This window comes from Xyrauchen texanus, chromosome 12 (genome assembly GCF_025860055.1).
Source record: "Xyrauchen texanus isolate HMW12.3.18 chromosome 12, RBS_HiC_50CHRs, whole genome shotgun sequence".
Classification (NCBI taxonomy): Eukaryota; Metazoa; Chordata; class Actinopteri; order Cypriniformes; family Catostomidae; genus Xyrauchen; species Xyrauchen texanus.
In genome coordinates, this window is record NC_068287.1 from 40,611,904 (window position 1) to 40,756,082 (window position 144,179).

General features: G+C 39.1%; 6 protein-coding genes, 1 long non-coding RNA gene and 1 pseudogene across 9 annotated transcripts; 6 read left to right on the top strand and 2 right to left on the bottom strand.

Annotated features, from left to right (window-relative positions):
• Positions 1-32,563: 32,563 nt before the first annotated feature.
• On the bottom strand, positions 32,564-38,621 carry LOC127653236 (uncharacterized). Its single transcript, XR_007971786.1, has 4 exons — positions 38,503-38,621; positions 37,975-38,052; positions 36,476-36,577; positions 32,564-36,288 (listed from the first exon to the last, which is right to left on the bottom strand). It is a non-coding gene; the product is annotated as an uncharacterized LOC127653236 (long non-coding RNA).
• Positions 38,622-44,492: 5,871 nt separating this feature from the next.
• On the top strand, positions 44,493-54,218 carry gcat (glycine C-acetyltransferase). The gene is given in 10 exon segments (XM_052139698.1): positions 44,493-44,725; positions 44,728-44,787; positions 49,024-49,154; positions 49,244-49,345; positions 49,437-49,583; positions 49,693-49,847; positions 51,095-51,177; positions 51,346-51,517; positions 51,770-51,891; positions 53,677-54,218. Coding segments are annotated over 10 exon segments (1,281 nt in total). The 5' UTR covers positions 44,493-44,568; the 3' UTR covers positions 53,829-54,218.
• Positions 54,219-60,303: 6,085 nt separating this feature from the next.
• On the top strand, positions 60,304-68,165 carry LOC127653184 (DNA replication licensing factor mcm5-like). Its single transcript, XM_052139764.1, has 16 exons — positions 60,304-60,606; positions 61,227-61,353; positions 61,503-61,631; positions 61,810-61,982; positions 63,125-63,280; positions 63,356-63,525; positions 63,605-63,776; positions 63,871-63,982; positions 64,108-64,251; positions 64,413-64,478; positions 64,631-64,807; positions 65,656-65,768; positions 65,868-65,996; positions 67,201-67,343; positions 67,466-67,593; positions 67,759-68,165. Exons 1-16 carry the CDS (start codon positions 60,437-60,439, stop codon positions 67,858-67,860), a joined length of 2,211 nt encoding a protein of 736 aa, XP_051995724.1. The 5' UTR covers positions 60,304-60,436; the 3' UTR covers positions 67,861-68,165.
• A 137-nt stretch (positions 68,166-68,302) lies between these two features.
• Positions 68,303-75,415, bottom strand: LOC127653123 (heme oxygenase-like). Its single transcript, XM_052139659.1, has 7 exons — positions 75,300-75,415; positions 75,176-75,217; positions 74,857-74,968; positions 73,475-73,690; positions 71,543-71,815; positions 70,310-70,358; positions 68,303-68,668 (listed from the first exon to the last, which is right to left on the bottom strand). Exons 2-7 carry the CDS (start codon positions 75,214-75,216, stop codon positions 68,541-68,543), a joined length of 819 nt encoding a protein of 272 aa, XP_051995619.1. The 5' UTR covers position 75,217; positions 75,300-75,415; the 3' UTR covers positions 68,303-68,540.
• An 89-nt stretch (positions 75,416-75,504) lies between these two features.
• LOC127652363 (FAD-dependent oxidoreductase domain-containing protein 2-like) lies at positions 75,505-82,465 on the top strand (annotated as a pseudogene).
• A 1,758-nt stretch (positions 82,466-84,223) lies between these two features.
• Positions 84,224-93,858, top strand: LOC127653147 (ankyrin repeat domain-containing protein 54-like). 2 transcript variants are annotated; one of them, XM_052139699.1, is made up of 8 exons: positions 84,224-84,806; positions 84,986-85,033; positions 85,118-85,216; positions 88,509-88,580; positions 90,600-90,647; positions 90,802-90,926; positions 93,176-93,283; positions 93,483-93,858. In XM_052139699.1, the coding sequence occupies exons 1-8, from the start codon at positions 84,440-84,442 to the stop codon at positions 93,555-93,557; spliced, it is 942 nt and encodes a 313-aa protein (XP_051995659.1). In that variant the 5' UTR covers positions 84,224-84,439; the 3' UTR covers positions 93,558-93,858. The 2 variants fall into 2 exon arrangements, with proteins under 2 accessions (XP_051995659.1, XP_051995660.1); XM_052139700.1 differs by having other exon boundaries at positions 84,689-84,810.
• Positions 93,859-94,066: 208 nt separating this feature from the next.
• On the top strand, positions 94,067-103,164 carry LOC127653178 (HMG box-containing protein 4-like). 2 transcript variants are annotated; one of them, XM_052139755.1, is made up of 13 exons: positions 94,067-94,117; positions 96,122-96,202; positions 96,279-96,418; positions 96,997-97,075; positions 97,311-97,928; positions 98,086-98,319; positions 98,469-98,638; positions 99,234-99,315; positions 99,432-99,496; positions 100,171-100,273; positions 101,065-101,240; positions 101,696-101,818; positions 102,147-103,164. In XM_052139755.1, the coding sequence occupies exons 2-13, from the start codon at positions 96,166-96,168 to the stop codon at positions 102,189-102,191; spliced, it is 1,872 nt and encodes a 623-aa protein (XP_051995715.1). In that variant the 5' UTR covers positions 94,067-94,117; positions 96,122-96,165; the 3' UTR covers positions 102,192-103,164. The 2 variants fall into 2 exon arrangements, with proteins under 2 accessions (XP_051995715.1, XP_051995716.1); XM_052139756.1 differs by having other exon boundaries at positions 96,279-96,388.
• A 1,040-nt stretch (positions 103,165-104,204) lies between these two features.
• LOC127652764 (GTPase IMAP family member 7-like) lies at positions 104,205-112,660 on the top strand. Its single transcript, XM_052139118.1, has 4 exons — positions 104,205-104,431; positions 106,321-106,423; positions 107,770-107,930; positions 109,446-112,660. The coding sequence occupies exons 2-4, from the start codon at positions 106,330-106,332 to the stop codon at positions 110,232-110,234; spliced, it is 1,044 nt and encodes a 347-aa protein (XP_051995078.1). The 5' UTR covers positions 104,205-104,431; positions 106,321-106,329; the 3' UTR covers positions 110,235-112,660.
• The last annotated feature ends 31,519 nt before the right edge of the window (positions 112,661-144,179 follow it).

Below are 144,179 nucleotides of genomic sequence, written 5' to 3' on the forward strand. Positions count from 1 at the left end.
AAGTATACAGCTGGCAGTAAGTTACAGTAAAATTTACAGCAACCTTTTTTACAGCGTAATTTTAAATAATCTATCACAATACTTAAGTGTTTAGATTTGTTTCCAGAAAAAAACTCATCAATATCAGCAAAGCCACAATATATCATCAAAGGAAGGCACAATCAGAAGGCACATTTTGAAGTGTAGCAACGGAATAGTGATAACAAAGAATCAATGCATGTGTAGCTCTAAAATCTTTTAGTACAACTTTAGATTTCAGTGAGCATCTCTTGATTATTCCCTTAAAAAAATATCATTCATCTGTTTGTCCCAGTTTGGGGCAGAATCACAGATAACACCCAGTGTCCAGTTGCAACAGGTAAAAAAGGCAGAGTGCATAATACACCTTTGGGTCACTTGAGCATAGATTTTTTATGCCAGATAAAGCAGTTCTTAATGTGTTCTTTATTTTATGATCATGATTGTTGCATGAAAATGTACACATTACATATACAACCACATGCTTTATGCTTTGATTGGTGATGAGAGCCATTGTTTTTAGTTAAAAAAGGATTTTTGCTGCAAAAAGACCAGCTTCTGCAGAATTTTTCTAGTTTAAAGAAGGGGCAAAAGGTGTTTAGGTCTATTCAGGGTCTAAAATGTTTTTTTTTTTAAGCTAGACATGCTAGAAATAGGCTGGAACCATCCCTTAAAAACTTCCAAATACCACAAACTCAAACTTTGCTCAATAGTATCTGTCTGTTTACTATATGACTATGTTAACATTTAATTCACTGTTTGCCCTTTAAATCTCTTTGATGACAAGATTCACTTCCAGTTGGTTAATCTCACAATACTTTAAGAACAAAGTAACAGCTTTCCTCCTTTTGAAATCCGCTGCATGTCTGGTTGTGGGACAGACATGATGGCTGCGTGATGATGATAGAGGGGGAGCAGATTCATCTTCTCAGTGTTTTACACACTTGGGATTTAAATCGAGGTCCAAGAATTCTGTAGTTTGATCATCAATTCATAGAAAATGGTCATCTATGAGAAAAGAGGTTGAGAGGTCATGAGCAATGAGAACACAATTTTATATCATACACCAATAATCATGTGGGCATTATATATGCTGTAAAGTTTTCACAATTCAATGATTGATGAATTCACATGATCAACTTTTTGCAATGTTCTGTTATCGACAGTGGAAATGCACAAAAACAAAAATTACCTTTTGCCCCACAGATGTCCCCACATGCGTAAAATAGAGAATAGAATAGAATAGAATATTGGCCAGCTTATTATCATTTTAATTTCACATATTGCAGTCGAAAGAAACATCAAAAGATGACAGAAATGGAGAAATATGAATTACTCTATCTGGTCGCGGGATGAACGGGGAGTTGCAACACACGCTTAAGACGAATGACATATGACAGATTTTCACATTAATGCATGCTATTTATTCTGATATTAAATATTTTGCACGTATAGCCTATATTAATTATATTTCACATTTGTTAATAGCCTTTATTCATTACTTTGGCACGTGTTATTGCAATACAATAAAACATTAAGCGCGTTTTTTCTGGTGTCCTCTTTACCGTAAAAAGTCTGGAAAAACTTCCATCAAGAATAAAAGTAATGTCGTTGTCTTTAATGAAACTGAGCAGAACTCGAGTCTCCTCATCAGTTCAAGTGTTACTCTCCACTATAAAACGTTTTTTAATGCCAATGTTCTTGACAAAAACTGTTTCCAAACAAAATTTCTCGACATTTGACGCGTTTGCTAAAGTTAAGCAGAACAATATTATGATGCTGACACGATCAATATTTTGCGTTTTCATCAGCTTAATTTTGTGCGCTAAACCTTTTCCTGCTAAAATAATAATTGGATGGAAACGTAGTTAATGTGACCCAATGTCACTTAGAGTTCAGTTACATCTTACCCAAACTGATCCAATGAACTAAACTCCATCATCATCATCATCATCATCATCATCATCATCACTTTGATTCCCAAACCATGGACGAACAGAGCTCGGGACATATGGTGACGTTTCTTCCACGTGTCTTATTTCTGTTAAAACAATAAATATTGAATAGATAAATGATAAATAAACAGTAATTAAAATAACAGTAATATTAATTATATATAATAGGCCTAGATCTGATATTATTAATAATTAATATTAGCTACTTCTATTATATTAATATATAACACTTTATAATAACTATAGATAATAACACTGCACATTAAGCTGTAATAATCATCAATGTTAAATGGTCTGCACTTATATAGGACTAGCGATTTCTTTTTATTCAAAGCGCCTCACACTGTGACTCATTTATACACACCCACACACACACGGCTCATTGCATGTGGTTCACCACAGTAATGCGTGTTTTTCAGTAGCCTAAGTACCATGACACAGGGCAGGACACTATCTATTACCATTATATTTAAAACTGTGAGCTTTAAAAATAAAATGATATTTTCAGTAACATTGTTTTTATTAACATGTTCCATTATCTGTCGTAAAATGTTCTGCACTTACAGCGCCTTTTTATTTGAACCTTTTAAACTTTTTTTTTAACCTTAGCGGTATTCAAAGTGCTTTACACTGTGTCTCATTCACCCATTCATGCACACTAATGCGCCAAGGCATGGAGCTGCCATTGGGAGCAACTTGGGGTTCAGTGTCTTGCCCAAAGACACTTCGGCATGTGGCCGGGAATCAACCGCCTGTGATTAGCAGCCGACCCGCTAAACCACCTGAGCCACAGCCGCCCCATCAATATCAAACACACGTGAAACTTTATATATTTATGCATTCCTATATGCTCATCGACTACTAATCTATTCAGAGTCAGGTTATAAAAAGTTATGATCAAGTGTTTGCTGCTGATATTTTGGAAATCCTTTAGTTACTCACCGGAGTTGTCAGGTACACAGAAGCAGCTCAGGATTCTCCAGACTCTTCGTAAAGGTCTCCATAAACATTCAAGTAAGTCAACTGTGGAAATAATACGTTTATGTTATTTAAGTTTAAGTGTGAGCGACTGTTTGAATAAACATCTCTAAAAAGGATCAAACTAGAAATCAATCAGTTCAGTGGAAGTGGAGGATAACTTTACAGTAATAATGCTCGCAATGCTCCGTGCATAATGAATGAAAGTGTCGCGCATCTTTCCACATAAACACCAAAAATGTTAAAAAATGTCTCACCTCTGATGTTGGTTTCCATATCAGTCTATCTGTCTGCTTTGGTCTTTGCTGTTTGGATCTGCGTGTCAAGATATCCTTTATATACTTTTTAGAGGCGTGGGCGAAATCTTTTGACGTAATAAACCATATATGGCATATAGAGCCGGCCTCTAGGCAGAAGCCCCAGACTCCCAGAGGCCACCAGAACATGAAATGACAGCTTGATTGTTTTTGTGATAAACTGTCAATGGACATGGTAAATATACAAAAACGCAATATTATGTTAACGGGCTGCAGGATGCAAGCACATTCAGACAGCAAAACAGCAATGTCACAAAAAAGGACATATCCTCTGGTGCAGAGAAAAGGAAAAAGAAGAAAACAGAGGAAGAGAAAAAACAGCACGATAAAGGTATGTTAGCTAGGCTAAGTTACGAGCTAACATTAGCTGGCTAGTTAGTTAAATATGTAGCATATCTTATTTTTTAGGAAAGTTTGATTAAACATCCGTAAATAGCCTTGACGTCTTAATATATTATTAGTACAACATATTACTTTGCAAGTTTTATATTAAAGTTTTTGTCTTCTATGTAAAAATAACTTTCCTGGGTATATATTTGTAATAAAAATAAGCTTCTGTTCCATAAACTTATAGAAGTTATTATGAAATCAGAACAAAATATGGTGGTAATACTGTTGGTGACCCTGTTGTGTGTTAAATAGAGGGTTCTTCATGTGTCATATTTCTATGAACAGTTCTATGATACATTTCTATGTATCAGTTAATGCCCTGTGTTGGTTTTCATGGGTATGAGGATGCTTGTTAATGTTGATTTGGGTTTCACTTAATTTCATTTTGATGAGAAGAGTGGTTAATCTGTCTGCACCGAGTGAAATGCGCGCCAGTAATCAGCGGTGCATTTTGGGTAATGTAGTTCATGACTTAAAGCATGTTATGTGTGTTAGAAGAAGCTGAAACTGTGAATTGTTTCTTTGATATTGTAAGTTACCTGCGTATTAGAAATATGGGACAATGTACTAACTGAATGATGTATTTGCAGATTGTCAATCCAGAACAGATGTTTGTAACACTGTCCCATTTTATGCTTGCAGGTATGAGTTGTTGCATTCATTTTGTCATTATTGTTTTATTAACTTTCAGAATTCATTAATCTTATTAGTTCTACATAAAAAATATGCCTTTGGTGTTATGCATTTTATTAAATGGAACAATTTAAGATACTGTAAAGAAAATACATCTTGTAATATGGAGTTTGCGGGAAGCACTCTGAAGAGAGATTGTCAATCCAAAACAGATGTTTGTAACACTGTCCCATTTTATGCTTGCAGTAAACACGCAAAGGTAAAAAGGCATTGCTGGTGTTTCTCTTTATTTGGGGCTGATCCTGTGGTGCGTCCAGTGCTCCGCTACACATCCACTGATGTGTTCATCTATCCTGTCCGACTCCGAAAGGACTGATCTGGTAAGCAGAGGGTCACTGCCTATAAAGGAAAACTTCACATTCCCTGAAAAACCTGATGGCCGAAGTTTCCACTACCACTACACCTACAGAAAATGTATCAATGGGGAAAAAATGTAAGTGGAGCTGCTCACTTATTCAAAAAGAAATGATACAGTCTACAGCTTCTGCTGCAAATTGTTCTCTAGGAAGTACACAAAAGTGGTAACAGAGGGACAACAAGATTGGGTAAATATAGGTGTGCTACTGTTTCAATTAAAACCGTAGAAGGGTAAAATCATGCCAGGCAGACATTGGAATGTTGTAAGCAACACAGCTATAACTAATACAATTGATAAGGGGTGTGTTAGATTTATAGTGTGCGAATAATCAAGCATTGACAATATTCAATCATATTGGCGGCACCGAGTGGCCCCCAAATCAAATTCTGCTTGGGGCCCCATAAAGGCTTGGGCCGGCCCTGCCTATAGTAGACTTTGGGAATAAATAAGTGCTCACTCATGGTAACTGTGATTTTATAGGCTAAATATGTGACCGTTCTCACAAGGCACAATACTTGGACATATTGATCATATTTATCTTTTTTCCCCTCAGGCCAGATTTACTCATTTAATGCAATTGAGTGATTTGGCTACAAAAGACCTCAGTTGTCCACTTTAGTTCAGCTGTTTAGTGTAAAGCAAGGGGAACGCATCCTGAAAGCTTGGAACGTTACTGTCAGATACTGTCCTAAACAAAGGATTTTGATGTATGAGGAGAGGAGATGGACGTTTTCACTGAAGGAAGTTACATTATGCGATAGATGCATGCATGATGCAACGGAACATTCACATTTGACCGGAAGCGACGGTTTATAGTTATAAAAGTCTTATTTATATATTTCTTTTTCACAAACATGTTGCCTTTTGCTTCAGAAGACATTGAGTGACTGGAGCCATATTGATTACTTTTATGCTGCCTAAATGTGACTTTTGGTCTCTAAAAGTGTTGGAACACTCATGTACCTTATATGGCACAAAAGATCAGTGGCATCTTCCTAAAATCTTCAAAAGTGTTCTGCTGAAGAAAGAAAGTCATATATATCATGGATGACATGAGGGTGAGTAAACCATATGAGAATTTTCATTTTTGGCTCACTTTAAGCACACTTCACAATGTGCATTTTTGTAATGTGTAGCAAGGTTTTTTGTGCCATACATACTCCTGTGGTCGGTATAGTGCCTATTTTTTGAAGATTTGTAGTGGATATTGGATAGTTTACAGCTTTGGGTTTCTAAAGATTACATATTGTTCGCTGTCCTTTTCTGCATACCCCTGATCGGCACCAAAGTGCATCGGCTCACCGGGAAAATGCCCGGTATGCCAGATTACCAGTCTAGCACTGGATGGAAGGATGGATGGGTTTGGTTAAATGGAGCCACCTGGTGGAACATTTAAAAGCTGATATTTTGTCCTAATGAGTGTTGAAGCATTTGGTCACCCAAAATACATTTTGTTGTAATGGATGAAGCTTCAATAATTTGTCAACTAAATATGTACCTTCCCTTTATAATTATAATTTCTTACATTTATATAGCTCTTTTCTAGGCACTCAAAGCACTTTATAGGTGTAATCTCCTCAACCACCACCAGTGTACAGCATCCACCTGGTGCCATAGACCAGCTATTGGAGGAGAGGAGAGTAGATTAGATTACACCCCTACTCTTTATGAGAAGTGTCCTGGTGTTTTTAATGACCACAGAGAGTCAGGACATCGGTTTAACATCTAATCCAAATGTCCCCTTCACTATCCTGGGACATTAAGACCCAAAAAGACCACAGGGCGAGGACCCCTGCTGACCTCTTCCAGCAGCAACCTTGATTTTCCCCAGGAGGTCTCCCATCCAGGTACTGGCCCAGCTCAGCCCTGCTTAGCTACAGTGGAACCAGGCAAGAGCTGCTGCTGCATTCAGATGTAGTACATATTGCTTTTATTAACATCAAAGTGCTTACAGCACCAAGTTATGACAGTTGGGGAAACACTGGTTTGAGAATTAATGTATTTTCTTGTGCTTGTAGGATCATTTGAGAATCAACCCTGATGGCACCAAATGCCAATCAAAGTCACAGATCAGCCGGAAATCTGGAAAGAGGGTCCAAAGAAAAAGCATCAGCCTGAATCAAAGTTATATTGTCGGATTCCCAACCAGTTTATAAAAAGAACAAGATAAAGAGAGAGAGAGAAAATACTCATCAATATCATCAAAGGAAGGCACAATCAGAAGGCACATTTTGAAGTGTAGCAACGGAATAGTGATAACAAAGAATCAATGCATGTGTAGCTCTAAAATCTTTTAGTACAACTTTAGATTTCAGTGAGAATCTCTTGATTATTCCCTTAAAAAAATATCATTCATCTGTTTGTCCCAGTTTGGGGCAGAATCACAGATAACACCCAGTGTCCAGTTGCAACAAACACAGGTAAAAAAGGCAGAGTGCATAATACACCTTTGGGTCATTTGAGCATAGATGTTAATGCCAGATAAAGCAGTTCTTAGTGTGTTCTTTATTTTATGATCATGATTGTTGCATGAAAATGTACACATTACATATACATGCACATGCTTTATGCTTTGATTGGTGATGAGAGCCATTGTTTATAGTTTAAAAAGGATTTTTGCTGCAAAAAGCTTCTGCAGAATTTTTCTAGTTTAAAGAAGGGGCAAAAAGTGTTAAGGTCTATTCAGGGTCTAAAATGGTTTTTTTAAGAATGAGCAAGACATGCTAGAAATAGGCTGGAACCATCCCTTAAAAACTGCAAATACCACAAACTCAAACTTTGCTCAATAGTATCTGTCTGTTGACTATATGACTATGTTAACATTTAATTCACTGTTTGCCCTTAAAATCTCTTTGATGACAAGATTCACTGCCAGTTGGTTAATCTCACAATACTTTAAGAACAAAGTAACAGCTTTCCTCCTTTTGAAATCCGCTGCATGTCTGGTTGTGGGACAGACATGATGGCTGGGTGATGATGATAGAGGGGGAGCAGATTCATCTTCTCAGTGTTTTACACACTTGGGATTTAAATCGAGGTCCAAGAATTCTGTAGTTTGATCATCAATTCATAGAAAATGGTCATCTATGAGAAAAGAGGTTGAGAGGTCATGAGCAATGAGAACACAATTTTATATCATACACCAATAATCATGTGGGCATTATATATGCTGTAAAGTTTTCACAATTCAATGATTGATGAATTCACATGATCAACTTTTTGCAATGTTCTGTTATCGACAGTGAAAATGCACAAAAACAAAAATTACCTTTTGCCCCCCAGATGTCCCCACATGCGTAAAATATAGAATAGAATATTGGCCAGCTTATTATCATTTTAATTTCACATATTGCAGTCGAAAGAAACATCAAAAGATGACAGAAATGGAGAAATATTAATTACTCTATCTGGTCGCGGGATGAACGGGGAGTTGCAACACACGCTTAAGAGGAATGACATATGACAGATTTTCACATTAATGCATGCTATTAGTCTGATATTAAATATTTTGCACGTATAGCCTATATTAATTATATTTCACATTTGTTAATAGCCTATATTCATTACTTTGGCACGTGTTATTGCAATACAATAAAACATTAAGCGCGTTTTTTCTGGTGTCCTCTTTACCGTAAAAAGTCTGGAAAAACTTCCATCAAGAATAAAAGTAATGTCGTTGTCTTTAATGAAACTGAGCAGAACTCGAGTCTCCTCATCAGTTCAAGTGTTATTCTCCACTATGCTGTTTGTTATGAGGTGATTCATCAGTAGCCTAAAAGTGTTCCTCTCCACTCCGCTTTTTGCGTCATCAGGTGACACTGTTGTTGTTTTTTTAATGCCATTGTTCTTGATAAAAACGGTTTCCAAACAAAATTTCTCGACATTTGACGCATTTGATAAAGTTAAGCAGAAAATATTATGCTGCTGTCACTATATTTTGCATTTTCATCAGCTTAATTTTGTGCGCTAACCCTTTTCCCGCCAAATAATTCTGAGGAAACGTAGTTAATGTGACCCAATCTCACTTAGAGTTCAGTTACATCTTACCCAAACTGATCCAATGAACTAAACTCAATCATCATCATCATCATCATCATCATCATCACTTTGATTCCCAAACCATGGACGAACAGAGCTCGGGACATATGGTGACGTTTCTTCCACCGAATGTCTTATTTCTGTTAAAACAATAAATACTGAATAGATAAATGATAAATAAACAGTAATTAAAATAACAGTAATATTAATTATATATAATAGGCCTAGATCTGATATTATTAATAATTAATATTACTGTTATTATATTAATATTAATATATAACACTTTATAATAACTATAGATGATAACACTGCACATCAGGGGCGATAGGGTCAGAGCTTTAGGGGTGCTGAGCACCCAATGAGCCCCACTGCCACCACCCACCCTCTTTTCACACAAAAACAAAAAATATGTCTATTGAAAAATAACTTTATCACCAGCTTAATTGTGAGAGTTCACACAGACAGCCCCCTGTAACAAACACAAAACCTTCTTCACTCAGCTGGTTTTCATGACTGTTAACTCCATGTGCCTCCTTTTGTATCAACAGTCATCAGATTGGTTAGATTAGATTCAACTTTATTGTCATTGAACAAAGTAACAGGTACTTGGACAACAACATTTAATTAATCTTCTGTAAATTATTTACAAATGGCCATCTCTAACATATCTGGTTGCACGCCTGTCTGAATTTTCATAAACCAATATAAGTCATCAATAAATAATAATAAAACAAGCTTCACATCAAGAGCAAAAAAAAAGAAAAAAAGAAGGTAAAACCAAAAAGTCAAAAATATCCAGATTATTAACAGAGGTCTTGAAAATACTTAGAAAGTAAAGATATAAAAAAAGAAAGAGAGGGAAATCTTTGAAGTACTTCCCTTGAATCCCCATTTGGCTCTACTTTGAGGGTGACAAACCTGTCAATGACCCTTTGGTGTTCAATTTTTTCAAGCAACTCCTTCTCAATAGACATCACAGCTAGGTGCGTAAGTCTGCTTTGGCCTGAGGTCCTCCTGAGCCATGTATGGAGCCGACGCAAGGCACTAAAAACCGCTCACATGTACAGCTGCTAACTGGTATTGTCAAGGCAACCTGCCTAACCGCTTTCAGTGAAGGGAACATTTCCAAATCTAGGAGTTTGTACACTGCTAGCATGTCCTGAAATGTACCAGCCTCACTCTTGCGCTTCTTATCACTTCCTCTGACTTAAGTTCAATATGGTAATGCAGAGCCAGTGCTGTCAGATGAGGCTCAGACAAGAAATGGCCTGAGGTTGGACTGCATGCCTGAATTCCATTGAGCACATCCTCATTCACACCAGAAAAACGCCTCTCAAGTTCACAGATAATTCGGTCCAGACAAGGAAACAAAAGTTTCCTCTTGAGATCTTCAGACTCTGAAGAGCCACAGGTTTCACTGCCTGCCCCACAAGTTGACTCAACAACATATTCATCCATTCAATTTGTCTTCCGCCTCTGTCCTGAGGATGATTCTACTGCTATCTGGTTTGCCTCACACATAGCTATTGTTCTGGAGTACAGATCTGCAGCAGTGGTATCACTGCGTTTCTGCTTCATGGTGTTAGTCACTGCATTTTTGTATGTCACTGCTTGGGCAATGTCAATGGTCTCCTTCTGTAGGTATCTGTGTAAACCTGCTGTTACAGACATGAGAGTGTGGAAAACCATCAGCAAATATACTGAGGAGAATTTACTTAGTTTTGCCCTCAATCCAACTGCTGTAGGTGTCTTGATTGTGGAGAGGCACTCAATGATAGCAGGGAAATTATCAATCACTGCAGTCACTGAATGAAGCTGGCATGCCCAGTGTGTAGTTGACAACTGCACAAGTTATCTTGGCTGCAACCCTAACTTCTTTTGAGTGTCCACAAACTTATGGTGGTTTACAAGTGAGACACTAAAGAAAGAATGGGGACTTTCCAGCATGTTGAAGAACTCTGTGGCTTCAGAGACAGCTTTGCATGTGTGACATAAAACAAGATTTAACTCATGTGCATAGCAATGCACATAAATTGCCTCAGGGTGCTTTTTTTTTACCCAACATCCCCACTCATGACAGCTGCCCCATCGTAGGTCTGTGCCACACATTTCAACTGATCAATTCCCTTCTTTACCAACTGATTTTCAATTGCAGATGTTATCGAAGTAGCATCAAACTGTGACACCTCTGTAAGGGCTAGGAACCTTTCTTTGACGGCACCCTCAACAGACACGTATCTAACACAGAGTGCCAACTGTTCTGTCTTTCCATCCCTGGCCTCATCAGCCATAATGGCATACATATTTGCTCCCTTTATCTCACTGATGATATTTTCTGTTCGTTCTTGTGAACAGCACTCTATCATCTCATTTTGGCTATCAGATGAGAGGTATGTGGTGTTTGAAGGGGCTGTGTATCTCTGCAAGAAGGGATCAAATTTGGTCAAAAGTGACATGCACTCTAGGAAATTGCCTTTGTTGTGACTCTCATCTGTTTCATCATGAATGCTATGCCTTGCTTCCCCAAGAAGCAGGTTACTGCCATAATACGCTAGGTACTGCCATCTTTCACTAATTTCAGTGGTACTTGCTGCCTCTATCTGCTCTACAACATTCCCTTTTGACAGGCTTGCTTTGTAGCTGTTCCAACAAACCACACTGTCGTTATGTGACTGTTGTTTAATGTTTTTGAAACTTGCTAAGTGCCTTTTGCCAGTTATTAACTCCTTCATTAACAAGTGCATCCTTTCTGACATTTTGGCCAAATACAAGGAAAGCAGAAAGCAGCATTTTGTCTAGCTGAGTATTCCACCCATCTGAAACTTTTGAACCACTGTTCTTGAAAGGCTCTTTTTTTGCGTGCCAAACTGAGTATGAGGGTATTGAGACAGCTTTAACTGTTTAGGACCAGTGTCCTTATCCCCTAAGTCTGAACAGCTCTCTTCTGTCTCTGCTGCTTTGGCTTCGTGGTCTCTATGTTGCACTGCCTCTGTCTCTTCATTTCTTTCACTTCCCTCTCATCCCTTATGGACTCTCCCTGTTGTTTTCCTCCTCCTTTATTATGAAAAAATGTGGTGTAAAATAATGTTACAAAAAGTAAATGTAATATAGGCTACTTAATGCCAATAAGTTAGTATAGGAGTATGAGTAGTTACTGTTTTGCTTGCCACTATTCACTATATGTCAATTTATTGTTGTTGTTTCCTCACCTGGTTCTTCCTGCTCTCCCTTTCCCTTTCTCCTTCTCCATCTCCCTCTCTTTCCCTTGGCACTGACAATCATACACAAATATATTGTAGGCAGGAGAGTTGAGGTCAGTTTGTCATGTCACAAAAATGTTATGGAGGCCATTTACAGATTCTAAGGATATGATCAAAAGGCACACAGAGGCGTGCCATTTTCAATGTCTTTATTATTATTATTATTGGGCTTAGAAACTTTTTTAAATCACAAATTCCTTTCACATGAGAAGCGGTATTCTCCATTGTGGGTTTGAAATAAATAAAATAAATAAAAGCAGGGGATTGCCTAGATAAGTAATTTGATACAACAACAGATAGCTGGTTTGCATTATCTGTTACTTTAGCTTAACACTTTTCAGAAGAACAAAAAAAACAAAAAAACAAGACAGAGGTCATTATGGACTGTCCCTAGTCTCTCACCTGTATCTGTCTTTTTTCTTTTAAAGAACTGTCGTATGTCCATTGCTCACTGGCAGGCCACACACACGCACACATAGAGAGAGAGAGTAATGCTCGAAAAAAGAAAAAAAAAAGCTTGTAAGAAAAAGCTCGAAGAGCCCTAAACGCAATTAAGAGAACATTTTATAATCTCCAAATTCCAATTAAAATCTGGCTGAAAATATTTGATAGTGTCATCCAGCCTATTGCGCTGTATGGTAGTGAAGTGTGGGGTCCACTCAGTCATCACGGCTATACACGCTGGGACAAACACCCAACAGAATCTTTACATGCAGAATTCTGCAGATACATCTTACAAGTGGACAGAAATACAACCGGCAAATGCATGTAGAGCAGAATTAGGCAGATACCCAATGATAATTAGCATTCTTCATTCACCTTAAATCCAGCCCCCGAGACACCCTTCAATCCAAAGCCCTCCAAATCAAAGAGCTGAGCCCAGAAAAGAGTCCCCTATCAGTTGGTGATGAGACTAATCGTCTCCCCTCAAACACACTTTGACCAGTCTCACATCAACACTGTTTTCCAAACACCAATCAGAGTAAACCAAATTATACTGCAATGCAAAGAGACCTATTTGGAACATTGGAAAGAAGAAACTAAAAGCCAAAGTAGATTAGAATGTTATCTGGCCCTAAACAGAGAGCATGAGTTGGCAAAATATCTCTTTACTGTCAGAGATAGAAAACAGAGACAGACCCTAACCAAGTACAGGCTCAGTGACCACACATTGGCAATTGACACAGGAAGACACAAAAAATCATGGCAACCAAAAGAAAACAGAATATGTGGTCACTGTTGGACAGGTGAGGTCGAGACAGAAATGCACTTCCTCCTAAAATGTGAAGCATTCAGAGAAATAATGTTTACCTAAACAAGTTTGTCTCTGAAACTTCAGAATTTAAAGACCTAAATTACCTCTCAAAATTAAAAAACACTCCTAGAAGGAGACAGGGCACATCTTGCTGCCCAATATGTATCAGCATGTCACAACCTGAGGGACAGTGAAAGATCTAGACAAACACACACAATGTGATGTGGTCCAATAAATAATAATAATAATAATAATAATTTATATATTGCTGTTATTTATATATTACTAATAATTTTATACTGTCCAAGTTATTGGACAAAATGTATTTTGTTTTATTCTATTTTATTTATTCTATATGATGCTTTGGCAACATTGTTATTGAAACTTTCATGCCAATAAAGCCCATTGAATTTAATTTAATTGTAATGCTAGTAGTTCAGGCGTTAAGCCTGGTTCAGGTTAAATCCTCTGTGTGTGAGGAATTAATAAATACAGCAAAAGAAAAACATTAAACTTTCTTTGTCTAGTTTGATAGTCAGCCACAACTGAAAAATAACAGATATAAATCTAGGAATGAATAACAATTAATTTAAAAAGCCACAGTTTCACTCTGGTCCAAACGGCTTCATGTTTCCATGACGACTGACCAGAAAAGACGCAGGTGATGTCATATTTACATGACTCCCGATTGTTAAAATGAGTATCAAATTAACGATAAACTTTAACAACAGAGACACACGTACGCACCACACATGTACGCATTTTATTTGTCGCGCTGCTGTTTTTGGTTCACGCTCTAGCAGTTCATAAACAGAACTGTCTTGCGGAAGAACATTGTAACCGGCGCTACTTCTCTCCGTTTATGACTATGGACTAGTCACCCAGGCCCTGTGCTACTCCACAGCCGCGGCGACCCGCTGGACTAAAATAGTCCGAAAATAAACACTTATGTTTACCATGGTGATTCAGGATACTGACTCCAGTACTCACCGATATGGTTTCGGAATCGGAACAACTTTAGGTAAAAGGAAAGAAGTGTGAGACACAGCTTTGGAGCAACTTAGTTGATTCACAACACTACATAACGGGTTTCGCGCTGGATGACGGTCGTGCTGAGCGGTGCAGGTACAGAGGAGAAGTAGAAGAAGAGAAGAGGATGACACCATTTGCTAAGTGGGGATGTTTTCATTCTCATCCTTAACACATACATTTTAAACCACAAACTACGGAGTATGTTTTGGACATTATTTAACCTTGTCAAAGACGAACAAAATTTTTAGAATAACAACATTTCATACTCCAAGTTTTAGGGGTGCTGGAGCTCCTTTTTAGGGGCGCTGAAGCAAAAAGGGGCTAGCCTCACCCTTGCTAATACGCCAAGGTTATACAAATTTATGATCAAGTGTTTGCTGCTGATATTTTGGAAATCCTTAGTTACTTACCGGAGTTGTCAGGTACAGAAGCAGCTCAGGATTCTCCAGACTCTTCGTAAAGGTCTCCATAAACATTCAAGTCAGTCAACTGTGGAAATACGTTTATGTTATTTAAGTTAAGTTTAAGTGTGAGCGACTGTTTGAATAAACATCTCTAAAAAGGATCAAACTAGAAATCAATCAGTTCAGTGGAAGTGGAGGATAACTTTACAGTAATAATGCTCGCAATGCTCCGTGAGACTTCATATGAATGAAAGTGTCACGCATCTCTCCACATAAACACCAAAAATGATGTTGGTTTCCATATCAGTCTCTCTGTCTTTCTTTGGTCTTTGCTGTTTGGATCTGCGTGTCAAGATATCTTTTATATACTTTTTAGAGGCGTAGGCGGTATGCCGGTATGCCGGTGTTAGCGAACAGACCGCTTGTAAGAAAGAGAGAGAAATGGTCTCCCACTGACCGGAAACGCATATGGACACCATACGTCTGTGGAGCGTGTCTGGGGCTATTCCGCTATGGTTTGGTGAAGTGGATCAAACAAAAAGTAGCCTAGTTAACACTCAGACACCCAGTGTATCAGAATTGTTTGAAACGTTTGTATGCAAACCACAAACAACAGCAATTTGGCAGGGTAACATTTGTAAAGGCCTATTAAGTATCACAGCTTGCTAAAGTCACAAGACACACTTTTGAAAGAAATTTAAAATGTAACTCTTTCACTGTTCAATTTGCCATTGCAGTCTCTATATGCAGTCACTTATTTGATACATTCTCAGAGCACTAGGAATTGTAATTGAGCTTGAAATCATGATTGTCAAGGAAAATTCTGATGTGAATATTTAAGGAGAATAAGGAAAAATGCTTTTACGTCCTTTCTGTAGCTTTTATATTTTGGTCTCCATTCACTGCATTGTATTGACAACCAGACATCATATTTCATCATGTTTAAAATATCTTTCTTTGTGTCCGTCCGTCCGAATTATTTTGCACGTTTGTTAATAGTTTTTATTCATTATTTTGCACGTTTGTTAATAGCCTTTATTCATTATTTTGCACGTTTGTTAATAGTTTTTATTCATTATTTTGCACGTTTGTTAATAGCCTTTATTCATTATTTTGCACGTTTGTTAATAGTCTTTATTCATTATTTTGCACGTTTGTTAATAGTCTTTATTCATTATTTTGCACGTTTGTTAATAGTCTTTATTCATTATTTTGCACGTTTGTTAATAGTCTATTCATTATTTTGCACGTTTGTTAATAGTCTTTATTCTTTATTTTGCACGTTTGTTAATAGTCTTTATTCATTATTTTGCACGTTTGTTAATAGTCTTTATTCTTTATTTTGCACGTTTGTTAATAGTCTTTATTCATTATTTTGCCCTACTGTACGCTGGTTCCTCGTTTACTGTGGGGGAGGCAGACACTGAACCAGCGCTCCACGCCACGGCCCCAGTCTCGAGGCCTACCACGGCCCCAGTCGCAAAGCCTGTCACGGCCCCAGTCCCGAAGCCTGTCACGGCCCCAGTCCCGAAGCCTGTCGCGGCCCCAGTCCCGAGGCCTGACACGGCCCCAGTCCCGAGGCCTGACACGGCCCCAGTCCCGAGGCCTGTCACGGCCCCAGTCCCGAAGCCTGTCACGGCCTCAGTCCCGAAGCCTGTCACGGCCCCAGTCCCGAAGCCTGTCACGTCCCCAGTCTCGAAGCCTGGCACGGCCAGCGAGTCAACGCCCATGCCTGCCACGGCCAGCGAGCCAGCGCCCATGCCTGCCACGGCCAACGAGCCAGCGCCCAGGTCTGCCACGGCCAACGAGCCAGCGCCCATGCCTACCACGGCCGGCGAGCCAGCGCCCATGTCTGCCACGGTCAGCGAGCCAGCGCCTGTAGCCTCGACCGCCCCAGAGCCAGCGCCTGTAGCCTCGACCGTCCCCATGGCCATGTCCCCTGTTGGCCGAAGACGTAAGAGAAGGAAGAGGGCCCCTTCTCCCCAGTCTCGTCTTGTGCTCAGGACCGCAGAAGTTCCCTCAGAGCCTTCCACGGCTCTGCCGGGCTCTGCTCCGCCCACAGAGTCTTCCACGGTTCTGCCGGGCTCTGCTCCGCCCTCAGAGTCTTCCACGGCTCTGCCGGGCTCTACTCCGCCCTCAGAGTCTTCCACGGCTCTGCCGGGCTCGGCTCCGCCCTCAGAGTCTTCCACGGCTCTGCTGGGCTCTGCTCCGCCCTCAGAGTCTTCCACGACTCTGCCAGCCTCTGCTCCGCTCTCAGAGTCTTCCACGGCTCTGCCAGCCTCTGCTCGCCCCTCAGAGCCCTCGGGGCCTCCGCCTCACGAGCCTCCCAAGGCTCCTCCTCCCAAGCCTCCCAGGGCTCCTCTCGAGCCTCCCAGGGCTCCTCCTCTCGAGCCTCCCAGGACTCCGTTTCTCGAGCCTCCCAGAGCTCTACCCCTCGAGCCCCCCCGGGCTCCGCCTCTCAAGCCTCCCAGGGCTCCTCCTCTCGAGTCTTTCAGGGCTCCCCCTCCTTCCAAGCCTCTCAGGGCTTCTCCTCTCGAGTCTTTCAGGGCTCCTCCTCCCCCCAAGCCTCTCAGGGCTTCGTCTCTCGAGTCTCTCAGGGCTCCTCCCCCTCTCAAGCCTCCCAGGGCTTCTCCTCTCGAGTCTTTCAGGGCTCCTCCCCCCCTCGAGCCTCTCAGGGCTCCGTCCCTCGAGTCTTTCATGGCTCCACCCCTCAAGCCTCTCAGGGCTCCGTCTCTCGAGTCTCCCAGGGCTCCTCCTCCCCTCCAGCCTCTCAGGGCTTCGTCTCTCGAGTCTCTCAGAGCTCTTCCTCCTCTCAAGCCTCTCAGGGCTTCGTCTCTCGAGTCTCTCAGGGCTCCTCCTCCTCTCGAGCCTCTCAGGGCTCCGTCCCTCGAGTCTTTCAGGACTCCTCCCCCTCTCAAGCCTCTCAGGGCTTCGTCTCTCGAGTCTTTCATGGCTCCCCCCCTCAAGACTCCAGAGCTTTCTAGGGCTCCGCTCCCGAGCCTCCTACGGCCCCCCCTCCAGAGCCTCCTACGGCTCCACCTCCCGAGCCTGTCACGGCTCTGCTCCCAGAGACTCCAGAGCTTTCTAGGGCTCCGCCTCCCGAGCCTCCTACGGCTCCCCCTCCAGAGCCTCCTTCGGCTCCACCTCCCGAGCCTTCCACGGCTCTGCTCCCAGAGACTCCAGAGCTTTCTAGAGCTCCGCCCCTCGAGCCTCCTACGGCTCTACCCCCCGAGACTACAGAGCCTGCCAGGCCGTCGCCTCGGAAACCCCCCACGGTGCCGCCTCCCTTGGCTCCACCTCCAGAGCCTTCCAGAACCCCGCCTCCAGAGCCACCTACGGTGCCGCCTTTGACGGCTCCGCCTTTCACGGCTCAGCCCGGACTTCCTGACCCTCTCCCTGTCCTGTGGCCTCTTCCCTGGCCTCCGGACCCTATTCCTGTCCGGTGGTCACCTTCCAGACCCCCGGACCCAGTCCCCGTCCTCCAGTCGCCTTAAATAAAGAGAAACGGTTATTTTACCGTGTAAAGCACACAAAAGGTAACTTTGATTGGCTAGAAGGACACCCTTTATAAGCTGTAGTTGTATTAAGGAGTTACGAATACATTCTTCAGTGATGTAAAGCCTTTTCATTTTTGTTTTTGTATTTTTGCGCTTGTGACAATTAAACTTGAATGTGTTCACGGACTTTTGGCCTAGTGTGTTTCACGTGTATCCCGTTCTCTTGCACCATATAGGATCAAGGAAAGTGAATTTCGACTTTGCTCCTACAGTACAGTATATAGGCCATTCTGTTATTGTTTGGTGAAGAGGATCGAAAGAGGTGTGAAAAAGTAGTTAACACTCAGACACTCAGTGTATCAGAATTGTTTGAAACGTTTTAAACGTTTGTATGCAAACCACAAACAACAGCAATTTGGCAGGGTAAAATTTGTATATTAAGTATCACAGCTTGCTAAAGTCACAAGACACACTTTTGAAAGAAATTTAGCAATTTTGCAAGTATCTGACGTGTAATATGTAGGCAATATATATATATATATATATATATATATATATATATATATATCTGGGCTGGACTGGGAAGAGAAATCGGCCCCGGATTTTACATGGCAACTGGCCCTTTTCGCTGTCCATTTCTGTAAATTTTAGCTTCACGGCCCATTTGGCACCTTTCGCGGCCGACCCACCGGTCCGCTCGGTTCTCCCTATGGCCAGTCCGCCATTGATCGGCCCCAAATATGCTGGCACACCGGGAATATGCCATAAGAAATGGATTTTAAATGGATCCATTTGACATGAGCACGAGACCAGTTTAAAAACGCCACGGCATATAAAACAAACTCTCTCACCTCTGATGTTGATTTACATATCGGAACTGGTCTTTGATTTCGCTATTTGCGTATTCAATTTATAATTTATGAACGGATTTCCCCTGGATTCCCACTCTTGTATGAACACCAGATTCAAGGACTTTTTTATGCGCATTTGATTTCATATCAAAATCACATTCCAGCAAACATGGTATAAAAAAGGACTCTTAGATAATAAATCGAAAATATAATTTAATATGTGGACATAACTTTTCCTTTACGCTCAAGATGAATATTACTGGTTACAATACTTTCAACAGTATTGTTTATATCACGTTTTAAGGTATCCATCTATGACTAGGGCTAAAGCACATAACTGTTAATCAGAAGGTCGCTGGTTCAATCCCCACAGCCACCTCCATTGTGTCCTTGAACTCCAGGTTGCTCCGGGGGATTGTCCCTGCGATAAGTGTACTGTAAGTTGCTTTGGATAAAAGCTTCTGCCAAATGCTTAAATGTAAATGCAAGCCCTGTGGCATTTGAACAAATGAACTGCACAACCTTTAAGAAAAGAATGGAGTTGATGTCACACTTTTTCAGAGTCTGTAAAAACCTTGATCTTTGGACATTCTTAACCATGCAGAAGAGTGTCCAATATGGGCTGCAAATAATGATTATTTGTGTGATTATTGCAACGATTAATAAACACTCAACACAATCAACACCTCTTAACCAACAATTCAACTTGCACCTTGAGTTAAGAGATTTCATTAAACATGTGTTCACTAACAATAAAGAAATGAGGATGAAAGCATCTTTTAAAAATACATTTAAAGTAATAATACCAATAACATTTTTTAATAATAATAACATAAAACTTTAAGTTAATTCAGAAAAAACCCTATAAGGCAAATAATCCTATTCTTATGTTCTGTCTTGTTTTAAGAATGTAAACATTCTTAAAATAAGATACATTTCTTAAAATGAACTGAAAATGAATAAATAGGCTAATTAGACCTTCTCATCGTCGGTCATTTTGACGGACAGGGTCGTAAAAATTCCGCCATAATCTGTTATTACCCGTCATTTTAATTTTAATCATGAATTTACAGGACGGGCATATAGCAGATTATGCATTTATTTATTTATGAAGAGAACAGATGTACAACAGAGACACGAAGCTGATGAATGTTTTTTCCCGCATTGACAGCGGAGGCCACTAAAACACGACATATGAACAACGCAATATTACAAAAATACAAATCCGATTAAAATATGAACAAAACACGTAAAAATGAACTGAACAGAACTCCATCGACAACTAAACCTTCCTCGTGGTCCGCATGGATTTAAACTCGCCTGTGCGTAATCAAACGCATCAAGGGAGACTGATGCTGAGGTGATTGTCATTAGACTGTGTCTTTGCCTCGGACAGACGACTTCTCGTGGCAGTTTTTATTTGGTTCTGGAGGATGAACCTGCGCTCTTCTGCCTCAATGGAGACTGCAATTACCAGCACTACTTCAGCCAAAGTTTGAAGTTGGGAAACATTTCTCCCAGTGAAGCGATCAAAAGTTTGCAGGACTCTCTGAATGTGGGATTTCTCGATCACGCAAGCACTCACTTCACCGGGAGGAAATACCGCAGCATGCAATCCTACACCACTGGCGTAGCCGCACCCCTCTGTGATCCATAGTGGTCACAGACGCACTCCAAAGCATCCAGCCCATATCTCTTCAATGCGTTGGCAGCACCCAGATAGCGAGATGCATCGAGTATGGCGTGGAGGTTAGCGATGAGGCCCACATGCTCCGAAGGGAATCTTTTTCTGATAGATTTGGTGACCTTTGCAATGTACTCTGTCTCTGGCCGCAAAACTGAAAGGCTCTGCGCGAATGGCTGCGTCAGCGTTATGCATGTGATTAATTGCATGTTATGCAAATAGAACATTTTGCCACCTTCCCTCCTCATCCATCCGAACTCCTGCTCCCAATGAACCCGGTACTTCCTCCTGACCTCCTTTCTGCCACTCTCTTGCCCCGTAACATTAACTGAAGGTAACTGATAAACATTGCTTGTCCTTCATCTTTTTTCACCTCTTATCAACAACATCAAACCTATTTGGCCGTTTGAAGAAACTTTTCACACCCAGACATTTTTACAGTTGTATGTAGCGGTGACTAGGACAAAGACGTCATGCACTGAGATCAAAGACGAGACAATACTAGATAATAGCTCATTAATATGCACACTCGCCACCAACAGAACAGGGGAGGGAATTACTGTTACAAGTTACAATAGATAACCCTCCTTTAAAAATTATGGACAGCCTTAAGATTATTCCGTCATTGCTAAAAAAAAAAATACAAAAAAAAAAAAAATCGGTCAATGACGGAAAGTATTCGGTTCTACAGTAACTACAAGATCTGATAAAAAATTAGCAAATTCACCAAGGACATCAGAATAAGACCCAGGTGATCTATACACTGTATAGCAAGGGTAAAAGACGACATCCTTTTTTTTTTTCAATTTATGTCTGTCGGTCACATTAAGCATTTTTTGTTCAAAAGACTTACATTTATATCCTGTCCTATGAGTAACACCAAAAACCTCACTGTAACTTGTAGCAACACCTCTTCCTCAACCCTTCAGACGAGGCTCATATTTATAATAATAACCTCGGGGAGTAGATTCATTTAAACTAATGTATTTGTTTGATAGTTTAGGGAAGGAACAAAGGCGGTATACTAAGGAGGTTCCTAATTATCCATTCACCTACTGGTGTGTCGGTCAGAACACAGGATAGGATTCAAACAGTCAGGTTCCATTCAAAAGGGGTTTATTTACATAGTAGAAGCCACAAGTCACAGGCACAGTCAGGTTGATATGAGGGTATAGGAGAGTATTCGAACAGGTGTGTGTGTGTGTGTGTGTGTGTGTGTGTGTGTGTGTGTGTATGTGTGAGCGTGTATTTATCACTTTGTGGGGACCAAATGTCCCCATAAGGATAGTAAAACCCGAAATTTTTGACCTTGTGGGGACATTTTGTCGGTCCCCATGAGGAAAACAGCTTATAAATCATACTAAATTATGTTTTTTGAAAATGTAAAAATGCAGAAAGTTTTCTGTGAGGGTTAGGTTTAGGGGTAGGGTTAGGTTTAGGGGATAGAATATAAAGTTTGTACAGTATAAAAACCATTATGTCTATGGAAAGTCCCCATAAAACATGGAAACACAACATGTGTGTGTGTGTGTGTGTGTGTGTGTGTGTGTGTGTGTGTGTGTGTGTGTGTGTGTGTGTGTGTGTGTGGTTAGTCACTCATGGACGCACTCTTTAGCACCCACAACAAGTTACCTAGCACATATCACGGGCATGTATTTTGTCTGCCTTGCTCCGCTGTATAATGCCATTGATTGACAGGCGCTCTAAGCTCCGCCTTTCCAACATTTCCGCCCCCAGATTTGTGTGCAAATATGTCCCTTTGGAGTACGGACACCCCCTTGCTATTTGCTACTGGCCTGGGGATTGTCCTCCCCTTCGGGAATTTCAGGGAGATCTATTAGGCGTGCTATGGGCCGAGTGTACACCTTGTCCTTTATCTCTATCTCAGCTGTTCTGACATGACCATCTTTACCCGGGACGACTCTCTTAACCTTTCCGATGTGCCACAGGGAACGGGGAAGTTGAGGGTCAGCTAACATGACTACAGTGCCGGGTGTGATGTCAGGACATAGTTGCTGCCATTTCCCTCTCGTCTGCATGTTTGGTAAGTAGTGCCTTATGAAGGAAGCCCAGAACCTGTCTGCTATCACTTGGGAGTGCCTCCATCGGCGTCTCGATAGAAGCTCAGACTCAGGATACACTACTTGCGGCAAAGCTCCATCAGGCCGCCCCATCAGGAGACAGTTAGGGGTGACAGCATCTAAGTCGGCCAGGACAGCCGATACATAACCTAGCGGCTTTGAGTTCAGAATAGCCTCAACCTCTGTCAGCACAGTCAGGAGCACCTACTCAGTCACAGATTCTGCTCCCAAGGTCGTACGAAGGGCAGCCTTGATGGACCGAATCTCCCTTTCCCACACCCCTCCAAAGTGTGGAGCTGCTGGAGGACTGAAGTGGAAACTGATCTGTCTCTTGGCTAACAGTCTACGCAAGTCATGACTGAGTTGGTTGAAGGCTTCCCTGAGTTCGGTCTCCCCACCCTTGAAGTTAGTGCCCTGATCGGAGTACAACTCCGCCGGCTGGCCCCGGCGGCTAATGAATCTCCTTAGTGCCATCAGGAAGGCATCAGTGTCCATGGACGTTAGCACCTCCAGGAGCACGGGCCGAAACAGTCCATTCCGGTCGAATAAAACACCGGCTTGTACAGTCGGAGACGCGGCGGGGCAGATCACTCATTTTCTGCTTCGCTGGCTTCGATCTCCACTTACAGCACTCAAGACAGTTCCTTTGATGCTTCCGAACTGCCTCTCTACCCCTCAGGATCCATACTCTCCTGCGGAACTCAGCAAACTCTCGCTCGGGTCCAGGATGGTGGAGTCGATTGTCGTAGTCCTTGATTAGGAGTTGAGTATTGGGATGTTTGGGATCCAGTACCACAGGATGTACAGTGGCAGGATCAAGGATTTCCACTCGTCTTAAGCGGCCTCCGACACGGATGAGCTGGTGGTCTGGGTCAAATTCTGGAGAGAGGCAGAGTAAACGGCTGGTAGGGCGAACTGATTTACTGGCCTTCAGTGCCTGGTACTCTTCGGGAAATCTGCCCATCTGTGCAGAAGAGTGTCCAATATGGGCTGCAAATAATGATTATTTGTGTGATTATTGCAACGATTAATAAACACTCAACACAATCAACACCTCTTAACCAACAATTCAACTTGCACCTTGAGTTAAGAGATTTCATTAAACATGTGTTCACTAACAATAAAGAAATGAGGATGAAAGCATCTTTTAAAAATACATTTAAAGTAATAATACCAATAACATTTTTTAATAATAATAACATAAAACTTTAAGTTAATTCAGAAAAAACCCTATAAGGCAAATAATCCTATTCTTATGTTCTGTCTTGTTTTAAGAATGTAAACATTCTTAAAATAAGATACATTTCTTAAAATGAACTGAAAATGAATAAATAGGCTAATTAGACCTTCTCATCGTCGGTCATTTTGACGGACAGGGTCGTAAAAATTCCGCCATAATCTGTTATTACCCGTCATTTTAATTTTAATCATGAATTTACAGGACGGGCATATAGCAGATTATGCATTTATTTATTTATGAAGAGAACAGATGTACAACAGAGACACGAAGCTGATGAATGTTTTTTCCCGCATTGACAGCGGAGGCCACTAAAACACGACATATGAACAACGCAATATTACAAAAATACAAATCCGATTAAAATATGAACAAAACACGTAAAAATGAACTGAACAGAACTCCATCGACAACTAAACCTTCCTCGTGGTCCGCATGGATTTAAACTCGCCTGTGCGTAATCAAACGCATCAAGGGAGACTGATGCTGAGGTGATTGTCATTAGACTGTGTCTTTGCCTCGGACAGACGACTTCTCGTGGCAGTTTTTATTTGGTTCTGGAGGATGAACCTGCGCTCTTCTGCCTCAATGGAGACTGCAATTACCAGCACTACTTCAGCCAAAGTTTGAAGTTGGGAAACATTTCTCCCAGTGAAGCGATCAAAAGTTTGCAGGACTCTCTGAATGTGGGATTTCTCGATCACGCAAGCACTCACTTCACCGGGAGGAAATACCGCAGCATGCAATCCTACACCACTGGCGTAGCCGCACCCCTCTGTGATCCATAGTGGTCACAGACGCACTCCAAAGCATCCAGCCCATATCTCTTCAATGCGTTGGCAGCACCCAGATAGCGAGATGCATCGAGTATGGCGTGGAGGTTAGCGATGAGGCCCACATGCTCCGAAGGGAATCTTTTTCTGATAGATTTGGTGACCTTTGCAATGTACTCTGTCTCTGGCCGCAAAACTGAAAGGCTCTGCGCGAATGGCTGCGTCAGCGTTATGCATGTGATTAATTGCATGTTATGCAAATAGAACATTTTGCCACCTTCCCTCCTCATCCATCCGAACTCCTGCTCCCAATGAACCCGGTACTTCCTCCTGACCTCCTTTCTGCCACTCTCTTGCCCCGTAACATTAACTGAAGGTAACTGATAAACATTGCTTGTCCTTCATCTTTTTTCACCTCTTATCAACAACATCAAACCTATTTGGCCGTTTGAAGAAACTTTTCACACCCAGACATTTTTACAGTTGTATGTAGCGGTGACTAGGACAAAGACGTCATGCACTGAGATCAAAGACGAGACAATACTAGATAATAGCTCATTAATATGCACACTCGCCACCAACAGAACAGGGAGGGAATTACTGTTACAAGTTACAATAGATAACCCTCCTTTAAAAATTATGGACAGCCTTAAGATTATTCCGTCATTGCTAAAAAAAAATACAAAAAAAAAAAATCGGTCAATGACGGAAAGTATTCGGTTCTACAGTAACTACAAGATCTGATAAAAATTAGCAAATTCACCAAGGACATCAGAATAAGACCCAGGTGATCTATACACTGTATAGCAAGGGTAAAAGACGACATCCTTTTTTTTTTTCAATTTATGTCTGTCGGTCACATTAAGCATTTTTGTTCAAAAGACTTACATTTATATCCTGTCCTATGAGTAACACCAAAAACCTCACTGTAACTTGTAGCAACACCTCTTCCTCAACCCTTCAGACGAGGCTCATATTTATAATAATAACCTCGGGAGTAGATTCATTTAAACTAATGTATTTGTTTGATAGTTTAGGGAAGGAACAAAGGCGGTATACTAAGGAGGTTCCTAATTATCCATTCACCTACTGGTGTGTCGGTCAGAACACAGGATAGGATTCAAACAGTCAGGTTCCATTCAAAAGGGGTTTATTTACATAGTAGAAGCCACAAGTCACAGGCACAGTCAGGTTGATATGAGGGTATAGGAGAGTATTCGAACAGGTGTGTGTGTGTGTGTGTGTGTGTGTGTGTGTGTGTGTGTGTGTGTATGTGTGAGCGTGTATTTATCACTTTGTGGGGACCAAATGTCCCCATAAGGATAGTGAAACCCGAAATTTTTGACCTTGTGGGGACATTTTGTCGGTCCCCATGAGGAAAACAGCTTATAAATCATACTAAATTATGTTTTTTGAAAATGTAAAAATGCAGAAAGTTTTCTGTGAGGGTTAGGTTTAGGGGTAGGGTTAGGTTTAGGGGATAGAATATAAAGTTTGTACAGTATAAAAACCATTATGTCTATGGAAAGTCCCCATAAAACATGGAAACACAACATGTGTGTGTGTGTGTGTGTGTGTGTGTGTGTGTGTGTGTGTGTGTGTGTGTGTGTGTGTGTGTGGTTAGTCACTCATGGACGCACTCTTTAGCACCCACAACAAGTTACCTAGCACATATCACGGGCATGTATTTTGTCTGCCTTGCTCCGCTGTATAATGCCATTGATTGACAGGCGCTCTAAGCTCCGCCTTTCCAACATTTCCACCCCCAGATTTGTGTGCAAATATGTCCCTTTGGAGTACTGGACACCCCTTGCTATTTGCTACTGGCCTGGGGATTGTCCTCCTTCGGAATTTCAGGGAGATCTATTAGGCGTGCTATGGGCCGAGTGTACACCTTGTCCTTTATCTCTATCTCAGCTGTTCTGACATGACCATCTTTACCCGGGACGACTCTCTTAACCTTTCCGATGTGCCACAGGGAACGGGGAAGTTGAGGGTCAGCTAACATGACTACAGTGCCGGTGTGATGTCAGGACATAGTTGCTGCCATTTCCTCTCGTCTGCATGTTTGGTAAGTAGTGCCTTATGAAGGAAGCCCAGAACCTGTCTGCTATCACTTGGGAGTGCCTCCATCGGCGTCTCGATAGAAGCTCAGACTCAGGATACACTACTTGCGTGCAAAGCTCCATCAGGCCGCCCCATCAGGAGACAGTTAGGGGTGACAGCATCTAAGTCGGCCAGGACAGCCGATACATAACCTAGCGGCTTTGAGTTCAGAATAGCCTCAACCTCTGTCAGCACAGTCAGGAGCACCTACTCAGTCACAGATTCTGCTCCCAAGGTCGTACGAAGGGCAGCCTTGATGGACCGAATCTCCCTTTCCCACACCCCTCCAAAGTGTGGAGCTGCTGGAGGACTGAAGTGGAAACTGATCTGTCTCTTGGCTAACAGTCTACGCAAGTCATGACTGAGTTGGTTGAAGGCTTCCCTGAGTTCGGTCTCCCCACCCTTGAAGTTAGTGCCCTGATCGGAGTACAACTCCGCCGGCTGGCCCGGCGCTAATGAATCTCCTTAGTGCCATCAGGAAGGCATCAGTGTCCATGGACGTTAGCACCTCCAGGAGCACGGGCCGAAACAGTCCATTCCGGTCGAATAAAACACCGGCTTGTACAGTCGGAGACGCGGCGGGGCAGATCACTCATTTTCTGCTTCGCTGGCTTCGATCTCCACTTACAGCACTCAAGACAGTTCCTTTGATGCTTCCGAACTGCCTCTCTACCCCTCAGGATCCATACTCTCCTGCGGATGACCTCAGGTACATTGCTAGCCCACTGACGGATATCAAATCCTCCAGAGGCTAGAATCTTGCGCAACTTGTCCAATAACTGTTGCGCCTCTTGTGCTGAGGGTAGGCTCTGTAAACGGTTGTCTACGTAGAAGCATCGTTCTACTGAGGCTCTCACGTCATCACCCGGGGCACTGTGCTTTACTACATGATGCTGGAGTGCGAATGATGCGTAGCAGGGGCTGCAAGTAGTCCCGAATGGCAGGACTCGCCATTCGTAGACATCAGGAGGGTCATCTCTGCGCATGTCATGCCATAGGAAGCGTAGTAGGGCCCGGTCCTCAGGTAGGAGTAGAACCTGGTGAAACATCCCACGGATGTCCCCGCTTATTGCTACAGCATGCTCTCGGAAACGCAGGAGGACCCCTAGGAGTGAAGGACTCAACATAGGGCCAGGTAAGAGAGAGTTATTAAGGTCCAGACCCTCATATTGAAAGGAACAGTTAAATACTAAGCGGTCCTTACCATTGTGGTGAACCATGTGGTGCGGAATGTACCAGTTCTCACCTGAGGCCACATGGTTGCCCCCCAGCCTTCCATGGCTTGTCCCACCATGCCACAGCCAACGAGCCAACGGCCACACCTGCCACGCCCAACGAGCTGGAAGTCTCGTCCGTCCCAGAGCCAGCGTTGCCAACTTCGACTGTCTGGTGGATGTGGAAAAGAAGAAAGGCTTCTGTTCCCCAGTTTCTGCCTGCACTCTCTTCCACGGCCTCCTGACCCAGTCCCTGTCCTGCGGCCACCTCCTGACCCAGTCTCGGCCCTGAGGCCACCTCACAGGCCTCCTGACCCAATCCCCACCTTGAGGTCATCCCCTTGGTCTCCTGGCCATCCCCCAGATCTGCTCTAGTCTCCTGGCCGTCCCTCTGATCGGCTCTGGTCCCCTTAGTCTCCTGGCCGTATCCTAGTCTGATCTGCTCTGGTCTCTTTCAGAGAGTTGGCATGACTGTAAAATTGACCAAAGCAAAAGTAGAGGCCGTCTGGCCGGGTGTAATTATACCAATTGTATGTCCACAGTGACACTTCCCACACCACAATGCTGTGTGGTCAGGCATTTCAAACGCTAATTCAAATCAATTACAGATGATCACACAACACAGCACAGTGGTGGGCCTCATAACCAACAATGATTCAATGATGAGTCAAGGTGGTTTCCAACAAGGTTCCCTCGGTAGCATGCACAGAGCCTCCGTGTTGCCCGTGATTTTGAAACCTTTTAGTTTTCTTTCAATTTCATTTGGAATAATACTTCCATGAGATCATAAAAAGAGCTGTTTTTACATTTTATATAACATTCAAACATTCAATATTTTGAAATTGATGCTTTTAAATCTTGACAGAGTCATCTCTAAAATTCACAGTGTCTGGGACATAATTGGGTAATTATGGGTGGGCCCCCTCTCCCTTGGGACAAATGTGTAGGCTATACTATAGAGCAATTGTTCCTTAAACTTTTTGACTCCAAAGAGAACAATTGAGAGCAGCTGTCATCGCCACATATACCTATGTGTATTTCCTGGTGCTCAATCATATAAATTACCTACAGTCACATTATTTCACCCACCTGCTGGAATTGTCCATTATAGCTGTGCGGGTAAAGAACATGAATCAACACATTGGAACATTTGTCATCTATTTAGCATCAGATATTCATCCAGTTCAATATTATTTGAAATGTAAAATGTTTGAAACAATACCATCAACACCAGGCTATTATTTTGTACATTATTTTGTTTCCTGTACTCGTGCAAAATGCAAATGGTCTGCACTTATATAGCACCTTTTAACCTTAGTGGTTCTACAAAGCACTTTACACTGAGTCTCATTTACCCATTCACACACACTCATACACCAATGACAGCAGAGCTGCCACGCAAGGCCATTGGGAGCAAATTGGGGTTCATTGTCTTGCCCAAGCGCATTTCGGTATGTGGGCCGGGAATCGAACTGCTAACCCTGTGATTAGTGGACAACCCACTCTACTGCCTGAGCCACAGCCACCCCACAAATTTTAAGGGTGTAAGGCGGGTGTCAGCAAGTCTGGACTACCCCTCGAGAAAACAAAAGGTTCTTATGAGAATTAACATTTGAACTCTCTCTTGCATTTGTAACAGCAACATCCGAGACGCAGCACGCCTGGAAGCTGAAAGCCTCGTCTGTCGCAGACAGTGCAGCTCACACCTCCCTTCTACAGTCTCATCATCTCCCCCTTCTCCTCCTCACTTAAAGCTCACTAAAAACTATGCAATGTTAAGTGTGTACAAAAAGTAACTATACATGTTTGGTATAATTTAAAGTGTCTCAGTGCACCTGGTAAACTGGTCTCATTCTCCCAGCCATAATGAAAAGCAAAAAGAAGTTATAAAATATGAGAACTGTGGTGTGCCCCTTAAAGGTGTGCCCTCCCCCAGATCCTTCATACAAACTCCTATATGTAAATCTATAGGAATCAAGAACCCATTAAATTACAAATTCTGATCCCACAGTTGTGAACCCCTCAATAGGGGACTAAAATGTAATTATAATGACAGACACCATTATTTGGGTATTTAAGGAGATGTGACACATTGTTTATGGTTCTCTGTAGTCAGACGATCCCACACAGTTTACTGTGTGTAGTTTATATCAGGTAATTGTAATTTGAATGATAAAATGTCTAAATTTGACTTATCACTGTCTAATTGGAATGGATGAATTTATGATGTTACCTGGTAAATAAATTGTAAACATTTGATTTTATTCTGACTGACTCTGAATATTCTGTTTTCCCAAGCAGACAATTAGTGTGTTACCGCAAGTCTGCGTCAGATTAGTGATGACTAATATGAAGTCATCAATTCAAGTGTATTTGGTTTACAAAGACAAAAAGGAAATTTCTGTTTAGAACAGCAAACAGACCAATCTAAATTCGGGTGTGTCTTACCTCTGTTTTAATTTGATGTTTCTCCAGATAAGTGTATGCGGGAAACCACGCATGGCCAATCCAAAGCTATTACAAGAGAAGTTATGTTGGTCAACTTATATCTGTAATAGTGGCCGTGACCTCTACTGAAGAAAACGTTAAGTTAAATTCAAGTGTATGAAATAACATGGGGGCTATACTGAAGTATCTTTGATTGTGTGAACGTGAATGTGACCAATCTTAGGTATATAGCAATTACCTCTGTTTGATGATCCAATACTGTTACTGTTATAATCAAACATTCACTCACTTTTAATTATGCTCAGATATCATTAAAACCTTTTTCATTTATGGAGTCAGATGAAATAACGAGGTAATACATAAGAGAAAATGTATTTCATTTAATATTGTTGTGTTGCGTAACAAGAAAGACAGTAACGCGCAGAGACCTTCACCCGTATTATTGGAGACCGCCATTGGACCGATAAACGGGCTTACAAGGGAAACTAACCCGTCATGAAATACGTTATAATGGAAGAATTTAGCTACAAGCAGCAATTACAGGGATAAGTACCAAAATGGCAAGCATTGAACACAATCCAAAGATCACATATGACATAAAGCACAAACACAGACAACATCACACATCGTCTCAGGATGAATCTGAACCTGCAATTTTCCATTCAACAGGACACTGCACAATCCACTGCCCCACAGAGCCACAACATGGACAGTCACCAAAGGGACATACCAAGCATAGAGCAATCACAGCCAATCATCATAGTCACCATAATCAACTTCATATTCATGTAACTTTACAACAAAATGAAAATAAAAATTGGATTGGAGAAAGGCCCAGCAACAATTTGGCAAGCACATTGCAGAGATCTCCATAACGACAAAGATTTTAACTGCATGCTTTATCAAGGTGGGGATTCAAACCCACACCCCCTTGAAACTATAAACCAATACTTTAACACACAAAGCCACTCAGTTGACATGTCAGGCTGATGATGGCAAAGAGAGAGGTTAGAATCAGCATACAAGTGTAGATTATCTTTTGATCTATAAGTGCCGCTGTCTCAAAACTGCTCAGGTATCCTCAGGACATGATGTTTATGATACATAAACATGTTCTTTTAAATCTGACAATGCTTGACGTTTTAATACAATTCAGTGTGGGGGACATTATGACTGACAAGATAAAAATTGGTATTGTTGAAATCTGCATGACATAAGGAATCCATTTAGCTGCTTGGCCCCTAATAATAATAATAATAATAATAATAACGAAAGCAATAGGTGCGTTTTGACTGATACGTGAAGCATACTGTACATCTATCAGATTATACTCTCCATAACTACTTTTATAAAATACATCATATTGAGACTGTGAAAGATTGTATTATCTTTTGGTTTTCTGATATCATTACCTCAGCGCACATTTAAAAAGCCCCACTTTGGTTAGAACAGAAAATGTGGTTTTCAATGAGTCATTGCACAGAAATAAGAAAATGTCAAAAGTGAGAAAGCAAAGTTAACTTTTATTGCTTTGAATTGAATATAGATTATTTTATGAATGATTACCAACTTAGTATAGTCTAGCTGTTGCTGTGGGTAGTATGATCACTGAAGACACTAAAAGGCCTTCTTGTGTGCACAGTCCATTTCTAACGTGCACTGTAACTACGAACCACAAGTAGGCAGGTGCATTATTGAAATGTACACATCTCTTTCCTTTCCTGAAGACATGAATGAAGCTCATTTGCATGTTCTGCATGTACTCTAGTTTGACATTTTACAAATGCATGTAATTCATTTTTAAATAGTGAACTTGCCATAATTTGATTATGGCAATTGTCTTAAAAAAAAAAAAAAAAAAACACAAACACATCTGCAATTGAAACTCACATTATTACTAAACAGGCAATAGCACAATAGAAATAGAAAAAAAAGGAAGTGTTTTAGGGAAGTGACACACATGATCTCACTGAATCTTTATTGTGCCAGTAGGACATTTTGAAATTCTGTTGAATGATCAATATAATACATACATCTATCGACAAAGATTAATTGTATTATGGCTTCCACAATTTTCCTTGAGTCCTGAGAGATGTCTTTGGAGAACATTTGCATTTATTCATTTAGCCAACGCGTTCATCCAAAGCAACTGAGGAAGGATACAACATCAGCGATTCATTCTAAGGAAACAGTAATACAAAAGTGCTGCAAATGTTCTATTGTATTAGAAAAGTTTGAGTCAAGATAGAAATTAGAGTACAAATAGTTTTTTTTAAGAGTGCTGGATTAAGTGCTCAAAGAGAAGTTAGTTTAGCTTTTAAGAAAAGTAAAATACAAATTGCAAGAAATTTTTATTAAATACTCAATAGCTTCAACAACTGTAACAAAAGGGGGAAAAACACAAGATAAGCAACACTAAACATGGATAAATATATTGCAAAAGTTAGACAGTCTTAAGGCGAGTTTTGAACATGTTGACAGGTTAGGCAGTCCGTACAGTGGTTGGTCAAATCAAAAACGATGTCAAGGATGTTTAGTAGACAGTACTGAAAAGTTGAGTACAACTGAAATACAATAAAAAGTATTTCACATTTGGCAGACACTTTTATCCAGAGCAACTTAACAGTACATTCAAGTGTACCAGTTTGTGTGACTCATGGGAATCAAACCCATGATCTTGGCACTGCTAGCACCAAGCAATACCACTTGAGCTACAGGAACACTTGTATCATTCAGGTAGGAAGTAAAGCACCATGCCCTGAATGCCAGGCCTCTGCCTTAGACAGTTTAAGCAACCAGCAGTATAACAAAAAGGCAGCCTAAAGATCCAATAAGGTAACACACTACCAATATCCATTGCTGGCAATAAATCATTATATACCCTGAGGGTGCTGTGGCTAGCTCTAAAACAAAAGACATTTTGGCTAGCAAACTACCATTCTATTTCTATAGTACCTATACTGTGCATAGTACTGAGATGACCTACTACAGTACGTTTGTCAAGATTTCTAGAAAATAGTGCATTTACTGTGCTGGGTACTGTATCCCCAAATGCAATGTGCTTTACTTGATCTTCAATTTCCAGTGTGATGAATGATGTGATGGTGTCCTATGCTGCTGATGCAACATGCTTCCAGTCACACCACAAGGGAAAGTAAATACACTGGAGCTGATACATAAATGTTTGATCGGAACTTTCAGAAACATGGAGTGGTGGTGGTGTAGTGGGCTAAAGCACATAACTTAATCAGAAGGTTGCTGGTTCGAGCCTCACAGCCACCACCATTGTGTCCTTGAGCAAGGCACTTAACTCCAGGTTGCTCCGGGGGGATTGTCCCAGTAATAAGTGCACTGTAAGTCACAAATGCATAAATGTAAACATCGTGCCAACATCTCTTGTGATCATGCTGATCCAATTTAGTATCTAAATTGTATGTTGGGTCCAGATTACAAGAGTTGTATTCATTTAAGAAGTGTGCTGTATCCACTTCTGGGAGGGTCCCGTCCTTCAGAGTCCAGGAGAGGGAAGGCACAAGGCAGGCACTACTTGTGCATCCAGAGGAGTAGCCTCCAGGGCAGGGCTGCACCAGCTGTGTGGAAGGTCTCTTAAGTTGGGGCATTAAGTTCAAACTGTGGGCTTAGTGACTACTAGTTAGTTTGTATCTAATTTAGTGCTTAATTTGGTTGCACCACCTGTTCTTAATACAATACTTAGCGTAAGCTCTCCATAAAGCAATGTAAAATCGCATAATATGACATTCACCTTTACTGATCCAACAAGCAGCCTTCAAATTTGTAAACAGAAGTGTTGAAAGGCCATGCGTTATCTTGCAAAGGTTGACGTTCAAACCCGTATCACGTAACAGTCATCGGTAACAATTCCATTAAAATACAATACGCAAAAAATCTCTAGGCTAAATATACAAAATAGTAGCCTTTTATCTAAATATGTACATAAATAATAATACAAATATTTAGGAAGTGTATAAATAAGGGCAGTGAATAAATATTAATACTAATTTACATTGGTTCCTTTTACTATTCTATACATATTTTGTACGTTTTGAAACTTGGCATGCCAGTGACAGCACTGGAAAGTGCACAGTTTAGATCGGTTTCAGCCTGAAGAGTTACAAAGAAGTCAAATGGATCCTCTCGTAAATGCAAACATCATACATTATAGCTGCGTTCCGATTTGCAGGGTCCCTACACAGTGTTCACTGCTCCCTAATAACTGAGCATGAGATATCTGTTAAAGTTCACTTCACTTCACAAAACTTGTCATTTGTAATATCCTGCAACAACAAACACAGACAACGCTTCAAGTCAAGCAGATGACTGGTTTCATGTAAGATGACATAATATACTTATATCCTGTAAATGCATATAAATGTAATATAAATTACCTTAAATCCACATACTTAAATGTATATAATAAATCCATGTGTATTCTTATTAAATATATATATATATATATTTAAATTAATATTTATCCATAACCTTTAAGATAAATGACTGTTGTCATGTATCGATGTACCCTTATTCCCTATGCCGTTTGGAGTGCCCTATGCTCACTTTCGGATTGTAATCTCACTTAAGATTGCTAAATAACATGTGAAGTCTACTTTGCACGGTACTATCGGTCGATTGGAATGACCATACACTCACTGAGCACTTTATTAGGAACACCTGTACACATACTGTACTTATGCGATTATCTAATTAGCCAATCATGTGAAAATAGTGCATAAAATAGTGCATATACGGGTCAGGCGCTTCAGTTAATGTTCAACTCAACCATCAGAATGGAGAAAAAAATTTGATCTCAGTGATTTTGATCGTGGCATGTTTGTTGGTGCCAGATGGGCAGGTTTGAGTATTTTTGTATCTGCTGATCTCCTGGGAGTTTCACACACAACAGTCTCTAGAGTTTACTCAGAATGGTGCCAAAAACAAAAAACATCCAGTGAGTGGCAGTTCTGCGGACAGAAATGTCTTGTTGATGAGAGAGATCAACAGAGAATGGCCAGACTGGTTTGAACTGACAAAGTGAACTGTAACTCAGATAACCACTCTGTACAATTGTAGTGAGCGGAATAGCATCTCAGAATAAACAACAAGTTGAACCGTGAGGCGGATGGGCTGCAACAGCAGAAGACTATGTCGGGCAATTTATTAGGACAATAGTGTTCCTAATAAAGTGCTCAGTGAGTGCAGGTCTAAAGTATTGAAGTTATGCAAAACATGTAATTCAATCAGTCATTTTTTATACCAACTGTTATTCGTAGTTGGTGTCTTCAGTAAATATTTAGTTTATATATAGTTTATACTTAGAATAAGTTTAAGGGTGCAACGCTCAAACATTTAGAAGTAGGTAAATTGTAACTTTGTGCCCATTCAAGCTATAACTATTCTAAGATGTAACATAAGTACAGCTGGTGCAACCTGTCCCAGAGGAGCGGGCACGCTACTGGGTTGCTGCCTTGAATGCAGTAGAGAAGACGTTCCACCACTGAACTCGCCAACTGTGCGTGTCCTCTTGAAACGTGCTTCTGTTGGGAGTTTGTCTCAGGGATAAATATGGGGGACTGGAGCGACGACAATTTTGAGTGAAAGAGAAGTGGATCCATCTTCTCAAAAGTGCTTCTTTTAAACTTACAAACTCCAAATCAAAGTCCCACAATTCTGCAATTGGGCTGAAAAGAGGTGGAGAGGCAATAAGCAATGAGAAACCATATGCAGCAATAATGTGTCTACTTGAATTAACCACATTTTTTAAAGTGATGCCATCAACACCACTCAATATTTGATAGATTCATGTTACTACACACATCATTTAAAAATGAAAGGAAGTGCCACTGTCAGAGCTTATTTGTGTCTTACTTGATGTAATCAGATGAACTAAACTCCATTAACTCTCCAAAAATGGACGGACGGAGCTTGGGACATGGTGTACTGGAGACGTTTCTTCTATTGAAAATTTTTCTGGTAAAACAATACATAAGATAAATTATGTCACAATATTTAGAAGAATGAGTAACACCTTATAATACCTTTCACTCACAACACTACCAAACATTGCACATTAACCCTTATGTTGTGTTCTGGTCGGATGACTTTTTTTTTTTACTTAATCCAATGGTAAATAGAATTACTTGACTTTGTTCACATATGGTATCAGAAAACACACAAAACAATGTGGACAATATCCTTACATTTTTTGGGTTTTGTTTCACTTGTTGTGTTCCCGGTCCAAAATTAATGGCCATTTTAAATGCACGGATTAATAAACAAAATAAAGCAATATTACGTGTTCAGGAGCATCTCAACCCTTTAGATGTGCGCATATGTGGATGTGTGTTTGTACACACAAAGTCCTCAGACATGTGCACACATGCACACACACGTTGGTACTCCTATCATTATGAGGACTCTCCTAGACATAATTATTTTTATAATGTACAAACTATATAATCTATCCCCTAACCCTCATAAAAACATTTTGGCATTATTACATTTTCAAATAAACATTGTTTAGTATGTTTTTTAAGCGGTTCGAATTACAGGGACACTAGGGGTGTCCTCATAAACCACATTTATAGCATAATACCCTCACAATTACTAGTGTGTAACCTAATAAAATGTCTTCATTACAAAAAACCAACCAAATCACTCACTCACACACACACACACACACACACACAATGTGTGTTTAGGTCCCTTGCTCACTGCATTCTACAAACCAACTCTGAATATAATTGTTGTGATAACAAATTTGCAAATGATGAGAACGAAACGAATCTAATTTGTCAGCCAATTAAAAAGCATTATTTAAGAACTGGTAGGATCAGCTACCTAAACAAAAACCTATTTCAATTAGATCAAGCAAGTGGTTATTAATTTATTATATCATTTGTATAAGCTTGATCAATGAATCCTTCTATCAATAATTTTTGTTTTTTATAATTGTTCAAAAAAGAAGAACAAAACTGGTCCTAATTATATATATATAGGCCTATATACATACATATATTTGATATATATCAAATGGAATATCTTGGGATAACATATGCATTATGAGAGATTTATAAACAATCTTAGTGGGCCGGTAATTTTTTACCGGGAACACAAACTGTGTTAGAACAAAAAGAACAAAGCACACATCTAATGAACTAATGCAGCATTGTGTAATATTAAAAATATTAATCAAAATCAAAACAGAAATGTAATGAAGCTTAAGACTCATACGTATTTATACACAATCTTATGCACATTTACGACTGGACTGTGTAGCATTAGGTAATCCAAAGATTATCAGTGACTTTACAGAGTCATTATAAAGTGTTTGTTAATAATATTTTGGAAATCCTTTAGTTACACACCAGAGTTGGCAGGAAAACAGCAGCTCAGGATTCCCCGGACTCTTCTCAGAGGCCTCCGTAGACATTCAAGCATGATATCTGCGGAATAATAATAACAATATAATAATATAAGTTAGTGTAAGTCTATGTGAGTGACTAGTTTTTATACTAAACATCTCTTAAACCTCTACAATCTAAAAAAAACTATAATCAAACTATGTTATAATCACTTCAATCTAATCGAAACCATCACAAACAGTCGCGTATTGGCAAACCAATACCGGTATTTCAAGTTTCTTGCAGTGCGAGACAAACTATTCCCATTTCACTATTATTTGGTACTTGGCATTTAAAAGTAAGAAATCGCAGCATTTTCTCCAAAAGTATAAGTTTTGTGGAGATAACGCAGCGGCTTTGGCGAAGAAACGGACGCAATCAGGTGTATGAAAGAAAGAGGAGGAGTGTCGTCATCATCGCCACACCGCTGTTCACGTGAACACAAACAGTTTAAAAGCGGCGCAGAGCTGCGGTTCAAACAACATTTCTCACCTCCGAGGTTGGTTTCCATTCTGTCAGTGGTCTTTGGTGTTGAGATTGGCGTGTTAAGTTATTATTTTAACTTTCAAAGGTGACAGGCTGCAGCGCGATGGAATTGACATGATCAGAAGGTGTGGCTTATGACGCGTCATTTTCATACAGTGATTATTTAAAGGGGCCGTTTGCTCAAAATGAAATTTCTGTTATTCATCCATTCTCAGGGCCTTTTAATAAAATTAATAAAAATTTAAGAATTATATCACATTTATTTTCAAATCAGATGACAGCTGGGATAAGTTACCTTCATGTTGGTAGTCATCTTATAAATCCGGCTAAATATCTATTATATCTATTGTTACAATTTAAAAGTAAATGCTCATTGTTCTTGGGGAAACACCTTCTGTATATCTGATAATATAATTGGTATTGAAAACATTTGCATTCAAATATAATATATTTAAAAGGAGCATTGTCACTATAGTAATTCCCACTGTATATTTGCTAGAAATAAACTATAAAAACATTAAAAATACAAATAAATGCTGAATCAACAAAAATGGTGTACACATCAATATTCAAATAACAGTGAAACTTTTTACAGTGTGTTGGCTGAGTGCTCTTTTGTTCTCAAGTTGTAGGCCTATGAAATTTTGATCTGATGTCGCTTTGGATGTGATTGATTCCTGATTCAAAACCCCCTCGAGCATTCAGCTTTTCAACAAAATTAAGCAAATCGCTTCTGCATATCAGTGGATCTAAGAAACGGGTATGAATCAGAGATTGGACCATGGCTCGGTACAGAAGCAGAATGCAGTGTCTTCCACAGTTGCATCCAAAGGTACGAGCAGTTTGCCAGTATTACGAGCTGAAATACACAATCTCCTCATAAAAACTGCGACTGAGGTGCCAAATTTTCAAGCCCAAAAAGGGTTTTACAGCCATTATTTTCTTGCCCCCAAAGAAGATGGTGTACTTCGGCCGATCCTGGATCTGAGACATTTCAATCGCACACTCACAAAGCGCCCATTCAAATGTATTACTCAGTAACAGATCTTATCGCATGTATGACCACACGATTGGTTTGCGATAGATCTGAAGGATGCATACTTTCCTATCCAAATTGGGACATCACAGGATGTTTTTAAGATTTGCGCTCGAGGGAACAGCGTATCAATTCAAAGTCCTGCCCTTCGGACTGTCTCTGGCTCCTCACACCTTCACTAAGTGCATTGATTTGGTTCTCGCCCCTCTGAAACTGAGCGGCGTGCACATCTTGAACTACCTCGACGATTGGCTGTTACTAGTACAATCAGAGGCTGTGTTATGCCAGCACAGTGACTCACCGTTTCAACATCTAAACACCTTAGGCCTCAATGTGAAGTGGGCAAAGCACACTGCCCAACAACAATCTCCTTTGGGATTCCACCACATGGCGGCTTGCACACCTCACGAGCAAGTGCGTTCAGGCCATTCTACAGTGTCTGTCTCAGTTCAAACTGGAGAGAACACTTCCACTGAAGCTGTTTCAAAAAGCATTGGGGTTTATGGCAAACTGTTATGTCCTGGTTCGATCAGACAAAATGACAGTTGTGGCATTTATAAAACCGCCCAGGTGGAATTCATTCACCACCACTTTTGAGACTAATGCGTCACCTCGTATGGAGCAAGCATCATCTCCTCTGTCTGAGAGCAACATATGCCCCAGGCCATCTGAATTATGGCATGGACCTATTGTCACTCCAAAGAGATGATACCGGGCGAATGGAGACTTCATCCTCAAACTGTATTGAGGATTTGGGAAATATTCGGCTAAGCAGAAATCAATCTATTTCCCTCAGTGGGGAATACCCACTGTCCCCTCTGGTACTCGAAGTCCCAAGCCCTGCTGGGAGCAGACACAATGGCCCACAAATGGCCAGCGAAACTGAAATATTCGTTTCCCCCGATGTGCCTGAGTCACTCTCACAAGTCCGAGAGGACAAGGAAACAATTCTATTGGTTGCACCAAAATGGCCCAACCAGCCATGGTTTCCGGAAATTATAGAAATGTTGTACAGCTCTCCATGGAAAATACCGCTGAGGAGGGATCTGCTCTCTCAGATGCAAAGCACAATCTGGCATCCCCAGCCCAAGCTCTGGAACCTGCATGTGTTGCCTGAATGAAACACACAAAACACCCCAGAAATTCAGTCATGATCACCATTTTAAAGGCCAGAGTGCCATCCATGAGATGCCTCTATGCACTAAAATGAATGTGGTCACTGATTGGTGTCTCTCACATGGCAAAAACCCAGTAAACTGCCCCATACATGACATTTTCAGATTTCTTCATGAGCAGGACTCACTCCGCCAACACTCAGTGTATGTGGCAACTATATATGAAGCCGGTGCCACTATAGGCAAGCGTGATTTAATCATAAAGTACCTTATAGCCTTACCAGACATCACTGGCAACAACATCGCCTATGGGCACAAACCCACCTTCGCTGGACCAGACAGGACTGGCAAAAAGTGCTATTCGCTGACGAGTCACGGTTTTGTCTCACCAGGGGTGATGGTCGGACTCGCGTTTTTCAAAAGCCACTGTCAAATCCAGAAAAGGCTATGTGCATAAGAATACAATCATTACATTTGTCAATGCCCTGTGCGGGCACTACATGCACACATTGAGCATACTCGGCAGTTCAGACTATCTGATCAGCTCTTTGTATGCTATGGAGGACGCATGAAAGAAATGTCTGACTCCAAGCAAAGACTTTCACACTGGATTGTCTATGCAATTGCTCTGGCTAATGAGTCACAGGGTAAGACTTGTCTAATTGGTGTTAACTCATGGGCATAGACGAATGGTGTGTCCTTACAAGACATATGTTTTGCAGCAGGATGGTCTTCTCAAAACACATTTGCAAGGTTTTACAACCTAGACATAAGGTCTCTCTCTTCACAAGTCCTCTGTGTTTAGAGCACTTTCTATTTCATCGGCCAAATATATTTATTTATGCTCCTAACTTTAAGGACCAGCTGCTCATCTTTTTACATGACTGCCTGAATTCAGGCTGTTGTAATTTACCATTAGTCAAATGCACTTACATTATAAATAAACTCCCTTCCCGACTGGATTCATAAAGGTGACTAAATGTTCAAATGTACTGAGTCATAAGGGAATGTCTGTTTTAGCACACCACAGCCAACCGCAAACCAAAGCTATTGTAGAGGCTTTTTCAACAACATACAAATGATACAAGACTTAATTTACTATGATTAATAAAAAGAAAACCATATGTTCACAGCAGTATTACACAAACAGGCAATGGGCCAGTGGTGGCTCAGCGGTTAAGGCTCTGGGTTACTGACCGAAAGGTCGGGGGTTCAAGCCTCAGCACTGCCAAGATACCACTGTTGGGCAAGGCCCTTGACCCTCTCTGTTCCAGGGGTGCTGTTTCATGGCTGACCCTGTGCTCTGACCCCAGCTTAGTTGGGAAAAGCAAAAACAACTACATTTCATTGGCTCTGTACCTGTACTCTGCACAATGACAATAAAGTTGAATCTTAATCTTAAACATTCATATAAACAAGCTGGAATTGTGCAGTATTTAGTCGGCCTGTTAACAAAATGAACCTTCATTTGATTCCTTCAAAGGTTCATTTGAACCTTTAAATACACATTTTGCACTTCAGTGAAACAATTATGATTGGTACAGAGGCAAGACGTGCTTTTTAAGAATGTGGCGTGCACGTTGCCTAGTTTGCGTTCATGTGTGATCGTTCATAGTTGTGTACATCTTTTGAAGCAAGTAAATTGTCGCTCTTTTCTTTCCAATACTTATATTGGAATCCGACATTTATACATACACGAGAATGCAGCGAACGCGCCTTGAGTGAAGATCGTTTTTGCATGTTTTATACGCCATATAATCGATAGTTGTTTAATCTTTGTTTCTGCTTGTTTTAAACTTTGGCTTTGAATTGGAGAACATTCTATTTATATTTTGCATCAACCATACCTGAACACGTTTCTTCAGTTGGGCAGGCGCATGTTTAAAGTGTCTCTCCAATTAAACATTCTACGTCCTTCTCTCCAAGACCAGCTTTACATTTCATGACGGCATCTGGAATTAAACAGAAGTCACAACAGTTACAGTATGTAAGTACTGTTTATTTAATTATTCATGTTTATTTAATCAATGCGCTTGAAAATAAGTTCAATTGTAAATGGTTAAAGATAGCGTAATGGTGTCACAATAATGACTGTCTCATAATAATGAAGTATTATCTCATAATACTGAGAAACTTAAGTATATCATAACTTATAAAATTAACAGGACACCAAATCTGTTTCCTGAATGTGCTCTTATATGTGAACCCGACCAAGTGAAGGTATTACAGGAGTGGTGGTGGCGTAGTGGGCTAAAGCACATAACTGTTAATCAGAAGGTTGCTGGTTCAATCCCCACAGCCCCATTGTGTCCTTGAGCAAGACACTTAACTCCAGGTTGCTCCGGGGGGATTGTCCCTGTAATAAGTGCTCTGTAAGTCGCTTTGGATAAAAGCATCTGCCAAATGCATAAATGTAAATGTGTTGTTACATGTGGTCTTCCACTGCGATCAGCTGTCATTCCTGCTTCCCTGTAGCACTGTCTTGGGCGTCTCACAGTACAGACATTGCAGTTTATTGCCCTGGCCACATCTGCAGGCCTCATGCCTCCATGCAGCATGCCGAAGGCACGTTTACGCAGATGAGCAGGGACCCTGGAGTCAGTAGAACGGTCTCTTTAGTGTCCTAAGTTTTTATAACTTAGACCTTAACTGCATACCGTCTGTAAGCTGTTAGTGTCTTTTAGACCGTTCCACAGGTGCATGTTCATTGAACAAACATAGAAAACATTGTTTAAACTTTTATTATGGATTGTAGCAAAATTATCTTTATAATTCAGTGTCCTGAAAAAGGGACTTTTTTTTTTTTTTTTGGCTGAGTTTATTTACGAGTTGTATTATTGTCATGAATTCACGGATTCCTGAAAGTAGTCTTCAACGGTTTATTAACGGGAACAGAGAACAGTGTCGCTCATGTATTTGTCAACCACATTACAACTTTCCAACTGCCGTAAAACAAGCAGAGCTAAAGAATACAAAAGCCAGTAGCGCCTCCTAGTGTATGGAGTTTCCTTTGTGTCTTTATTATTCAATCAAACATACTGGAGCTTACTGCCATAAACATTTAAATCACATCACAATTATCTCAAATAATTTCTGCAAATCTATTATAAAGCCACGTGACTGCCTCTTTTCGCTGCGACGTGCCGTATCGAGGGACAAAACACAGAACAAAACCATGACGTATCCACAATAAAGAGTTTAACATGATAACGGGTCCATGTGTCTTCATGTGTTTGTGACATGTCCTCAATGAGACGGAGACTGGCTCACGTGATGCGAGTTTATAAAAGATATAGGCTAAAAAAAGAACAGTTAAGTAATCCTGTTGTCATGAGGACAAAACAGTTTTTATATAAAGAAATAATGCAAAATACGGTTTCTTCTTCTTATTATTATTATTATTATTATTATTAATAAAAATATTAATAGCCGCAAATAATCACGCTCCAGTGTTTGACGCATTGCAAAATGAGAGCTTTTATCACGCTGTCCTTCAAAATAGAGTGTTTTTAAAATCCGAACAGATGACGTTTCTATCTGGTTTAAAGTCCTGAAAAGTCTGAAAATGCGTCTTCTCGACATGTTAAACGTTGCTATAATTTATATAAAGTCTTTTCTGCTCAAAAATTCTAACATTGTCCAAATAGAAATGTATTCCTTGTAAAATAAAATATATGAATAGTTTCACTGTTACTCTGTTACGTACACACCAACATGTGTTTACACAAGCTGTCATTCTCAAAATGCGCTCTGTTTCTTTAAATGCAAATAACATTGGATAAAAACGCTCCTCCCTCCTACGAAGACGCTTTTGATTGGCTGATTTTTCTACGCCTTAATAATTACATAAATCCGCTGTCAGCATCACTTTCTTCCAGTACATACTTTTACTGTGGTAATTTCTTCGATAGTGGGGTAGAAATGTCACTCCGCACAGCTGTTTATCGACTCTGTACTCCCTTTAGGAGTGTTTTACAGTCCTGTACTACAAATACGAAAAGACCGTATGCCGCGGTGAGCCAAGCGCTGTCCGTTCTGGAAAACGAGCTGGACAGTATCCGTGCAGCGGGCACATGGAAGGGGAGAGAGTGATCACGTCCAAACAGGGTCCTAATATCAACGTGGTCGGCAGCAAAGGCGGTGAGCAACTATCTGTTAATCAAGAGTGACCAGTCCAATCGAGTTTATTTAAGCATATGCTTAAATGTCTGATAAAACAAAGTGTTTTGTTCAGGCAATTTTGACCTGATCTAAAGAAATATCCAGCCAAAAAATAATAATAAATAATAATATATATAATATATATAATATACAAATCTTAGCTGGTTTTAGGTGCCCAGCCTGGCCAAGCTGGTGCTCAGCTGGGAAACTCTGTGTTTCCATTTCTATATCAAAAAGTCTCACTCTTTTAATAGTTACATGCATTTTAAGGGAGATTTGCAGTGTAATTGCTTTTTGGGAAGTGATTTGGAAATTGGCATGAAATACTTCTGGGAAGGTGACGTGTACTACATTGTGACATGCTCTATTTAAAACTGTTCTTAACAGCAATTCACTCATTTTTCTTGCACAATTTCTATACACGCAGCTGTATGATCTCTTATTTATTGAAAGAGTGCATGAAATAATGTGCTTAAAAACATTCATTTGTTACACAAGACCCTAGAGAGGCAAAAAGGTCTTTAAAATGGTGAAAAACAGCTTTCTAAATATACACACTTCCTTATACATTCATATAAATTGTATGTACGTTCCTAAAAATAAAGTTAATGGACTTGTTAATGCATTCCAATTTGAAATGTTACTTTGACGGGGTTCAGTGTTAAAGGGATAGTTCACCCAAAAATTAAAATTCTCTCATCATTAACTGACCGTCATGCCATCCCAGATGTGCATGACTTTCTTTCATCTGTTGAACACAAGCAAATATTTTTAGTAGAATATTTAATCTCTTTAGGTCCATACAATGCAAGTGAATGGTGATCAGGCCTTTGACGCTCCAAAAAGCACATAAAGGCAGAATAAAAATAATCCATATGATAGTGGTTTTATCCATGTCTTCAGAAGCGATCTAATCGATTTTGGGTGGGAACAGACCAAAATGTAACCATTTTCACTGTACATCTTGCCATTGCAGTCTCTAGGCACAATCATGATTTTAAGCTCTATTACACTTTCTAGTGCCATCTAGCGCTCTGTGCATGCATCAAGAACTAGGAAGTATAATCGAGCTTGAAATCACGATCACCACGGACACTGCTGAAGTAAAGATCTATAATGAAAATGGAGTTATATTTTGGTTTGTTCACACCCACACCTACCCTATTGCTTTGGACGGAAGAGTCCTGTGGATTATTTTTTGCTGCATTTATGTACTTTTTGAAGCTTCAAATTTTAGTCACCATTCACTTGCATTGTATAGACCGTCCGCGCTCGGGATGAGCGATTTCTCTCCAATGGGTTATGTTCTCAGTGCGAGAACATAGCTGAGGCAGCATTGCGGTCGTGGCTTCTTTTGTCAAGAGAGAAAGCCACTTCAGCCGCCCCCTGCGCCTCGCCTCTTTCCTATGGGATTGAACCACCCGCCTCCCCGGCACGCTTGCTTGCTCCCATCTGAGCTCGGGATGAGTGCGGCCTGCTTCGCGACCGGCCTTCCGGTCCCTTGAGCTCCCAGAATTGGATGACGATATCACCGCTGCATCAGAGAGCGTTACAGCGGCGTCTGATGTTGATGGCTCGTCTGCGCCGCAACTTTTGTGTCTGCGCGCTCAGTCTGAGCCTGATGCACAGAGGTCCGATATGCTTCCCCGGGTACCGCGAGCACGAGGTTGGACCAGAAAATCCCGTCCCCCTCCCCCTCACGGCTATTTGACTGGTTCCACGGGCATGTGCGCGCTCACAGCCACGCACCCCCTCCCAGTTCCTTTCTTCCCGGACGTGCATGATGAGCTGAGCAAGCCAAGCTTCCTCGCTCCTCCGCTCTCACTACCCTCAGCGGTAGAGCGGTCCCAGACCACTCCCCCCCTGCACGCCATGGCCCCCTCTTGCAAGTCCACTGGGCCAAGGCACTCCAAAATTTGCACTTGTGTAGTCCTGTTCTTGACGTGCCACAGGAACTGCTCTCAAACAGGCGATGGCCTCCCTCGTGGTCCGGAAACGCAACACATGGACTGGACCTGGTCGCAGTAGAGGAGGTAGACAAAGCACGCTTTCTCAAACGCTCCCGTCTCCCAGCTCCATCCATTCGGCGACACCACATGCCGACTCCACCCAGCAGTCCTCAGTGGTGAAGAAACAGACAGAGGCTATTTCACACATCCTGCCCTGCCGCAAGGGGCCATGCCCTGTCTTCTTGCCGAGGGCGTCCTCTTGCGGCTTTCAAGAAAGAAAGAAAAGCGGTGCTCCGCCTCAACAAGCATGGGCCCAGCTCTCTGCCCAGGCGTCGAGCTCCCCGGAGAAGATGGACGCCCCCTCATCTCACGGACCCCCTCGAGGACCCAGAAGGCTCCCAGGCGCTCCTGAGATGACCGACCCAGAGACCGAGACGTTAGCTCCGGAGCTGGTAAGACCACTCCGTCCCCCGGTGGGGGCCGGGAGGAGAATCTCCTGGGACCTCTCGGTAGTCCTCACGGGCCTCCAGAGACCTCCCTTCGAGCTGCTAGAATCAGTTGGACTCAGGGCCCTCTTAAGACTGCCCTGCTGATCGCGCTCCCCTCCATCAGAGGGTCTGGGACCTGCAATCGTTCTCTGTCAGCGACACTTGCCTGGAGTTTGGTCCAGCAGATACTCATGTGATCCTAAGACCGCGACCGGGCTACGTGCCGAAGGTTCCTACCACTCCCTTTAGAGACCAGGTAGTGAACCTGCAAGCGCTGTCCCGGGAGGAGGCAGACCCAGCCCCTTCGTTGCTGTGTCCTGTACGTGCTTTGCGTACCTATTTGGTCCGCACGCAGAGCTTTAGACACTCTGAGCAGCTCTTTGTATGCTTTGGGGGACAGCGGAAAGGAAACGCTGTCTCCAAACAGAGGCTTTCCCACTGGGTAGTAGATGCCATTTCATTGGCTTATCACACTCAGGCCGTGCCCGCAAATATCCGCAGAAATCTATGCCTATATTTAAATTTTATGTATACCTTGATGTTCCTCAATGGGTGCCTCTAAAGGTGAAATAAAAACAATCACTGACACCTCATGTGTATTTTCTGCATCTAAATCTTTAATTATTGACAATATTCATCCATTTTTTTAACCTCACTTCAATGCAAAGCATTTTAAAGGTATATTACAGGTTCAATACAAATGAAGCTCATTCAACAGCATTTGTGGCATAAATTTGATTGGCATAGCATTTGATTACTACAAAAATAATTTAGACTCGTCCCAACTTTTCTTAAAAAAAAAAAGCAAAAATGTTGGTTCAGGCACTTACAATGGAAGTGAATGGGGCCAATCCATAAACTTTAATACTCTGTTTCAAAATTAAAGCCACAAGATGTAAACAATATGTGTGTTAAGATGATTTCAGAGTGATAAAATCGCTTACTAATTTCTACACAATAACCTTTATTAAATGATAAGCTTCACATTTCTGCATTTAAACCCTCAAAATTGGCCCCATTCATCTACATTAAGTGTCACTGTAACTTCAATTTGTCCTATCTCTCTCTCTCTCTCTCTCTCTCCAATTTGGCATGCTCGATTCGCAATGCTTGGCATCCACACACTCCAACGAGAGCGAGAACCTCCATACAGCGACCACGAGGAAAGTAACCCATGTGACTCTACCCTCCCTAGCAACCAGGCCTATTTGTTGCTTTGAAAGCCTGGCTGAAATAATTCAGCACACCCCAGAACACCAGCTTCTTTGCTTGATTTTTGTTTTTTTTATAGAAAAGGAGGGAAGAGTCGAAATGATGTCTTGTGCTAATCAACATTATGCCACAAATTCTGTTGATTGAGCTTGTATTGAATAATAAGCGAGGACATGCAAAGAAAAATGTACCTATAGAGAAATGTGCCCCGTCAGTACTTGCATCGTATCTTCAAATATATATCTTGTGCACGATAAACGTTATCTGGGATTTTATTCATTTTGGATTCTTGCAGCCTCTGTGTCTGTGCCAGTCATAGTAAGGAAAGAAAGTAGAAATGTTCTAAACATTCTGATTTGATTTTAAAAACGATCAGCCTTTACCACCACCTTAGTTATATCGGTATCTGCAAAAATGTTTGTGACTGTAATACATGGCTAAAATGATGAATATGATGAATTAATGATCTTTTTGTACTGTAAGATAATGTCATGGTGGTAATTGTCTCAGTGCAGTCAAGCACAATTTTGCTTCTAATGGCTTGTATGTCTCTCGTTTTGTTCTAGACATATTAAATTTCTGTGCCAATAACTACTTGGGTTTATCCAGTCATCCAGAGGTGGTGCAAGCGGGTATAGATGCCCTGCAGAAGTTTGGAGCTGGTCTTAGTTCAGTTCGCTTCATCTGTGGCACACAGGTGAATAAATTGACTGTATATTAATACACCGCCACCCATGCCTATTGAAACCACATTGAGTTATTATTGTATATCAACCTGTTCTCTAGAGCCTACACAAGACCTTGGAGGAGAAACTCGCCCAGTTCCATGAAAGAGAAGACTGTATTCTGTACGCTAGCTGCTTTGATGCCAATGCTGGTTTGTTTGAGGTGATGGTCACTCAAATTCACATGATGTGTGGAAGCAAATTGTACCACCACCTAATGCATCATAACAGTTTTTTGGGACGCTTTGCTTTAGGTCCTGTTGGGTCCTGATGATGCCGTGTTGTCTGATGAACTAAACCACGCCTCCATTATCGATGGTATACGATTGTGTCGCGCCAAAAGATTCCGCTACAAGCACATGGACCTGAATGATCTGGAGGAAAAGCTGAAAGAGTCTCAGGTAAGTTGCCATCAGTGGCATGGTAATATTTGTTTTATTAATAATATATCATCTTTAATATAATTTCAAAACTTACTTGGCTATTGGTCTTTTTTTTCTAAACCAACAGTCGTCTCGTCTGAGATTGGTGGTCACTGATGGGGTGTTCTCAATGGATGGTGATGTGGCTCCTCTACAGGGTATCTGTGACTTAGCTGAGCAGTATGGAGCATTGGTCTTCATTGATGAGTGTCATGCCACTGGCTTCATGGGCCCCCGCGGCCGGTAAGCAGACAAATACTCCATCTTTAATCAACACTGCTTGATCAGTTTCAAAGTTGAACTTTAAGCCTGAACTTTTAAGCGTTTGTAACAGATGTTTAGCTGACATTACCATTTAACGTTAATACTAAAGGTGCCTTTAAGAATAAAATCACATTTAATAATAAAAAAAACAAACAGGATTTTTTCAGATCCTACCAGTACAATTGACTAAATAGCAACTAAAGCCTCTACGCAAGTATGTGAATGTAGATGCTTCTACCTACATAATCTTGTTTTTGTATGTCGTTGCGTTCCGAAATGTGGCAGACCGCAATTCATGCCACAACGCAAGTATGCATTGCAATCTCAACATTTCCACAAGGGGTGCTATAGCAAGAATTAGCTTGAACTGTCTGCTTCTACAGTGAGTTTGCTCTTTCAAGTCAACTACTGTTATGGCAGAGCAGCAGTTTGAAAATAGTATTGCTGAATAACTATGTTAAAGTCAAAATTCAAGTCTTTGAACTTCCAGTCTAATATTTTTTTTTTATATAGATATCTATATGTGATCAATGGAAAGGAGGAGGCGAGAACCGGCATGATAATATAAATAATATTTTTAATGTAAAACTTAAACAACTTAAAACATAAACATGACGGACATGTCCGTAAACGATCTCTCTCTCCCGCACGATCCTCTGCAGTCGACCTTTATCCCTCTCGGGAGGCTTGATTAGCCTAATACGGGACCGGGTGTGTAGGATCACGACCCGGCCCCGCCCTCCGCCCTGCCGTACTATGATATTGATGTCAATGTGTAAATAGCTAGCGAAGTGTATTTACAGGTTGTAGAGTTGCCAAAAGTTATCATGAGTATTTTAAAGTGTTCAGGGGATGTCATAACAACTGGAAACAGAGCGGGGAGATATTAAAACAAGAGTAATTCATTCATAAATACACAAGGTCTTACCTTCACGCAGTGGACGGTGCTCAGGAAAGACCAAGAGACAACAAAAAGTCATTAAAATAGCTTACTAGCTTGCCATCTTCTCATGTCATTCACCCATCATGTTATAGTTAAGGTGAGCACTATTTTTGAGTGTTAAACCGGGACAGGGGAATATATATTTATACACACTCAAATATACATGTGAAAGTGTACGTTTCATTTTATATTCTGTTTACAACAATTGTTGCCTTTTGAAAATGATGTTTCTTTAGATATAGATAATTTTTTTTAGACATTATATCATATTATATTCCAACAGAGGAACTGATGAGCTGCTGGGGGTAATGAACAGAGTGCACATTGTGAATTCCACTCTGGGAAAAGCACTCGGAGGAGCTGCTGGTGTGTACTTCTAAAATTTCCAGACATTAAACATCATCTGAAATACAATGTTTATTCTTAAGGAGACCACTAATAGACATAGAGGACATTTTGGACAAAGACATTTTTTTTTATAAATAAGGCTAAAAGAATATAAGCATTTTAAATCTTTTTCTTTTATTCTGTCAGGTGGTTACACAGTTGGACCTAAGGCTTTAATTGACCTACTGAGGCAGCGGTCTCGTCCATACCTTTTCTCTAACTCCCTCCCCCCTCCTGTGGTAGGCTGTGCCACCCGTGCTGTGGAACTGCTACTGGCATCCAATGAAATTGCTCAGAGTATGGCAGCCAAAACCATGAGGTAGAACTGAAGGGCGTTCTGTAGTGTTTAGTTCAGTTACACCCTTCAGCTTGTGTTTCTGTGTACCAAGTTGGCTTTCATAATAGTACTTGATAATGATTCCAGTTTACTTCTGCTGGTTCAGTATTCCTGTATGGATATGGATGCTGTTGAATAACATTTTTGTAGAGTTTATTGTGCTGGTAATGTCAGTTCTTTAGAAAACTGAAAGGCTAAAATGGTCTATTGTGGGTCTTTTCTTCTGTCCCAAAGGTTCAGAAACAACATGACCCAGGCAGGGTTCACCATCTCTGGCACAGCTCATCCAATCTGTCCTGTGATGCTGGGAGATGCTCGTCTGGCTTCTTTTATGGCTGATGACATGCTAAAACTGGGTGAGATTTTAGGCTTCATCACTGTACTCTGTATAATTTCTATTCAAACTTGCTACCACATCTTATTCATCACCTTTGTGAAACAAATGGATTTTCATGGCTTTCTCCTTCAGAATGGTTCACCCTAAAATGAAACTTCTGTCATTCACTCAAACCTGTTTGACTATTTCTTCAGTGGATAGCAAAAGGTGGATTTTTGAAGAATATCATGCTAACTCTTTTTCCATATAATTACATTGTATTGTTATATACACATACTGGATGCCAGTACAGGAAACCGATGGAGTGCGTACTCCAGGTAGGGAAGGAGGTATTGCCCCAAGTGAAGGAGTTCAAGTACCTCGGGGTCTTGTTCACGAGTGAGGGGACAATGGAGCGGGAGGTTGGCCGGAGTATCGGGGCAGCGGGGGCGGTATTGCACTCGCTCTATCACACCGTTGTCACGAAAAGAGAGCTGAGCCGAAAGGCAAAGCTCTCGATCTACCGGTCAATTTTTGTTCCTACCCTCACCTATGGTCATGAAGGCTGGGTCATGACCCGAAAGAACTAGGTCACGCAGTACAAGCGGCGAAATGGGCTTCCTCAGAAGGGTGGCTGGCTTCTCCCTTAGAGATAGGGTGAGGAGCTCAGTCATCCGTGAGGAGCTCGGAGTAGAGCCGCTGCTCCTTTGCGTCGAAAGGAGTCAGTTGAGGTGGTTTGGGCATCTGGTGAGGATGCCCCCTGGCCGCCTCCCTAGGGAGGTGTTTCAGGTACGTCCAGCTGGGAGGAGGCCTCGGGGAAGACCCAGGATTAGGTGGAGAGATTACATCTCCACACTGGCCTGGGAACGCCTCAGGCCAGTCAGAGCTGGTTAATGTGGCTCGGGATAGGGAAGTTTGGGGCCCCCTGCTGGAGCAGCTGCCCCCGCGACCTGACTTCGGATAAGCGGTTGAAGATGGATGGATGGATGGATGGATGTTATATACACTTTATTAGGAACACCTGTACACCTTCTTATTCATTTGATTATCTAATCAGCCAATTGTGTGGCAGTAGTGCAATGCAATTGCAATTGAATGCCATTAATGTTCACATTAACCATCAAAATGGGGAAAAAATGGGATTCAGTGATTAGGACCATGGCATGATTGTTGGTGCCAGATGGGCTGGTTTGAGTATTTGTAACTGCTGATCTCCTGGGATTTTCACACAAAACCATCTCTAGAGTTTATTGAGATTGAATCCAAAAACATCCAGTGAGTGGCCGTTCTGAGGATGGAAAAGCCTTGTTGATGAGAGAGGTCAATGGAGAATGTCCAGACTGGTTCGAGCTTACTGAAAGTCTATGGTAACTCAGATAACCACTCTGTACAATAGTAGTGAGCAGAATATCATCTCAGAATGCACAACACGTCAAATCTTGAGGCGGATGGGCCACAACAGCAGAAGACCACGTCATAGCATTCCCAAGAAAGTGTTCAATGACTTGGTCAAAATCTAAATTTAAGTCCTTATTCACTGAAAATATTGCCATCCACTTGAGCTTTTAAAACAAAAATGCAGCTTTTAAAGATATTTGAGGTTTGACATTCAGAGTCATTTGGAGCTAGACAGTCCTATTTCACTTACATTCTATGAAAAAATTCACCTTTTGGGAAGAGAGAAAGTCATACAAGTTTGGAACAACATGATGGCGAGTAAATGATGACAGTTTTGGGTGAACAAACAATTTTTTTCAACAAAGTAGAACATTTCATTAAATCAAGCCCAGCAGCCTGATTTGTGTTTTTCTCTTTCTGTCCTCAGGAGTTTATGTAATTGGATTCTCCTACCCAGTTGTTCCCAAAGGAAAAGCCCGCATTCGAGTCCAGATCTCTGCAGCTCACACTGATGATGACATTGATCGTACCGTAGATGCCTTCATACAGACCGGCAGAAAGCATGGTGTAATTTCCTAATTTCACAGAGAGAGAGAACTGTGACCGAATGACAAGGGAGCAGATGATGGAATGAGCTGTTAGAGTGAGGCTTAAGTTACATATAGCAAAATATAGGATAGCTGTATATTTTCAACATTAACAGAATAAATGTTTTTGTTTTATGATTCATAGTTGCTTGTCTGATGGTTTGTTTTAGTAGTTAGTGTCTTTTACATCAGCTATGCATCAAAGCATCTTGACTTCATTGCAGTTGATGCGTGCATTTGTCTCATTTGCATTTTTTGCAAGTGTGAGCTTTGCAAACTGTCTAAAAGTAAAAAATGACAAGAAAATGCAATTTAATGTCTCCATTGATAATTCACATTTGGGTACTTGACATCTCCTGTGATGTGCAATACTCCAACTAAAAATATTTTAAAGAAAATGTTTCTATTTTTTGTGTATTTATTATGCAGTTAAGTTTTTAATAATATTTAGCTCTTTTAAAAATAATTGGTCAAACCTGAGGGCCATTATATGAAGGCAAAAAGGTGATAAATATGGTGACTTTTTAAAGAAATGGTCACAAGTTGTGGACCTGTTCACTTCCCCTTATAGTCATATAAATATATCTTAAAATCTTGAAAATTAAAAAAAAAAAAAAAAAAAGCACCTTTCTCTCTTAAACCTGCACTGGTCTCCCATTCTCTTAGGGCCATCTACTGCGCCTATACATGCGATCATGTAAGCCCATTTATCGGTCCAATGGCGGTCTCCAATAATACGTGTGAAGGTCTCTGCGCGTTACTGTCTTTCTTTTTACGCAACACAACAAGATTAAATGAAACACATTTTCTCGTATACCTCGTTATTTCATCTGACTCCATAAATGAAAAAGGTTTTAATGATATCTGAGCATCATTAAAAGTGTGATTGTTCTTTTTAACTCTTTAATTATATTTTACCCTTTCAGATCAGGAAACTATGTCGCTTTGAGGTCCTCGCATGTTTTTCTCTTTTATGAGGGTCTCATGATCACAAGCGGCCAGTATTGGATCATCAAACAGAGGTAATTGCTATATACCTGAGATTGGTTACGTTCGCGTATACACAATCAAAGATACTTCAGTATAGCCCCCATGGAATTGCATACACTTTAATTTAACTTAACGTTTTCTTCAGTAGAGGTCACGGCCACTATTACAGATTTTGTTACTGTACCATCACTGTTACCCTCCTCTGGGGCTGCGTCCTGTACCATCATCACTGCTGCAGTCACTGCTCGCAGACCAACAGGGAAGCCCTTTGTGGTTTTTGCAGCATCAACACTTTTAGTAACCTCATATGCGCTCTCTTAAGTCACACAAAGGCCAGGAAACTCATAGAAGTACTTTGATATGAAAACATACTATAATATTGAAAAATATACTATATTCACTCCTTTAAGACTTATAAAAAGTCTCACCTCTATTGCCCTAGGAGTAAGTAAAAAGATCTTATCTCCCTAGTTAAGTTCTTTCTGGAGGGTAACAGTAATCAAAACAAATCAACTTCTTGTATAAAGCATGTGCATGCTGATTTAGCCTTGCATTATGTGACTTATTTCAGTAGATTAACAAACTTCAGTGATTAAGCAATATCAGCAAATGACTCCGCAGGATACATCCCATGGTGCCAGAGGAACTCACAGACATTTCCGGTAGTCTAGAGCTCTATCTGGTGGTGTAGGAGCAGACAGCGGGTTTTTAAACCACCAGTAGATTCTTGCTCTTGCTGCTAAGTACTGAGGTGCTCGTCGATCCTTTTCTTTATTTTGTAATGTCTTATTCTCTGGCCCTTCAGTGGTACTTCCAGTGTTTTAAAAGTTTATAAATGCATATAAATTTCATCCTACATCCATTTACTCAGTTAATAGTACTTTAAGAGATCATTTAAACAACAAATTATATTTCTAAAACATTTAAAAAGTTCAAAATAAACATTCTTAGCATTCCCTTTGAATTCTGGTTACATTACCTAGTAACATGGATAATGATCTAATTCAGACCCTCATCATCCCCTTTCATAATCATTGCTTGATGAGATAACAAACATAATTTTAAAAGGAATTATAACTTCAGGAAGTGGTATATGCCAAAATAATAAACATAACATCCTCTATCTTCCTGCCTACTCTATCCAATCTAAAATACTACCTCATTTTGTAAAGAAAACACTATGAATATGCTGTCTCCCTTGCTAACCAAAAACAATAGAAAAGAGAAAATAAAGAGTCAAAATAAAAGGCTCCCCTTCCCTACCACTCTTGTGTAATTCCAGGGATTTTCCAAGAATTCCTCCTGCTCATCCAGTCCAGGGCATGTGGGTTATACAGTGGCCCCAATGACATCATCTGTTTAGCTGCAGCATTGGCCAGCATTGATCTGAGAAGAGGCACAACACAACAAAACAACAACACAAATAATAACAACAGCTATGGCTAGTATTACTCCCACTCCAGGATCCAAATAGTTTGTCAAACCAATTTCTAACCAAGCCATTTTACTTGTATGTTTTAGTTGGCCTGTAGGCTTTCAATGAGTCATCAATGAATCTTTGCTGACTGTATTCTTAGTAACCTTTTTTTATTTGTAATCCATACAAATATAGACTCAAAGCCTGATTTTATGTCATCTCTGGCTTTAAGTTCATGTGGTATATTTCTATATACCACATGCAACTATTAGGTTGTGGCTCTTTGGACTGTTGGTTCATTGAGTCAGAATTTCAGATTCTTCATGGGTCCCATGTCAACAACATTGTTTTCCACCTTTTCAGCTGGTCATCCTGACTCAACTTTCTTCAGTGATGGCAACAGCATGACTATTTCATTTTATATACATAAAGCACACTGTAATCACCTCATATGGTTACATGTTTTATATTAACTAACAATCATTACTTTCTGCATTCATTTGATTAGTATATTAAATGATTTCCCTTATTACAGTCATTGGATACACACATTCTTGTAAGATAGGAAATGTGTGCATGCCCACATACATTGTTTTTATTTTTTTTTTTATTTATTTATTATTTCGATCTCCATTAGCTGCACACGAGCAGCTACTCTTCCTGGAGTCGATACAATCCAACATGCCGCTTACAAGACTTTTACATCAATATTCAATGCATTACATTTTGCAAAACAAAACACTAATGCAACAAAGATTAAAAACACAACACCCCACACACCCATATACACAAGACCTATTTTAGTCATAATTCTAAGATATGAAATAATCTTTTGTTACAAAAATACAATTTGGCCATGATACTGTAAGCAAGAATTTATAGTGGAATAACAATTTACCATTCGCAATACATTTTAATTTATGATCAAATGCCTTTTTAAAAGGACTTTAAACTGATGTTTACTGTGTGCATTAACAATGTCTCTGGGCAAAGTATTCCAACCGAACATGGCTTTATACAACATTGTTCTCTTTCCATAATTTGTTTTTACTTTGGGTAGTATAAACCTACCCTCTGTAGCATGTCTAGTGGCATAATGGTGCTCATCAGAATTAAGTATGGCCTACAATAAAGTACTTTTGGTAATTTAGTTAAAATAATGTTCCTTGTTAAAGTTAGCAAGAAACTGTAAATCTTTCTTTTACCTTTAACCAGGACAGTGTGTTATGCATCCAGTTCACATTAGTTTTAATTGGACACTGAAGTACACATCGCGCTGCTCTATTTTGGACCATTTGTAAATCTGTTATATATGTCAAAGCAGGACATGACCAAACATCTGAGCAATAATCCAACTGTGACAATACAAGTGATTTCATAACATCTGCCCTCATGTTAAAAGGCAGCATGTGAGAACACCTTCTCACCATAAACAGACCATTGCATATCCTGCGCACAACTATACTGATATGCTTGGACCATGATAAGTGGTTGTCGACTTCGATACCCAGAAGCCTCGTCTGTAGTACCTGCTCAACATACATATCTTTAATAACTAGATTCAGTTTGGGTTCACTCAACAACATGTGTCTGGTACCAAAAACAATACTTTTTGTCTTGCCTACATTTAAGACTAGCTTATTATTTGTAACCCACTCTACTACAGCCTTTAGTTCTTCCAATAACACAATTTCAAGGTCTTCAATAGTTTTGTGAGATGAATAGATAGTCGAGTCATCAGCGTACATAGCTATTTTTACTTTCTTTAAGACTAATGGCAAGTCATTTGTATATATAGAAAACAGGAGTGGTCCTAAACAACTTCCCTGTGGTACACCACAGTCAACTGCTCTTTCGTGTGAAAAACTTCCATTGAAAAAAACAGTTTGCCTCCTATTTCCTAAATAACTTTGAAACCAAATTGTTGCTGTTGAGCTGAAACCATAACATTGCAATTTGCTTAGTAAAAAATTGTGATCAATCAAATCAAAAGCAGAGCTAAAATCTAACAGTACAGCTCCTGCTAACTTTTTATTATCTAATGCTATTAGCCAGTCATTTGTCATTTGAGCCATAGCAGTGGTGGTTGAATGACCTGCTCTATAGGCATGTTGAAATTCTGTATTTAAATTATGATCGGAAAAATATTTTTGAATTTGTTCCACAACAATCTTCTCCATAATTTTACTTAACGCAGGCAACAGACTAATCGGTCTACAATTGGGTCCACAGAAAGTTGAAGATGTATTTTTTGGTAATGGTACAATTTTGGCTGTTTTCCAAGCCTGAGGATAAACCCCTATATTTAGACTCAAATTTAAAATATGAGTAATAGGGACAGCAATTAAACTAGCAACAGATTTATACAACTTAGAATCAATATTGTCCAAACCAGATGGTTTTTCCTTACATTCCAATAGTAATTCTTCTACCTTTTGCACTGTAACATTACCAAACTGAAAATTGCAGTTCTTTTCCTGCATAATGCTGTTCCTTATTAAGACCTCTGCTTTTATATTTTCAGTTTGTTCCATATCACCCCTTAGTTTATTGATTTTATCACAAAAATAATGATTTAAATGATTGGCAATATCCATTGGCTTTGTAATAAAATAACCCTCTGATTCAATAAATGCTGGGATAGATTTAACTTTCCTTCCCAACATCTTGTTTAAGACATTCCATAATTTCTTACTGTCATACTTCTCATTTATAATCAAATTTTTATACATAATTTCTCAACTTTCAATATACTTGCCAATCTGATTCATAACTAGAAATATTTGCCACTTTTTTAGCCTCATGCCTCTCTACCATACACTCCTTAAGTTTATTATCAATCCACCCTGCTCTAACTTTCCTCACTGTTCTCTTTTTTAAAGGGGCATGTTTATCACTTACTTCTAAAAACAACTTAACAACTTAAAAGGCTTTAACAGCATCATCAGGATTGTCACTTATCAGGACCTCATCCCAACAAATACTACGGACATCCCTTATGAAGTCATCTTCAATAAACTGTTTATATGATCTTTTTACAATTATACTATGTCCACCCTTAGGAACTTTAGTTTTCCTCACGACTACTATTAAATTGTGATCACTACAGCCAACTGGAAATGATATAGCTTTGCTACAGAAATCACCAGAATTTGTAAACATATGGTCAATTAGAGTAGATGTTATAGATCCATCACTCCTACAGCATATTCTAGTTGGATCGGTCACAAGTTGTTCCAAGCCACATGCCTCTGTTACAGAGTAAAGCTTGTTTCTTGAAGAACATTGTAATGATTTCCAATCTATATTAAGGTCTCCCATAATATATACTTCATTTAGACTATCACACACATTATCTATCATAGCACATACATTCTCTAAATATGCTGAATTAGCATTGGGTGGACGGTAACAACAGCAAACTAATAAGGGCCTTAAATGTGGAATATGATCTTGAAGCCATAAAGCTTCAATCTCAGAAGTCATTAAATCCACTCTTAGTTTAACTGGTATATGCTCCTGTATGTATATAGCAACACCGCCACCCCATCTCCTTTGTAGCACTAAATAACAAATGGGTCCTCTGCCTCCTCCAGGCAGGTGCCAGGCAGAGTCTGGCTTTGTAACAATTAAAAACATTAGATCATCCCTTTAGTATCTATACACAATACGCAGTTTATCACGTCTTCACATTCAATTATCATTTTAATGTTTCAGTTTTAGTACATATTTTCTAGTTAGTAACATAAATCAATCATCATTTGTTTGGAGGCATACATTGTTTAAGATTGTAACACACATATATACCGTTTAAGATTGTAACACACAACAACATGCTGATAAAACTGAAAGCCGACTTCTCTGCTTTCAACAATGCTGATATTTCGCGCCAAATTAGAAGGGAAGTTCCGGTTTGCTGCACTCCTCTTTGTGTATTTCCCGCCAGCACACCACTTTAGCACCTCCTTTTTAGTGACGTCTACAGACGCATCGGATTATTGACCAACACGCACCCCGGATATAGAGAGTGGGCGGAGTCTGACTTCAGAGCCAGGCAGGGCTAAACGGTTTCCCGCGAAAGTCAGTGCGTGGTCTTATTGATCCTGACTGGAAAAATAAGAATTTATTTAACAAATACAGCACGTTTTATTTTATATTTTATTACAAGAGGTTTGTCGCACAATATTTGAAGAATGTCCGGATTTGATGACCCAGGAGTTTATTACAGTGATAGTTTCGGTGGCGGTGAAGCCATTGGTGATGAGGGAGTCGTGAAACGCAGCCAGATCAAAAAGAGATTTCGTGAATTTTTGAGGCAGTTTAGAGTCGGTACCGATCGCACTGGATTCACCTACAAATACAGGTATTGTAACCTTAAGTGTTAACTTGGTTACATCGAGGTGATTCTTCAACGCACAAAGAACTGTTGTTATTCGCATATATATATATATATATATATATATATATATATATATATATGTTTTTTTTACATTATTGTTTATAAATGATAATTATATTTTTCTGAAGTTACTTTTTCTCCTTCAAACATCTTTTTTTACTCTTACCTTTTGAAGTATGTGCGATTTGCGACCGAATCTTTCTTATAAGACGTTTTTTTAATGATTCAGTCGAACCGATATATATATATATATATATATATATATATATATATGTATATATATATATACAAATGTGTACACTAATTTACATAACCTGGTAACAAATAGGGATATTTATCAAAATATTTTAACTACAATAAAAGGCTTCAGTTCTGAAAACACTTCAATAATGACAAACGAATCGCTTCATCATGTTCAAGGATCAGTGAATGAACTGTTTGAACGAACCGACTCATCCAAATTTGACTCCCAATCCTGCTTTGCTGTACTCTCATCAATTTATGAGATTTTCAGTAATGAAATGGATCAATAATATGTACCTTACAAAATTATGTTAATTGTATAATTACATTTTTCCCCACAGAGATGAACTCAAGAGGCATTACACACTGGGAGAGTTCTGGATTGAGGTGGAAATGGAGGACTTGGCCAGTTTTGATGAAGATTTGTCAGACTCCCTGTACAAACTGCCTGCCGAAAACCTGCCTTTGGTGAGGACAAGCCTAAACTATATAAAACGAAATAACCTCTGTAAAATAGACAGGATATTATGAGAAATCTAGAGGCCTTTTCTAAAAATTGATGTTTGAGTAGTGTTTGTTTATTTGAGTTGAGTTTACTGATGCTTTGTGATTGGCAGTTGGAGGAGGCAGCGCAGGAAGTGGCTGATGAGGTCACACGCCCGCGACCTGTAGGAGAAGAGACTGTACAGGACATACAGGTCATGCTGAAGAGCGATGCCCACCCGGCCTCTATCCGCAATCTGAAAGTGAGCAAATTGATCCGTTCATTCAAATATTGCAAATGCAGATGTAAAGCAGATTCAGAAATGCACGTCAGGATACTTATGGATGGCTTTGAAAGCTACTGTAATGAAAGTTATGTAATTAATTGTGTTCCCCTAGTTTCTAATTGTTCTGATTGCCCTTTTTGTCTATCATTTGCAGTCGGAGCAGGTGTCGCGTCTTGTCAAGATTCCCGGTATAATCATATCCTCTACAGCAGTGAGGGCCAAGGCCACCAGAGTTTGTCTTCAGTGCCGCGGCTGCAGGGCAGTTATCAGTAACATTCCTATGCCACCGGGCCTGCAGGGTTACGCCTTGCCCCGCAAGTGTAACACGTGAGTGTTTCGGCAAACGTATAGCTTTAGATTCATAACGTACCTCCAAACTAGGGATGCACTGATATAAAAATATCTGGCATATATCGATTTGAACAAAACCCCCATAGGCCGATACCTTGCCACTTACATTATTTGGCATCAAATCTCTCTTACTTTGGAATTATGATTTATAAATAACAAAGAGGTACAAAAGCTTTTTTACTGTTATAACAATAAATATTTTCAATTGGACATGGATCGGATTTGTTGAACACATGACCGGCCAACATTTTAAAGAGGACCACTATGAAAGATAAATAGATAAATATAAAAGCATGATGATTTATATGAAAAAAATTTTGCACTTCTGTTTACATATATGTACTGTATATGATAGAACATAATAAATACAAACTATGCATATGTTGGGCAATTCCACGGAAATGTCAACCACATCATGGAAAAATAACAAGTTTAAACCATTAGAACAAACCCCCCATTTAAATTCTGTATTATAGTGCTATAAAAGACAATGGATACCGCCATCCAGAGAGCGGCACTTGCTCACACAGCATTAAATGCAGAAACACAGCCTTTTAAGGTTTAGTAATCACACAAAGCCATGTTGCGATTTCATTCTTTTTTCAATAAATCACGTAGTATTAATGGATATATCGATATCTCAGAAGTCAAAGTCTGCTGGTTTCAAAGCTTTTTGAATGGTTTCCCTCATTATGTATTATAAGTGATACATACATGTACTATAAGTAAGTGCAGTTTTCACAACTGTCATGTCCTTTTATGTTGTTGTTTTTTTTTCTGCATTAACGTGAGATGAGAAGGAATACAAATGTATTACATGTCCTTAGGAGTACCAACCCTTCTACATACTGTGTCTATCAAAGAGTTTTTGTAAAGTGTGTTACTTATTAATTATAAATAATTTAAAAAACCATCGTTTTCTTTTCTGTATTTTCATGTTATAACCGATATGCCAATGGTTTTAATTTGGTCAATAAATTGGCCGATAAATATCGCCAGCCAATACATCGGTGCATCCCTACTACAAACATTGTCCAAAGCCTTTCATTGGGTCTAAATGTTAAGAATAAGCATGTTTCTATCCTTTAATTTCCTAACCTCTTGTCTTTTTCCCACAGTGAACAGGCGGGCCGTGTTAAGTGTCCCATGGATCCGTATTTCATCATTCCAGACCGTTGCGTGTGTGTAGACTTCCAAACTCAGCGTCTGCAGGAAGCTCCTGATGCTGTTCCTCATGGAGAGATGCCACGACACATGCAGCTCTATTGTGACCGGTATGTCCCAAAAAAACGAGGTATTCAACGCAGGATGCGTTCACATGTGTCTCACGCCTCTTTTGTCATTCCCAGATACTTGTGTGATCGTGTTGTACCAGGAAACAGAGTAACCGTCATGGGCATCTACTCCATCAAGAAGGTGGCGCAGACCAAGGCCAAAGGTCGTGATAAGGGGGCGGGTGTTGGCATCCGATCAGCATATCTGCGTGTCGTTGGCATTGAAGTGGATACTGAAGGAGCAGGTGAACATGGGTGAAGAATTGAGGACTTTAGCTAGTCTTGGGTTGAGAAACGCATCACTCTTTTGGCATCTTCCTTCAGGTCGTGGAGCCTCTTCATCAGTTGCTCCTCAGGAAGAAGAGGAGTTGAGGGCTCTTGCTTCCTCTCCCTCTGTCTACGACTCGCTCGCTCGCTCTCTCGCCCCGTCTATCTATGGAAGTGAAGATCTGAAGAAGGCCATTGCATGCCTTCTGTTTGGAGGTTCCAGGAAGAGGTGAGAAAGCTGATGGATACTGGCACTTTGCATTGAAACAAGAGATTTGTATGTTTAACTTACGGTTCAATATTGATAATACAACATATGTTAGGCTGCCTGATGGACTGACACGCAGAGGAGATATCAATTTGCTGATGCTGGGAGATCCAGGAACAGCAAAGTCTCAGCTGCTGAAGTTTGTGGAGAGATGTTCTCCAATCGGGGTAAGGATCAATTCAATCGTCTTAGTTAATATATAATTGCAACATTTTACGTTGATTCCAATGATTTATGTGTACTATAATGGCCAATATGTGTTACAATTAACATCTCTTGTTCCCTCTATTAGGTGTACACCTCTGGTAAGGGCAGCAGTGCAGCTGGTTTGACCGCCTCAGTGCTGCGAGACCCCAACACTCGTGGTTTCATCATGGAAGGAGGTGCCATGGTGCTGGCTGATGGTGGAGTAGTGTGCATCGATGAGTTTGACAAGGTTGGGCTTCAGAGAGTCTTCCGGAGTTTAGTTTTGTGCTTGACATGAAATCGACTTGTCTTGATTTGTGCTTAGTTTCCTTCCAGTAATGTTGACAGTGAATCTGAAATGCTAGAGCTTTGTTCTGTTTAGTATTTTAAAGTTTATTTCTTCTTTAAAAGATGAGAGAGGATGACCGAGTCGCCATCCATGAGGCCATGGAGCAGCAGACCATCTCTATTGCAAAAGTACAAACACCATTTTTCACCTAATTGTTGCACCAAACAATAGAAGCTTACTGCCTAATCAAACAAAGTCTTAAACTCTACATCATTGTTTCTTGTCCATTGCCGCTTCAATGTTTACTCTTTTGGTAGCTTAATTGTGTTTTCTCTCGAAGGCCGGCATCACCACCACTCTGAACTCGCGCTGCTCTGTGCTGGCCGCCGCCAACTCTGTGTTCGGACGTTGGGATGATACGAAGGGGGAGGACAACATTGACTTCATGCCCACTATCCTGTCGCGATTCGACATGATCTTCATTATCAAAGACCAGCATAATGAACAGCGAGACATGGTGGGTGAATGAGACAGTCGTAGGAGTAGTTACTATAAATGGCTAATAGACAGAAAAACTGTCCGTGTCATCTTTTATTCTAAATCAAGATTTTAAGAAAGTTTGCATAAGTGTATCAGGGTAATTGTATATCTGAAGGCCAAAGTATACTTCGATTGTCCTCACTGATGATCGCAACGCGCACAGTATGTGTGACGCAAATTTGGTCATCAGCACAGTAGGGCTTGGCAGTATGGCTAAAAAAAGATAATTGTTCAGCCTACTGACGGTATTGGATATAACTCCATAATTATGAATTTGCTCTGAAATGGCTCTTGTTTATTTTTTTCAATTGAAAGATCACTGGATCATTTCATCCAAAAATATATTGTAGCCAAGTAGATTGAGTTTATTAAAGGCATTGTTGGCAAGTATACCCAGGCCTTTAGGTCACCACTTTGAAGTTTTCACTATTTTAATCTGCTTTTTTTGCCCTCTTGTTCAATTAAAATGATCATATGGTGTAAATAAGTACAAATATTCCATGTAGTCTCAATTAAAATGGGGTTATAAACTATTTGTAACTATTTAAGAATTATACATTTTTTAAATAGATTGAGTTACAGCATGTCAGACCATAGGACGATGCTTGAAATTGTATTTCCGTCTAGCCCACTATAAACCAATCTGCTTCTTTAGCTACTACAAGTCTGAATCATGAGTCATGACGGCCATATTTTGATTTGGGGAATTTTACAAGAAATTGATCTCTTAACCTGGTCTCTAACATTTATTCTTTGTTGCAAATTTCCCTTAGTGCAAATTGTTGACATTTACATTATATGAGCTAATTCATATGTGTTGTTTAGACGTTGGCTCGGCACGTTATGAACGTTCACCTGAGCGCCCAGACCCAGACTGAGGGTGTAGAGGGAGAGATTCCTCTGGCCATGCTGAAGAAATACGTTGCCTATGCCAGAGTGTAAGTCTGGACCTCACTGGATAAAACCATTGATATGTCATTTTGCAATGTTGACAATCAGAGTGAAATACATCAAGTGACGTTATTTTTACTAAACAGGAAATGTGGGCCGCGTCTGTCTGCAGCTGCTGCAGAGAAGCTGAAAAACAGATACGTGCTTATGAGGAGCGGTGCGAAGGAGCATGAGAGAGAGAGTGACAGACGTGCGTCCATTCCCATCACTGTCAGGTAACTACTGATTTCAGTATAGATGGATAGATCGTAGTCAGTCGAGGTAGTGCATTTTGCCAATAAGATAACTAAGGTCCACCAACAACTTTTCCACCAAAAGGCTGATAACTGATTAATCGGCCGAATCGTTTTTTTTTTTTTCAATTTATAGAATGATAAAAAAAAAATCTTAGTCTTTTATTTCTATGAAGGGAACAGACATTGAGGCTACAAGAGTTCAAAATGCAACCAAATCTCAATAAGACCAGAAAAATTATGATTTAATGCATAATAAATTACTTTCAACTATAAAGAAGTCTGAAATACACCAGAGACTCTTATTATAAATGACAAGACTTTTCTATCTTACAATGCTCTATATGCAAATATTTACCAAACTATTCTTTTTATAGCCTATATATTCATTAGAAGATGTTTATTTATGAGGAATAAAAAAAATGAAGTATTGGTATAAATTTATGACTAACTGATAGTTTCAAAAAGCAACCTTTGAGACCAATAGGCCTCTAACATCAGGGACTCTTATTTTGAAATGACAGACTTGGCAATCTTACACTGATGCAAGTATTTACCAAATTATGCTTGGTATAGCCCATAAATTCATTTGATTAATGAGGAATAAAAAAATTAGATATCCGATAGTTTCAAAAAGCAACTTGGCACGATGAATCGGTAAAATCGGAAGTGGAGCACTTCCGGTATGGAAGTGCTCCACTCTAGCGAAGTCTAGAGAACACAAGTAAACTTTGGTTCCCACCAAACAATAGTTCGGAGCACAAAATGGAGGAGAAACTAATTATTGCCGTGCCGGGTTTTCCCGTAATAAAACACTGATTTGACCCATTGCACTACACAACCAGGAACACCATTATTATTACAAATCTATTTTATTTTGGTTACAAACAACCATCATTTATTTACTTTCTGCCATCGATCGATTTCTTTAACAATAAAAAGGTTTCATGAGGATATACGCTACTTGTGACAGGTCAGCAAAAATATCCCGTTCGACATGTTTGGATGTTTTGCGGCCCCTTTAAATATAGTTCACAAAACCAGGCATTCCATATGAACGTCCACGAATCTTCGATAGCGTTGTTGGCAGGGCAGCCAGAGCGAATTTAGACGCTCTCACCACCTCTGATCTGGACGCACGGTAATAGATAGATGTTTATTAATACATACATCTTGTCTTCCACAGGCAGCTTGAGGCTGTGGTGCGCATTGCAGAGTCTATTGCTAAGATGAAGCTGCAGCCAATCGCTGGAGAGGAAGAGGTGGACGAAGCCCTGAGGCTCTTCCAGGTGTCCACACTAGACGCAGCCCTCTCTGGCAGTCTTTCAGGTACTTTTTGAGGCAGAGAAATGTCAAATGGTGCATACGATCCCTGAATCTGTTGACCTTTATACTTACCTGCCTATGAGTTGAAGTGGATGGTGTAATATAGTAGTGCTGCGTGTTTGTAGGTGTTGAAGGATTCACCTCTCCGGAAGATCAAGAGATGATCTCTCGCATAGAGAAACAGCTGAAGAGACGCTTTGCTATTGGCTCACAGGTGTCTGAGCACAGTATCATACAGGACTTCACCAAACAGGTGCGTCACAATTTACCAATTTTACTCTACAAAATAATTTTTAATATATGAGCCATTTAGTGCGATATATACTGGAAGCCGAGTGAATTCAGACATCCATACTTGGGTTTTTAAACATGTTAAAACATTTGCAGTTAAATGCTCTTCTTTTCTGTCTCTGAGCAGAAGTATCCAGAACACGCCATTCATAAGGTTCTTCATCTGATGATGAGGAGGGGTGAACTGCAGCACCGCATGCAGAGGAAGGTGCTTTACAGGGTCAAGTAGAAACCAAGGTTGTGTGTGTTTGTTAATCACTTACTGTTAAAAAGGAACCTGGGATCTGATGGGCATCTAAATGCAGACATAGGCTGATTTTGATGGACAACACCAGAACAATTCAGATTTATTGTATATAGTTGGCTGGACTTTTTTTTTGCTTCATATATCCTGTATCAATCTTATGAAGTAATGGGTAAAGTATGATTTAACTTCCTGCAGCGTATGCAGGACTGGCAAAAGCTTATCCCTTTTCAGGATTCATTACAGAAGATTTTGATCTGTCAATGTAGGTTTTCAGTTCTTATAAAAACGAATGTTTCATTGAATGAACAATCTAAGAATGTAATGACAATTCATTGTCAAACTAAAGATATTGTAATATGTATGGAAACATAATAAAAGCAAATTTACGTCTGTCTTCTAGATAAAAAGGCACGAGTCTGTTTTGTAGTTTAAGTGCACAATGTTTATTAGATTTCACAATTGCATATTTTAGTACTCTTTATACATAATACTTATGTTCTTACTCTGGGAGAAAGAAATCAATGCACTTGATTAGAATCTGAGTGCATATTTGGTAATAGCCATGATTGGTGTTTAATGAAGATCTGTAGATTTTACCTTAAACTTATTATTTAAATTCATGGTATTAGAATGATTCAGAAATGATATATATATAAAAAGGATCAAAAAGCATAAACCCCCATTCCAACAGTTGCTATAGCAATGCCAACACCTAATGCAAACTGAAGCACAGGAGAGCTGGAGAAATTTGTTGACTGAGTGCTGGATGCTACGTCATTTCCTTTCACACCTTAAAAAAAAAAAGCTCAATTAAGGTTTCATACTGTTGAAGTCAGAAGATAACATGCATATTAGCCAAATACATTTAAACTTGGTATTTCACAATTCCTGACATTAAATCGTAGAAAACAATTCCCTGTCTTAAGTCAGTCAGGATCACTCATTTATTTTAAGAATGTGAAATGTCAGAATAATAGTAGAGAATTATTTATTTCAGCTTTTATTTCTTTCATCACTTTCCCAGTGGGTCAGAAGTTTATAAACACTTTGTTAGTATTTAGTAGCATTGCCTTTAAATTGTTTAACTTGGGTCAGATGTTTTGGGTAGCCTTCCACAATCTTGTCACAATAAGTTGCTGGAATATTGGCCCATTCCTCCAGACAGAACTGGTGTAACTGAGTCAGGTTTGTAGAGCCTCCTTGCTCGCACATGCCTTTTCAGTTCTGCCCACATATTTTCTATCAGATTGAGATCAGGGCTTTGTGATGGCCACTCCAATACCTCGACTTTGTTGTCCTTAAGCCATTTTGCCACAACTTTGAAGGTATGCTTGGGATCATTGTCCATTTGGAAGACCCATTTGTGACCGAGCTTTAACTTCATGGCTGATGTCTTGAGATGTTGCTTTAATATATCCACATAATTTTCCTTCCTCATGATGTCATCTATTTTGTGAAGTGCACCAGTCTCTCCTGCAGCAAAGCACCCCCACAGCATGATGCTGCCTCCCACATGCTTCAAGGTTGGGATGGTGTTTTTAGGGTTTAAACCTCACCCTTTTTCCTCCAAGCATAATTATGGTCATTATGTCCAAAAGTTCAATTTTTGTTTCATCAGACCAGAGGACATTTCTCCATAAAGTAAGGTCTTTGTCCCCATGTGCTCTTACAAACTGTAGTCTGGATTTGTTATGGTGGTTATGGAGTAGTGGCTTCTTCCTTGCTGAGCAGCCTTTCAGGTTATGTTGATATAGAACTCGTTTTACTGTGGATATAGATACTTTTCTACCTGTTTCCTCCCAGCATCTTCACAAGGTCCTTTGCTGTTGTTCTTGGATTGATTTGCAGTTTTCGCCCCGAAAACCGTTTACCTCCAGGAGACAGAATGTGTCTCCTTGAGCGTTGTTATGGCTGTGTGGTCCCATGGTGTTTATACTTGTGCACTATTGCTTGTACAGATTAATGTGGCACCTTCAGGTGTTTGGAAATTGCTCCCAAGGATGAACCAGACATGTGGAGGTCCACAATTTTTTTCTGAGGTCTTTCCCATGATGTCAAGCAAAGAGGCACTGAGTTTGAAGGAAGGCCTTAAAATACATCCACAGGTACGCCTCCAATTCAGTACACCTCCTATCAGAAGCTAATTGGCTAATTGTCTAAAGGCTTGACATCATTTTCTGGAAATTTCCAAGCTGCTTAAAGGCACAGTTAACTTGGTGTATGTAAACTTCTGACCCACTTGAATTGTGATATAGTCAATTAAAAGTGAAACAATCTGTCTGTAAACAATTGTTGGAAAAATTACTTGTGTCATGCACAAAGTAGATGTCCTAAACGACTTGCCAAAATTATAGTTCTGTTTCTGACTTCAACTGTATATGGTTACTGCTATGTCTAATATTTAAGTCATATATATTTACTCCATACTCACTAAAAGCTTCTTCTGTAATGCTCAGCATTTTCTGCAGATCATCAAAAACCTGTTTGGAAAGAACACAAACAGGCATTAGGGTTTAGGGTGAGCCTCATAAAATCTTATTTTCATTACTGTAATGATAATGCATTGCAGTAAATGATGAAATACATAAATTGTATTTGTTTTTCAATCGGTTGTGAAAGCTAACCCAAATGGTATAAGGCAGTTAATGAAAAGCCATCAAAATTTTGGAGTAATGAAAGGAGAATGCCAGAGTTAAGATGGCTTCAGATTATTCAGTTCCCCTGTAATGACAAATGTATTTGAGAATTATTTCAAAGCACAAGATTCCTCCTAGAGGGAAATTCTTTTTAATGCTGAAATCTCTGAAAAAAGCTTGGTTTAATCTTTAGCAATTTTGTATTTCGAACAAAGTTAAAGATGTATCCCTGCTAGAGTGGTGGTGGTGTAGTGGTCTAAGCACATAACTGGTAAACTGGTAATCAGAAGGTTGCTGGTTCGATCCCCACAGCCACCACCATTGTGTCCTTGAGCAAGGCACTTAACTCCAGGTTGCTCTGGGGGATTGCCCCTGTAATAAGTGCACTGTAAGTTGCTTTGGATAAAAGCGTCTGCCAAATGCATAAATGTAAATGTGCATTTTGTTGTGTAAATGAGGAAGAATTAGTCAATTGATTTTTTTTTTTAGCTGTCTGCGACGCATCCTCAGAATTTAGGTTTGACGTTAGCTCCTACTTATTTGACCCATGAAAAACTGTCTATAGTTTATCTTTGAAAGATGTCATATGTACTTATACAAATAACAAAATTGTGGAGTATGGGGTAAAATACTATTCTGCATGGCAAATATTACATCCATAAACAAAAATGAGCAAATTGCCAACCAAAGTTGTATTTATTTTTGTTAGAAATTAAGCTTTTGAAAAAATCTTTAATATTTATTGTCAATAAGAGGAATGACACTTAATATTATTTAGAAATTCTTTGCACTTTAAAACCCCTAACTTTATTTATTTTTGTCCAGGCAGTGCATAAAATGCAGTAAGTTATAAAGTCACTATTTGGATTTTAAATAAGCAGATACTTATGAGCCTATGAGTGGATCATTATTGTGGTGATTCAGCTGGCAACAATTCTTTTAACCCAAACTGATGCAGTGTGTAGCTTCTCATTTGCTCCCGACACTCTCAGTCTTACACAACTCTGCCACAAATGGTCCCTCCTCACCTCAATGTTGAACTCAAAAGCTTTGGTGGCCTCCTTCAGCACATCCTGTCTCTCTTTCTCTGTTAGCTCAATGCTGTTCATTCTGCTCCGATATAACTGTTTGAATTTGTTGGGGCTCGTCACTCCAGGAAACAAGAAAAAATCTGTTCCCTTGTTGCCACTCAATCCCAAAGATTTCTGTGTAATTTTCCCCAGTACCTGCCCTCCTGACAGGTCACCGAGATAGCGAGTGTAAGCATGAGCCACTAGAAGATTCGGGCTGTTCTTACCAATCTAAGGAGGACAAAGTTTGCTGAGTTACATTGAGAATGTTGAGCGGAATTGAAAAACTTCAGAAAATAAGGTTTCATATCCTCATATATGATGACCAGGGGGTTTTAACTAAATTCTCATGTTGTTCCGAACCCATATGACTTTCTTTTTTCAGTAGAACATGAAAGAAGAAGTTTAGCAGAATGTGGACGCTGCTCTTTTCAACACAATGAAAGCATACAGTGACCAGTGTCTTTTAAGCCTTAAAAAGGCAGCATAAAAGTAGTATGCATAACTCATTTGGTATATACTGAGACTTCTGAAGCCATTCGACAGATCGAAATTTAAGTTGAATAACTTGCTGCGTTGCAATCTATCTTTTGATGCAAGAACCAACAGCGTTTATAATCACCGAGCATGTTGACATGCACACCAATACACTGCTAATGACAAATAATCGGCTACAATCTGACAACACAAGGAGACTGTTTTACATTAGATTTAAAATCATCAGATTATTCTCTGCTTTTGATGCCAAAACATAAAAAGGCTTGCACACATTTGATGAGTCGGTACATAACAGCCAAAAATCTATTTGTGCCAATCGGTCTTTGATTACTTACTCTAATAACAGAGAAACATTTAAGGCATAAACATGTCCACACATGTTGTCGGCTTATTATTTATAATCGAAAAAGATCATGCATGCAAAGACGCTCATTGACACAATAAATTTGAATATATATTTTCTTGGAATAACAATTAACTTTTTATCTGTTCCTCACACAAAGCTATAATTTGTCTTCAGAAGACTTTGAATATAGCACACAAGACATATGAACTACTTTTATGCTGTTTGTTTGTGTGTGTGTGCGCTTGTGTGTGCTTTTTGGCCAACATGTGGACTCTGTATGCTTTCATAGGAGGAAAAAGACATGCTTTACTGTACAATGTGCTTAACAACTTTTATGTTCCACAGAAGAGAGAAAGTCATACAGGTTTTGATTTAATAATTACATTTAATCACCCTCATGCCATCCCAGATGTGTATGTCTTTCTGTCTTCTGCTGAACACATATACAGATTTTTAGAAGAATATCTCAGCTCTGTTGCTCCATACAATGCAAGTGAATGGTAGCCAGAACTTTGAAGCTCCAGAAAGCACATAAAGGCAGCATATAATTAACTTAGAAGACTCCAGTGGTTAAATCCATATATTCAGAAGCGATGTGATAAGACTGAGTGAGAAACAGATCCATATTTAAATAATTGTTTACTATAAATCTCCACCTTCACTTTCACATTCTTCTTCTTTTGCTTTTGATGATTCACATTTGCCATGCATATCGCCCCTACTGGGCAGGGAGGATTATTTATAGTAAAGAAGGTCTTAAATATGTATCTGTTTCTCAACCACCCTTATCGCTTCTGAAGATATGGATTAAACCACTGGAGTCTTATGGATTACTTTTATGCTGCCTTTATGTGCTTTTTGGAGCTTCAAAATTCTGGCCACCATTCACTTGCATTGTATGGACCTACAGAGATGAAATATTCTTCTAAACATCTTCATTTGTGTTCTGCACAAGAAATAAAGTGAACACATCTGGGATGCATGAGGGTGAGTATGATTAGAGATCAATTCAATTATCAGCATAATGCTCCTTGGTACGGACTCACCTCTCTCAGTCTCTGGGTGTATCTGTGGGTGGCCGCAGGCACTGTTACTCTCTTCCTCCAGTGAGATCCAAGGAAATGCTCAAGGTCCTGCTCCAGAGTTCCCAGTCTGGCCAGCTCCTGAGGGAAGTAGATGGGTTGGACTCCAGGGTGATCACAGTTCCTGTCCAGCTCTTCCTCAAGCGCTTGGTAGATCTCATACAGGGAACACAGCAGAAGCTGGAAATACAGAAAATACAATAAAAAAACATGGAGCAACTACTTTGTATGCTTGATAGGGCAAGTACAGTGGAAGTTAGCTTAGGTTAGCCTAACAAAAATAAAGTACTGTGGTGATACAGATTGATGTTATCAGACTGCAAAATATTACACTTTTTTTTGTTCTAATAATGTGAAAAGCTATCTCTAATTTATTTTGTAACCTTATTTTGCACACAATGTTTATAATATTTTATATATATATATATATATATATATATACTTAGCTTTCAGTTTGAAAATTGTTTTAAGGAGCCCATTGGACAAGATTATATGGAATATCATATTTTTTTCAACAAAATACAGAAGATAATATATAATAATTTGAATATTTTTTTTAATTAATCGATTTAATCAAAGAAATAACAAATTAATTTATTAAACAAAGTTTGCCACCTAATACCATGGTATTTTGATATATTTACCATGGCACTGAATGATAACCATACTTGTGTACCATGATATTTACATATTAGACACATACCGTTGTAATAAACCACATTATGTTAAAAAACCTGTCTGAATTGGTAGCTCGTTTAAATTTTTTTATTATTATATATGTGTATATATATATATATATATATATATATATATATATTATATATATATATATATTGTTATATATTATATAGTATACATATATTTTTGTATATATATATATATATATATATATATACATATATTAAACAAATTTCTTTTATTTTATATATATAAAATAAAATTGTGTAAAAAAAATAATTTATATATATATATAATAATTATAATTATATTGTCATGGCAATGAAGTTGTATTTTTGGATATATCTTTATACAGTAAGCAATTTTATCACACTAAAATCATGTTTACATGTATAATGTTTACATCTTGTGGCCTCACTGTAACTGCAATTTTTGCTTCTAACCTTTTTATAAATAAAAGAGGGATGAATCGAAATTATTTTTGTAGTAATCAATATTATGCCACAAATGCTGTCAATCGAGCTCAACTTGTATTGAACCCGGAATATTCCTTTAAACCCTCTATAGTTTTATATCTAATTGAATCTAAACAGTTTTCATGTTACAGTAACACATATTTGTTCTTGACGTTAGTACTCTATGCATCAAGTCTAGAATTGAAATTTTACCTTATACTGTGTTTGTGTGATCTGTCCTTTCTGGTAGTTGAGCATCAGTTGTGTGTTTTCAGCTCTGATATGACTGTCTTTGGTGGCTGCTTTAATTTGCTCAGACAAGTCACTATTGAAAAGATACAGGACAATTAGTCATTAGTTTTCTAAGCCAATCAGAGTATTTTATACTTTGCATAATTTGTAGCTTTCCATTCTTGGTGTTATTCTTGATACTTCAAGCCTAAATTATGCAACTCAGTTGTATTTGTAATCACTATAAAACCAATGTGATTTCAATTATTGTGATTGAATGAAAATTAAAAGCTATTTTTACCTGTCAGGGCCGTCCTTTGATTTGTTTTGCATGGATTCCATCCTTAAAACAATAATGTTGGTTAACACATATTATTACTGTCTATTGTAACAGAGGTCAATGAAGTATTGAAGTATGTACTTACTTGTGGCGTAGATGTCCTTATGTGCTTCCTTGCTGTAGACCTACAATCCTGTGTTTTATCCAGTTGCCAGAGTGCTCGCTTCATATTTATACACCCTCCTTCCCATCTAGATTTAGTGAAATGGGAAGTGAAAATGATGATGTAGTTCCTGCATGTGTATGCTAACCATGACTGTTTTTACAGAGAAATCTGCAATGAGAATCACATGAGGTGAGAACTAAAATGTGACCTGGAAATGTCTTCATCCATTATGAAGTATGTTGTTCATTAAGTGCATTAAGTTTAAGGGCTATGTTGTTTTATAAAGCTGTAAATGTTAATAAAGTTCAAAATGTCGCTGTGTTGTGGGCGGCTCTTTAGTTTGCACTCTGATTTCATGACTGTGCTGTTTCTTCATTGGTGTACTTCTAAACATGACACAGCAGAGAGTGAAGCAAACCTCAAAACTGTGACGGTGTAGTTTCATGCCTTTACTTATCTGCTGATTGAAAAAAGGGAGTTTTTTTAGATATATTGAAAATGACAACAGACTAATATTTTTCAGGCAATTAAAATACACCCTTTGCTTAAAAACAAAATAAAGAAATGTTGATGGCACTTTACAATAAGCTTGTAGGCTAGTCACTTGTTACTTTACTTAACAAGAACTAACAATAAACAATACTTTACAGAATTATTCATCTTGGTTAATGATCATTTCTACATTACTGTACCGGTAAATTGTTTAAGTACATTTGAAGTTGAATATATCAACATCAGTTAATGCAAAATTAACTAATAATGAGTAAATGCTGTAAAATGAACTAACAATTAATGAATGCTGTAAAATATTGTTTATTGTTATTTCATGATAAGCATTTACTAATGGTAATGACTAGAACCGTGTAACCGAAATGTGAAAAACAAAACTCCTGAAAGATTTGAATCTATTTTATGCATCAATACGTCATATAATATTTACCAGTTAAGATATTTTGTTTGTTTATACTGCACTAGCAAATTAAATATAATAGTATCCTCTATAGACATAACCAAACTAATAACAACAACAATTTTGTTTTTTTATTCACGCATTTCAATTGTATGAAAAATATCCATAAAACTAAATTGAGTAATATCAATGATGAATTAGCAAAGATGGGCCACTTCTATTTAAAATAATGGGAGAAATTGGAACACTCAACCAAGGAGCTCTGAGCGCCCAACGGCCAATGGATGTTGAAAGGAAGGCCCGGCTTACAGGTAAAAGAGCAAATCACCGTTTAGATACAAACATTGAGCGTCAATCTCAAAACGCGCATGCGCATGAGCTATACAAGCTGGGAAAATTGATCTGAGGCTTTCTTTCTTCTGCAGACCACAAAATAAGATTTTTAGAGGAATAGTTCAGCTCTGTAGGTCCTCACAATGCAAGTGAATGGGTGCCAACATTTTGATGCTCCAAAAAGCAGATAAAGGCAGCATAAAAGTAATCCATACAACTCCAGTGGTTAATTTCATGTCTTCAGAAGTGATATAAATAGGTGTAAGTGAGAAACGCATCAATATTTAAGTCCATTTTTGCTCGCAATTCTTCTCCCTGCCCAGTAGGGGGTGTTTGCATGAAGAATGTGAAAGTGGAGATTGACGGTAAGCAGGAAGGAGAATTTATTGTAAATATTGATCTGTTTCTCACCCACACCTATCATATAGATTCTGAATACATTGATTTAACCACTGGAGTCATATTGATGACTTTTATGTTGACTTGATTTTTGGAGCTTCAAAAATGGTGCATGGTATGGACCAACAAATCTGAAATATTCTTCTAAAAATCTTAATTTGTGTTCTGCAGAAGTAAGTCATACACATCCTGGCATGAGGGTGAGTAAATGATGAGAGAATTGTAATTTTTGGGTGAACTCTCCCTTTAATCGATGGTACAGTATGCTTTAACTGAAGTCATAGGTCCGCGTTATTTTAATGTTATTTAAAAAAAAAAAGATGTTTAAAAGCGGAACTCTGGGTAAAGAACTACACCACCCATGATCCTGATGGGAAACGATCCTTCAATTAGAGAATCGTGGAAAAAAGCATAGCAAAAGAGTTCAATAGCGACCGTTCACTTGACTCTACAATTTCAAAATAATTACATATGTATATTTAACTAAATATTTTGCAATATATTTTAAATATGTAAATTCTATTTGTATCAACCTTCAAAAATCTAGAATACATCTGATATATGTTTCTAAAAGGTGATTGGCTCTTTTATCTGTAAGGCACGACTTTAGTTCAATTTGTCCCATTCATTTTAACAGAAGTGGCTCGTCTCTGCTAAATAGTCTCTGGTTTTAATTCAGTGACATCATTCCCAATTCTTCATGGTATTTTAATTAATTCCCTCATTAAAGACATTAAATACACAGTCTTGAACCTTTGTCCTTTTGTCAGATTTTCAAATCCTTTTTTGCTTCAAATCAATGTTTGTGATGTTGTGGTTTGGAGCTGGTTGGTTTGGTTCTTGGCTTAGAACTCTTTTATGAAGGATTTAAAAATATCCCTATGAAAAAAATTAATGAGAAAGTACTTCTGGAAACAAGATGGCTGAAAAAGTGGGTGAGCACTGTTGCACTCTATTTTAGAAGTATAGGTGTCTGCTTAACAAAAATGGGCATTTTCAAATCAGGATGGGTGTTTCTCAACTATCCAATGAAAATAGGGAATCTCAATGTAGTAGGAAAATCATGTAAGGAGGTTGAAAAATGCCCATGCTGGTTTGAAAACGCCCACTGATTGGAAAACGCCCATATTTGTTCTGCAGAGACACATGTCTCCTATTTGAGCATGGCAGGAATGCTGCATTGACCAATCAACATCCAGGAAAAGAACTATAAATTTTTTCTAATGACCTTTAGAATCTTCCCATATAACCTGGATGAATCAAAACATTCCATTTATGACTATTTAAATTCACTATTTCAGTTCTAAGCAGAACTCCTCTGTTTGTAGGGTGGTCAATAATGAGTTACTGGACACATACCAGCTGAAACCTCTGGATGGTCTTGTCGAGGGCAGATTGGAGGAAATTGCCATTGTCTGTCTAGGAAGAGATGGAGGAATGAGGAAAGCAGGAAAGAAAAGAAGTGGAAAAGAGCAGCTGTTTTTAACTCTGTCTGAACTCCTTGACGATCAAAATGGCAGCAAGACTTCAACGGTCACAGCCCAAAATCTGCCTGGTTACCACACTGATAACTTCTCACTCAGGCAGCCATATGACAGAGTGATCCGTTGTCTATTTATTCAAATTATACTATCATTATTTACCAAGATCAGCAAGACCACCACAGAGCAGTGGTGGGCTGGGTCGGTTGCCAGGGGTAACTGCCTGGTATGAAGGTAGAGGTACCCCCAACCTGTATGTTCTGGGTACAGCAGCCCACTCCAGAGACTATCACATGTCTGCTAGTGGGTTTGTTCATGGGTTCTGCTACACAGGTGAGGTCTACATCTCCCTTGACATTTGACCCATGACCTTGGCATTGCTAGCGCCATGCTCTACCAGTTAAGCTACAGGAACTCTTAAATAATATAAAGTTATTTTTGAGAATGTAAGAGGTAATATTGAAGTACCTCTGGCTTTCCACTGTAGTGCGCTCTGTTCATAAAATCCTGGAGCAGCGTTACCATAACATTGCTTGGCCTGCAACAAAATTACCCACCAATCAGCTGCAGTCCTTGATTCTCAAGAGGGTGAATGAAGCCTCTGGACCCTACCAAATGTTTGGAGTTCTTGGAGACATTATTCTTCTCAGAGGGTAAGAAATGTATATCAATGCATATCAAATGCATATCTATGGGCATTGAGCATATCAATTCAATTTGACTTTAGGTTGGTTTGAAAAAGCCAACATACTGATCTTCACTTTAGGCTTATTAGGGGTTTTCAAAAATCCTAAACAAAGACAAAACTTATTAAATATGACTCATAATAAACTTTCAAGTTATATCCACTAAACTTGGCACACACCTTCAGGCTGTTCTGTCTTAAGGACTGTACCCAAAACATAGTGACCATCCTAACTGAAATTGAGCCTCATAAGAGACCAATTTTGAACACTCTACAAAGGTGACAACCTCTGCATATATACGTATAGCACACACACGTTTTGGCATAAATAATCAGTTTTCTATCATTTTAAACTACGTTTTATATATACTATTCAACTTTAATGGATTTTAAGTAGATTTATTTTTCACTAAGCCCATCACGGTGCATTCTGGGATCACCTACCCAGGGAAGGATACATATGATGATACCTTAGAATCTGTCCAAAACGAGATATCTTAATAGGCAGCATAAATAAGATACCACATTTTTGGAACTGCCTTCGTGTCGGGAGCGCGTCTTTGATGCCTTAAGGGAGTCGCACTGGTAAACTAATATTTTCGATGAATGTATGCGTGTTGATGCGGTTCAGGTGGCTGACTGTACACTCAAAATGTACCCAAGGTTTTGCAGTTCTTTAAGAATGAACAAGGCTATAGTTAATAATCTATGTCCTTTGAAAATGATTTGGGTCAAATTTAATGGAAACTATGCGAGTTGCAGCTCAAAGGCGTGGTTGAAATTTGAGCAGTCTCGTCGTAGCTGGGCACTGAGTGGCAGCGGTGGTGTATGTACATACAGAGAAATTAATAGTTTTTCATTTTAAATCACGCAATGTTGTCCACCAGCAAACATCAAAAAAAGTTCAACAAACATCAAACTTTGTCTTGACAAACTTTTTGTATCAAGTTTATTTTTACTATTTTTTATTAGTCTTATATTTCTTATTTAGCAGAAAAAGTTTGTCCGGAGTGGTGGTGGTGGTGTAGTGGTCTAAGCACAATAACTGATAATCTTGTAATCAGAAGGATGCTGGTTTGAGCCCCACAGCCACCACCATTGTGTCCTTGAGCAAGGCACTTAACTCCAGGTTGCTCCAGGGGGATTGTCCCTGTAATAAGGGCTCTGTAAGTCGCTTTGGATAAAAGCGTCTGCCAAATGCATAAATGTAAATGTAAAAAGTTCATAAATAAATACAAAAATGCACCTGAATTTCAGGGTTTCTTGATGTGGTCTGTCTGATAGTTGGGCAGGTAAACAGACAGGACAAGTTGGTGTTTTTGTGTGAAGCATCAAACCTCAAGGTGGAGTCCCTTAAAATAGTATTCGGAGTTCAAACAAGTTAAGCTCAATCGACAACATTTGTGGCCTAATGTTGATTACCACAAAAATATATTTCGACACATCCCTCCTTTTCTATAAAAAAAGCTCAACTCTGGGGGCTGGGTAGCTCAGCAATATTGACACTGACTATCACCTCTGGAGTCATGAGTTCGAATCCAGGGCATGCTGAGTGACTCCAGCCAGGTCTCCTAAGCAACCGAATTGGGTTGCTCTCAATGGGGCACGTGGTAAGTTGTGCGTGGATCGTGGAAAGTAGCATGAGCCTCCACATGCTGTGAGTCTCTGCGGTGTCATGCACGATGAGCCACATATTAAGATGCGCGGATTGACGTCTCAGAAGCGGAGGCAACTGACACTTGTCCTCCGCAACCCAGATTGGGGTGAGTAACCAACGCCACAACGAGGACCTACTAAGCAGAGGGAATTGGGCATTCCAAATTGGGAGAAAAGGGGATATAAAAAGATTATAATAATTAAAAAAAAACTAAATTCAAAGTTACAGTGTGGCACTTTCAATGGAAGTGGGGCTAATTTTTGGAGGGTTTAAAGGAAGAAATGTGAAGTTTTATGGCGTTACATCGTCATGATAATGAAGTTGTATAATTGGCTATAACTTTACACAGAAAAATAAGTTTAGTAAGTGATTTTATCACGTTAATGTCTTGTGGCTATGCTTTTGAAAAAGTGAGTATTTGAATGTTTACAGATTGGCTCCATTCACGTTCATTGTAAGTGCATTACTGTAACCCAGAAACAGTAATTGCTTTTTTTAAAAGAAAAGGAGGGACAAGTCTAAATAATTTTTTGTGGTAATCCATATTATGCTACATACGTTGTCGATTGAGCTTAACTTGTATTGAACCCGGAATATTTCTTCCGGGTGTCCTGGCACCTTCCAGGACATTCATATAATACATAAAGCTCGCCTATCAATTAAACTATTTGCAAAAGTGTTTGACTCTTTAATCTATGTGATTGTTTACATTTTTCTCTGTTATCCTTCCTTCCACAGGTCCCACAGTGAATATATAGAGGAGTTTCCACTACAGGCCCTGTCTCAGCTGTCGGCTCTATCTGGCCGGCATGTCTCAGAACATGGTCTTCTGGTGTTGGTCATGCAGTATGGACTGAACAGCACTGATACTCTAGGTCCGGGCCACGCCAAATCTTAATGGACCAAACCTGGAAGTCAAACTTCCTCCATCCAGTCCTCTACTACTACAACACACTACCTACAGGTGAAGATGTCTGCTGTTTTTAAAGCCATTACATTAAGTACATGTCATGATAAATTGGCTTCAATTTTAGAAACAGTATGTATGATTTCACAGACTTGTGGATTACAGATTGTAAGTATAATCATGGATTAGTAAACACAAAGGAGAGATCTTGAAGCATGATTTCTCATGTCCCTACCACAAACAAAGTGTAACCTTTATGTTTCTGTCCAGTTTGCTGGCCCCTCCCACAACCTGAGGTGCTTCATCACATGGTGGAGGACTTTCTGACAGAGTGGGATCAGCCCATATCACACAGCCAACCTCTCAGACGCTTCCTTGAGCACTGCCTCCAAACTGACCTCAGGCCCTTTTATGCTGCTCAGTACAATTTCAAAGTAAAGAAAGAAGATCATGTGCATTTTAAATAGTTACCCAGAGGATTTTTCTTATTATTGGTTCTTGCTAAGTCGTAATAATGAATGATGTGTCTCTATGTGTCCTTTTTACACAGAATCCTGTTTCCTTATGCCCCTAGTCGTAACCCACCCCTTTTCTGTCGCCAAGGTTACTTGAGAAAACAGGGTATTGTGGGCAACTGTCACCTATGGCAACATGCCTGTGAGGCAGGACTCATGCCAGATCATCAGGGTGATGTTGCCCCTAGTGACGAAGCATCAGTCCGTGAATACCTGACACATGTTGGGGTTGCTGTCATCTCAACTATGAACTTTTGACCTTTGAGGAGCATTAATGCAAACAAAACCAAAGACTGCATCGGTTGTGCTTGTGAAACTGTGTTGTCTACCTCCCAGTTCCCTTTTATAAAGAGCATTTTTACATTTCTGCATGTTGAGATTATGATTGTACCATACCAGATTAAATTAATCAATAAGATAAAGAGTATTACATGCTGTAGTTTTTATAAGCCAAAATATACATTGGTATATTGTTTTATGCCGTTGGGTTTGGTGTGCAATACAATGCATTACTTATTTTTATACTGTTGTCAAAAGGTTTATCAGAGATGTATTTTCATGGGGTTATATGCATGTAAGTTTATTTATAACTACAATAAAGATGTCCCATTTCGGAATACTTGATTTCAGATAGGTCTGTGTTGCCCTTGGGTGTCCCCCTAAAAATAAAATGGCTGGTATAATTTATATATATACTTAAATAATAATAAACAATGGTATTTTATTTTGCAACATCGAGAAAATGTGGAAATCACCTTTTCCTTTTTTTATTTATATATATTGCTAAAAAAACAAAACAACACGAATAGCACATACTAGTACAGAACATAATAAACATTGCATATTGTAAATAATTTAATAAACACTGCATTTTAGCATACATGTATTTGAGTATATGGGGGATTTGTAAACATATCATTGTAGTACCTTAAAAAAATATTGTATTTGTTATTTAAACTGAAAGATTGATAAATGTTTTCAAACTCTACAAGGTAAAATGTGAATTTTTGTTTAAAAATGTATCTTACAAAAACCAAAAGGTTGACAGCAAGTTAAAAAACATTTTTCATTCAAATAAAATAAATATAAAAAATAAATATAATAATAAAAAAGCTTTGAAACTGTAAACGGAAAGTGAGCAATTTTCGCTAATAAAACTTGCAAACAAAATAAAAATGTTAACAACAAATTTGTTGTCACTGGACATTTATTCTCGTTTTCATAAAATAATATAATAAATAAATAAATGTCTTTCAGTGAGAAACATAAAATGTTTCTCTTTGTTTCTTTAGAGAAAGATATTTTAGGTTGTTTTATATTAAAAGACTGGGAGATTGATAAAGGTTGATAAAGGTTTTCAAACACTACGAGAAAATGTTTATTATATTTACTATTATATATATATATAAAATATAATAATAAAAACGATTTCATACTGTAAATGGATAGTGGGCAATTTTCGCTAATAAATTTGCTAACAAAATAAAACATTTAAATATAAATAAAAAGACTGGAAGATTGATAAATGTTTTCAAACTCAGAAAAAAAAGTGGGCAATTTTTGCTTCTAAATGTATCAAGATCCTTATCTTTTATGTTGTAATAAAAAAAGAGTGTTAAATAATATAATAAAGGAAAAGGAAAGGAAAAACTCTTTCAAACTCTAAAAGAAAGTGGACAGTGAATTTTTGCTGATTAAATTTGCTAAAAAATAAATAAATAATGAGGTTAACAATTTTATTACATTTATTGCCGCTATTTATTTATTGTTAAATTTATTTGTTTTCATAAACAAAAAAACAAACAAAAAAGCCTTTTTAGTGCGAAATCGCCTTTTCTAGAAACATTCTTACGTATTTATTTTGCTACCACCACGTCCTCTGATTGGACGAATGAGATTTAAAACATCGATTTTGATTGGCTACATTAGCCACCATGAATTCAGACCGAGCAATGCTGATGTGTTTTACTGAAAACAAGTGCAAAACATGGAAACAGCGACATTTTGGCTCAAACGTGAGCACAGTGCACTGCTAATCACAACACTGAACGAATCATCAACATTATAATGTTAAATTGCAACGGACAACAGAGCAACTTTATATAAAACCGTGACCAAAAATGCAGTCTTGACTTGTGTGAAAATGCTGCGTTAGAATATTTTAATTATTCGTAACCTTGCGCGTGCTACTGACATTTGCATAATGATATTTATCTGTTAACGCCCAGGAACATGGACGGGTCGAGCTCCCTTGTTGTTGCAGCAGCTTCAGATGGCGAGCGGTCCAGTTCGGAGGGCGAATACACGGTAACGAGCGGATCTGAGAGGGACACCGAGAAAAGGGAGGATGCGACGCCGATGGAGGCGGCTGCAGGTGCGGTCGGTTTCAGTATCTCGCGTCTGGACACGCTGAGCGCGCTGAGACTGAACCGAACCCGTCCGGATACGGACACGGATTTCCGGTACCTGCACTTGTTATGGCAGCCCGGTGAGCCGCTGCAGGCGGGACGGAGCTCGCCGGGCAAGATCACAGCGAGTTGGGTGAGGCGGATGGGAAGAGCCCGGAGAAACATGGGGCCCATTGGAAAAGACCTGCATGGTAGGTTCGTGCACATTTTAAAATAACACATTTTAATGCAACATTGTAAAAAATTAAAGCAAGAGAAGTTAAATAATTGAATTTAGTTGGACTGGACCTGTTAACCAAATTGTAATCTCTCTCTTCTCTCTCTCTCTCTCTCTCTCTCTCTCTCTCTCTCTCTCTCTCTCTCTCAAAAGCTGAGAAGAGGCTCAGAGAAGCTTCAAACAGCACTGATATTGACACAGGTGAGAATTATCAATAGCAGTCAACTTAGACACTAGGATCTGATCTACAGTGAAGTTGCAATCTTTTCACTTTTTTCCTTCTAGTTCGTAGGTTGCTGGAAGATGATATTGATCCTTGTGCGGCTGATGACAAGGGCAGGACGGCCCTACACTTCTCTTCCTGCAATGGCAATGAAAGCATTGGTAAGCGGAGACAAATGCAGTTATTTCACATTAAAGTCAACATGAAATGAAGTGAACCCTCTAATACAACTTTTAACGATCCAATCAAATCTTGCCCCACATTTTTTCTCGTTGAAAACGCAAATTCTCTCAGAATTATTTCATATTACTGGAGTAAAAATGATGGGGAATGCGGTTTCATGTTTTTCATAGTGGCTTTTAGGCCACGTTCACACTTAATGCGTTTTCTGATCAAAACAAATGAATTTTGCTACGGTTTGACAACGAAAACTGAGCTTTTCAAAAACGCTTTCCCAAGTGGATTATTGCGAACGATGACATATTTGTTGTCCTGTGACTCAGTCGTGTGATCCATTCAACCCTAAACAATCAAGATGGCAGCCCATGTTGTAGCGGCGTTGTTGTGCCTTGATCCACTTTGAAGATTAATGTTACTATGTACATTGCATTCCTTCAATGGTGACGGGAAGTTTACTTAGAACTGCTATCCAGCGTCGAAACACGAGAACAATTGCATTTCAGACCCTACATGAGACAGCGATATTTCGCGTGCGTCTTAATGGGATTTAAGCGTTTTCAGTTGTTTCAGTGTGGACGAGAAACTTTTGGAAAATGCCAGACATGGGGACTTGTGACTTGGTGACTTGGACTCGAGTCGCTATTTTTATGACTTGTGACTTGACTTGACAAAAAATAAAATACTTGAGACTTGACTCGGACTTGGAAGTTAAAGACTCGGGACTTGACTTGACTTGAGACACGAAGACTTGAATGACTTGAGTGTTAATCACATCATGTTTTCAGTTTGAATATAAAATATATAAATTATTAAAAAAAAAAAGTTGATCCAGCTGGAGCGCAGGCTGAGAATAGTTTTGTCATGACTGGATCACGACACTATAGGCTATCATCAGCCATGCCCTCTCGTACCTTACGCACACCACACCCACTTAGATCAGATAACACATCAACATGTCAGCCGGAGGGGTAACGTTACCGAGGGTCATCGCTTCGGCTTCAAAAATTATTATCAAGGTGGCAAAAGACGAACAGCGCTTTGCAAGACATGCAACGTTAAGATCGCGGACAGCCAGACGACAACCTCCAATTTCGATCCGCCATTTGAAGAGCCATTCTGCCCAGTAAGTGCTTGTCAATTTGTTAATTTTATCTGGTTAGTTGGTAGTTAGCTAATGTAATAATAGCAGGGTTCCCACGGGTCCTTGAAATCCTTGAAAGTTTGTGAATCTGAAAAATAAAATTCAAGGCCCTGGAAAGTTCTTGAAAATAAACATACATAGATACAGGTCCTTGAAAGTGCTTGAATTTATTTTGTGCAAGAAGTTTTCTGGAAAAAAAAAATCTGTCCATTATTTTTTTATTTCGCCAACACTTCGTGGCTTATGCTGCATACTAGCCTGCTTGATTTACGTTAGTTACGCGCATTTACGTTAAGTGTTTGTCGTGCGAGGTACTTTGTTTTGTACGTTGCCATGACGTTCACGCGCGCTGGTACCTCAACGTTTCCCACTCACAGACATTGCAAAAATAGGCTTATGGATATACTCTGTGTGAGTGAGTGAGTGAGTGAGTGTGGGAGTGTGAGAGCGCGAGAGTGAGTGTGTGTGTGTGTGTGTGTGTGTGTGTGTGTGAGAGTGTGTGTGTGTGTGAGTGAGTGTGTGAGTGAGTGTGGGAGAGAGAGTGTGTGTGTGTGTGTGTGTGTGTGTGTGTGTGTGTGTGTGTGAGAGTGAGAGTGTGTGTGAGAGTGAGTGTGTGTGTGTGAGAGTGTGTGTGTGTGTGAGTGTGTGAGTGAGTGTGTGTGAGAGTGAGTGTGTGTGTGTGTGTGAGAGTGAGTGTGTGTGTGTGTGTGAGAGTGAGTGTGTGTGTGTGTGTGAGAGTGAGTGTGTGTGAGAGAGAGTGTGTGTGAGAGTGAGTGTGTGTGAGAGTGTGTGTGTGAGAGAGTGTGTGTGTGAGAGTGAGTGTGTGTGTGTGTGAGAGTGAGTGTGTGTGAGAGTGTGTGTGTGTGAGAGTGAGTGTGTGTGTGTGTGAGAGTGAGTGTGTGTGAGAGAGAGTGTGTGTGTGAGAGAGAGAGGAGAAATGTAACAAAGTTTAATGTACGTAACTGTGTTTGAGAGAGAGAGAGGGAGGTGTTCTGAGAGGAGTCTGTTGGATGTTAAGCTGTTATTTGTTTTATGGACTCAATGTTGAAAATTTAAAACATTTCAAACACTGTTGGCAGAAATGAAAAATAAATAATTTTATGAAGTTACAATTTTGTTTGATTCCATGATGTATTTTACTGAACATGAGTATTGTAATTTACTGACAGTTACTTATATCTTGTCTTTTCACTTTATTATGATCAGATTCTGCAGGTAAAATTACAATAATAAGGTGACTTGACTTGGACTTGACTTGACATAGCCTGTGACTTGACTTGGACTTGACTTGACATAGCCTGTGACTTGACTTGGACTTGACTTGCCCAAGAAAAAAATACTTGGGACTTACTTGAGACTTGAAGGTTAAGACTTGAGACTTACTTGAGACTTGCACATGTGTGACTTGGTCCCATCTCTGGAAAATGCTTAAAGGCAGTGTGGCCGAAGAGCGCTTTGAAAACGAAGACACCATTTTCAAATATATTCGGTTTAATGGGGACGGAGCATTTTGAAAACGCTCTTCCAAATGGTTACATTTGAAAACGCTGTCTTCGCATTGTAGTGTGAACAGAGGAAACGGAAATATTTGATAAAGATGACATATTTGTTGCCATGTGATGCAGTCATGTGATCAATTCAACCCAAAACAATCAAGATGGCGGTCCATGATGTATTAGCGTTATTGTGACTGCTATTTACTTTGATATTGTAGCATTGTTAAAGATAAATGTTACTTTGTACAACACATTTTTTTGCATTGCATTCCTTCAAAGGCGACGGGACGTTTACTCAGAATTGCCGTCCGGCGGCTGAACCAGAGGACAATTGCGTTTCACACTGTACATGGAGATGACACGGGCCAAACTTTTTTTCTCTTTACATTCAAGCATTTTCATTCCTTTCGGTGTGGACAAACAACTTTTGGAAAACGTTTTAAAACGACAAGTGTGGACGGAGTGTGTTTCAAAAACGCCATTTTCAGATATATCCTGATTAATGTGTACATAGCCTTAGTGCAGCTAATGTTAGGCTATGTTATAGTGCAACTTATTGCAATGTTTTAGCGGATTATTTGTTTAAACATCTTCCACTTTGTGTTTCTCTTTCTCTCTACACTTATAACAATCTAGTTCAGTTGTTGCTGAGTTATGGTGCTGACCCAAACCAGAGAGACAGCCTTGGAAACACGCCACTGCATCTGGGTAAAAATGTGCATTTATTAAATTTGCCGTGTGCTGGAGGCCCAGAATAATCGAAGTATACATATGAAAGAGCTGACTCTGTAAAATAAAGCTGTCACTTGAATTATTTCATCATATAGGAAATGTAAACCCTTGTTATTAAGTGACACATTGTTATATGCACTAGATAGATACATGCTGATTATTCAATCTTGAAAGCAAACCACCTACATAAAAATTTGACTCATTATTTATAATTAAATCTATTTTATAAGCTTTAAGTTTATATAGTTTAAGCTATATAGCTTTAAGCGATATAGTAGGTAATGCTAAGGCCTAGGGATAGTTGATATGATGATATATATTTTTGGTGACAATATAAAGTGTCAATCGATAGAGACTGAAATACGAAAGTATTCATGTGATTGTGCGCATCTATAAGTGGGCGGGGCTTCACGTGAGACGGAGAACTGAAGAGATATTGACAGGTTTTCCGTCAATGAACATTTCTATTAAATTCATCTTGTGTTCGGTGCTTCATAAGCACTACATATGCTTCTCATCTGACATGCACATTTTTTTACCTTAAAGTGCTATGGAGGAAGTCGAACATCTGAAACAGCTAGACAGCCCAAAATCCTAACCACCAATAATGAGGAAAACAGCTAAAACACTGTATCACAATAAAGGGTTTTTAAAATACACATCATCACCCTTCCTAAAATTCTGTTTGAAAAATGTTTGATATTACGAAAGAAGCAGCCATGTTCACCTTCAGATATATATTCTGTATATTCTCTGTAGAGATGACTAAATTAAGAGCTATAAGTGTTTACTTTCGTTAGATTTTTTTTTTCTGATGTTTTATTTTCTTTGTTGCATTGATTCAAGAAAATGCTGAGTTTCTTGAGGAAAGTTTTATTATAATAATAATAATAATAATAATAATACTAGTCAACAACATCAGACTGAAATGTGACAATTTGAAATGTAGCATTATGGTAAGGTTAATTTAAAACCAGGTTTATATATATATATATACACGCACGCACGCACACACACACACACATCGATCAGCCATAACATTAAAACCACCTGCCTAATATTGTTTTGGTCCCCATCGTGCCGCCAAAACAGCGCCAACCCGCGTCTCAGTATAGCATTGAGATGATATTCTTCTCAGCACAATTGTACAGAGAGGTTATCTGAGTTACCGTAGACTTTGTCAGTTCGAACCAGTCTGGCCATTCTCCGTTGACCTCTCTCATCAACAAGGTGTTTCCATCTGCAGAACTGCCGCTCACTGGATGTGTTTTTGTTTTTGGCACCATTCTGAGTAAATTTTAGAGATTGTTGTGTGTGAAAATCCCAGGAGATCAGCAGTTACAGAAATCACTCAAACCAGCCCATCTGGCACCAACAATCATACCATGCTCCAAATCATTGAGATTTTTTCCCCCCATTCTGATGGTTGATGTGAACATTAACTGAAGCTCCTGACCCATATCTGCATGATTTTATGCACTGCTGTGACACAATTGGCTGATTAGATAATAACATGGATGATAGTTGGTGCCAGATGGGCTGGTTTGAGTATTTTTCTAACTTACTCCGAATGGTGCCAAAAACAAAAAACATCCAGTGAGCTTCAGTTCTGTGGATGGAAACACCTTGTTGATGAGAGAGGTCAATGGAGAATGGCCAGACTGGTTCGAACTGACAAAGTCTACAGTAACTCAGATAACCTCTCTGTACAATTGTAGTGACCAAAATAGCATCTCAGACTGCACAACATGTCAAACCTTGGGCCAGATGGGCTACAACGGCTGAAGACCACGTCTGGCACTTTATTAGGACCAAAGTGTTCCTTATAAAGTACTCAGAGTGTGTCATTATCATGACGTAAATGTATGCATATTGTAATAAGATTTTAGTCATATTGCCCACTCCTACTAAGGTCTTGTAATTTTAACCTCAGATTGAAGTGTATTGTACAATATTAAGTACAGTGTTAAATTACTACTAACTTCTGTTCTACAGCTGCCTGCACCAACCATGTGCCTGTCATCACAACCTTACTGCGAGGAGGTAAGAATAAAAAGAGATTTTAAAACCATAAACTGAATTATAGACTTATCTTAATTGTTCACAATTTTTTATTTGTATTTAAATTTGTAACTCTGTCTACCCCTTCCAGAATTCACTTTATTAATTTACAATGTTATAAATGTTGTCTTGTTAGGTGCTCGAGTTGATGCATTGGACCGTGCGGGAAGAACCCCTCTGCATCTTGCCCACTCAAAGCTCAACATTTTACAAGAGGGTGACTTGCATAGCCTGGAAACCCTCAGAGGAGAGGTTACACAGGTGATTAACAAATGCCTTAATGTTACCAAATGTGTAGATTCTGCACATGTAGCCTCAACACTGATGAATAAACTAAAAGTCTCTGTTAAATTTCAACTTGTTTCACAGTCACAAATGTACAGTACAGCATGTAGGTGCTGTGCGTCTTTAAAGGGGACCTGTTATGCAAAATTAATTTGTACATAAATGTGAGTCAGCAGTGTGTGTACACAACCACCCTACGATGTTAAAAGTCTACCCACTCCTCTTTCTTATATTTCTATTAATCAAAATAGACACAAAGTGTGTCAAAATGAATGGTTCTGCTCTAAAGTGACGTCACATTAGAGCAGGCCTCGCCCACGACTGGTGACGGACTCCACCTTATTATCATAGATCCTCCCCTGAGTGATCTACACACAGTCCGCCATTTGTTTTCCGTGCTGTTGCAGATACAGTGAGAAGAAGAATGTCTCCACTTTTGTAAGCATCATAAGTGTTCTGTTGTTGGCTGTAAAAGTGAACATAAGAGTCTTCATGTACTCCCGGCATCAGAGCCACTGAAGACGCAGTGGACAAGTTTTGTTTTTGAAGGAAATGTGCCCATAAACATACAAAAATGTGTGTATGTTTGTGCAAATCATTTTACACCAGACTGCTTTGTTAATGAACGTCAATATAAAGCAGGATTTTCAAAACATTTGACATTTACCAACTGTTCGTGCTAAAGTATCGCTCTTTCTATTTTGTAAAGGATTGCAAATCGCCTTTCCGAATGTGCTTGTTAGCTGATTCCACAGCTAATGCAGCTAACGTTACCATTGTCCCTGATTGTATTTACAGAGACCAGATATACATGCATACATATTCATATATATATATATATATATATATATATATATGTATATGGCTGAACACTCTGGTTTTTATGCTGTCAGTGTTGGTTATGATTTGTTGTTGCTGTAGTAACCAAAGCACAAGCTGTAATGGCACAGCCCTCTTCTGAAAAGGGGGTGGCAGCAGCAGCTCATTTGCATTTAAAGAGACACACACGAAATCAGCATGTTTTTGATTCCACCAAAAACATAGAGGCATTTACAACATTGTATAATAAATTATCCGTGGGGTATTTTGAGCTGAAACTTCAGACACATTCTGGGGACACCTGAGACTTGTATTACATCTTTTAAAGTGAAGTGTGTAAATGTGGCACCTTAATGAAATGGCAAAAATAATGATTGTTTTCAAACAAGTTTCCAGAACAGATAGTTCCACCCCAAACTCACGCCATTGGTTAAGACAGAAGTTAACATGTTGGACTGCTCAAACAAACAGGAATATTTTGAGCCACAGTGTTTACATTTTTCAGGAGAATCAACCTACAAATGTCTCACTTATATATTTCTCTGCAAATAAAGCTGGTAAGGAGAGAGTATTAATAGGGCTGGGTAAAAATAGAGATTTTCTGATGAATAACAATCTTTGTTTGAATGATCTTGATATTGATTCTTAAATCCCAAGATCGATCTTTTACTCAGCCCAGCACAATGCAAGTATATCACTCGCAGTTCTGTAAAGAAGAATGGTCCAAAATTCCTTCGGAACGTTGTTCAGGTCTAATCCGCAGCTACTGGAAGAGCTCTGCTGAGGTTATTGCTGCCAAAGGAGGATTGACAAATTATTAAATGCAAGGGTTAATTTACTTTTCCCACAGCACTGTGAATGTTTAATGGGATGTGTTCAATAAAGACATGAAAGATTATAAGTATTTGTGTGTTGTTAGCTTAAACACATTGTGTTTGTCAATACTTGTGACTTTGATTATGATGAGATCACATTTTATGACCAATTAATGCAGAAAACCAGCTAATTCCAAAGGGTTCACATACTTTTTCTTGTCACTGTATATATGCAATTTCAAGACATCATATTTCTTTATGGATATTTGGAATTTGTACATTTTTAAAAAGCTAAAAGTGACCAAAATGATGAAAAACTAATAAAATGACATTTGTAAAATTAATATTTACATAATGTTCCAAGTAAGAAGGTTCACTGTATAATTAACAGCATTAGCCGAGAGATGATAAGGTTCATATGGAAGCTAAATGGACATAAATAAACCTGGATGAATCGGAATATAATTGAAATCGGAAACGATACAATAGCTTGCATATTGAATTGGGAAATCTGTATGAATACCCAGCCTGTGATTTTAATATTGAAAATAACACCCCTATTGTTGTTACAACCTATGAATATGTTTGTAGATTATTCAAATGCTGCGGGAATATCTGAATATAATGGGGCAGAGTGAAGAGAGGGAGAGACTGGAGCACATCTCAAGCCAACTACAGAACACCCACACCAGAGAACAGGTAAAACACACTTGTACCCAAAACAGACTAGATGCACGAATCACAGGCAAATATACTCCTTTGTTGTTTTTATAATCTTGGGTTGTCTTTTGGGGGAAATGCATTGATCTATAGTCTTATCAGTTTAAAGTAGGATTCTAGGGCTTTAATATCACAGTGGTTTTGAAACCACTTTATTATTTTCTCATGTGTTTTGCAGGTTGATGAAGTGACAGACTTGCTTGCCAGTTTCACGTCGCTCAGTATTCAGATGCAGAATATGGGAAGCCGGTAGAGACAAATGGAAGAAAAATGTGCCATTCTGGAGAACTCTGAGGAAGATGAGGGTTTTGTTTGGGAAATAGAAACAATTATTTATGTATAACATGCCTGCATACATACTCTGTGATATAATTGAAATCCATGTTTGTCAATGAGAAAATTAATTGCCTTCACATTTTAGTTTTGTTCCTGGAAGAATGCTCATTCTGTTATGCCTTTTTATTGTAGCCTATTATGTCAAAGTTTACTGTAAGTACATTATTTTTATTTATTTTTTGTAAGTGATCAAAAGATGGCCTAATAAATTACATAATACCAAGATTGTATGAGGACTCCACTTTTGCATTGCACATAAAGCAACATATGAAATGTGCATTTGCATACCACATCTATAGGGTAAATGTCAATAATTTATACTTAAATAGTCATTTTGGGGGAGCAAAAATGGAGCCTTTCATTGTTGTAATACACACTCTGGTCTCAAAGTCCCTCCTCCCCATCTCTGGCTGTTTTTGTTGTTGGCTCCGATCAAAGATGGCGTCGCGCGCAAACTAAACCCACGTACAACACAAGGTAATCTTTCGCTGATTTTTGCTTAAAACTACCATTATTTGCACATTACAAGAATGCATTCTGTGCCATTTCTGCAGAACTGGAAAAATCTGGAAAATTGCATGGTATGAATACTCCGTTTATTGAGTTGTAACCTGATACCGGCCTATTTGCACGGAAGCCGGGGGTCTGCGCGCGCTCTGCTATCCGCTCAAGTCGCGCGGCACGTCCGCAGCTGCTCGAATCTCACTCGAGTTCAAACAAGGAAGAGCGCTGGTTCCCGAAGAAGCGAATGGAAGGGGGTGTGATTGTGTGCATCTTTTCGAAAGTGGGCGGGAAATGGTCAATAATCAGTTTTGAAGCAGATCTTCTAATTAATTTCTTTGGGATTACAGGAAATGTCTGGCAGCCATTGGAGTCATGAATAAAGTTGCAATGTCTTCCTACAGCTTCTGTCCTCCCGATCTGTCACTAACGCGCGCGCGTGTGTGTGCGCTTCCAGATGCATGCATATCTTCAAAGTTATTTCACACGTTTGCATGCAACAGTGTTTAAACAAGAAGAAACAATCATGAATTGGAACGTAAAAGCCAGATGAGACACTTGCATTTTCTAATCATTTTGGTTCAGTTGGTTGTTCCATTTACATGTCAAGGTTTGGGTTATACGGCAATAAAATGAAATTCTATTTGTTTTTTTGTATAGCACCTTTCACAATACATTGTGTTTCAAAAGCAGCTTTGGAAATAAGATTGCCTTAATAAGCCTAAAGGTGACGATTGCGTGGAAAAAATAGTAGAATGAGAAATCTTCTTGGTTCCATTGATTTTGCATGTTAAAATTCTTATTATATGCCGAGACATTTATATTCATAATGTGTTTGTATAGAGCTTTGCTCAATATTGCGTACCAAAGCAACTTTACAGATGCTTTTAATAACCCTTAATGTGACAACTGTAAGGGGAAAAGGCCAAATCAGACACTTGCATTTTCTAATAATTTGGTTCCATTGGTTTTGCACCTTTTGGATGTTAAGATTCTTATTATATGGGAATATAATTAAATTAAAATTGTGTTTGTATAGAGCTTTATTGGGATAGCTCACCCAAACATTTAAATTCTCTCATCATTTACTCACCCTGATGGCATGTGTATGGCTTGCTTTCTTCTGCTGAACACAAATTAAGATTTTTAGAAGAAAATCTCAGTTCTGTCGATCCATTCAATGCAAGTGAATGGTGGCCAGAACTTTGAAGGTCCAAAAAGCACATAAAAGTAATCCATAAGTCTCCAGGTGTTTAATCCATATCTTTTGAAGTGATATGATAGGTGTGGATGAGAAACAGATCAATATTTAAGTCCTTTTTCTACTATAAATCTCCTCTTTGTTTCTGGCGATTAACATTCTTCATGCATACGCTCCCTAATGCACAGGGAGGAGAATTTACAGGAAAAAAAAGGACATAAATATTAATCTTTTTCTCACCCACAATTATCATATCACTTCGGAAGACATGGATTAAATTCCTGGAGTCAAATGAATTACTTCTATGCTGCCTTTATGTGCTTTTTGGACCTTCAAAGTTCTCGTCACCATTCACTTGCATTGTATGGACCGACAGAGCTAGATTCTAAAAATCTTCATGTGTTCAGCAGAAGAAAAAAAGTCATACACATCTGGGATGGCATGAGGGTGAGTGAACTGTTCCTTTAAGCAGCTTTATAGGTAATAGTGCCTTAACCCCATAAGCGTCAATGGCATGGAAACAAACATATGTGACTGGTTTAGCACCTCTAAAAAATGTATTATTGCCATTTTCATATTTTAGAATAATAGCATGTCATCATAACTGAAATAAGTTACCGCAATGGAAATATGGGAATTATGTAGTGACCACAAATGTTAGATAAGGACTCAATGCATGTTATCTAAGCATTAAAGGGTTTAGTAAATAGTTTGTTTAGATTTTTTTTATTTAGGATCACTGAACTTGCTAATGTCTTGAATCTGTTCTTGCATACTAGAATAACCAGACTGACCAATCCCACCCGAACAACCAGGACGGATCATGGCATTCGAGGAGATAAAGAAGAAAGGAATGATGGGTAAGGATTGTTACATAAAAGCACATTAATCAATTTAAACAGACATACTTTGAAACGTGGTTTTCTGTTCTCATAGAGATGGCCGAGATGGATGGAGAGGTTGGGCTTGTTGCGGGTCGCAGCCAGAGAGAAAAGAGACGCTCGTATAAAGATCTGTTGAGAGAGGAAGAAGAAATAGCAGCGCAGGTGCGCCAAACCTCCAAGAAACAACACAAGGTAACAGCAGGGAGGTAGGTACGGTAACATCAAGTTGCAGCATTTTAACGAGAAGTTATAGTATATTTTTTAAGTATTTTTAAGTATTTTTGCTGGCCCAGTCGGGCATACGCTGTGATTACTTATTTGTTTATAATTTTCAACTCATTTTATCCGTTGCTTCCAAAACATGTTAGCTATAGTTAGCATTACTTTGGTGACATATTTAACATCCAAATCTTTAAATGTGCAAGGCATAAAATGCAGTATTGATCTCCCTGCCATTGAGCCCTGTAATAATATCTGCATCCAAAAGAGCTGCAATGCTGTTAATTAATGGTAATAACACCAATGTCTGTTAATACACACTAATGATATTAATACAAATGCAACTTGATGTTTCGTTACCTAGGTAGAGATGACAGCTGGTCTGAGAAGGATTTGGACCTGTGTCATTCCCTCTGAGTCCACGTGTCATTGACTCTTGCTACCGTAGTTGTTGTTCTAGTTCAGTTACTGTATGTGGATTTGTGGTTCACTGACATTATCTTTAATGGAAATATTAAACCTGTTTCATTATGCACTGTTGTCGTTTGTAGGACTCTGACCTTTTCTTGTTAGGGGGAGATTCTCACAAGAAAAAAAAGAAGCACTTGAGTGATGACTACTACCACAGAGGTGAGGAAGAGTTTTGCCCTGTTTTAGAGATTGCTGAGATAGTGAACTGCCTAACCGAATCAAAATGATCCAGTACTCACAAAAGCTTGAAAAAGTCTGTGGGAACCCTGTCACTAAGGATTGAACAGTCTAAAAATGCCCCTTTTTCTACTCTGAAAACCTGTAAATACCACCTTTGATTATTCCGAGTCAACTTTGGATTGACAATAGTTTCTTAACTCTCATTTTCCGACAGATCTTCAAAGCTCTGGTCAGCCACCACACAAGAAAAAGTGCAAATCCTCAGATCGCTCACCCTCCTTGTCCTCCTCATCCTCCTCTCACCCATCCCACTCCACTAACACGGCCATGGGCCTCCTGGAGGCCATCACCTCCCCGCTGGCCACGGGCTCCGACCCCGGCCCTCACCTCCTTAAAAAACCCTCCTACCCTCTCCACTCCTCCTCCAAAGACCGCAAGCAGGAGGGCGGCTCCAAGAGCAACCACTCCTCCCACTCGCGCTCGCCCGGTCCTTCTTCATCTAAGAAGCATTCCTCTTCCTCAAAGTCATTGCTGTTCCACGGAGGAGCAGGGAAAGGGGAACCACTGACGCTCCGTGAAGCTGAAGGACTGAAGATGAAGCTCATTCTGTCTTCAAAGGAGAAGAACGAAGGTGTCGGGACAAATGAGGGATTCTCGTTTCCAATCCATTCTTCTTCCTCTTCCTCGGGTGCCGTGGGGCATCATTCATCGTCCAACTCGAAGAAAGGAGGGATGAAGAAGGAGAAAGATCCAATGATGTCTAAGCCTCCAAAGAAAAAGCAGCTCAGCCAAGAGCCGTTGCCTGTAGTTGGGAAGGAAGTGGAGGTCGTGGGTGAGTGAGAAACTTTACTACATGCAGGAATGATGCTCAGTGTGATATCCGAATGATGCCAAAACCATGAATGTTTTATTTATTTTGTCATTTAATCACGTGTATGCTGTTTAACAGGTCTTTATTGTGATGATAAATGTGTGTTTGCATGTGTCAGGTCATTACGGTAGCACTTTTGGAGGTATGGGAGGAGACAGCTCATCGACAGGAGGAGAACTAGAGGCCGGAGAGCTGGTGATTGACGACTCCTACACACATCTCTCAAAAAAGAAGAAAAAGAGCAAGAAGAGTAAAAAGAAAAAAGATAAAGACAGAGAGAGAGAACGAGAGAAAGGATCAAGAGAGAAGAAACACAGTAAAAGTGGAAGCAGTGGGAAGAAAAGCTGTCCAGGTGAGAAAGAGACACCTACTTCACTTTATGGTTTGGAAACGACACGAAGATGAGTCAATGATGACAGGATTTTCATTTGTGGGTGAACTATCCCTTTAACTCGTCGTATTTTAGTTGGGTTGTTAATTGAATCTCTGTCTGGTAATCAGGGGATCCGTCTAGAAGCCACTCCCATTCTCACAGCTCATCCAATCACAGTGCTTCTGGTGGGATGTATGCTATGACTCCACCCACCTCTTCCCATCACCATCAAAACATTGAACTGATGAGTGAAAAGAAGAAAGAAGAAAAGGATAGAGAGAAACATGACAAGGACAAGGTAAGATTCCCATAGTGTTTTCTACTAATGTTGTGTTGCTTTTATAAGCGGTGACAACAGAATAATAATAAAATTATTCTATGCTCATAAAATTATTTAGATGAATAAACAATGCCACGACGAAGCAATGTCAGCAAACCAAATAATACAAAAGTTTTAACAGAAGTATTAATGTAAGTGCTTTTATAAAATTATAAGCTTCACATTTCTGCCTTTAAACCCTCCAAAAATAGGCCCCATTCACTTCCATTGTAAGCACAATTTTAACTTTTAGTTTTTTTCAAGAAAAGGAGGGATGAATGCTACAAATGCTGTCGATTAAGCTTAACTTGTATTGAACCTGGAATATCCCTTTTAGTATAGAACGTGCGGTCACAGGTGTGCGTTTATTGGAATGCTTACAACGGCTTTCGAATACAACTCATCCAATCAGAATTTAGGCTCAGAATGATCCATTTTATAATATGTGTTGGGCAATCAACCTTTCATGCATTTGAGCTGCTAGTATAAAGTCAAACAGCAGACTTTATGTGTGAAGCCCCATGAGTTTTTATCATTAATTTTAATTGTAGTGTTTTCTTTTGCATGCTATCAGCCGAAGAAGAAGAACATGACAGCATATCATGTGTTTTGTAAAGAGTACAGGGTGAATATCAACGCAGAGCAGCCAGGATTAGGTGAGTGCTGTTTCAATCTGTGTCAGTCATCTGTTCTGTGATTGGTTGTATTGTGCTTATGTCCTTGCTGGTCAATTTAATTTAACATAGTGGGAAATCTCCCTTTTCTGCCACAGACTTTGGGGAGCTGAGTAAGAGACTTGGAGAGATGTGGAAACAGCTGCCTGAAAAAGATAAACTGGTCAGCATTTCTCATTTTACTGAAATATTTCAAATAAAACATGACTTGGTTAATACATGTGCCTGGCCATCCTGGAGTAGCATGTGTTACAATCTTAAAGGGATAGTGCACCCATTATTGAAAATTCTCTCATTTTTTACTTACCCTCATGCTATCCCAGATGTGTGACTTTCTTTCTTCTGCTGAACACAAATTAAGATTTTTCAAAGAATATTTCAGCTCTGTAGGTCCATACAATGCAAGTGAATGGTGACCAGAACTTTGAAGGTCATAAACATAATCCACACAACTCCAGTGGTTTAGTCCATGTCTTCAGAAGTGATGTGATAAGTCTGGGTGAGAAACAGATCAATATTTAAGTCATTTTGTACCATAAATCTCCACTTTCACTTTTCCTTGTGTTTTTGCCGATTCATATTCTTCATGCATATCGCCACCTTCTGGACAGCTGGAGAATTTATAGTAAAAAAGGACTTAAACATTGATGTTTCTCACCCACACCTATCATATCACAAGAAAGTCATACACATCAGGGATGGCATGAGGGTGAGTAAACGATGAGATCATTTTCATTTTTGGGTGAGCTATCCCTTTAAACGGGATGGCAACCTTTTGTGATTTAATTAAAATGTGTGGCTGTTTTGCATATCCTTCTGATCTTTCTCACGCTGAAGGTTTGGAGACAGAAAGCTCAATATCTCCTGCACAAACAAAATAAAGCTGAAGCTATGACAGTCAAACGAAAGCCCTCAACGACATCAGAGAGCAAAAGCAAAGGTGAGACCGATGCTTATCTCTTCAGTATTTTTGTTTCTGAGTTATTAGAGTTTTCTTTGTGATGTGTTGAACATTGTTGTTGCAAATTCTGCTAATTTTAAAAGGATATCAAGATGGCTAACATTTATACATTTAGTTGACATTGCGAGAATGACCTGTGATAGCCTTAGAAACATCAGTAAATATTTGTTGAAAATGACAAATCAGTCAATTTTTTCGATTATAGGCCATAATTTTCCAGTTTATCAGTTTTGTTAAAGTTTTCATTTTTAGGGGGACCTGGGTAGCTCAGCAAGTATTGACACTGACTATCACCTCTGGAGTCACGAGTTCAAATCCAGGGTGTGCTGAGTGACCAGCCAGGTCTCCTTAGCAACCAAATTGGCCTGGTTGTTAGGGAGGGTGTAGTCACATGGGGTAACCTCCTCGTGGTCCAGATTAGTGGTTCCCGCTCTCAATGGGGTGTGTGGTAAGTTGTGTGTGGATCGTGGAGTAGCATGAGCCTCCACATGCGCTAGGTCTCTACGGTAATGCGCTCAACAAGCCACGCGATAAGATTGACAGTCTCAGACGCAGAGGCAACTGAGATTCATCATCCGCCACCCAGATTGAGGTGAGTCACTACGCCACCACGAGGACGTTGAGCGCATTGGGAATTGGGCATTCCAAATTGGGGAGAAAAGGAGAGAAAATAATAAATAAATGTGTGAAAATGCAGTTAGATGATTAGTGGTTCTCGCTCTCAATGGGGCACGTGGTAAGTTCAATATTCCTGTATTTCTGTGTCCCAGGTTCCAGTAAAGCTGCTGGTTTAGGGGCCGGATTGACTCCTCAGGGTCGCTCGGCTCTGTCTATGTCGTTGTCTCCGGTGCGGGTACCTGACATTGACCCCATTGATGCAGCTGCTCACTTGCAGCTACTCGGCGAGTCCCTGTCTCTGATTGGACATCGACTTCAGGAGACAGAGGTGTCGTAAAAATGTCCCTTTTTATGGACCATTCCATCCAAATAGGGGCTCAGTTGTCCCTTAAAAATATACAGATAGTAAAAGATGTCACACAATGACACAATTACATATACATTAACTATAAGCATCCTATCACAATAGCAGTATAACATTGAAGTACATCTATCTTACTGTAGTTAGTCGTCACTTCCTCTAAGTGGCATCTTAACCTATTTGCCACATAATAATTGAGTGAAATATTATTTGGAAGGAAATAATTTTACAAATGTAGCACTAAATACAGTTTAATAGTCTTTAACACAGCTATCAGCATTTATTCTTGGGGGAAATGTGATGCTGGTGCAGAAACTTTGGATTTTACATTCAGATTGTAAAATTGAGGCTACAGTTTATTCAGCCAGAAGGTGATCATACAAATCACGGCATCTCAGCAATTGTCTTTTTTGTCTCTGTAGGGGATGGTTGCAGTATCTGGCAGTCTATCTGTTCTCTTAGACTCTATTTTATGTGCTCTTGGTCCATTAACCTGTTTGACAGCTCAAGTCCCTCAAATCAACGGCTGTCCACGCAACGTCCTGGTGAGAAACACTGCAGTTTTTTTAATTCATTATATAGCAATGTCCCCAAAATCACACTGGGATTTGTAAAAATGATTATTAATATGTCACAATATTAAAATTTGTATTAAATATTTTAAAAAATTATAAGATTTTTATTATTTATAAAAATTATAAAATGTTTATACTAATTATATTAAATATAAAAAATGTCATTTTTTTTAAACATTTGTTAAAAATGTAAATTTTTACCCCCGTTTTATATATATATATATATACTGTATATATGTGTGTGTATATTTCAAATAATGCTGTTCATATAATGATTTAAACTCTTTGTTTATTGCAGTCAAATACTTTGGACAACATCGCTTATATAATGCCTGGACTATGAATCACTTTTACTTGCACTTACAAGAGACTGGATTACATATGGATTACATATGGATTACATATGGATTACATATTTGCAGAGGCATTCAAATGAGAACCTCCTTTTTTTACTTTTTCATGTGTTGTAAAAAACAATGGACATTCTTAGTATGTAAAATGTTTTTAAGAAATAGTATTTAAATGATTTTGTCATTTTTTTTTATTGTTATAAAAAAAATCCCTCTTTTAAGAGAACAATTCTGACACAACTTTTGTGTTGATGGTCTCAAAGTTTCAGTGTTCCAGCCTGTCATGAGAAGTGTGTGTGAGTGTATGTAAATATTGGTGAATTTATGCTGTCATAATGTCAAGAGGATTTTATGTTTTTTTAAATATGTGCAGTTTTATTTTAGTGCCAATTGTTTTTTATTCCCCCATAATTTAATATTGAGTTAATTTATACCAACAGCAGTTCATCTGCGCTATCATAATTTCAGTTTTTTGTTATGAAAATGTAATATGATAGTTTTACTGTTTTAGCATGCTTACAGAAAAAGGATGTATAACATCATTTAATAGGTGCACTAAGTAATAAAAAAAATGATAATTTTGTTCAAATGTGTAAAATGTTACACATTCACATGAGATGAGACTCAGTGATTCTCCCCACATGATGGCTGTCATATTGAGATACTCGTCACTTTATCGTAGTAACCCCCCTATTATCGAACACTTTTGGGGAATAGGGTACTTCTACAATAGCAATGATAACGTTTTTCATGGTGCGTTATCTACGCAAATGTGTAAGTATAAGTCGGATCAGCCAGTAAAACATAAAAAAATTACTTAGTGCACAAAAGTATGACTGTTTTACTCAAGTAGTTTTAGGAAATAAAATGTTTTATAATATATTTGCATTGTTACATGTGTGTATCGCATTGCCTTTTTTGGGGGGAAAATCCTTTTTTAATTCTTTTCATTAAATCACAAATATCTTATTAAATGTTTTATACAAGGATTTATAAAATGATGTTATGAATTACACTGCCGTTCAAAGGTTTGGGGTCAGTTGACTGAAATGTTTCTCATGATCTTAACAATGTTTTGATCTGAAGGCAGATGCTTAAATGTTTGAAATTAGTTTTGTAGACAAAAATGCCACCATATTAATTTATTTCATTATAAAACTAAAATTTAATTTAAAAAATAAGTTTTGAAATGGATGACTTGGATCAAATCATTAAGAAAATCATCCAATAAGTGCCCAACATAGATGGGAACTCCTTCAATACTGTTTAAAAAGCAAGAAGTTGGTGGAGAAAATGTCAATGTGCAAATTCTAGGCACAGTTGGATGATAAAGATGTTAAAATATAACACCGTTTTGATTTATTTTGGATTTTTTTTAGTCACAACATAATTCCCATATTTCCATTTCCCTCCAGAAGACATGGTTAAACTACCGGAGTCATATGGATTACTTTTATGCTGCCTTTATGTGCTTTTTGGATCTTCAAAGTTCTGGTCACCATTCACTTTCATTGAATGGACCTACAGAGCTGAAATATTCTTCTTAAAATCTTTGTCTTCAGCAGATGAAAGAAAGTCATGCACATCTGGGATGGCATGAGGGTGAGTCAATGATGAGAATTACAATTTTTGGGTGAACTATCCCTTTAAAGTCGTTTTAACCCAGAAATTCCTGTGACACAGCATGCTTTAGGATTTCTGTGTGCACAACATTTTTGTAGACAAAAGCTAAAGACTGTGGAAAGTGGAAATGTGCATAAATAACATGGTTAGATTGCATGCAAATGATGGAAGTACTGGGGATAGGGTTGCCACCCGTCCCGTAAATTTGGAAACAAGTTGGAAAATGTGCCTATGGTGTGTAAGGGACCGGCTGAAAACTCCACACATTGTGCTAAATCTGTGGAACTGCTTGAATTTGATGAAGGGAGAGTGCTAAACTTCCGGTGTGGTTCAACCCATAACAATGTTTAGCAACACTGTAACCTTACCCCTTTTCTCCACCCTTTCATGAAAGAAAGTGTTTTAGCACAGCACACTTTAAAGAAATCCCTCTAAAAGAGGTGTGTTTCAGAGAAAGAGGACGAAAGAGGTGGAGGCTGACCCAGGAGCATCACATGTTTGGGCAGAGCTACCCTGGTGGAACAGCAGGACAAACAAGAAGTGCAGAGAAACACAAAGCAACAGCTCACAAGCACACGTTTCAGAAGGGAGATCAGTCTCTCATTCTTAGGTAAGCTTTCGCAATCTTATGTTCTTTATCACATTACACATAATCAAAAACAGCCATCAGTTGTTTGGTGTGGCAGCTGTTGTTTAGTGCTGCGTTGCTGGAGGAAGCTGACATTGCTTGTGTTTTAGGCTAATTTTAAACTGGCAATTGAATGTTGGCAGTTTTGAAAGAGTTTACTGTGGCTGAAGTGTGTGCAATGTGGGTTTGTATACTAGTTCCTCTCTGCTGAGTCATCTGACAGGAATGATATCCTCCATTTGCCCTCTAACAATCATTTTCCCTTTAGATCAGAAACTACAGTGTGTTTATTTTAAGGGATAGTTCACACAGAACTGCCATCCCAGACGTGTAGGACATTTTTTATTCTTCTGCTGAACACAAATTAAGATTTTTAGAAGAATATTTCAGCTCTGTTGGTCCATACAATGCAAGTGAATGGTGGGCAGAACTTTGAAGCTCCAAAAAGCACATAAAGGCAGCAGAAAATAGTCATTCAGAAGACTCCAGTGGTTAAATCCATATATTCAGAAGGGATATGATAAGTCTGGGTGAGAAACAGATCAAGATTTAAGTCCAGTTGTGGAGTGGTGGTGTAGTGGTCCAAGCACATAACTGGTAATCTGGTAATCAGAAGGACGCTGGTACGAGCCCCACAGCCACCACCATTGTGTCTTTGAGCAAGGCACTTAAATCCAGGTTGCTCCGGGGGGGATTGTCCCTGTAATAAGGGCTCTATAATTCGCTTTGGATAAAGCGTCTGCCAAATGCATAAATGTAAATGTAAAGTCCTTTTTACTATAAATCCCCAACTTTACTTTCACGTTCTTCTTCTTTGGATTTTGTCGATTCACATTCTTCGTGCATATCGCCACCTACTGGGCATGAAGGAGAATATTTAGGAAAAAAGGACTTAAATATAGATCTGTTTCTAATCCACACCTATCATATCGCTTCTGAAGACATGATTTAAAGCCCTGGAGTTTTATGGATTACTTTTATGCTGCTTTTATGTGTTTTTCTTTTTTTTTCAAAGACCACCATTTACTTGCATTTTATGTACCCGCAAAGCTGAGATATTCTTCAAAAAAAAATCTTTGTTTGTGTTCAGCAGAAGAAAGTCATACAGGTTTTGAACAACATGAGGGCAAGTTACATTTTTGGGTGAACTGTCCCTTTAAGAGCTGTAATTGATGATGTAATGTATGGGTAGCCAGCTGGTAGGTAGCTGTGCAGTGTGCAAACTTCACTCCCCTGGCCTCAAGAGGCGCACTAGCGACTGACGCTGGAGGCTGTAGCCTTTAGCCTCCTCGTTAGCGTGCCCGCCTCTCATGCTGGAGACCCCAGTTCAAATCCCGCTCAGAGTGGGCCGGTTACAGTGGTGCCATGACCCGGATGGGAGTGAGGTTTAGGCGGGTGAGTGTAATGGTAACCAGCTAGTAGGTAGCTGTGCAGTGTGTATACCTCATTCCCTTGACTCAAGATTCACATTAGCGACGGACACTAGAGGCTGTAGCCTTTAGCCTCCTCATTAGCTGGTCTGCCTCCCATGCCAGAGACGCGGTTCAAATACTGCTCAGTGTGGGCCGGTTACAATGGTGCCGTGACCCGGATGGGAGTGAGGTTTAGGCAGGTGACTGTAATGGTAACCAGCTAGTAGGTAGCTGTGCAGTGTGTAAACCTCATTCCCTTGACTCAAGATTCACATTAGCGACAGATACTACAGGCTGTAGTCTTTAGCCTCCTCATTAGCATGCCTGCCTCCCATGCCAGAGACACCGGTACAAGTCCCGTTCGGATCAGGTCAAGCAGGACCGATTGTTATAGTTGTAAGACAATCTCTCAGTCTACTGCATAATAAATATACTGTTATGTTCTGTTGTTTTCTTCAGGTGCAGACTATGGAGAGAAGTACGGCACAGGATGAAATTCACCAGGAAGAGAAAGAAAGAGCAGGAAGCAGTGAAGGAGAGCAGACAGACCCAAAGGAAAGAGGTTGAAATTCACTTTCACTGTGCCTTCAAAAAATATGGTTTTATCTGCTTTATGCTAACAGAAAATGATGTTAGTTCCTTGAAAATACCATGGAAAGACAAAAGCGTTGCAACCCAGTCACAGTTCATGTTTCTGAAACAAACATTTTCATGTTTAATGTTTCTAAGATTATAATTAGAGGGTGTGTGACAACAAATGTGCCTTAAATATAATGAAAAAAACAAAGATCATAAACTGGACAAATTATTTTTTTAATTGTTTTTATAAAGCGTTGTATTTTAAACCACGTGCTGTTACATTAATGGCGATATGATGCGTATCCTGAAAGGTGTATTGCATCAGTTCAGCCTGAAGGTGGCGATATTGCTTTAAAACGGCTTATATCTCGCGTAGGCCGTCATAATTGAAAACAGTATTAAAACCACTTTCCGTTCACTTTCTGTATTTATTATAGACATTTTATTTTAAAGGACATTATATCCAAATGTTTTTGATTCTATTATGAAACAGCATTTCCTTTAACCTGTTGTCCATGTTTACAAAAATGTGAAAAATAAGGTAGCCTATAAAATTTGGTCTGATATAAATACAGTTCTGCTCTGTTTCACATTCTGAGAGTACTTGTAATTTTTTAATTGCTTTAGTTTCGTTGTATAAGTTTGGTCTCATGCCATGGGATTGATTTATTTATCGTGGTATTTAAGAAGTATAATCCATGTCTGGAATTACATGCTGTGTGGAAACCAAGAGACAGTCCTTCCTATCAAACATTAAACTTAACATGTAAAACATGTTGTGTTTTTAAAATATGAAGAAACAATTCTTGATTTTTGTCTGCTTTAAAATCAATTTTGTATGAATCCATCACAGACTCATCAAAAAACTATTGCAAAAGCAGGCATGACTGTCTTTTTTTGAAAATGGAAGGTCAACAAGTTAAACATTACATTTTGAACTTTAGATGTGATTATATTGTTCATTTCCTTGCACTGTTTTATTTTATTTTATAAAACGGAAATCTTTATTACAGCAAAGTTACAGCACAACTGCTGGTAATATTGGCGGTTAATAAGGATGCACTTTGTGTACTGTAGGTACTTGAACATAATATTCAAATATTAAATATTGAGAGGTTGAAAAGCAAGCTCAAATATTTTTAAGCAATCGATAGTGGCCTAAAAAACAGTGTAGAATAAATAAATAATTCCACGATTTAATATTTTGATATGGTGATGACACTACACATTTTATTACAGGTTGAGTGAACCCTCAGTCACTTCTTATATTGTTCTTTGTAGCTCGTGTCTGTGTTTAATTAGTCTCTGTGTTTCTGTGAGTGGTTCTAGAGTTGAGACTGGTGCTGCTCGGCTCGGCGGGTTCCGCGAAAAGCACTGTGGTTGATGCCATCATGGGCGGCCTGAAATCTGAATCTGAGTGCAATTCAGGGCCTGAGACGCCGCCCACTACTGATTGTCAGAAGAGATGTGTGAGTGTGTCAGGACGACAGGTGAGGTCACGTCTCTAAACTCTAAAAACAGTCTAGTGCACATCTTGTCATTCACAGTCTCTTACGCATTTGCTAGTTATAAAATTGTAAAAAGTGATTTGTGGTTTGACTGACATATCAAAAGTATTTAATACAAAATATGTCACATTTATATTCAGAGCATGTCATAAATTCAACACAAAAGTCTTGGCTCTGAAATCTGATTGTAAGAGTAACTTTCGAGGCTGCTGTGAAGAATTAAATTCTATACAGCATTAATTTGAAGGTTCCCCAGAAAGTATTTTGATACCTAAGCCACACATCTTAAAGGGATAGTTCACCCAAAATGAAAATTCTCTCATTATTATTCACCCTCATTCCATCCCAGATGTGAATGACTTTCTTTCTTCTGCTGAACACAAACTAAGATTTTCAGAAGAATATTTCAGCTCTGTAGATCCAGTGCAAGCGAACGGTGGCCAGAACTTTAAAGCTAAAAAAGTATATAAAGGCAGCATAAAAGCAATCCATACGACTCCAGTGGGTAAATCCATATCTTCAGATGTGATATGATAGATGTGGGTGAGAAACAGATCAATATTTAAGTCCTTTTATACTGTAAATCTTCACTTTCACTTTCACATTCTTCTTTTGTTTTTGCCGATTCATATTCTTCGTGGATATCGCCACCTACTGGGCAGGTAGGATAATCTTTTTTATAAAAGGAACTTAAATATTTAACTGTTTCTCGTGGATTTAACCACTGGAGTTTTATGGATTACTTTTATGCTGCCTTTATGTGCTTTTTTGAGCTTCAAAGTTCTGGCTACCATTCACTTGCATTGTATGGACCTACAGATATTAAATATTCTTCTAAAATCTTCATTTGTGTTCAGCAGAAGAATAAAAAATGGCATACACGTCATCTGGGATGCCATGAGAGTAATAAGAATATTAATATTTTGGGGTGATCTATCCCTTTAAGGACCTATTTCTAGTTGATATAACACCTAAAATGTATTTTGTTGGTTTGTTTGTAATAAAAGTTGTTAAATAATATTTTTATTCTTCTCCCTCTCATTTCCTGTCACCTCTCTACTTTCCCTATCCCATTAAAAAATTAAAGGCCATAAAAAAAAATCAAACCAAGTGGTATTTACACAAATTACCTTTTTTCAGAACAACGTTCACTTTTCTGAGACACTTTTGCAATTACTTGGTCCCAAACTGGTCCCAAGGTAAATTTTAGCGCATGTGCTATCTATCTGATCTGTTTGATATTTTGTTACCGAGTCCTTTAAGTGTGGCTTAAGAGTTCAAATATTTTTTGGAGCCACTGTATGGTTACAATATCACCTTCCATTTAGCATGGTAAAAATGACTGTAACACATGGCCTCTTGTGGCCTACTGCTTTATTGCATATTTCAACCATTATTAATTTTGTGCCATTTCCAAATAGATCTATTAGCCCCCCCTTAATTCATAGTGAATTGTAGGGGCTCTTTTCTAAATCTCTGCTTTCTCCTTGTGTACAGGTGGCTGTAGTAGACACACCCGACTGTCTGTGTGTTGAGCGCCCAGCTGAGGAAGTCCGCCGTCAGTTCTCTCTCTGCGCGGCTTTATCGGTCCCGGGGCCCCACGCTTTCCTGCTATGTGTCCCAGTCCACCGTCCCAGCAACCTGGAGCTCCAGATTTTGGAGACCATAGAGAAGGTGTTTGGCCCTGAAGCTGTTAGTAAACACGCAATGGTGCTCTTCACACGAATGGAGAGGCTGCCTGAGAATGTGTCTCTGGATGAGTATCTCGATACAGAGCGAGCAGACTTACTGGAGCTTATACAGAAGTGTGGGGGCAGACATCACCCCCTGTGGCTGGGAACAAACGTAGAAGAGCTGTTAGAAAAGGTGGAGCAGATGTTGAAAGAAAGCGGGACACCATTCTACACCTGTCCTCTGTTACAGGAGGCAAAGAGGAGAGTGGGAGAGAAAGAGCAGGAGATCTTGAGGAGCAGAAGAGGAGGAGGAGAGCCCGATTCGTCCTCAGACATGGAGAGAATAAGGGAGGAAGCGGAGAGGAGTGTGGACGATCTGGTGGTGGAGGGGATCGCTGATCTTTGCCTCTCCACTCTGAACCCTTCGTTCTTACGCTGGTTGTGGGACAGTGTGGTCGGATGGCTCGTTTGGTTCCCGAATATGGTGCGGGGCAGTACTTTACTGGGGTCGTTTGTAGGGTTGTTTGTCGGGGGGCCCTTAGGAGGGGCCATGGGAGCAACGGTGGGATCTGTTGCTACGGAGATGGGTAGACGGAAACGAAAAACAAATTAAATTGATTAACTCAGCAACATTCTTTCCTTGATAAGTCATTAACATGCATTATGTAACGCTTAACAGATCAGGAGTTCTTGTACACTTAAATATGAATAAAGGAACATTTTTTAAAATTAAAATTTAACCTGTAAATAAATGGAAACTTTTAGGACATTTTAATCAAAGGAAAGTGAAGAAGAAATATTTACATTAAGAGGGAATAATTGCCCCTTGGATTTGATTTCAAGGCTTTTTTTATTAAATATTTTACATTTATGGGGGTATTTTTCCTAAACCGATCTCAAAACTCTGTGTCAAGAGTCTTTTAATTAAAATACTTGAGTTTAATCAATTAATTAACAAAGGTCTCAATCGGAATAATTAGATTGAGAAATTATTACCCTGTTAACATCAAATTAAATCAATAATAAATCATAATTTGTGTGATAACAGGTATAATTAAGGTTCAAATAGAATATTAAGAACCATATTAGTTGTTACAAATAAAAAGATTTTGTGCCCATATTTTGGATTTTCTGTGGTGTTTTTGCCCAGAGCACCTCTATATTTCTGACCCTGTTGCAAATTTGCAAAATTGACCATGTGTCAGACTTCCTTGTTTCCATTGAATCAAACAAGTTGTTTTAGTATTTTAAGCATTTCAAATACTAAAACATTCTGAAATTCATGTTCATTTTTCAATGCATATTTTACTAGTAGTCTCAAGACTTTTGGACCCCTCTGTACAGTATGTACCAACATTTTAGGACATGTTTGAATGTACATTAACTAATGATCTGTTCAGCATAATATATGCAATGTTTGTTTCCAAACTCTCAAGAGGTGCTTAAAGAGTTTTAAAGCTTAACACCAAAAAAATACGTAATGCAAAAAGTATTTTGTTTTTTAATGGTGAGTATAAAGAGGTTAAAAGTGCCTTTGAAATTGATCTTTCAGCTAATTTCTTTTAGACCGTATGCACCCATAGTTCTTGGACTGCAGCTTTTTTGCCTTCAAAAACATGGGGGTGTTTTTTTACTTTTAAAAACGAATTATTCTTGAGCACCTTAAATCCAGTGATGAAGAGTACTATCGTAACACTGTGGCACATAAAAGCTTTATTTCCCACATAAGTTAAAATCACTACTAAAATAAGTTTCGCTAATTGTGAAGCACTTCGTTTTCAAGTGATGTTTTCAGCTGTAAAATTAAACACTGTAAGATTAGACTTTGTTTACACTGTCTAAACTATTTAAAATCTATGTGCATTATTATGAGGTCACTCCTGCACTAAACAGCAGTCGTGGGACATATGCATGCTGTACATTTTGAAACGCATCATTGAAATGCATTATAACATTGATATACTCTGTTTTCTTTTACATGTGCAACTTTGTCAGTTAACCGACATGCAGCTCAAATGTTTCTGCAGCTGTTTGAAATAGGAGTATGCAAATAAAGCGTTCTAATGGAAATAATTGCTGATGTGTGAGTAATCGGCATGCAGTGTTTTACGATAGTTAAATAAGAATAAGAAACGATAGATAAAAAATCTAATGAATTCTCATAAAAATATGACCATAAATTAGTATATATTAAAATTACATTTTCAGGGTTCAATAAACGTAAAGCTCAATTGAAAGCATTTTTATTTATTTTTTGGGACTTTTTCCTTTTCTTAATAAAAAAAAGAAGCTAAATATGGATTACAGTGAGGCATTTACAATGGAAGTGAATGGGGTCAATTTGTTTGACCCCAAGCTAAAACACTCAATGTTTCAAAAGTATAGCCACAAGACTAAAACAATGTGTGTTAACCTGATTTTAGCGTGACAATTACTTAAACATCTGTAAAACGATGATTTAAACAACATTACAGCTCAAATAACACACATGTTTCAACAGAGGAAGTGATTAAGTGTTTTAAAAAACATGTAAGTTTCACATTTCTGCCTTTAAACCCTTTAAAAATTGCCTCATTCACTTCCATTGTAAGTGCCTCACTCTGTCCTCGGGACGAGTGGGAATGACTTTTTGTGGTAATCAATATTATGCAACAAATGCTGTCGATTGAGCTTAACTTGAACATTAAATATTCCTTTAAATACTAGTATTTGTTTGGGAGATATAGAATGGTCATATTTGTAATATTGTTTAGATATGTTGCATATATACACACAAATGTGACATTTGGTTTTGTATGAGTGAAAGTTATATGTATTATTTGAGTAGTTGGGATGCCCTATGGAGTGACCTTAGGTATATTCCTTCTAAAACTATTTTAAACAGCATTTTGGTAAGTGTTTCTAATTATTATGCATGTGGTTTTATGCATCGTTTGGCAACAGTACATCTTTTTTTAAATGACACCCCTTAAAAATCTGCTTACAAGTGATATTTACCTTGATTTGTCTTTCTTTTCGTCCAACACCACTTGTCATATTTCATCTCAAGCATGTTATTCACTGACACTTTTGCTAACTTAAAAAATTATTCTATAAAAATAAATAAATAAAAATAGTTTTTTGTTGTGAAATAACACCACAACTGTGGTACCGTCATACATTTTTGAAAAATGTATAGAAATTTATCCACACAAAAAAAATAATGAAATTTGTTTCTGTTTATTTTTCACTTTATTTATATTGAAAACGATCAAATCTATACATAAAAGGTATTTGAAAAGCGGCAAAAATAAATTATGGAGGGCTGGTGAAAATGTTTCCCATTCAGTATTAACAAAACCGTCATATAAAAAATAAAAAAAGTTGAAATCTGTTTATTTTGAAAATAAATAAATAAAAAATCAACCCCTGGGACATGAAAGTGCCAGAAGTAGAGGAAACAGATATATAACTTAAAATCTTGATGTTGATTTTTTTTCTAAAAGGACAACGGACATGTCATACATGTCTATGTATTTACATGTATAGTCAGCAGATATGCATGTGTGTGTGTGTATGTATATATTTACAGTATATATCAGATTTCTGTATAGGATATATCCATCAGTTTAAACAGAAAGCTTGAGTTGTAAATCCGTTTTCAAAAACAAAGCTCTACAAGAAACCTAATCTATCTGTAGGCTTCCTGTAATCTTTTAACAGCAGCAGGAGACACAAGCAGAGTGCAAATATATTGTGAACATGCTTTTATGCTGCTGCAGAAAGACAGCAGATAGACAGATGCAGAGATGTCTCTCTCTCATTCTCTTGAAAGAGCAGGTTTATGGTTTTGACATTGACATAAGTGATAGTCTGCTAAAGCCATCCATCAAAAAACCCATCCCTGTATTTCTGCCTTCAGTACAGCAAGGCGTTTCCTAATGTGGGTGGTCCGCCCAGGAAGAGAGAAAGCGAGAGAGAGAGAGAGAGAGACTGCTCTCATGTTTCTAAGGACAGAGAGAGAGAGAAAAGCAAAGAATGAGAATGTGGAGTGAGGGGGAAAGCGCTTGCTGTGGGACGTACATCTGTCTTCCAGATGTGGCTTTCGCAGTTGTTTGAAACAGGAAAAAAGAAAGTTTAAAATTAAAGAAAATTGGTGCTAAACAGATTTTTATTGTCAGGGATTACGGATGTAGTGTCGTATAGATTACAGTATAGCAAGCTGTGTATGACTCAGCCAGTACTGTATATTTTAACCTCAGATCCATCTTCTTAAAGAAACTGTGCAGGAATGATGTAGCGCGGCCCCCTGCGTTCTTGGACTTGTGGATAACATGTTTAAAAGGAACACCTGTCCAAATATTATTCTGTCCTATTGGACGTGTGTCTGGAAGAGGAGAGAGAGGGATGAGAAAATGAGGGGAAAATGTTGGAGAAGTGCAAAAGAAGCAACAGAAAGGATGAAAAAGAGGAGATATGGATTAATATGCAGGGAAATAAAAATAATAATAATTAAAAAAACAGCAATGGATCTCTCACCTGTATAAAACGTGTATTAGAGTGTTTCTACGGGAGCTTTTGGGGTTATAAAGCTCACATCAAACCTGTTTTTGGAAACTTTTTACCGGCCCATCATAATGTATTTTTGCTTCTTTTCAGATGCCTTTATACTGTATAGGTTTTATTGTTTAACCCAGATTTTCAATCTTCAAATTTTTAATTAGAACATTCAAATATTATACCATTTTTAATCTATGATCATCTGAAAAAAGAAATAAACATAACCCATTTGAATATTTATTATAATACTGATTTATATCAATTTAAACACAAATTACAGTTATCAAATTACCTTAGTTCAGTCATTTCCATCATGACCATCAATTTGGCCACTAATAAAGTAGAATTTTCCTATGATGCATTTACATCAGTTATAATTAGACAAATGAACTAAACTACTGCGAGTGTGAAAAATATATTTTAAGGGAGTCTGCAGGTCCAAAAGTGCCCATAGTTGAACAAACACCCATTAACACACAAAACCTGCTGAACACACATGATGTACATCTTTCACGAGGATATGGCAATATGGTTAGCTCTCAAAGAACCCAATGCCCTTGAGAACCGACACCAAGAAGATTTGTGCTTGTATGTGTAACACTGGCCAAAGTCTCGCAGAGCCACAAGTGGCCCATTATTAATACAGAAACGATAAGTTATGTCTCTTTGGCCCTCAGCAAAGATGTTGTTGTAAGGGCCTTGCGGTCCTCTCAATGAGGAGCAGAAGCAAACTGCAGATGCCTCAAAATTTCTCTGTTATCATCGCAGCCTGTGGGCTGAGAGAGACAGAAAACCAAAAGGAAATAAACAGGATGACCCACTCTTTTCCCAAAGCACACACAGCATCGTGCATCAAGCTTGCGCACACACACACACTTCATGAAATTGAAAAGTCGTGAATGCTCCTTTAATATATGCAAAGGACTGAGGCACAGCACAGTGGGATGGAACTCTATTACAAATGGAGACTTTCATCCTTTCTTTTAAAAAAGTAAAGTCAAACAATAACATAAATTGCTAATAAGATAACTGTATTACTATGGAAATACCGTTTTCACTTTAAAGCATAAAAAAAATTAAAAGGTGAAAGTCTAATAAATAAAAATGAAAACAGAGATGTAGAAGCTTGGATAAACTCTTGAAGTGATGCCAAATGGTGTAGGCCTAAATAGAATTATGACCTTTATTTGACAATCTAAATTCAGTAGTGATATCGGTCACTAATTTCAACAAATACATTTTTTTGGGGGTCAGACTTGTTATGACTTATGAAAAATCCAGGAAAACAAAAGACTAATAACTAAAATAAAAAGAGAAATTTAAAAGCTTGATTAAACCCTTATGGTGAAGCTAGCTGGTATATAGACTCACGACCTGTAATTTGGTTTGCAATAGGAACATTTATTTATATATATATTTTTATATAATTTATTATAGAGTATATACACCGATCAGCCACAACATTAAAACCATCTGCCTAATATTGTGTAGGTCCCCCTCGTTCCACCAAAACAGTGCCAAACCGCATCTCAGAACAGCATTGAGATGATATTTTTCTCACCAAAATTGTACAGAGTGGTTATCTGAGTTACCGTAGACTCTGTCAGTTCAAACCAGTCTGGCCATTCTCTATTGGCCTCTCTTATCAACAAGGCGATTTCATCCGCAGAACTGCCACTTACTGGATGTGTTTTGTTTTAAGCTCCATTCGGAGTAAATTCTAAAAAGCTTAGAGGTAAAGACGCTGACTACCACCTCTGGAGTTCGCTAGTTCGCTAGTTCGAATTCCAGGGTGTGCTGAGTGACTCCAGCCAGGTCTCCTAAGCAACCAAATTGGCCCGGTTGCTAGGGAGGGTGGAGTCGCATGGGGTAACCTCCTCGTGGTCACTATAATGTGGTCAGTTCTCAGTGAGGCGCGTGGTGAGTTGAGTGTGAATGCCGCGGTTAGTGGCGTGAAGCCTCCACACACGCTATGTCTCCGTGGCAATGTGCTCAACAAGCCACGTGATAAGATGCGTGGGGTGATGGTCTCAGACACGGAGGCAGCTGGGATTTTTCCTCCACCACCCAGATTTGAAGATACTTCAAATGCAAAGAAGCAAAAGTCGTGGTTTCAGTAAGATAGTTACCATGGAAGTCAATGTGGCCAGTACATAAAAAATACAAAAACATTTTTTAGTATAGCTACAAGACGTTAACATTATTAATATTAGCATGATTTTTGTGTAATAAAAATGCTTACAATCCTTTCCTTTATAAAGTTATTTCCAATATTTCAACTTTGTAAACCCTATGAACGATTTTATCACACTGAATTCATGTAGAACAGAGATTACTAGAATCATGTTAACACATATAATGTTTATGTCTTGTGGTTATAGTTTTGAAACAGTGTGCATCTTAATGTTTATGGACTGGCCCCATTCACTTCCATTGTAGGTGCCTTGCTTTTTAAATAAACAAGGGACAGGTCGAAATATTTCTGTGATAATTAACCTTACGCTACAAATGCCATCTTTTAAGATAACTAGTTTTGAACCTGGTACCTTCCTTTAACATTCACTTAACTTTCTGGCCATACTTCTGAAAAAGCTTTACAGAAAACGAAACAAAAAAGAGAGATTTCTTCCTTGAATAAACCTAGTAGACGTATGTGGAAAAAGGACCTGTACTCTATTAATCTATATATAGTAGATACACAGGTCTTGAACTGATTTACATTTACATTTATTCATTTGGCAGACTGATATATTCTTAATGTTTAAAGTGGTTAAAATCCTTCATATATTTTAAGAAACAGCCTTGGTGCATATAAATTCACACTTTTTAGCCAAAGCACACGACTGGTGATTCATTGTGAACACAGTATGAGTCTTCTGAAACACACTGATGTCCAGTGCCCAACCCTACAGAGAGTGAGAGCTCCACCCGACTGAAGTCCCCTCATCTTTTTCCTATTAGTGCTATTTTCATGTTCCACCCTGTAGAGTGAGTGTGTGTGTGTGTGTGGCTGGGATTGTTGAGAAGGAGTGCGCAACAGCATCTCTATTCTATTTTTATGTGTGTGGCATTCGGCAACCTATCAAGCATTGATAATAGCCCTGGCCAAGTTACAAAATAAAAATGAACCAACAAAAGTTTTCTTTCGTAATGGCACATTGAGTGCTTATTTTGTTTAAATGCACACAATCAAACTGTTAACGTTTATGAGGCACTGGCAACGTTTCAGTGCATAAAATGCTGGTGTTTATTTATTGCATTTGTGAACACAAGTGAAGCCTAGCTATGAGGCATGTGCACACAAAAGGTTTGCTTTGCAACGTCTACATTCAGCTGGATCATGTTTTTTGTCTGAATAGATACAGTAGATCTATCTAACTAGGTTAAAGTTGGTTCAAGTAGCATTACAGTTTAACTGTACAACTCCTTTAACTGTAGCCTTGAGAGATCTTAAACTGACTCTAGTGTGCGTACGAATGATCCTTCCCCTCAAATCACAGTGGGAGCCATGCTGTTCTCTGCACAGGGCCTTAATTGATTAATTGTGCAGGCCTCACTAACTGACATGCTGCTGGTAGTGTGGGCACGGCCCACATTTGAAGTGAAGGCCTGCGGGATGTGTTTGAACCTACCGTAGAGAGATCACTGCGCTTTGTAATGGACACCGCTCTGCGGTCTCGACGCGGCTCAGGGTCAAGCCAAAGCAAGCAAACTGTTGCTCCCATTACCAGACACAGCGAGAGACCTGGATACCGCTTCAAGGATGAATTAATACAGTGCAGACTTGACCAGGATTGCTCCTGTCCAATACAGTGAAACAGGGGCTTAATCCTGCCCCAACCACACAAATGCGTAATGGAACAGTCAGTTCTGATTGGATTACGTCATATAGTTCATACCCCATTGTTTTGAGTCATTAGCTGATCTGAAAATCCTGCAAGACACTGAAATGTTACTGGGGCAATTACAAAATTCTATGTTTGGAAAATTCATCTTAAGGTGGTAGCCATGTTTTTGAACATGGTAGCTGGTTTCTGACTGATCAAAGCTGGTTATTAGCTAGTTGCGAGCCAAACACTAGCTTGATCACTTTAACACTTGAAAGGGCAGGAACATAAAAATACCCCAGCAAATTAATTACATTTAATTTAATACATATAAATATATTGCTTGATAAAACAAAATATTAAAAATTACATATTTTAATAAAAGGTTAACAAATTAATTCAAGTCAAGTCAAAGTTTATTTGTTGAGCACATTTAAAAACAACCGAAGTTGACCGAAGTGCTGTGCAGTATAATATACAGGGCAATAAAATCAAACAAATAATGGACAAGCTAAAAAAAACAAAACACACACACATTATGATATAATATATAAAGTAAATACTAAAAACAAATATTGCTTGGTAAAAAAAATATTTTGAAATAAATAAAAGTAGAAAGTTTAATAAAAAGAAGGAAAGTTTATTTATTGCTTCCCCCTCCCCACCCAAATAATACTACTAATACAAATATTTTTTTAATAAAAATGCTTTTTAGTTCAATAAAATAAATAAAGATGATTAATACAAAGTTAACAAATGAACTTATCACTATTTTCCAGCACATTAGGGATCAAGTAGTACTACTAACAAAACATATATCATATAGATAGATAGATGCCTTACTCAAGGGCCCAATAGTGGCATCTTGGTGGTGCTGGGCTTGAACCCCCGAACTTCTGGTCAGCAACCCTGAGCCTCAACCGCTGAGCCACCACTGCCACTATGGGACTACATCAGTTGTCTGTGACAAAGATGCCTCCCTTACAGATGTGCTGAACGAATTCTACGCTCAGTTTGAGGCGCAGAACAACGTGGTGGCGAGGAAGACCACCCCTCCTCCCAACGACCAGGTGCTCTGTCTTACCACGGCCGATGTGAGAAAAACTCTACGCAGAGTCAACCCACGGAAGGCTGCTGGACCAGACAACATTCCTGGCAGATTGCTTAGAGGATAGGCAGACCAGCTGGCAGATGTTCTTACCGACACCTTCAACATCTCTCTGAGTAGCGCCGTCGTTCCAACGTGCTTCAAGGCCACCACCATCATCCCCATGCCAAAGAAGTCTTCAGTGTCCTGCCTCAACGACTACCGTCCCGTCACACTCACACCAATCATCATGAAGTGCTTCGAGAGGCTCGTCATGAGGCACATTAAGACCCAGCTGGCCCCCTCACTAGACCCACTGCAGTTTGCGTATTGTCCCAACCGTACAACAGACGACGTCATCGCCACCACCCTCCATCTGGCCCTCACCCACCTAGATAAAAATGACTCATACGTTCGAATGCTGTTCATAGACTTGAATGCTGCTCAGCATTCAACACAATCATTCCTCAACTCCTGATTGGAAAGCAGAACCTGCTGGGTCTGGACACCTCCCTCTGCAACTGGATAGGACTTCCTGATTGGGAGACATCAGTCAGTCCGGATCGGTAACAGCATCTCCACCACCACCACACTGAGCACTGGGGCCCCCCAGGGCTGTGTGCTCAGTCCACTGCTGTTCACTCTGCTGACTCACGACTGTGCAGCAATGCACAGCTCGAACCACATCATTAAGTTCGCCGATGACACGCCCGTGGTGGGTCTCATCAGCAAGAACGACGAGTCAGCATACAGAAAGGAGGTGCAGCAGCTAACGGACTGGTGTAGAGCCAACAACCTGTCTCTGAATGTGGACAAAACAAAAGAGATGGTTGTTGACTTTAGGAGAGCACAAGGTGAACACTCTCCGCTGAACATCGACTGCTCCTCTATGGAGATCATCCAGAGCACCAAATTCCTTGGTGTTCACCTGGCGGAGAACCTCACCTGGTCCCTCAACACCAGCTCTATTACCAAGAAAGCCCAGCAGCATCTCTACTTTCTTCGGAGGTTGAGGAAAGCACATCTCCCACCCCCCCATCCTCACTACATTCTATAGAGGGACTATTAAGAGCATCCTGAGCAGCTGCATCACTGCCTGGTTTGGGACTTGCACCGTTTCGGACCACAAAGCCCTGCAGAGGATAGTGAGGACAGCTGAGAAGATCATCAGGATCTCTCTTCCCTCCATCATAGACATTTACACCAATCGCTGCATCTGCAAAGCAACCAGCATTGTGGATGTCCCCACACACCCATTTACGTTTTATGCACTTGGTGGACGCTTTTATCCAAAGCGACTTACAGTGCACTTATCACAGTGACAATTCCCCCGGAGCAACCTGGAGTTAAGTGCCTTGCTCAAGGACACAATGGTGGTGGCTGTGGGGATCGAACCAGCGACCTTCTGATTACCAGTTATGTGCTTTAGACCACTACGCCACCACCACTACACCCCTCACACAAACTCTTCACCCTCCTACCGTCTGGCAAGAGGTACTGAATCATTCGGGCCCTCACGGCCAGACTGTGTAACAGCTTCTTCCCCCAAGCCATCAGACTCCTCAATACTCAGAGACTGGTTTGACACACACACACACACACACACACACACACATACACACGTATCCTGAGTTGCACTTTAATTATTGTCACTTTATACCTGGCTGCTACCTCAATAACTGCTATGTGCATAGAACACTATCTCATAGTATGTTATGTTTACATTTGGCATTTTAGAAAGAGTCATCTTTTTGCACTACTCGATTACAAATGTGTACTGGTCGGCGCTGCACTGTCTCTCACTGTTTCTCACTGTGCCTATTGTGCTGTTCCTTTTAGTAATTAATTGTACTGTCCCGTACTTTTTGCACACGTTTGCACATGCACTTAATGTAGAAATTGTATTTAGTCTGTGTAGTCTCATGTGGTTCTGTGTTTGTCCTATGTTGATTTTATGTAGCACCATGGTGCTGGAGGAACGTTGTCTCACTTCACTGTGCACTTCACTCATTGTATATTGTTGAACAACAATAAAACCACTTGACACATTCAACTCCTGATCAAGTCTCATCCCTCAGTACATGTTTTTTTATATATCCTGTTTCAGTTGGAAACTATTTAGTAAAATAGGATATTTCTGCTTCTAACATACAGTTATATTGTGGAAGCAAAATGCTATTTTGCAAATGCCATTTCATGTTGACTTTAAGCTCACTAAAATAGTTTTTTCTTATAAAATACAAATTCAATACGGCATGTTTTTTTCTTGTCGCCCTCAAATATCCAAATAAAACCACTTCAAGTATTGCAACATTAAAGGAATATACCAGGTTCAGTACAAGTTAAGCTCAATCGACAGCATTTAAGGCTTAAAATTGATACCACAAAAAGTAATTTCGACACGTCCCTCCTTTTCTTTAAAAAAGCAAAAATAGAGGTTAAAATTAGGCACTTACAATGGAAGTGAATGGGGCCAGTTTTTGGAGGGTTTAAAGGAGAAATGTGAAACTTACAATTTTATAAAAGCACTTACATTAATTCTTCTGTTAAAACTCATGTATTATTTCATCTGTAAAGCTGTTTAAATCACTATTTACCAGAATTACAGGATTTACTGTTACATCGTCATGGCAACGAAGTTGTAAGATGATAGAACTTTACACTGAAATGGTTTACTAAGTGATTTTATAGCACTAAAATCATGTTAACACACATATTGTTTACGTTTTGAGGCTATACTTCTGAAACTTTTGAGTATCTTAAAGTTTACGAATTTGCCCCATTCACTTCCATTGTAACTGCCTCACTGTAACCAAGATTTTGCTTCTTCTAAAGAAAAGAAGGGGAGTTGAAATACATTTTTGTGGTAGTCAAAATTATGCAACAAATGCTGTTGATTGAGCAAAACTTGTATTGAACCTGTAATATTCCTTTAATGCCTTGTCCATACTACATATGGTTTTGAAAAATTTGGCCTCTCATCCACACTGAAACAATGTTTTCTCCTACCAAATATAGAGTGTCTCACAAATGTTCTCTATTACCACATACTTTGAAAAATTATGATGTTAGGAAACTGAAAATTGAGTTTTAAAATAAAAATGGATTAGTGTGGATGTGGCCTAACAACGATGGCAGCCTAATGGTTGGACTTCACAAGGTTTAAGTTTAAATCCCAAAAGGAACTGAAAAGTTGGTGAAGTTGCTGATTAACTGATCTTACACCACCACACATTGCAAAAATGCATGTCCATGGATTAATTGTGCTTAGCTTGCACCTGGCACCTTGACAGCACTCACTGATGTAGCCTAAAAGACTAAACTTAGTTTCCTTTATGCGGTGTGCATGATGGGTTCATGAATCAGGAGAAATCTGCACTATATACCCAAGCAATCTCTGAGATGGTGACCACCTGGCCTGCTTCATGTATTCTCATGCACTCTTTAAAACTTTCTTGAAGATAACACACACTGTTTTCATTTCATCTGTTATCACATTGCCCTGGGATTTTGCAGACATGGCTGTTTGTGTGTGCGTGTCATGAAAGGCGGGAAAACCAGACATGCTGCGGCCACTTTGATGCACTTTGAGTTGGGCACACAGAATAGACACAAGGCAAAAAAACATACAGATTGAAGATGGTTTCGAGTCTGTTAAGCAACCACTAATGAACCGAGTACAATGCTCCTTAACTCACCACTGACTCAAACTCATTAATGTGTGCAGACTATCAGGCTGTCTGTCATAGCCAATGAAACTGGAAAAGATAGCTTCAAAACAGCATGAAAAAAAAGTCCTGTCCTTAACTTCCTGAGTGATGCAGCCCATTTCAGAGGGGTACAAAACACCATCCGCCACATCTGAATCTTTGTTATAATTCTTCCTTTTCCAGAAAGAGGAGAAAAAAAAGCAGAAAAAGGAGGGGATCTAGCATTTGTGAGATTGGAACGTTGCGAACAATATGCTCCCCATATGTCTGACTTCAGCCGCCGTCTTTCAATCTGGCTCATGTTTTTATTTTTTATGGAATTTGGATTTTCTTCCACACATCTATTTATCCAGCTTTTATTCTCCAGGATTTATATGTGTGTACTCAGAGTGTAAACCAATGAGTGTGTACACGCCGCCAGTCCATCCGTTCACAGTCATCCGTGGCAGTTCAGGTTATTGATAAGTTGCATAGTTGTGTATGTGTGAGACGAGACTGAATAATGACTTAAAGAACAGCTTTAAGCCTTCATGGCAGATGTCGAACTCCAGCCAAGATATGATGCATATCATCACTAGCGCAGACTATCGTCGACACAATAGCTAAAATTGCTATCAGACGGTCGTTCAAAATTGAGATGGCAGACAAAACTGAACTTGGCATAACTGGGCCTGTGAGATGCAAAGACCTGCCACTTCATTTCATACCAGCTGGACTGATACAAGTATATATATGCCTAACATCTGGCAATCTGTTTTATGACTTAAGCATCCATGTTTGAGTGAGAATTTTAGTATGATGATGTCCATCTGCCACAACAAAGGTCTGGCCGTTAGATCATAATAGTGACTGTGCTCTCCAGATTTTCCGAACTGATTGGAGGAACTTTATGAGCGCGTATGTGTATGCATGTGTTTGAAACCCAGGGTGGTCTCGCTTTGAGTAACTTTGTGCAACTGTCACAAGGGAACGATTCTTGACACATGCAAACCTGACACATCCGACTTGTTGTGCTGGAGGTGAGACCCTAGATAACAAAGACAGCATTGATACTGACCTCTGCTCGCAATGCTCCATGTTTAAAACCTCTGACCCCGACACGCATCATTTTCCACTTTCAAATGGACACATGCTCTCTTTTGCATACACACACACACAAACTCACTCCCCTCACCATTCCTCTCCCATGTTTCACTTCTGTGGAATGTATTTTAGGTGCAAAGGCTGCCCTGGTTCCAATTAGCGGAGTATAAATTAGCGTGACTTTCCCCTCCTCTGTCCAAACATTCTCTTTCTCCCAACCTGAGGTATCTCAAGCCCCTTCTCCCCTTCCTCACCTCTCACTCTCTCTCTTTCTTTCTAATCCCCTCCTCGTTCACTCATTCCCTGACCACCCTCCCGTTCCTCACAATATAATATTTTTCTCTTTACAGCTCAGGTCTACACTCCCTACCAACACACGTCTTTGGCTCTCTGGTCTGGCAGGCAATATCTCTTTTACTCAACGACTATTAATATATCTCTATAAGATCTATACACATTCATGCAGCTAGATATAATTTCAACTATTTGAAAGATGCATTAATTTTTATTTAAAGATACTTTGACGTGTTTGCACTACAACTACTAGAGCTAAATGACTAATTTACATGAAATTATAGTTAGCAAATTGAAATGCAACTACAGTGTTTGTTGTTTCTTACGAAGCCATTGTTATGCATAGATTAGGCATTTTCCAGATGTCTTATATTATGCAGCATTATGAGGTAGAGTGAATGTGAAGAGCAGTTAAGCTACTTCCAAAAAAGTAAATTGAATTGTAAGTGTTGCCTGCAAGCGTAATGCTTCTAACCCCAACTGTAATTTTAAAACCATTTTCTTCCATTTAATGATGTGGAAAGGTATTTTGCAGACCCACCATCATTCCTCAAAAGACCACCAGAGATCTATACTGTGGACTAGAGCCTTGTTTTGATTGGAAGTTTTTGCAGGCATTACTCATGAACCCTAGTCCGATTTGCCATTTTATCCTCCTGCTGATGAAAAAGAAAGAAAAAGAGAAATAGAATTTGGCGCGATATGTAAAATAAATCCTCTAAGGCTACGTCCACATTAATCTGGGAAAACAGCGTTTTCTTTTTCGAAACGCTCTCCATCCACACTGCCCTTTTTCAAAAGTTTTCCAAAAGTTGCTCATCCACAATGAAACATCTGAAAATGCTTAAATACACTTTACCGTGCATGCAAAAAAAAAAGTTAATATCAGGCACAACAACGTGGCTACAACATAGGCCACCATCTTGATTGTTTTGGGTTGAATAGATCACATGACTGCGTCACAGGACAACAACTACGTCATAGTTTTTGAATATCACCATTTTCCCTGTCCAAAATACAACACGAAGATGCCGTTTTCAGATTTATCCACTAAGGAGAGCAAGCTCAGTTTTCGTTGGACAAAAATGCCATCTTATTGTGGACGGAAGGCAAAAATATAGCAAAATGAATACATTTTCAATGTATTCTTGTTAGTGTGACGTGACCTAAACTTCAGCAACAGTGAGAAAATACACACCAAACACACACATTTACCAATCAAAATAAAGACCTTTAAATGACTTCTATTGTTCTTAAATTAGACTGAATCAAATACTAATCCTAAACCCTATACAACTGTAGGCCTATATATTTTAAGAATTGAATTAGACACTTTATAAACCTTATTTCCTTTTGAGGAAGTCAAAAAAAAAACAATTTACCAAAAATGTACCATGGTCTTAAACATAGTTTACACCAAACCACTATAGTTATTTTTCAAATGACAGAAATATTAAAAAATTGTATTGCTTTGAGGACGTCTACATTTTCCCAGCATATTTGTTCAGGGAAGTATAAGCTAGCACACACGCGCACTCACACTCACTATGGATTCCCTCTATTTTCGCGCGCTTGACACCTGTCAAACACGTACGTGTGTGTGCGCGCAAGGTGAAACGCAGCTTTAACATGGAAAATATGGAAATTTACGGAGCATGTCCTCACGGAACTGCACACAGGATCACATTTCTCAAATGCTCTTAAGGCTTTGTACCGCAGGACTCGTTATATTTTCTTTCCACAGCCACTGTTTCATTTTTACTGCTCGCGAGACCTCCGCGTGCCCACAGCGCGAGCCTTTCACGCGACGCAACTCATCCAGAGGCCCTCAGAGAAAACAAGAGACTGGCCGCTTTATAGCTCTCATGAGGCCGATAAGCTCGACCTGACCCCCTTAAATAAGAGAGAAATGTGGTTCAGGCCTGGGTTTTACCTCCCCAAGCGGGGTAGGAAAGGCGGGAAGGACTTAAAGGAAAAAGAACGAGAAGAGATGCGCCATGAAGGAATTGGGTAATACTGTGATTTGCAAATACATGAGAACAGATTAAACCTACCCTTCAGAAAAAAATTATAAATGGCACTAACTTTTCCAAAACATAAATGCCTAAATATGAAAACGTTATTCTATTGTCCTAGTTTTGTTTGTATTCTTTCCCCCATTGATTTTGCATCTCTGTTTATGTATATTTAATTGATAAATGCAATAAAAAATGAAAAAAAAAAAAAAAAACTGCCCAATTTACGAGTAGATAGTTCAAATTAAATTATTTAGGTAAATCATGTAGATTTAAAGTATCTAGGGTGTTCTGGGTGATTTCTAGCTAGTTGCTTACCCACCTCCATGTCTCTGGTCCTTCCTTCAGCACAAGTCTATGGGATTTTTTCACCTGTTTTATTGTCTCCCAGACAAAATCGTTTAGTCTGATCACTTAGTAAAGTTAAAGCACAGCTTTATAAACAAGATGCATGATTTTAGGCATCATTCATGTCCATAGCACAAATGGTGCAGGACGAGTTACGAGCCGAAGTTTAACACTTAGGTTTAGGGGGTTTAGAACAAGCCCCTATTCCTTTTATTTATAGCAAGTTACACCTGTAATAACAATTTTCCTCTCAGAAAAACACACACCCATAGTTACAAACATAGTTAAAGCACTAGGCTACTGTCCAGTAAGAATATCCCTAACAGCTCTCTAGTACAGGATATAGAAAGGTCTGAGGTTTGTAATGGCATCCCATATATGTGATACATGGAACACTTTTCACCTTGCCCTGGACTACACTCCTCCATTCAACCTCTCAGGCAAAACAGTGAGATAAGAAGGTCAAACTTTCACCTTTGTTACAGCGGGGTCGTGTCTTGCCTGTCAAGTGCAGCCCACAGCTCTCTCGCTTTCTTTCATGCAAACTTGTGGAATGCTGTTTTCCATCCATCTCACTCTGGGAGGAACAACTCTGGTTTGATTTGCCATGTGATAGATCTATCCCACGCAACACCTGCAGTGTCCTCCAGGGTTTCCATCAATCAAAAGGGCTTTATTGTGAGCCTAGAACTGCCCCCAATGTAGAACAACTGGTTTATGTTTAAAGAAGACACAAAAGGTATCATTTTGCTCTATTTTGGTTTACTTGTAGGCTACTTTTGCCCACGAGTATCCGAACATTCCCATGGAGTTTTCCCACCAAAACAGATGTTTGAAGGGTGAGAGAGCAACACAAATGTGCTATTATTTTGTCAGTACAAAAGCTTAAAGGAATATTCCGGGACAATACAAGTTAAGATCAATCGACAGCATTTGTGGCATAATGTTGATTACCACAAAAATAATTTTGACTTATTCCTCCTTTTCTAAAACAAATCTGGGTTCAGTGATGCACTTAGAGTGGAAGTGAATGGGGCCAATCTGTAAATGTTAAATACTCACAGTTTCAATAGTATAGTGTAACATGATCAATGGAAAGGAGGAGGCGAGAACCGGCTTTTCAATATAAATAATATTTTAATGAGAAACTTAAAAGACAACATAAACACACACATGACGGACATGTCCGCTATCGATCTCTCTCTCCCGCACAATCCTCCGCAGTCGACCTTTAAACCTCAGAGGCTTGATTAGCCTAATACGGGACCGGGTGTGTATGATCACGACCCGGCCGCGCCCTCCGCCCTGCCACATATAGCCATAAGACGTAGACGATATGCGTGTGAACCTGATTTTATTTGAATAAAATCTCTTGCAAACCTGTTTTGTGTGAATGTTATATAATAGCCAATTTTACAACTTCGTTGCCATGACGAGGTAACCACATAAACCCTAAAACAACTTTAAAAACTATGATTTTAACAACTTTACAGCTCAAATAATACAAACAATACTGTTTTAACAGTATAATTAATGTAAGTGCTTAAAAATTATGAGCTGCCTTTAAACCCTCCAAAAATTGCCCCATGCATTTGTGCCTCTCTGTGACCTTGATTTATTTATAGAAAATAAAATAAAAAGTACAGACGAGTCTAAATAAATTTGTGTAGTAATCAGCATTATGCCACAAATGCTGTCGATTAAGCTTAACTTGCATTGAACACTCAATATTCCTTCAATTAAATCTGGTGGAGGATTGAAGCCCATTCAGACTTCATTCAGACGTGACGCGTGACACAATCCTCGTCATCTTTGAACGGGCAGAATGCACATGTGCCTGGAGTTTTTTGCACTAATTAGTGGATCCACAAGGTGGCAACACTTACATTGTGAGCCGTTCCTGTCACGAAGAAGTGCTAGAAGAAGTAGTAATTGGCGCTTAACTTCAGTAGATGAAGGTAAAAACAACATCAGTGGCTGTGCAAGTCAGGAGCACGTGTGTAAGGAGGTCTGGCGATACCTGCATTTACAGCTTTATGGGTCTAAACTCAGCGTCAACCGCCTGTGCATGCACGCACAGTTATATGGAATATAAATGTACAGGCTCGCGTTCAACTGTACGCAGACGCTGAACGTTCATGTTAAAATTGAAGGTTACTTGGGCTTACGTAACTAATATTTCACAATGTGTCTAATGATTAAACATGACGTCTTTAATGTATCCGTCAAGGCTTGATTAATTCAGACTTTGTCTAAATGAAAGTATCCTCAGTGCTTGACTGTGCTGCTTAGTTCTTTGCAGCTGTAAGACCTCCAATGACTGTGGGCACAGGGAGTGTCTTATTCTATGATGGTGTTCCCATTCCGAATGACAACTGTGCTGTGTCATTCAACGGAATGAGTTATTAAGACGCAAACACTTTGCTACTTTTGGCACTGTAGGCAGTGCTCCCACTGTCATTAGTTATTGGCACGCAACAACTGGTCTAAAGGTCTCTGAGTCAACAGCAGGCACCTTCCAAGTTTAATGCTTCTGATTTCAACATGGTGGCTTTCCCCCTTGTTCGCTTCCCCCTCAAACTGTTCCAGACCTCTGACAAAGCCAGATTTAATTTATTCACATAATGCTCAGGGTGCAGGTTTGACAGCGCCTTTGGGTAATGCAAAGTTAATGTACAACTTTTTTTCTCTCCTTTAAATGTTCCTTAAGTGTTTAAACACCCAAGGTAATGACGTACTGTTGTGAAAGTGAAAAACCATGCTAGAGACACTGAAATGCTTCAGCAGTCCCTGCAGAGTGAAACTGAACAGGGGGATGCCTGGGATGCGATGGATGATACGATGGAGGAAGCTGGACCGTTGAATGAGGAGTTGAGAGAATTATTTTGAGACTTGGACACCGAGCTAAAAACAACCAGAAAAAGGAATAAAGAATTAAGTAAGGGAGCTGGAAGCATTGCATAATTAAGAGTATGAAAATGAGTATTCGCATTAAAAGGATAGTTCACCCAAAAATGAAAATTCTGTCATCATTTACTCACACATATGTTGTTCCAAAACCGAACGGCTTTCTTTCATATGTGGGTATTACGTAATTCATAGCACATATCACGGTAGGTCAGAGGTGAAATGTCCACTGTGTGGCGCTAAAAGTGAGTTAAATGTTCTACTACAACCTAGAGCTGAACATGTTTAAAACAGTAGCGATGATTGTGCACTTCAGGAGAAACACCCCAACATTACCCCCGCTCACCATTCTGAACAGCACTGTGGCAGCAGTGGAGCCATTCAGGTTCCTGGGCACTTCCATCTCACAGGACCTGAAGTGGCAGACCCACATAGACTCAATTTTGAAAAAGTCCCAGCAGAGGTTGTATTTCCTTCGCTAATTGAGGACGTTCAAGCTGCCACAGGCGCTCCAAATACAGTTCTACTAAGCAGTCATTGAGTCTGTCCTCTGCACTTCTGTAACTGTCTGGTTTGTTTCAGCTATGAAATCGGACATCTGAAGACTTCAAAGGATAGTTTGGACTGCTGAGAGGATTATTGGTGGTCCCCTACCCAACCTGATAGAACTGTACACATCCAAAGTTATGAAAAGGTCTGGTAAAATCACTCTTGACCCCATTCACCCAGCACACTTCCTTTTCAAACTGTTGCCGTCTGGCCAGCGCTACAGAGCACCAAGCACCAGAACAGCCAGGCACAGGAACAGTTTTTTCCCTCAGGCCATCCACCACATGAACAGTTAAAACTGCCCCCAAATGCTTTCAATTTGTCAGTATAACCATGTACAATATTCAATCCATCCCTACTTGTATCCATATTTTATTTATATTCTTTAACATATCCTCTTCTTCAATACATTCCATCACCTGCACATAACTGTATATCTGTATATAAAATATTCAAACAACATTATTGCTCTATTGTATATTCCTCTTTTATTCATCTGTAATATCTTATTTTATGTCACTATATGTATGCACTACCATTCAAAAGTTTAGGGTCACTTACTTTTCTTTTTTTTCTTCACATTTTAGTATAATAGTAAAGTCACATGGTTACACATATTGTTTTTTACCACTGTCTGAATGGTTTGAAGTGTGCAGTGAGCCCTTAAAACAGTGACTATGTCTATGGTCCTTTGAAATGAAGAACTATTTACATTTATGCATTTGGCAGCCGCTTTTATCCAAAGCGACTTACAGTGCACTTATTACAGGGACAGTTCCCCCGGAGCAACCTGGAGTTAAGTGCCTTGCTCAAGGACACAATGGTGGTGGCTGTGGGGATCGAACCAGCAACCTTCTGATTAACAGTTATATGCTTTACCCCACTACCACCACACCACTATGCTTGATTTAGTGAATTCCAACAAGAAAGATAAAAAAAAATTCCCATTTTCTTTGCATTTGTCCCACAAGACCAAACTCTGAATTTGATTATTTAAAGGCTGCCACATACATCTTCTTCAGCAGCTCAAATAGTTTAATTTAAACTTTTTATCATTACCCATGTCTTCTTGGTCTCGCAAATGTCTTGGAAACATCTCTAGATCATGTGCTGGCTACGAAAGCCTCCTTAAAGTACTAATGAGCATTAAAAACAGAAGATAACTAAAGCCGGTAGCACATCGGATGAGAAGCGGTATGCTGTGTAACTGGTAGGACAAGGCACAGGTATCGCACACAGGGCGAATCAATGCAGTGCAGGTGCAAGGCAGTCCAAAGCTGTGAATCTAGTCACCATACAGACTAAAGTTACAAAAGTTTTTGTGATGTTAATGTTGTTTGCAGTGTGTGTATTAAGTGTATGAAACCGGCGGAACTGCGCAAACTGAACGATTTGAAATGGCGACGTTTATTATGCAATTTCTTTATACCGTATGTAGTCTTGAAGAGGTTTCATTCAAGCTGTCAAACCACAAAAAGTAACTTGTAACTGAAAACACATTGTGTAGGCTATATGAAAGATACATATACACAATACATCATCCAGCGATGGCTAGAGTAAATAATATTTGTGCTTTGATAATGATTTGGGTCGAATTTAATGGAAAACTATGTGAGTGGAGCTCTGTGTCGCGGCAGAATTTGGAGCAGCCTACGGAGTCGTTGCTAGACACATTTTGGGTACATTCACAAAAAACAATTGTTTCGAGCATGCTGTCATTCAACAGACACATCTGGTTTGCAACTCTCCTAAGGGTTAGTTCCTCCCTCCGAGATCAATACAGATTTGTTGCTCTCTGTTTAGATCCTGCGCTTCCTTTCCTTAATTCTGTTTTTTCCTTGATATATAAAAGTGATGCCAAAGTGCTGCCAAAATTTGTCCTGCAAGCCTGTAAATAAAAATAAAATAAAAAAAAATACAGCTTCCCTACAGCAGCTTTTTTAAATTTGAGGCTTGTGACACTCAGCCAAAAACCACAAATTACCCCCCTCTAGCAACAGCGAATTAGGAACAATTTTCTGTTTGCTATAAAAAATGGGGAAAAGAAAGGCAAGGGTAAAATATAGCTTACACCAGAGACCACCTAGGCAGGCAACACAGAGATGAAGTGCACGCTTGCCCCTCTGACGGTTTGGGTGGCAGGGCAGCGTTTTGCATTTCATGCACTTGTTAATTCTCATAGTAATCAATTCGTTAAAACATGGTTTAACATTTCAACTCAGTGAGGTCACACAGAGAGAGCGAGAGAGGCGTATTAATATCACGCCTTGATGGGGCACAGGCCTTTGTAATACTGAGGATTTGAGACTCTGACTTTACCAGAGAAAAGATGTTTTACACCAAATATTCTCCAGCTTTCTTTGAGGTCCGTCTATTGGATTAAGAATCAGAAGGGAAATAAGCATTTTTTCCCCTCCTGATACATAGAGTGAGGTTTGGCTGAGTGTTCACCATCTATGCCAGTTCTTGCCAGCTCATGATTTTCCCTTTCATAACTCATTCCAATACCCTTTAAAATCTTGGGCCCAAGTTCCTCTACACCACTGCAGACATTAACAGGGAAGAGCGGAAAACCAAACCATAGTGCAAGGTTGAGGCTAAGAAATTGGTGAGGTTAAGAGCCAATCGCCTGCTGTAGTTCACTGCTGGTGGTCCACACTCCAAACGTCATTTAGTCACCATAGCAACACCCAGCGGGTGAGGACAAGCCTACTTTTTTGCTTGGAGATCTCTGAAAACCACCTGCCAGGCTGACCACCAACACGTCAGCATAATCAAGCTATTGGCCCATTCAAAAAACAACAGTAACCAGAGACTGGGATGCACATTGACCCGAGTTCTGTACCCCCTGACCCATATGTTAATTACGCTTCCTGTTCCCTTCCTGATTACATGACGGCAGATTTTTAGCTCATTCACAAAAGAAGCAGCTAATTGTGCAGGTGATAGCGGGGCAGCACAAGGGTTGTATTCATTTTTCATGAAATAAAAAACAAAACACACAAAGACACTTCCTCTGCGTATGCAAAGAGAAAGGTCATGTTATGATCGCATACTATCATATTATTCTTGCTATTCCTGGAGAATATACACTGTATGTGCATTTTGTGTATGCATAGAACATGGCAGATGACCTACAACATTTATATTTACTAAAATGTGGAATATACAACAGAGCACACTGTGTGGGATACTATATCTTAAAAATCAATGCGCTAGCTTGACCTTCCATTTCCAGTGTGTCGAATGAACCAGAATGAGCGATCTAGATGGATAGGAACATCCATTTTAAGTGTTAGTTGGAGCAAAAATGTGTTCAGGCTGAACTTGTGGAGTTGCTGACTGTCATAACAGCTAATATTAACAATAGTTAATGATATCAACTAAAGGTAGACCGATATATCTGTTCACTGATTAATCAGTGCCGATAGTTGTTTTTTTGGAACTATGATTTTCAAGGCAAATATTTTTGTCTTGTTTTCCAGTAAAAATATCTAAACATTATTAAAACGTGTGTAGCTAGGCAATTTTGAGTATTAAACTTACAGTAATACTAATCAACAATAAAACAATATAAAATAAGATTTGTTGATCTTGTGCTTGTGTTTAGAGTTGGCACTCATTTCCAAAATGAGGGAGGGGCTACAAATCTGTGTGAAGAATTTGCAAAACTGTGGGTACAGATTGTGAAATCGTGGGTACGGTTTACGAATCTAAGAGTACAGATTGAAAAATAAACTTAATTAAATGGGAAAACTTGATTATTTTGCTGACCTCATTGGTAGGTTGGCAGAAAGTTCACTAAATTTTGTCAGATTTATCTTAAAACAAGACTTTATGTCTTATCCCATTTTGCTTGACAATAAATCACATTTTAAGAATGTTACGATAATTTTTAAGGAAAACAAGACAAAAATACTTTTCTTGAAAATAATTTTTTTCAGTGTTTTTTTTTTCTCCTAATTTTGTATTCCTCATCAACAAACCTCATCTGGTGAAAAATAAATAAGAACTCTTCATCTGGTGAATATATTGGCTGTAATAAGCGTCATTTGGTAAATACATACACATAGAGCATTGTAAGCTAACGTTGAACTGTGAACACTTCACCACGATTAAATTCATACACTAAGTTTCTTAACAAATTCAGCCCTGATTGTGTGATTAATAAAGACTGGGATGTTTTAGCCAAGTCTCATTTCAAAATAAGAGCCCCTATTGTATTTCGAACTTGTTTAAAGTTGAAAATCCCCCATAATGCACCAAATCTAAATTTTTCTAGATACTATTGATGTTATTTTGGTTCCACAATAAACTGATGAGATTTTATTCATTTTGGACCCTTGTAGCCTCAATATCTGTGCCCTTTTCATTTAGGATTTAAGGTTTTTGTTTTTATCATCCTATAAATTGATTTTAACAACTATTGGTCGTTTATTCGGTTATCGGCCTTTCCATCACCTTAGTTATCGGTATCGGCAAAATCCACAATTGGTTGACCACTAATATCAACGTTACTAACTTTGGGAATTCACTTAATATCATCTACCCACTCGAGTGAGGCACTGTCTAAAGATGGTCATCGCAACGCTTTAAAGAATCTGCACTATGGAGCCACATGCATTCACGTTATCTGCTAAAAACATACAATGATGCAAGTAAAAACAATGGAGACAGGAAAGCAAAAGCAGACATCCATTAAGAATCGGTTATGAATTAACACTTTTAACCTGATCTCAAGAAAATTCTTCACAATAGTACAAGATGCTCATTAGTTAATTAATACAAAGTCATATTAGTTGTACACCCTCCAATGAGATATGCCCCGCGCATGTCTTTGTAGTTCCCGATGTGGCATTTGTACCGTGCTAATTCAAAACAATATACTGTTTAAAAAGTGTGTTTTCATTACTTTAACCCCTAACCCAAACCCCACCCCTAAACCTAACACCTTACCCTACCTCGAGTGTAAACACAACCATAATAATTGTGTAAGATGGACAAAAGCAACACTTCCGTGTACAGAACACATGTTTGTGAAGCCTATGTGATTGGTTGATGTATAAAGTAAGTTGTACGTTTTTGTACGAATGAAGTAATCTTGTAGTGTTGTGCCTAATTCTCATAAGAACACGTCTGTGTTCAGGAAAAGGTGGATTTGGTTGGATTGCCAACCAGTAAAGACATTAAAAATGCTAAAAATCCAGGGCTGCATTTCCCGTGAACAATGAATATTCGCTTTTAAGACCACTCTCTACATGCAAAGTTGTGAACGTTCGTTCCTTTTCTGTGTGCTTTTCCCAAAAATGCCCTTAACATGAATGCACGAAAACCTGCTTTGTGTGTTCTTAAAAGCACGGTCATACATGCATCACACAGCAAAATTACACAGGCGAATTAAAGTCATCTCAATGGGAAACTGCACGATTGCAACTTTTCCGCAATGGACTTCCATTGGCGAAGATTTTCCCCTGGATTTCGCATGGAGCTCAAGTTTGGTGAGCTTTGACAGGCGAATTTGCCACATTGGCCAATAGGAAGATGCTTGGTTTGCCAGTGACCTCTGAGTGGGTGGTGCTTCGTATACAGCTACACTCAATATTCACAATGGACAAGGATATCATTTTAGCAGTGAGTTTCTTTTTAAGTGAAGTCTCACAGAGTATAAAGTTCAGCATTAAAAAGAGGCTGATTGACAAATATATTTTTGCCAGTTTCACACACGCTCAACATATGCCCACGCCATCTTCGCACACGGTATTTTGCTGTACAGTGCTGCCGCTGTTTTTTTTGTAAAGTGCTGCAATTTCACCTTAAAATTGTGTGTCACTTTTAGCTTTTTGCATAATTTTATAAATACTTGTAATCCATCTGGCTAATTAAATATTATTTTCTGATTAAAGATATAAAATGTGCGCATTATACAGATGACCCATATGATCGCTTCTATGATTTACTTAGGCTTACGATGCTTTTAGGAAATGCTGTCCAGTTTTATTTTCAAGACGATGACTGCACACCACTTTCTGAATAAGCATGCACGAATTACATTATGTGAAAGCAATGCAGCATACTTCTGTTTAAAATGTTTATCGTTGCATATAGTCTTTCACTTATGCAGTGTACATTGGATATAGCGCAGTATGCAGAAACTCAAGATTCTTAACCCAGCATGCACTAGTCATGGGCATCAGGGCTCCATCTGCATGGAAGCAAGCAGCAGGGTGCCACAGAGGATAGCAGACAACCATTCACCACTTCTAAAACAAGGGTTCACTAAGCAATCCTAATTAAATGTCTAATTTTCTTTCCCTATTACCGACCATTCATACTTTCTTTTATTCTCTCCCATTGTCATTCATCCTTCTGATCTGCCCAGTGTTGGAGTGCATGGCTGAGGTGTTAGCTCATTCCCCTTCTGGGTGGCTTTCCTGCAGTATTTCACTGTCATATACTGGCAAATTGATTTTGGCAAAGAAACCAGCTGGGTTGGGGATGGGGGGGGGGCACTCCCACACACATGGCATATGTGTACACACACATGCAAACATATGCACACTACTTGATCACCCCTCAAATAAATAGCTGGCCTTAATAGTGAGCAGAGTCCTTGGTTTTACTGGTGTTGGCAAAGAGGGACACAAGCGAACTGAAAACGAAAGGTTGGGGTGTCGGGTGATTTATAACTGAATTCAGTGCAAATGGACAGGCTGAGCAGCAAGTTTGGCCAGGAAAAGCAAATGGCATTGAGTACGTTTATATATCTTTGTGTGTGCTGGTCATGAAATTGTGATGTATGGACTCAGTGTGAATGAAGTATGCGTGCTTGTGTGTAAGCTGGACTTGAAAGGATCTTGTCAGTTGTGTGACATCAGTGGCTACATCATACAACATCTCCTTAACATCTTCCCTCTCATTAAGACTGTACATCACTCTGACATAGTCTGTACTCAAGCAGTAGTAGTACAAGCATGCATTTTTATGTCTCATTAAAGGGCAGTTTTGTTGCAGCATATTATTTAACAGAAACACATATCCACACACATACAGAAATGATAAATAAAAAGACAGAGGCTATTTTGCACTTCTGTATGAGTAAATAGCAACCAAAAACATCTTTACACTAAGTGTAAAATGTGTTAGACACCATGTACTCCTAAGTAAATATTAACATGTGGTATAGGGGCATCACTTCAGCACATTTATTGTGTTTATTTAGAGTCCCACAGACACCCAACTCCAACCTCTAAACCTAACCTTAACCTTCCCTTACAAAAATTGACCATGGCTTTACTACAGTAACCATAATATCATCATGGTGTTTTGCAGTAAAATCATAACCCCAAAATTAAACATGGTAACTATATAAACATCACATTACTCTAGTAACACCATGTTTAATTGCATTAAAATTATGGCCTCTTTCAAAAAAACATGGATACTTTAATATTACTATAGTAAAACTATGGTCAATTTTACCTGGATTAAAACTTTCAACAGACCTTGACCTTCACCGTGATCAAATCACTGCGAGGAAATCAACCTTTATATAAATTTTCATTTATTATTATAAGTAGTATTTAATGAAATATTAAGAGTGGGAAAAATGAGACAAAAGGAGGAATCGAACCCGGGTCCTCCGCATGAAAAACGTACATTCACACCATTGTTACACCCCACACCACTGTCTTTTAATTTTAAAGGCAGTTTGTCTTTAATTTCTGTGTTTCACACAAGAATTAGAGTGCAAAAAGCCATGCTGTGTAGCAGGTAATATTTACACCTACAGTATAGTGCAAATAGTTTCTCCGTACATACTGTATAACATCAACACGTTGTGATCAAATGGAAAATATTACATGTAAAATTACAATACACCAGATGCACAAAAAAGCTCAACAGTCACGTAACAAATGCCATAAAGAAAACCTGAAAAAAAGACAAAGGTACAAAAGTGTGTACTTAAATTCTGCGATGTTTTGAGGGAATGACAGAAAATTATGTAATCAAATCCTTGCACAACATAAAACTACTGAATTGTAGTCACTGATTATACTGAAAGAATAAAAGCAAAATATTAGGATTTGTGCTGTCAGTCGATTACAAATTTTAATCATGATTAATTGCATAATTTTTCATATTTAATCCAGTTTTTTTTATTTGTAAAATGTTTTATTAACATTTTCCAAACAAAGCCTTCTACAGTATAAAGATAGAAATGCACTAAAATAGCACCAAATCAAGTAACATTTAATGTTTCGCTAAGTCTAGGGGGAAGTTTGATTAATGGACCCTTTTCACAGACCTGTAATGACACGTTTCCACCTTCTTTAACAACATAAATGTAGCAAACTTTTTTATATTTCCAATATTAAAAATATATTTTTTAAATGTATAACATTGTACTTTGTATTACATTACCCTGGAATAAGTTCACAAAAATCAGTTACCACAGATACGATAAGGCTTCTAACACAGCCAGTGCTGGATTGGTAATCTGGCATACCAGGAATTTTCCTGGTGGGCCGACGCACTTTGGGGCCGATCAGAGGCAGACTGGCCATTGGGAGAACTGCGTGGGCTGGTGGTTCCGGCTGCGAAATGGGCCGAATGGGCTGCGATAAGCTGAAATAAGCTGCCACGTCATGCAGAATGTGTAAATGGCACCACGATATGCCGAAGGGGGCAGCGATATGCAGAAAAGGACAGCCCTCTCTTTACTTATTTTATCCAGCACTGTATATTTTTACCTTCATTAGCAAAGCTGTGAAAGCTTAATTGTTGATGTTTTTCTTTTGCTCTTGGAGCAAACGGGAAGCAAAAATTGAATTTGCTGTGGTCCCCTATTCACCGACATTCAAGTTTAGCCAACTATGGTAACTTCCGCTTCACGAACGTGGACATGTGATAAGGGTCCACTGAAAGAACTAGTCCCCATATAAGTTGCATTTTCATTGCAACAGTCATTAAATCTCTTAAACTCGCTTCCTCCACAATATTAATCTGCAGGTAGACTGCGGCTATCCGCTTTGCTAATCTAGATTAAAAAGTTTTAGTACAAACTTTAGGTTGGCTTGAGAAAGCCTAGCATGAATGTTTGAAGTAGTTGTAAATGCTTGAAGGTTTTTAGTTTGATGTAGTTATAAGTTTTAGTAGTTTTCAAAGTTCAAAGATTACAAGACCATTCAGTCTATCAAATAGATGATAGATAGATAGATAAATAGATAGATAGATAGATAGATAGATAGATAGATAGATAGATAGATAGATAGATAGATAGATAGATAGATAGATAGATAGATAGATCGATAGATAGATAGATAGATAGATCGATCGATCCTTGCTACCCTGAGTCCCAAGAACAAAACCAGAAGTCTTAATGTTGTTCTGTTGCAGAGATATGAGATTGGATAATTGGTTGCTAGGGTAACCCCATCTGGTTGCTAAGCACTTACCAGGGTGATACTTATCAAGCCTCCTTTCCACACTGAGTCAAATATGTCAACCCGGAAGTCTCTACGATATTCTGGTGCAGAGATATGTGATTTGTTACTCGGTTGCTAGGGTAACCCCATCTGGTTGCTAGGCAGTTACTCATTAGTAGCTCATACTAAAGATGTTGTAGAACACAAAGGCACGTGTGAGCTCCAGTGTTCGGGTGAAGTTTCCACAGAGTGGCGTCAGAAGTGAGTTGTATTTTTAGTTGTAATTATGCAACAGAGTCAACATGAATGCATAATTTATTCACTCAGCCTCCCAACCCAAACCCCAACCCTAAACCTAAACTTTGTGAGCAACATGTCGACTTCCAAGGTGATAATGTTGTAATAGTGACTTCTCTAATTGATTCATCTTGCTTCAAGATCAAAGGTAGTGTCTTCACTCTCAATTTCTGGCGATAAAACATGATTTTGAAACACCACAGTGTGGACTCGCAAATGAGTCCACACTGTCTTTAGCACATAGCTTAACTTCTTCAGATCTCATGGTAGGTCTATCTTGAGAGGTTTTTTCATTGGTATTAAAAATCAGTTTCTTTATGAAGGAAAATAAATGGTATTTTTACTTCTCGAACCCTACTGTTGCACTCTGTAGTGTCTGTGTTTAATCTCTGAATCATTTTATTAGCTTCACAGCTCAAATGCAACGATATACACTTCAAACACTCCGAATTTTCCTTTTCAGGAAGCTGCTTGGAAGGAATAGGAAATCCCACAGAGCACACCTACAGCTCTGCGTCTTTGTTGTGCATGGTTGGAGAAGCAAGAGACCTGTATGAGCTGGTACAGCATTTAAGAAATGATTTTAACCATCCTGTTTAGCTTGGCATGAGGAAGTAGACGAGAATGCCTCTCAGGTCAGGTACATAATTTTAAACCAAACCTGCTCATTCTCCCCCATATAAAAGCAAGCCGCATCTGAGGGAAAAATATGAATTATAATACGTCATTGCTAATAAAACCCAGGATGCTTGCTTGGACACGGACCGCTCTTGCTGGCAGCTCTACTGGAGGGGTATCACGTAAATAGCAATTCATTACAATCATAATATTATTAAAATGCTTAATGTGACACTGATGGAGATTGATGCACAGTTTTCACAGATGACATATTCAATTTCAGACCGCAAGGCCTTATTATAATTCCTGTCTTCTTACATTAAATGACTTATTTTGTTTTAGATGGCCATTTAAATGGGGGAAATAATCTTGCATATTGTTCTAGGGATTTTAAATTGGGTCGCACACCTGTGGCAGCTAGGCATGAAGGGATATTTCACTGAAAAATTAAATTTCTGCAACCATAAAATGTAGGTACTTGGTCATAGATATGTTGTTACACTCAAAAGAACTTGCTCTTTGGCTGAACTGTATTCAGTCATGGGCAGTGGTATCCAAGGACATAGATTTGGCTTGAAATGGGGGGGGGGGTTGCAGCATGAGGCATCTACAGGTTTCCATTGATCATAGTGTAAATATTGTGTGTGTGTGTTGGGGGCGCTTGTACTTGCTTGTTTTGATTATTGGGGAGTTACACACTGAAATGGATAGAATGCAATGAAATCAAGATGTGCGGAAATCGTGTTGGTTTAGTTCATTTTAATTAAGTAAACTGAACAAGCAGCAAAAATCCATTCATTGAGTCACTGTGGAAATAAATATTTGTCTCTATAACTCTGTTGGGACGCAGCTAAATAGAGGCAGTTTTTTAAAGCCAACAACAGAAGAATCTTTCCATCACTACTGAATACAGAGTCTGTGGGTGATCCAAAGACAGCTGTACACATTCACACAAGTCAATTCTCTTTTGCTTTCTCACACACACATAGTCACACATATACCCTCTTTTTGTTTCTCTTATTTTGTCAGGTGCAGGGAATTTGGGCCATCAGCTAATTTCTTTCTCAAAAACAAATCCATTTGTACATTTAGGCATGACGTTTGCACTGTTTCCAGTTTAGAACGTCTATAGACACTCATGTCAATAATCAAAACACAGGTCAAAAAACCCTAAACATGTTTTCTTCCCATTAGGAAATGAATGGCAGTCTTCAAAGCAAGCTACGCGTAATTGTGTACTGAGATATCGCTGAACTTGCACTCAGATCTCATGCAATCTTATGAGAATCCCTGATATGTTGTCAAACTCCTCACACGTATACTCTAAATTTCATATTTTTATAAATGATACAGGCTGTATAATAAAATTCAAAATATACAATTGTCCAAACGCAGCCTAAGTCAAAAGAAGAGTTTCCAAATATTTACACACACGAATTCGTATTTCCCTTAATGCAGTTTATAAAAACAGAAATTTGGCATTTTATTTACAGAAAAAGAAAAATAATTCGCTAAGTTCCACGTTGATGCGCCATTAGTAATAAACCCATCAAAGGATTCCAATGGCATTGTGATGTAATACAACAGAAAATAGGATTTAGGGATGGAATTCTGTGATCCAGATTTAATTCCTTCCTTCTGTCTCGTAAGGCGGGAACTCCAGATGATAAACTCGTTTGTCTGCACGACATTAATTCAGAGAATACAGACTCAATGCAGATATTAAGTCAGTCGTGTTGTTTTGCTTTAACCTAGTCATTTATTACTTTGTTTATTTTATATAGTAAACATACCTGATGTGTTTCAGTGCTTGTCTAATTAAATCAGACCAAGCGTTAACTTTCATTTTCTTTTCTTTTCTTTTCTTTTCTTATTTAACTACTGAATTAAAACACGTGATGCTTATTTATGAAATATAATGTGACATTTTCACCTTTTCGCACCATATGAAAGTCACATACTAGAACACATTTATACTATTAATAGACTATTTAAAATATTTTAAATTGTGGCTATTTGAAGTCAAAATGTCTTTGCTAATATTAGGCCTCAAATGCGTTTTCCTTTGTTTCTATATATAATAATAATAAAACAACAAACATGAGAATGCTGTTATCTTTCAAACTGAAGACAAATTGTGATTCAACCCTAATGATTTATAAAATAGATGTATATTAGCCTAATTTACAGGCAACTCTTTAAGTGTCATTATTTTTTCTTCTCCCCAATCAAAGCACTCTCTGCACTTTAGACTCAACCCTGAGCTTTAAATGATCTCCACTGTCTTCAGCAGGACGTACCAGCACTTTTTGTGCTATTGTCCTTTACAGCTCCATGAATCTGTGTAACTGAGATTCTAGTCAGACAGGTGCACCATGCACCTGTAATGCCACATACTGAATGTGTAGTGTCAATCACAGGAATCAAATAAAATAAATAAAATGCAGTGTCAAGAGTGTCTTGTAAGTCTTCATCATGAATCCACAGTGGTATATTTTTGGCTCAGAAGCAACAAGAAAGGCAAAAGAAAAACAAACAAACAAAAAAAATGTGCATATATATATATATATTCACTATTTATAGGTGTATGTTTGCGTGGAAGAGTTCAGAAATCAATATTTGGTGGAATAACCCTGATGTTCAATCACAGCAGTCATGCATCTTGGCATGCTTGTGGACATACATCTTCCTCTTGATCACATTCCAGAGGTTTTCAATGGGGTTCAGCTCTGGAGATTGGGCTGGCTGAAGCAACCCCAGATCATCACCAATCCTCCAACTGGTTGTCTAATGGTTAGACGGAGACCTGGAGAGGCCTTCAAGCCACAGTGTCTCACAACCCACTGTGAAATTTGGTGGAGGATCGGTGATGATCTGGGGTTGCTTCAGCAAGGCTGGAATCAGGCAGATTCGTCTTTGTGAAGGACGCATGAATTAAGCCACATACAAGGATATCTTGGAAGAAATCTTGCTTCCTTCTGCTCTGACAATGTTCCCAAACTCTGAGGATTGTTTTTTCCAGCAGGACAATGCTCCATGACACACTGCCAGGTCAATCAAGGTATGGATGGAGGACCATTGGATCAAGACCCTGTCGTAGCCAGCCCAATCTCCAGACCTGAGCCCCACTGAAAACCTCTGTAATGTGATCAAGAGGAAGATGGATCAAACAAACAAAGCCGAGCTGCTTGAATTTTTGCGTCAGGAGTGGCATAAAGTCACCCAACAGCAATGTGAAAGACTGGTAGAGAGCGTGGCAAGGCGCATGACAGCTGGGATTGAACATCAGGGTTATTCCACCAAATATTGATTTCTGAACTCTTCCGAAATTAAAACATTAGTATTGTGTTGTTCAAAAATGAATATGAACTTGTTTCCTTTGCATTACTCCAGGTCTGTAAACAGCATCTTTTTTGTTATTTTGATCAGTTGTCACTTTCTGCACATAAATGCTCTAAATGACAATATTTTAATTTGGAAATTTGGGAGAAATGTTGTCAGTACTTTATAGAATAAAACAAAAATGATAATTTTACTCAAACACACACCTATAAATAGTAAATCCAGAGAAACTGATCATTTGCAGTGGTCTCTTACTTAATATATATATATATAGAGAGAGAGAGAGAGAGAGAGAGAGAGAGAGAGAGAGAGAGAGAGAGAGAGAGAGAGAGAGAGAGAGAGAGAGAGAGAGAGAGATTATATATGAATTATGGAAACGGAATAAAAACTCTCTTTATCCTCCGTCAAATGATCTCAAGCAGAAATGGAGGCCTCCAGATGCTATCTTGGTGACTGAAAGTGCAGACAGGAGGTCATTTGGTTTCATTTTGTATACAAGTATGTTGTATCATCCCTT

Coding starts and splice junctions, on each gene's coding strand:
- LOC127652764 (XM_052139118.1), top strand. CDS start 106,330: ATGGAGAGAAGTACGGCACAGGATGAAATTCACCAGGAAGAGAAAGAA. Junction 106,424..107,769: donor GACAGACCCAAAGGAAAGAG/GTTGAAATTCAC, acceptor GAGTGGTTCTAG/AGTTGAGACTGGTGCTGCTC. Junction 107,931..109,445: donor TGAGTGTGTCAGGACGACAG/GTGAGGTCACGT, acceptor CCTTGTGTACAG/GTGGCTGTAGTAGACACACC.
- LOC127653147 (XM_052139699.1), top strand. CDS start 84,440: ATGGACGGGTCGAGCTCCCTTGTTGTTGCAGCAGCTTCAGATGGCGAG. Junction 85,034..85,117: donor CAGCACTGATATTGACACAG/GTGAGAATTATC, acceptor TTTTCCTTCTAG/TTCGTAGGTTGCTGGAAGAT. Junction 93,284..93,482: donor ACACCCACACCAGAGAACAG/GTAAAACACACT, acceptor TGTGTTTTGCAG/GTTGATGAAGTGACAGACTT.
- LOC127653123 (XM_052139659.1), bottom strand. CDS start 75,216: ATGGAATCCATGCAAAACAAATCAAAGGACGGCCCTGACAG. Junction 74,969..75,175: donor TCAAAGGACGGCCCTGACAG/GTAAAAATAGCT, acceptor TCTTTTCAATAG/TGACTTGTCTGAGCAAATTA. Junction 70,359..71,542: donor CTTTTGAGTTCAACATTGAG/GTGAGGAGGGAC, acceptor CTTTCCAAACAG/GTTTTTGATGATCTGCAGAA.
- LOC127653184 (XM_052139764.1), top strand. CDS start 60,437: ATGTCCGGATTTGATGACCCAGGAGTTTATTACAGTGATAGTTTCGGT. Junction 63,526..63,604: donor AGTGGATACTGAAGGAGCAG/GTGAACATGGGT, acceptor ATCTTCCTTCAG/GTCGTGGAGCCTCTTCATCA. Junction 63,983..64,107: donor AGAGATGTTCTCCAATCGGG/GTAAGGATCAAT, acceptor TCCCTCTATTAG/GTGTACACCTCTGGTAAGGG.
- LOC127653178 (XM_052139755.1), top strand. CDS start 96,166: ATGGCATTCGAGGAGATAAAGAAGAAAGGAATGATGG. Junction 97,929..98,085: donor GAAGGAAGTGGAGGTCGTGG/GTGAGTGAGAAA, acceptor TGCATGTGTCAG/GTCATTACGGTAGCACTTTT. Junction 98,639..99,233: donor AGAAACATGACAAGGACAAG/GTAAGATTCCCA, acceptor GCATGCTATCAG/CCGAAGAAGAAGAACATGAC.